Source organism: Sciurus vulgaris (assembly GCF_902686455.1).
Source record: "Sciurus vulgaris genome assembly, chromosome: 3".
NCBI classification, from domain to species: Eukaryota; Metazoa; Chordata; class Mammalia; order Rodentia; family Sciuridae; genus Sciurus; species Sciurus vulgaris.
This window is the reverse complement of record NC_136463.1, coordinates 93,817,256-93,961,434: the sequence shown is the minus strand read 5'-3', so window position 1 is coordinate 93,961,434 and position 144,179 is coordinate 93,817,256. Positions and strand designations below refer to the sequence as shown.

Here is a 144,179-nt window from a genome sequence, read left to right as displayed (position 1 = left end):
GGCAAGAGGATTGCAAGTTTGAAGCCAGCTTTGGCAATTCAGTGAGTGCTTCAGCAACTTAGCAAGACCCTATCTCAAAAACACTCTGGGTTCAATCTCCAATACCAAAATGGGGGGGGGGGGGGAGGAAGAGAAGAAATGAACAGTTAAGTATTGAGAGAATATGACCAGTTGAGTAATTCTGACCCTTACATAGACAAGTCTACATCTCAAGACAAGGGAGTCTTGGGCTGAAATCTTTTTGTTAAAATTCTTAGCTCTACAGGAAGAGTTTTAACTCCTAACCATAGAGAGGATGCATTAGTCAACTTTGTGTTGCTATGATCGAAATATCTGACAAGAATAACTTAGAGGAGGGAAAATTTATTTTGGTTCATGGTTTCAGAGGTTTAATTCATGGTAAGTCAACTTCATTTTTCTGTTTCCAAAGCGAGTCAGAACATTAGGGAGGAAGGGCATGGTTGAGGAGTGCTATGCCTTCCATGGCACCCAGGAAATAGAAAGAGGGAAAGAGGGGAAAGGGCCTCAGGGAAGATGTACCTTCCAGGACAATCCCCAGTGACCCACCTCCTTCATCTGGAGTTACCACCCAGTCCACTTAAACTAGGATGGTCTGATTAGGTTACAACTCTCACAAAACAATCATTTCCCCCTCCAAACACTACTACACTAACACAGGAACTTTGGGAGAACACCTCACATCCAAATCTTAACAGAGGAATCCCATCTCCATATTTACCTAATGCACTTAAGTTCAGCATGCCTGGATCATGGATGAAATTTTAAGAGCAAGAGTCTTACAAGTAGACTATAATAGCCCTATTAACAGCAGAGGACTGAGCTGCTAACCAGGTTGGAAAATGGCCAAGCTAGCAGTAGGATTCAACTATTGGAGAGATCCTGCCATCAGATGGGTACAGCTGGTTCTGTCATGAGTGAGGACCACCTACTTAATTTTTTAAAGTATATGCTAGGCCTGAGACTTGTAACTCCACAGATAAAAACACATTGCATGACAACAGTATTTTTTTATTCAACAAAAAAATGCCCAAGGACTAAGATGAAAGAAGTAAAAAGTAATAATAATGGTCATATTATTGGGCAATTATATACCAGGTACTTAGTCAAACACTTCACTTTTTCCTATTTAGTCCTCTGAGCACATTGCATCAAATCTTACCCTGCAGGAGTTCACAGCCTATCAAGGCAGAGAGATGAATAAATATCTAAATATAATACAATGTGATGTTCATCATAATTAGAAATGTATAAAATTCTGTGGGAAGACAGGTAATCTGGAATGTTTACATATGAATTTTATTTTTCTCTTTTTTTTTAACAAACAATTGAGTTCTCATCTCATGGGATTCTAGCAGAACTGTCAGTCATAGCATCTTTCCTATATTATGTACTAGCAAATTATCATATTTCATCTCCTTGACAGCAGTTCTTGGCTGAAGGCTGGAAATGGCATTTAAGCGGGGCTAATTAGAGGGGTGATATCTAACAATTGTTGATAAAAAAAGTGCTGGAGGAGGGTCCTTCCTTTGGTTCTAAACTGACAACTAAACTGGTTGAGACTAGAGGCCAGTGAGTTCCTCACCTTGGGCACAAAATTTAATAGTGTATCAAAAAAACCTTCAAATTCAGATCTATATATATATATATATCAGTTTAAATGATATGTATTATATATATTATATGTCACATGATTATATAGCATATATAATAGTTTTAATTGATATTTTAAATGAAAATATTAAATTATGAACAAAAATCAAAATTTTAAATAATAACAATGTCATGATAAAAACTTGAAGCTAGCCAAGTATGGTGGTGCATGCCTGTAATCTCAGCAGCCTGGAAGGCTGAGGCAGGAGAATCCCGAGTTAAAAGTAAACCTCAGCAACTTAGCAAGACCCTAAGGAACTCAATGAGACTCTGTCTCAAAATAAAACATAAAAGAAATGATTGGGGATGTGGCTCAGTGGTTAAGCACCCCTTGGGTTCAATCCTTGGTACCAAAAAATCAAAAAAAACCTTGAAGCTAAAGAAAAAAATTGGCCCTTTATACATGTTTGTATAGATTTCTTAATGTTAATTTTTCCAGAATATGAAACTGTTTTAGTCAGCTTTACATCACTGTGACAAAAAGAACTGACAAGAACAGTATAGAGGAGGAAAACTGATTTTGGCTCATTGTTTCAGAGGTTCAATCCATGGTCAGTCGACACCATAGCTCTGGGCCCAACATGAGGTGGAAAATCATGGTGGAAGCACATGTTAAATGAAAGCAACTCAAGACATAGACACTAGAAAGCAGAGAGAGAAAGAGCTCCCCTCACCTCAGACAAAATATAAATCCCACAGGCACACCCCCAGGACCCAACTCCTCCAGCCACCACGCCCTATCTGCCTCCAGTAAACCACCCAGTTAGTCCAGAATAGCAGATTGATCCTGTGATTAGTTTAAATCTCTCATATACCATTTATTTTACCTCTGAAAATTCTTGCAGTGTCTCACAATAAACTTTTGGGGAATATCACATATCTAAACCATAATAGAAAGTAATTGAAAAAAACATTTAAAAAGTGAAAATCAGATATATTAAAACTTGTAGCATTTTTAAGTATAAACATTTTCTTTATACTGAAAATAGAACTTATTATAATTTTACTTTAAAGAGACTATTATCAATAATATTTTAGAAATATTATTCTGGAAAAAGCTTTGCTACTAAAAGAATGTGTAAAAACATTTACAGTGATATTTTTCTTTTCTTTTTGCCTCAAGCTCCAGCATGACTCAACACAATATAGCTTCCTGAGTATAAATCCATGCAAAGAAAAAAAAAAAAAAAAAAGAGAGATGTAAAAGTAAAGAGAGAGCCAGAGGCCAAATGGGAGAGACACAGAAAGACTAATTTTCTTTATGGTCAGCTGGCCACATCAGAAGCCAAATCTGTACCTGGGCTTCTCAACTGTGTGAGCATAAATTTTTGTTGTTGTCACTTTAAATTTGAAATCCATGTTTAAGCTAGGTCTTTGTCTTAAATGTGGTTCCCGATGTTGATTCCCAGACTAGGAAGTGAATTCAAGTAATTTGTTTGGGAGATGATTCCAAAAAGTCTAAGAGGAGAGTTAAGATTCAAGGTGGGGAGGATGAAATGAAAGGAAGCTTTATGAAGCAGTCCCTCACTGTGGGCTCTTCTGGGGACTCAGTGAGATGGCGTAGAACACTGTCAGAGTTCCCTCACCCTGCCCCAGGCACAAGAGCTGGAGTGTTTATCCTTCCACTCCCATGAGTCATTGGTTTCTGGGGACATGAACGTTCTGGCACTTCTAGTCTGCTCCTTGCTCAGGCAAAAACAAAGATGTTAAGAAGAGAATCTTAGGTGTCTACAGCAGGATGCTGTCCAATCACCTGCACTGGAAAAGTGGGTATATGGTCAGAGCATGTTCAGTCTCTCTCTACCTTGAAGAATTACCAGTGGCACATGACACAAAGTCACTCTCAGTAGAGAGAAAACTGGAAAGCTGGTACTGTAGAGGATAAAGCTCGAAAAGGAGATTTGATCTTATCTCTAGATCTTCACTGTTATGTGATTTGGACCAACCTCTTCATCGTCTGTATATTCCCTCATTTGTGTAATGAGTGTAAGACAATACAACTTACTTCAGTGCAGTGCAATGAGGATCAAGTAAGGTATATAAGTGATGGGGAACTGGTTTTAGTTTTCACATTTTAAGTTTTCATGGGCTGGGGATATAGCTCAACTGGTAGAGTGCGGCATACCTCGCATGCACAAGGCCTGGGTTCAATCCCCAACACCACCAAAAAAAACTTTTCACGTGTTAAGGAATTTTAAAAGATGACTTGGAATGCTTATTAAAAGCACAGAGTCCTGGAACCCACATCTAGTTTCTGATTCAAGGTGCCTAGATTGTGACCTAGAATGTATTATTCAAAAGTTCCCGTGATTCTGAGCAGAGGGTCTGTGGTTCACACTTTGAGAAAAGCTGCAAAAACATAAAATATATCAAGAGTCAGAGAGAGAGAGAGAGAGAGAGAGAGAGAGAGCAAGTGGATGTAACTGAAAGATAGTCCTAAATAATGAGGTGAAGATTATGCAATAAACTCAGGGGGGCTTGGATTTATTCTGTGAACAGAGGCAACATGTAAAAAGTATTTCTAATAGAGGAGTGATATGATGAGTACCATGTTGTAGAATAATGCTTCTGACCACAGCATTGAAGGTGGATTAGGGGAGTAGGGAAATAAGGACTGGGAAAATTAACAGTAGAGGAAGCTACTGAAATAAACCAGAAGAAAGGAGTGAGACCTGGAACTATGCAATGAATGTGAGTACAGAGGAGAGGGGACAGGGGCACAAGGAAGCAAACGCTGGTAGAGGTTTAAGAGAGAAAGGACAAAGCAGAATCCAAAAATATCTTTGTGGACCACAGGTTCCTATTTTGCTCGTAAGTTGTATATATGTCTGTGTGAACACACACATGCTTACGCAGAGAGAGAAAAAAAATGCAACCAAATGTTAAAAATGGTTTTCTCCCTGTAGTGTAGGTGATTTTGAGAGTTTTAAAAATATATGTTTTTCTTCCATAATTCTCTATAATAAACATGTATTATCTGTTATGGTCATATAAAAAAGAATAAAAAGAAAGCTGAAAAACTTCATTAAAATAAACAGAATTACACAAGGACAAATGAGAAACAGAAAAATCTATCAAAGAAAAAAAAATCCTTCATAAAGACTTAGAACCAAATATGATGAGTCCTTTGGCTTTAGTTACCTACGATGTGGCAATTAGATTTAGGCTTTTTTCAGCTACTCCTGTCACACAGGATTGTAAAATGCAATTAAGTAAAAGTTACTAAAGGTTGATTGATGGCTGAAATCTTGCTTGCTTGCAAAATGGATAAAACTTGAACGATATATTTATTATACATTCAAAGGGTGAAAATGCTTTTCGCTTTCCTTAATGATTTTTAACTTTAAGGTAGAGTCAGATATTCGCAAGGGAGGGAAAAAATCTATAATTTTCAGAAGTGACAGAAAAATGTGTGGGGTTTTCTAACATTCATGCCAAGTACCATGGTGTGGTAATATATCTAAGTGAGCACAGTATACTGAGTAATCCTCCCTAGACTAGCATATGTTAATTTTGGTTGAAGGAAACTTGATTGGAGGTAGAAAAGAGTAAATGTAATTCATGAACATAAAAAAGGGGGATGCCATAACACCGAACATTCAGGATTGGCAATTTAATGAGCTTCTGATGAAAGTCTAATATTCATACTTCACTTTAAAAGAGATTCAAAGGGTCCTTAAAGTAGCCAGTATTTCTGAAAGATCCTCACAGTCCCTCTCCAAAATTCCTTCTCCAATGACCTCCAACACAAGGGAATCAAGAGACCTCTTGATCTTTATCTTCAAGGAGTAAGTCAGGCCAGCTTTAAACATCTAAAGGGCTCATTGCTTCACAATGTTAACAAGGGTGCAACAGGAAGTTTACTAACAGCTGGGTCGAGCAGGGACGTGACACAGGTGGCACAGGTCAGAAGAAAGAGGGTTCATGCTCTGCTATCATTCCACACAAAGCAAATGGCCCAGCAAGGTCACCAAGAAAGAAAAGCCTCGTGCATTTTTAGTCAATACTTGTAATAAGATTAGTAAATGGCAGGGTTTGTGTTCTGGAAAATATTGGGACATGAGTAGAAAATAAAACAAAGCAATAACAGAAACAAGCAGAATTCAAGTTGACACTATGGAAACTGTGTTATTTGCTGTCAGTTACGCAGAAGGTCAACATGTCCCCTTACAGTCTTATTCAGAAGAAGTAATTCCTAAATTCAGTGGTTACTACTTTGTTGACTGTGGGCTTTTAGGGAAACAGGTATTTTGCAAGGGCCTTTATACCTATAGAGATACAAACCCTTTATAAGGAGGTACAGGAATACAATTACCTGTAGAGAGCATTGGTATTACTGTTAAGGTATATTTAAATACACATTACTATTTTTTCCCACTTTTTAAAAATTTACTTATTTTAAAAATTTTTTTACAGACTGCATTTTGATTCACTGTACACAAATGGGGTACATCTTTTTGTTTCTATGATTGTACATGATGTAGATTCATACCATTCATGTAATCATACATGTACATAGGGTTATGATGTCTGTCTCATTCCACCATTTTTCATACCCCCTCTCCCTCTCATTTCCCTCTATGTAATCTAAAGTTCCTCCATTCTTCTATCACTCCACCTCCCCTCCCCATTATATATCATCATCCACTTATCAGGGAAAACATTTGGTCTTTGGTTTTTTGGGATTGGCTTATTTCACTTAGCATGACATTCTACAATTCCATCCATTTATTTGCAAATGCCATAATATTATTCTTCTTTATGGCTAAATAATATTCCATTGTGTTTATATACCAGAGTTTCTTTATCCATTCATCTGTTGAAGGGTATCTTGGTTGGTTCCACAATCTAGCTATTGTGAATTGAGCTGCTATAAACATTGATGTAGCTACATTACTATAGTATGCTGATTTTAAGTCTTTGGGGTATAAATTGAGGAGTGGGATAACTGGGTCAAAAGATGGGTCCATTCCAAGTTTTCTGAGGATTCTCCACTCTGCTTTCCAGAGTGGCTGTACCAACTTGCAACTCCACCAGCAATGTAAAAGTGTGCCTTTTTCCCCACATTCACGCCAACATCTGTTATTGTTTGTGTTCTTGATAACATGTTTGATTGGTGCATTATAGTTGTACATACTGATGGGATTCATTGTTACATATTTGTACATGCACACAATATACAATATAACAATACAGTTTGGCCAATATCACTCTCAAGCACTTTCTGCTCCCTCCCCACCTCCCATTCCACTCTCCCTCAGCTGGTCTCTTTTCTCTATTGCTCTTTGATTTTCATGAGATTGACCCACCTTTCTTTTCCTTTCTTCCTCTCTAGCTTCCACATATGAGAGAAAACACAACCCTTGACTTTCTGAATTTGGCTTATTTTGCTTAACATAATGATCTCCAGTTCTATCCATTTTCCTAACAATGACATAATTTTATTTTTCTTTATGGTCAAATAAAATTCCATAGGCTGGTTCCATAGTTTGGCTGTTGCGAATTGTGCTACTATAAACATGCGTATGCATTATCACTGTAGTATGATGACTTAATTCTTCAGAATAAATACCAAGGAGTTATATAGCTATATCAAATGCCTACTTCCTTGCCTAGTCTTTCTAGCAACTTCCATAATGATTTCCGTGGTGATTATACTAATTTACAATCCCACTAAGAGAATAAAAGTGTTCCTTTTTCTCTATATCCACTCCAGCATTGACTGCCATACTAACTGGTGCGAGAGGAAACCTCAGTATAGTTTTTTGTTTTGAGGGGTTTTTTTGTTTGTTTGTTTTTTGTACTGGGGCTCAAACCTGGGAGCACTTAGCCACTGAGCTACAATCTCTTGCTTTTTTTTTTTTTTTTTTTTCCTTTTTTTGAGATAAGGACTCCCTAATTCACTTAGGACCTTGCTAAACTGGCTTTGAACTTGTAATCCTCCTGCCTTAGCCTCCCAAGCTGCTGGAATTACAGGCATGTGCCCAACAAATCTCAGTGTAGTTTGATTTGCACTTTCCTAATTGTTAATGATATTGAACATTTATTTCACATATTTGCTGACCATTTATATTTCTTCTTTTGAGAAGTGTCTTTTTAATTCATTTACTTATTCATCATTTGGATCATTTGATTTTTTGTGAGTGAAAAGTTTTTTGATATATATATATATGAATCATATATATAGATAGATATAGATATTCTAGATATTAATCCTGAAAGAAGAGTAGCTAGCAAAGTTTTCTCCCCAATTTGTAGGTTCTCTTTTAATATTATTAATGTTTCCTTTGCTGTGCAGAAGCTTTTTAACTTGATTTTCCATTTATGAACTCTTGGCCTTATTTCCTGAGTTTTAAGGATCCTATTTAGAAAGTTGTTGCCTGTGCCTATATTCTGAAGTGTTGACCCTATGTTTTCTTTGAGAAAACATATGTATATTTTCTGGTATAATTCCTAGGTCTTTGACACATTATTAGTTGGTTAAATACATATTGCAATTTTTCAAATGTGTATCAGTTTTGTTGAGATTAATTTATAGTTAGTGTCTGACATGTAGTATTTTCTCAATCTATACACAATAAAATAAGCGAAGTGTGGAATGAGAGACTGTGAAAGTCTTTGACATTGAAGAAGCCCTTCCCTGAATAAAAAAAATGCTAGGAATTCCTGCCTTTAACAATACTATTATATGTAATACAATATCAATCAATAATAATGAAAGAATTTCTGGTAACAGCTGAAAGCAATAGTTCTTAGCTTTGGCAGCACATTCTAATTCCCTGAAGACTTTGTTGTTGTTGTTTTAAACTCTCGATGCCCAGTTCACAATTCCAGATACATTAAATCAGAATCTGTTGGGGGAGATCTCAGGATCAGTATATTTAAAGTACATGTATCTCAATTTCAACTTCTGAGAAAACTGAAAAGATACATGTGGTAAAATTTCAACACATAAATAAGGACATAAAATGAAAATTAAGTCTCCCTTCTGGCTTTCACCCCAAGGCATTTTATTTTTCACAGATACTACCATTACTACCAACTTTTTGGGAATAGCTCAGAGATATTCTAAGCATATCTAAGCATAAAATTACTATATAAATCATTAATGATAATCCTCACCAAATACTTAACAGTTTACACTAAATATGTGTAGCAAAATCTGTGAGCTCATGAATCCACAAAGAGACAAGTTGCTAACCTGAGTAGGATCAGTGGTTTATAAGTCTTAAATTAATATTCCTTTGCTATGTGTTCATCGGTTTTACCACCTGTTAGCTCTTAGTATCAGACAAGCAATAGTAGATACCAAAGGTTAAAAAATACCTTGGGAAATAAACTTTGATTTTAGAGAATTCTATCAATTAACTTAATCTTCATGCAAATGCTTGCCACTATCAGAATTTAACTTTGGAAACTAGTTTGGAAGTCATTGCCTTAAAAGATTCCAACCATTGCTTGGGTGCAAAAGACAGAAAGGGATGACTCATTCTGGCTCTACCCCTTTAAATGTCTCACCAAGATTAATTAAAATTTTCTCAAAAATCCAAGTCTTTATGTTTTCATGCCTGTCTTGGGTTTTCCTCACTTAGCATCCCACTGCACTGTTCCCCTTACCTTCAAAGGGGGTCATCAGTGCAACCCCAAAGCCTAGAAGGGTGGCCTGGCCTAGAGGCAAGATCCACAGGAATGGAACAATTCCAGGCAACCATGAAACTGCTTGGGGAGTTAGATGTGAGTGTTTGGGATAGACAAAAGGGAAATGCAAACTCACCAAAGAGAACTTTGTCCAAGGAATTTTTCAAGGACAGAAGGTAAAAATTGGGAGATCTGGGTTCAAATTCTAATCCTGGTATTATTTGCGTGGCCTTTGGTTGAACCATATTTGCAGCTTGAACTGCAGTTTTTTGAATGTTTCTTTGTGAGGTAGGGTGGGAGAAGCAGTGTGAGAAAGAAGCCTTGAGTACCTGGCACGGCCCTCTCCCCTCCTTTCATTCAGAACAGTTTCCATTGCTCTGAGCTTGTAGGGGTTTCTCTATAATGTTATTAGAAACGTTGCTCTAAATTTGGGTCAAATCCAGCTCAAACATTCTAGAATTCAGTAATTTCTCAATTTAGAAAATATGAAATTAATATTACAGACCCTGGAAGTTTAAAATTCACTTCTTTTTGATCTGGAACTGAATCATTTTCTAGAAATGTCTAATAAAATAGTAATGCTCTCACATGATCATTTTATTTTATTTTTTTTTATTCATTTTTTTTTTTGTTTTGTTTTGTTTTTTGGTACCAGGGATTGAACTCAGGGGCACTTGACCACTAAACCACATCCTGAGTCCTATTTTGTATTTTATTAGAAACAGGGTCTCACTGAGTTGCTTAGCACCTCCCTATTGCTGAGGTTGTCTTTGAACTTGCCATCCTCCTGCCTCAGCCTCCCAAGCCACTGAGATTACAGGTGTGCGCCATTGTACCCAGCTCACGTGGGCATTCTTAATCCACACATGCATATGTGCATTAATGTCTTCTCATAATTTCCTAGGCAAATCAATACTTCTGTCTTCTAAACTCAAATTTTTATAAAGGCAAAGATATTTAACTGGCATATGAATGACCCACAAAGACTCACTTCTTCTGTGAAAATTTCCACTGAAAATCAAAATGTGGAAACTATTTTTGCTCCACCCCTCCCCCACCAACTTCACAAGTGGAGGAGGAAGCTCCACTTTTCTGATAGCGTCTACTTCACTTCATTTAAAGATAACAAATGAGAGAGACACTATCCTAATAGGAATCAGGGAACTGAAGGATTAATTATTTTCCCTGAAGCAGTCTCTCCCCACTCTTTTGGAGTGTGGGCTTTCCCTCCCAAGTTCTCTCCCTCCTGGCTAATAATGCTGCCTTATGCTACAGAGCATCAGCAGCCATCCTCACTACACTTCCAAAACTCAGACCCAAGGACCTAAGACAACTTAGATTTTTGAGTGTAATGGAACAGCACTGCACTAGGATTTAGCACACTGAGTCCTAGTCTTGATTTCACTGAATGGCTTCCCAAAATCTCAGAATTCTCATCTTAAAAATGGGAATAGGATCCTTGCTCTATAAATCCTGAAGGGTCTTCATGAGATAAGATGCATAAAATTCTTTACTGAAGGTGAAGCACCATATCAAATTAATAAGTTGTATGTTGGCTAGTCTGTAACAATCTGGTCAGCATTTATTTCAGCCTTTTTCTAGAATGCTGTGTGGTCTTCTTTCTGCTGCCAATAACAGAATACCACATACCAGGTACGTTATAAAGAAAAGAGATTTATTTGGTTTATAGTTCTGGTCCAGAGTTGAGGGAACACATCTGGTGATAGCCTTCTTACTGTCAGAGTCCTTATGGGATTCAGGGCATCAAAAAGCAAAAGACAGGGAGTATGAGAGACACCCAGACAAACTGTTTTTTTTTTTGTTGTTGTTTTTTTTTAATAGCAAACCCATACTTGAGATAACCCATTAACCTAGTAATTCATTAATCCATTAATTGCATGAATGGATTAACCCAGTGTTGAAGTTAGCATTTCATCATTGTAACAAATGCCTAAAAAAGTAAAAAAACAATTTAGAAAAACAAAGAGTTGGCTCATGGTTTCAGAGGTTGCAGTCCATGGTTGACTGACTCCATTGCTCTGAGCCTGAGGTGAGGCAGTACATCATCCAGGAAGGGCATGGCGAGCTGCTCATGGCAGCCAGGAAGCAGAGAGAGAGGAAGGGCCCTGGGACAAGATAGAGTCTCCAAAGGCACACAACCCATGACCTACTTCCTCCTATCATACCCCACCTGCCTGTAATTTTCACCATCTCCCAATAGTCTAGTCAGCTATTAATGGATTAATCCACAGATGAAGTCTGAGCCCTCATGATCTTCCCAAATATCCCACTTCTGAAACTTGCTGCATTAGAGACCATGTTTCCAACTCATGAGACTTTGGGGGACATTCCAGATGTACACCATCCATAAGAGCAAAACCCTAATCACCTCTTATAAGTCCCAGTTGGTCCCATTTCTTAATATCTCATAATGGGGATTAAATTTCAACAGGTGTTTTGGAGATGACAAACCATACTCAAACTCTACCCAGCTGGCTTTCTATAATACAGAATTGGATTGAGCAAAGAACCCTGGCTATTTTGGTGTGGAGTGTAACTGCAGTGGCACCATTTAGCATCTGACAGCTATAGGGGTAACCTCAAGGTCAAAGGCAGTTTGTGATCATGGTGAGACTGTCGTGTTCTTGTCAACCTGATCTTGAGATGTGCCTTTGGAGTCATTCCTGGAAGCCCAGTCTATAGTTTTTCTTTAGTCCTCTAAATGATTCTGTAAAGTATTTAATATTCTGCTGTAAAGTTTGCTTTAAACTAACTAGAATCCAAAGGTATTTCTGTTGTTCTTAAGTATGGTCATCAAGGAGAGATGATCTCAAACAGAGGTGGAAACAATTCTCAGAATAATACTTAGAAAACATTAAATTCTAAAAATGGTCTGCGTAGATAGAATACAGTGTCTCAGAACACACAGGCAGGGGAATTAGATTGAGGTGATTTGTGGACAAATTATGAAAGATTTTGTATACATACTAAGGGCAGTGCTCCCTTACTTTGAAGCTAATAGGGAACAGCATATTTCTATGTGTGTTTACTGAATGTTCAGACAGGGGAACCTAGGATAAAGAACAAGCCCAGAATCTTTGTGGCTTACAATAGCAAGTTTGTTTCTTGCTTGTTTTACTTGTCTGATACTATTAGCAGTGGCTCAGCTTGAATTGACTTTACTCCAGGACCCATAATAGAGCAACCCTTTCCCGGACTATTGCTAATCTTGTGACAGAGGGAAAGGAAGAATTAGAAAACCATGATGAGGCCCTTACAGCCTTTGCATGGATATGTCATGGGACACTCCATTCCCATGTCATGGACCAAAGAAGCTCGCACAATCAAGCCTTATACCATAGGACAGAGAATAATTCCAGCCCTGCAGAGGGAAAGCAGGGTTATTCTTAAATAATAATAATATAATTTGTCATGCTCTGGAAGTCCTGTGTGGAATAAATTGAAGAGGTAGCACAATAACAGTGAAGTATATATTTCCTTGCATGGTCAGTTAGCCAATTCTAAAGTGCTGCAGTCAAAGGAAAATGTCCAGTTGTACAAACCAGGAAGTCATTTGGTAGATTGTTTCTTGTGGGGAGGGTGTACAGACAGTGCTCAATTTGGAAATTACCCTCTTTTTGTCAAAGACCTTTCAGTAAAAGGCAGCTGAATTAAACATTTTGCTGAAGTGTGTATTAGAGCAAAATTAACCTCTTTATGTTTCATAATTACATGAATCTTTACTATAAGCCAAGAGGAGCAGAAAAAAGTAGGGAATCATAAAGAATTGACACAGACATTGTACTCTGTCAAAATTAGACAGAAATTCTCTACTTGTGGAATAGTAACCCTGCTATAAGGAAGTAAATATTCGAGTGCACCAAAATGTGAAATATCGACCAGGGTGAACATCAAAAATAATCAGGAAATACAGAGCTAGAATGAGGGCCTGATAAGACCATAAAGAGTATTACCTCAAGACACCAGGATGAAGGCATTGCCCAGTGCTTCCTTTCAGATGACTATGAGTTACTACTAGGAAAGATCAAACGTTCTGGTTGAGTAAGTTGAAAATGTGTCATACTGTTGTTCTATGCCAATTTTGGCATTCTGTTCCAGAAAACTTGATCTTCTCTCTCTCTTACCTTTGTTCTGGAAAGGATTCTTTTCAATCAGAAAAATGTAAGGTAAGGTAAGTACCCAAATATTGCTCTTGGGGAAGACTTGAATGTGACAAATATTAATATCCAAGACTAAAATGTCAAGGAAACTGCATAGCAATGTATTGGATGCTTTAGTCCTATGTACCCCAAAGTGTTAATAAATCCCTTACCCTGGAACAAGATTCAATTGCCCTGTGCTTGAAAATCATGGCATGTTATTGAGAGATACAAGTGAATTTTCAACCTAACAATTATTCATAAAATTTGACCAGACTATCTCAGGCAATGATCAGAGACCTGCTCCTTGCCCTTGCTGCCGAGGGAAAGACAGTAGAGATGACAGGACTGTGTTTGGCACCTTGTTACTGGGACAGGATCATTGATCTCTACAAATGCCATTGCACAGTTCAATAAACAAAACCAGGAAAGGAAAAATAAGAGTCCATCCTGAGAATAGAGTGTGCGCCCCCCACCCCAAGAGAAGTAGGTCACTGCACATGGAGAAATGTCCTTTGACATGGTAATTCCTTGGCATGAACACAGTGAGGGGAGCCCTTCTTCTTTTGCTTGGTCTCTGAGTATTTTCAAAGCAGGAAAGAGGATAGTGAGGATTAAATTCCAAGGAAAACGAAGCTTTTGGTGTATTAGGAAGGGGTCATTTTCAGTGATCTCTGCCACAAGATTACAGGTCAGGACCAAGCTGACAAAGACTCTCTCAAATAACACTCCAATTATATTGAATCTTTATAAGCCTAGTTCCTCTAGTAGCACCTTTAACTTTTCAGGCTGTGTTGTGCTTCTGTTCTCCCCAAGTGTATAGTCAAGTCTATTTAGAAGTCATATCATGGTGTTTCTGAGTTGTGCTGGGAAGAGTACCAAGAGTATTGTCCATTTCCCTAAGGTTAGTGGAATTTTAGCAGTGTTCTTTTTCTGAGAAGAATGTTGACCACCAGAATAGTCACAATACGAGGGTAGCAGTAACAGAGACCCACAGGAAAGGTTTGTGCCTATTTCTAATTCATCCAACAGTAGTATGGGCCTTGGGCAGCCCTGCCTCCTGTAGTGAGGAGAATATCTACCATCTAATCTTGCCCCCTGAAGGCCCTTGTGTTTTACAACAACAACAAAAAACAAAAAACAAACAAACAAAAAAAAAAAACCAGTAAGCCTCCTTTATGCCTCCAACTTCTTCTTTCTATCTTAGGATGTGAAAGGAGTGAAGCTTGAAGCTTCAGATACTCATCCTCCAACCTGACCCATCCATTCACTAAAAAAAAAAAAAAAAAAAAAAAAAAAAGCACTCCCTCCCTTGCAGAGTGAATGACAATACTCTGTATTGTATTGAGTGAACCCAATACTCCCAGAAAGGAATGTACCCAAAAATGCCATCTTTGAACATTTAAAATGGCAAAATAAAATGATAGATTCATTATTTCTCTTCCTGAAATAATTCAAGATTAGTTCTATCTTTTTCACTATAAATCAGCACTTTTTCCCCCTTTTCTCTCTTTTTAAAGTTCTTTTTAATTACACATGACAGTAGAATGTATTTTGAGGTATCATGCATACACCGAATATAACTTCCCATTCTTGTGGTTGTACAAAATGTGGAGTTACGCTAATCATGTATCCATATATGAACATAGGAAAGTCATGTCCAATTCATTCTACTGTCTTTCCCATTCCCAACCCTCATCCTTCCCCCTATACCCACCCCATCCAACCCAGTGAAGCTCCACTCCTCCCTCCCCACTCCAACTATCAGAGACACCTCCATATCAGAGAACAGTCAGCCTTTGGTTTTTTGGGCTTATTTCCCTTAGTATAACAGTCCCCAGTTCCATCCATTTATTGACAAATGCCATAATTTCATTTTTCATTATGACTGAGTAATATTCTGTTGTGCATATACCACATTTTCTTTATCCATTCACCTATTGAAGGGTTCTTAGTTTGGTTCCATAACATAGCTATTGTGAATTGAACTGCTGTGAACATTGATGTGGCTGTGTCATTAAATGGTGCTGATTTCGGGCTGGGGATATAGCTCAGTCGGTAAAGTGCTTGCCTTGCAAGCACAAGGCCCTGGGTTCAATCCCCAACACCACAAAAAAAAAAAAAAAAAAAAAAAAAAAAGAACCAAAAAAAAAAAAAACCAAAATGGTGCTGATTTAAGTCCTTTGAGTGTAAGTGGGATAACTGGGTCAAATGGTGGTTCCATTAGACGTTTCGGAGGACTCTCCACACTGCTTTCCAGAGTGGTTGCACTAATTCACAGTCCCACCAGCAATGTATGCGTGAACCTTTTGCCCACATCCTTGCCAACATTTATTGTTACTTGTATTCTTGATAATTGCCGTTGTGACTGAAGTGAGATGGAATCTCAGTGTAGTTTTAATTTGCATTTATCTAATTGCTAGAGATATTGGACACTTTTTCATTTATTTGTTGATTGTATTTCTTTTTCTGGAAGGATCTGTTTACTTCCTTAGCCCATTTATTGATTGGGTTATTTGTTATTTTGGTGTTAAGTGTTTTGAGTTCTTTATATATCCTGGAGATTAATGCTCTGTCTGAGATTCAGGTGGTAAAGATTTTCTGTCATTCTTTAGACTGTCTCTTTATGTTCTTGATTGTTTTCTTTGCTGTGAAGAAGCTATGATGGAGATTTTTTTCTTCTCATAGATGCAGGGTCTCTTGTCTAATGCTTAGGTCCTTGATCCACTTAAGAGTTGAGCATTGTGCTGACTGAGATGTAGAGATCTAATTTCATTTTCTTATATATGAATTTCCAGTTTTCCCATCATTGTTGAAGAGGCTATCTTTCCTCCAGTGTATGTTTTTGTCTCCTTTTTCTAGTATGAGATAACTGTGTTGATGTGGGTTTGTCTCTGTATTTTCTATTCTGTACCATTGGTCTACATGTCTGTTTTGGTGCCAGTATCATGCCATTTTTGTTACTATAGCTCTATAGTATAATTTAAGGCCTGGGGTTGTGATGCTTCTTGCCTCACTTTTCTTGCTGAAGATTGTTTTGACTGTTCTGGGCCTCTTATTTTTCCAAATGAATTTCATGAATACATTTTATATTTCTATGAAGAATATTATTGGAATTTTAATAAGAATTACATTAAAACTGTATAGCGCTTTTAGTAGTAGTATGACCATTTTGACAATATTAAGTCTGTCTATACAAGAATATGGGAGATTTTCCATACTCTAAAGTCTTCTTCAATTTCTTTCTTTAGTGTTCTGTAGTTTTCATTGTAGAGACCTTTCACCTCTTTTGTTAAATTGATTCCCAAGTATTTTATTTTCTTTGAGGCTATTGTGAATGAGATAGTTTTCCTAATTTCTCTTTCAGTTGATTCATCATTGACATATAGGAATGAAGTTAATTAATGTGTGTTAATTTTATATTCTTCTACTTTGCTGAATTCATTTATGAGTTTAGAAGATTCAGTGGAGATTTTTGAGTCTTCTAAATATAGAATCATGTCATCAGCAAATAGGGATAGTTTGCATTCTTCTTTTCCTATTCGTATTCCTTTAATTTCTTTCTTCTGTCTAATTGTTCTGGCTAGAGTTTTTCAGGACTGTGTTGAATAGAAATGGTGAAAGAGGGCATCCCTGTCTTGTTCCAGATTTTAGAGGGAACACTTTCAATTTTTCTCCATTTAAAATGATGTTGGCCTTGGGTTTAGCATAGATAGCTTTTATAATATTGAGGCATGTTCCCACTATCACTAGTTTTTCTAGTGTTTTGAACATGAATGGATGCTGTATTTTGTCAAATGCTTTTTCTGCATCTATTGATATAATTATGTGATTCTTGTCTTTAAGTTTATTGCTGTGATGAATTACATTTATTGATTTCCCCATGTGGAACCAACCTTACATCCCTGGATAAACCCAACTTGATCATGGTACACTATCTTTTTAATATGTTTTTGTATACAATTTTCCAGTATTTTATTAAGAATTTTTGCATTTATGTTAATCAGGGATATTGATCTGAAATTTTCTTTCTTTGTGTCTTTGTCTGGTTTTGGTATCAGGGTGATACCAGCTTTATAGAATGAGTTGAGTTCCCTTATTTTCTATTTCATAGGTTTTCCATTTTCTTGGTTCTAATACTTCACATATGAAAATTTAATACAAAGTACCTGGACAGATTTGTTATACCCTTAAATTTCCATGCAAACTCCTAGCTGGTGTCATTGGACAAATTGCCCAGAACAGACATAGCTCAAAAGGAAAAGGTCAGTTATCTTCCAGGCAACAGTATCATATTAGAAATTTCAGGTTTAATTAAAATTATTAAGTCAAAATGATTTGAGGTTTCCTACTCGTTTTCGTCAATGTGCTTATTTTTGGCCCACAATTAGTCATGTGCATCCGTCTATGTGCTTTTTACAGGGTTAGATCTACAGAAGCAAGCCAAGAAGTATAATTGGAACAAATTTTGGTTGAAATAAAAAAAAAAAACTTGGATTTTATACCATGTACTGGTGCCTTCTTTTGCTTGGCTTTCAGCATATAAGTTAAAACTTCTACTTTTAATTTCCTCTTATGTAAAAGTAGTATGATTATGAAGATACAAGATATAATGAAGTGAACAAGCTCTGAAATTATAAAGAACTTGCCAGTGATATATACAAATGCTTTACATCTTGTCTTTCACTAGTAATTACAACCCCTGATGGCAGCATTTGTTCTTCATTTTAACAAAACTTCCCCAAAGTCCTGCAAGTAGTTGACCTTTCTTTATATTATTTACTGCAAATATAAAAATGTGCACTATAAATATTTAACTTTCAAGTCCTATTTTTCTTTTGATGTTTATCACTGTCTCTGGGAGAAAAAAATGTTTAGACAGTGTCTTAGGCTGGGTTCCCAGGAGGTCAAGCCTGAGGTAAAATGTATGTGCTAATATTTTTTAGAGTATGCAGACCCAAGTCTGCAGGAATAATGGAGAAGAGAAGAGACTAGGAAGGGTCACCGAGCTGAGTGCCACTTTCTGTATCTCAGCACACTCTTCTAAGAGACCTGATGAGGATTCAGGTTGGTGCACTGTCTAGGGAAGAAAGGAAGATGTGTCTTTTCTGTTTCCATTTCTCCCTGGCCAAAGGTGTGTCTCTCAGGTTTGTGTTAGCTCCTCTATCCCTCTAGATGGCATCTACCGAACAGTCTGAATCTGTCCCAACTGTTCAACAAGGAAACCTGAGGCTAGGTTGAGCACTGTCAGGTAGCACCTGTGTAAATTCAAACAAAACCACAGCAGCCACTTTGGGCCAAACAAGTGCCCTAAGGTGCAGAAGGTGAGGCTACTAGGACCTTAAATGGTGCTTTAAATATCATAATGAGGTACTCATTCCAACATCCTCAGTATCTTATTTAGAGCTTCCTTTCTACACCTCCTCCGCACACACACATCACATGATGCCTGAAGATTCAGCCCAGGAATAATCCATAGGAGGTGGCCTCTAGTAAAAATTTAATGACTATGAAAGAATTTGGCCTGTGCACTTTAACCAGGAATTCTTTCTTTTATTTATTAAAGGTAGATTCAGTATACTCAGAATAATGACTCTCAACCAAATTTCAAATTAACTCAATTTTTAGACTTTGTTATTTTTCAGTCCAATATACGTTCCTTAAATTCTCAAAGGAAAGGAAAACAAGGAAAGACAAAGCAAAGCAGTACAACCAGATGTGAGTTTTGGATGTCTTCATCTTTTTATTATATCCATACTTATTAGTCAGACTAGGACAGTTTATGCTGCAGTAACAATTTCAAATTCTCAGTAGTCTAACATAACACAGGTTTCTCTTTGCTAACACAAAGTCTGCTGTAAATCCAAACAACTCTCTTAGATCAGCATTCTCTTGTGTGTGACTCAGCAATCCAAGCTGTGCATCTCAACATGAGTTCAATTCAGATGCTGCGGTGGTTTGTCTAAACCTTGGCCTGGAAATGGCCCATTTTATTAGTTAATAACTAATCTTGTAACCCTGCTCATCTGTGAGGATGCTGGGAAAATGGGAAGCAACTGCAATGTTTGGAGAATATCCTGTCTCCAGGATATGTTGGTCACTAAGGGTATCAAGGAAAAAACACAGAAAGCAAGAGGACAGCTGTGGACCCGCAAGCCTAATCTTTGCTTGCTGTACTCTGCTGCCAATTCCAAAATAGAAAATCCTGAGAGGTTCTTATACAATTTAGTACAGCAGGTAGAATTAGTTGGAAAGGACATTGGAAGCTTATTTCAGTTTCCCCCAAATCCTGCCACCACCACCCCCAACATCTGTGACTTTTGTTACAATAATCCCTTCTTGAAGGTGTAATTGTCAAAGGACTGCTTCTCTGAAATAGCAATGTTCCTACAAAACAGTTTAAAAGACACAAGTTATGAAAATAGAACCAAAAATACATTTTCAAGTTGTTTGTTAAATCATTTTGTAACATGGTTGTAACTGTAAGCACTTTGTGTTTTATTTTATATACTGCTCAAATTCAGAGGAGGAAATGGTAGCCAGAATTAAACATCCACCTTGGAGAACAAGAGCTCGGCATCAACCTACTTTCCCAGATTCTGCTTTGGCAAGAACTGGTTCTGCAAACCACAGAAGACCCTCTCCAGGGTTCTGGTCCTGTGGCTGAGGGGAGAGAGACAGCATGTGTATGTGTGTGTGTGTGTGTGTGTGTGTGTGTGTGTGTGTGTGTGTGTTCGTGTTCGCACATCTGCATTTGAGACTGTAGACAATTGGTATACTTTTCCTTACATTTCTCAAGTTCTCCAACAATAAAAGTATTGGTGGTAAGTTTTAATTGGAAAACTTTTTGGAAAAGAAAGTAGATTTGGGAGAAGAAAAGAGGTCGGGGGAAAAAGTATGCTCATTCTTAAAATAGTGCTAGCCAAAATTTCATTTTATTTTTATTTTTTGGTGGCACTGTGGCTTGAACCCATAGGCTCTCTAATACTGAGCTACACCCCCCAGCCCTTCTCATTCTTTTATTTTAATTTTAAGACAGGGTCTCTCTGTTTAACCTGCTCAGACTAGCCTTGAACTTGGGATCTTTGATCTCTCAAATTGCCAGAATTACAATCATGTGTAACCATGCAGGGATGCCAATAGATAATTTCCCCCCATTTAAAGACATTTTTAGATATCTGTCATTCATTCATTCATTCATTCATTCATTCATTCATTCAGCAAATATTAAAGACCAGTGTTAAGCTCTGAGAAATCAATGGACAGTGAAAGTAACATGCCCCTAACGCAAACAGATCAGTCAATTATGGAAGAAAATGAAACACAAACAATCACATAAACAAGTATATAACTTGCCAGTCATGGATCTGGGCTTGTTTGTTTTCAAAGCCATATCTCTCTTTTTCCCTGCTCTGTGTATTTGCTCTGCCTTCTGTCTCTCTGGTAGGGTTAGAAGACAGAAGGCAATGGCAGAACATTGGAAGATGGGAGAAGGAGAAGAGCCAGGGACCTCCCAACCCCCACCCCCCTTACTCCTCTGCACAGCCTGGCTGTGACTCTAGTTCCCACTTGGTGACTTCTTCCTCCTGATTTCAGCTCCCACTGGGCATTCCACATCTCTTGAAAGCACTCTCCTCTTTATCCCTCCAGTGGTGGCAGCGGCTTCCAACAGCTGTTTCCTACATGCCCAGCACCCCTATAACCAATTCTTTTCATAAAAGTTTCCTATGGCACAGATTTTCTTCCTGGGCAATTGTGAAATAATAAAAACAGTGACAAAGACCAAAAGAAAAAAGAGTATGTTGAGCTAAGAGAGAACAATAAGGGCTCTGTCATGGTCTCCATGATCAGAGGAAGCTTCTCTGAAGAAGGGACAATAGTGCTCAGATAGGAAGGGTGAATCAAAGTTAAAGAGGCAAAGAATGTGGTTAAAAGTGTTCCTAGAATAGAGAACACATGGGCAGAGGTCCCCAAGTCAAAGGAGCTCAGATTTGTCAAGGGACTGGAACAAGAGTAATGTTACCAGAGTGTGGGAAGCAAGAGCAGAGCTTGTCATAGAATGAGACAGCAGAGTGAGGAACAGATTGGGTCATGAGGCCCCACAGACCACGATTAAGACTTCAGTAGCCATCATGAGGACACTAGGAAACAACGGAGGAGTAGTAACAGAATAATGATAATGATGCATATGCATTTAAAAATGTGATTCTGACTTATAGTGCAAAGAATCTACTAGAGATTGGTGAGGATGGATTTAAAAAGACTACTCAGGGTGTCCTGCAATAACCCAGGCAAAAGGAGATGGAAACTTGAGCAAACAATAATGGTATTTGGAATGGAGAAAAGTGAATGGACTCGCAATAAACCAACAGGACTTGGTAATTAGTTAAAGAGGGAAGGTAAAGAGAGGAGCATCAAGGATAACTTCTGCAGTTTGCCTTTCACAGGTGGAGGTGGATGAATAGACAATGGTTCCACTAACCAAGTCAGGAAACAACAGAGGAGAAATGGGTTGTGGGTGTATGTATGGCAGGAGGAAGAGATGGATCACAGATGCCCACAGTGAATTAAAAGTGAATTGAAGGCATCCAAATACATTTATCTCCAGGGAGCCCTAGATACTTGGGACCAGAGCTCTGTGACAGGCTGGATTATTCCTCCCAATTCTCCACTCACCTGTAATAGGAGTTTACACCTGCCTCCTTAGACATGTAAGTTTTCAGTGTCTCTGATTGGTAGGAGGAACACATTTCCCCACCCCATTGGTCTTGGACTTGACCATGTAACTGGCTTATGTCAGTAGAATATTAGTAGGCAAGATGCCTGCAGAGACTTTACACCTGCCTTCACATTGGGCTTGTGCTCTTGGGACCTTCCATGAGAAGAGCATGTTTAGATGGCCTCTGCCTGTCCAGGTTAAGCCTCAGGATGAAGATACATGGTACTTACTTGCATACTACCTGAAGCCTGGATCCAGCCTGACCCAACTGAGAACTGCCTCGCCTAACTTATCAGAAGATCTGTGAGTATTGTGAAGCATTGAGCTGTTGAGATTTTTTTTGTTATGCAGCAGAAACCAAAGAATATAACTGAAAGAAAAGGGCTGGACAAAAGATATACATGTACGTGTACATGAAGAGATCTCTCAGAGATAACATTCATTGTAGAATTTTGGAAACATCCACTTCAGATCAGGCTAGACAAAGTTTTCCTTGACCATCCCTCTGTCATCTAGACCAAGCAGTGTGTCTCATTTAAATAGGTGAATCCCCCTCTTTCATGGCATTCTAGCCAGCTTCCAAACTTGTGTCACTGCCTTTGTACCCAAACTCCTCATTTTTTACCCCTTCTTTTATTTTTTGTGTACTTATTGTTTATTTGGGGAAACAGAGTCTACCAATGTTGTCCAGGTGAACCTTGAACTAAAGGCTCCAAAGGCATGCACTACGGTGCCTGGCTTGCCCCCTCCTTCAACTTAAATATCTGTCATGCATTCTGAATTGGTATGTCTTTGGGTGACAAAGGCTTGTGCCTCTTGGTCAGGTCATTTGCTTTTTTTTTTTTTTTTGCATTTTTCACAAATAATGGTTTTTATTAGCATTAATGTGTGTGTCTGTGTGTGTCTGTGTGTGTGTGTGTAGCAAACCCAGGCTCTTGTACATGCTAGGCAAGCACTCTATCACTGAACTTTTTAAATGGAATCTTTTTGAAGATTCCATGTGCTTTTTAAATGGAATCTTCCATGCCTTAGACCAGAGTAACCCAGAATAACAGTCTATTTGAAGTTGATATCTTTGCCAAAGAAAATCTCTATCTGCATCACAAAGGTGACTGCCTGTGATCAACGTAGAACATCATTCACCTTTCTCCAGATGTCAGTGGGTGACTTGAAACAGAGTTCTTCTGAAAGCTGTTTGTTTTTTTGACAGAAGGAAAAGATAGTGAATACTTAAATTATATAAGCTGATTCATGATTTCTTCTGCAGTAGGATCAAAAAGAGATAAAAATAGGTAAAAAGGAGACAAAAGAAAGGACAAGGAAAAGATAATTTTTGTCCAAAAGGCTGTGCTAATGTTCCTCAGACCTTCATTCCCCAAGCCATTTCTCTCTCCCAGGCCCATCACTCCCAAATTTTGGGAGAAATCTACAAATTTTCACTCACAATCTTAACATTACTGGGAATTTACCTACTTATGATAATTGCCCTGTGCACTGTTAATTAACCCATTAATATAATAATATGGGGCACTTTCCCAGAATTCTATAATATAGAGTACTTGTCAGCATCATCTACCTAGCAAATAACGGAGACCACATCATCCTAAGGATCTTGAGAATTGCCAGACCACCACAAACTGTCTTGTGATCACCTGATTGCTATCACCCCAAATGACATCTCATACCTACCCCTCATCAAATTTCCTTTAAAAGAAGTGCTGAGAACCCCAAAAGCATCTCACTGAGATACCTCACCTTGTCCCCTGTGTGTGTCTCTGTTTTACCAAACAAATTTTTATTTGTACCTCTGACACATCCCTAAATTCATTTCTGTGATATTTGTCAAGAACCCCACTTGTTCTGAGTCAACGTGCCCCTCTCCCAGAACTCCTTAGGCCTCCCCTGGTGATACTCCAATTAAGGAATTCACGTAGTTGTTCCAGCTTAAAAATAACCTCATATCTTCTATTCTTTCTTTCTCTTCCTCTCTCCTCTCATTTATTTTTTCTTTCTTTCTCATTCCTTTTTACTCTTTGTTCCCAGGCCTCATTTATTAATTGAAGCTCTCCCAACTTACTTTAAGGGAACATCTGGAATATTTAGGTAAATTTCTTTTCTCCTATCCCTGTGCTAATTTCTTAGCTTATTCACTAACATAATAGAAATTTATATTTACTTTCCTCCACCCCTCTGTTCTTTATATTTGAAGAAATCTTTCTCGTATTCATTGCATTCAGGAACCTAACTCTATTTTGTAAATGACTCCCTTCATCTTTCAGACAGCTATTGCATATAAATGTTTTTCCCTCTAAGTTTTAAATCAACCTACAGGACCAGGGTGCAGCTCAATGATAGAATGCTTGCCCAGCATGCATCTGTGCTCTGGGTTCCATCCCCAGCATCAGAAAAAAAACAAAACATAAACCTGCAATCAATGTGCAAAGAGTTTGAGTCCTACCTGGTAACAATGGCAAAGATCAGGGAATGTCCCACGGCATTTACATCCTGCTCATTACCAATCAGTCTCTCTATTGACTATTTTAAAGGACACTCAGCAAGAGTTGGAAGGCCTGGACTGCTGCTCCAGCTATTTTACTGGGGAACTTTGTCACCCTAGATAGTGTCCTCTTTAGCTTTACAATGGAGATAATCTCATGCCAGTTACTGTACATGATTGTTGACTTAATTAAACTGAATAAGAAAATCTTTAAGTGTGCTAAGTATCAGGAGCTAGAGCAGTTGAGAATGTGTATGGATAACAGAAATAAGCTAATCAACTCACAATAATTAGAAACTGGGTTTAATTTTCTCATAGAACAAAACTAGACTAGGTGTTTAATGGGGTTGGTTCAGTGAGTCAATAGTCTCTTCTTCCCCCTTCATCAGGAGAGCAAAACCTTTCCCAGAACACCTCCTACAGATTTGCTCTTACTCCGTATGAAGTGGTTCACATGGCCACACTCAGCTTCAGGAAGACAGGAATATTGAATATATGAAGGTCAGAAAATGACAAAAAGGGAATATTTTAGGAAGAGTCATTTAGAATTGTCTACACAGAAAGCTTTGGATTAAAATCTCATGAATCAATACACCCAGAGCTTTCCTCTTCCTTAGACATGGTGCTTTCAGAGGCACCAAACATCTACTTGCTCAGAGAAAGCAAAAACTAGAAAGAAGATCCACATGCACACTGTGCATCTTCCTCGGGGCTCCGTCTTCCCTCCATCTGGGTTGCTGGTCCAAGGCAATCCAGTGAATCTTTGGGTTTTATAAATGCTTTTCTTGGGCACTGAGCTATTTTATCCATGACTAATTAAAAGTGCAAACTCCAGAATCACATGAACGTACGTAGAATTCTGACTGTTCTTCATTGATCCTGGGCCAGTTAATGTTTACAACTCTGACATTATTCCCTCGAAAATGGGAATAACTATTATTCACCTCTTGTTTCACAATGAGGATTAAATGTAAAGCACCCAATACAATCACTGCCATCTAGTAACTGTTCAGTAAAAGGAAACTATTATTATTGACATCAGTAGTTGTATAGACTAAATGTTTGTGTACATGCAGCCTGGTCCTCATTCAACATGAGGGTATTTGGAGGTGATTCCTCAGGTGGGTAATTAGGTCATGAAGGTAGAGCTTTTGAGAATAGTATTAGTGCTCCTAAAAAGGAGACCCCAGAGAGGACACAATGAGACGATGGCCATGAATCAAGAAGTAGACCCTCACCAGACACTAAATTAGGAGCATCTCGATCTTGCACTTCTCATCCTCCTGAACAGTGAAAAACAATCATATGTTCTTAAACACATCCAGTCCATTGTATTTTTGTTATAGAATTCCAAATAGACTACAGAAGCAACAATAAACAATGACTTTTTTTAAATGTGAAGATTTCCTGACTCTATGGCAACTTTATCCCAAATGTTAGATAATAATAAAAGTTATGCTAAATAACAATCTCCTTCCATTTTCATCTAAAAGTGAATCATACTATCTTATTGGAATTCATCCTGGAATCTCTATAATTGCTACTATTTGAATGACATACTCTCCTATACATTTATTAACATTTTCAAAGAAAATTGCCACTCCTGAGTTTGATAATGGATCCCAATAATAGATTTAGTAAGTTCATTAGTTACTTGTACTAGTATCTTGCCAAATTTAATTTTCAAAAACAACAGCTTCCTCACGATGTATTTTCATCTTGTTTGTAATATTGCCCACTAAATCAAACATGTACATGGTAGATTTTGTTCATTTCAAAGCAAATTATAGAAGGTGACTAAATTGTGCACCAAGAGAGAGTCCAATATTTCACCATCAGGTCCACAAAATCAGACATCTGCTTTTTGACAAGCTGAGAGATCCAAAGAATTGGAACTTGATGAATCTCAACACTGTCATATACTACAATGTTCATCAATTACTTCTTTGTGAAAGAATGACTAATGATAATCCCTACTAGGGAATCATTTGCACATTCAAACTCAAACATTATATGGAGAAGGGAATGTCAATTTGTTGTGAGATCAAACTCCTTCAGGTTAAAGTTCTTCTTCTCTACGAACTATTATATTAGACTTGCTATTGGAACTCAGGGAGAAATAAAATATAATTCAAGAACTGAGCCCAAATCTGTATTCCTATTTCCATGAAAAAGAAAAACAATATCTTCTTTTCATATTTTGGACTAAAATTTTTCAAAACCTGTTCTGCAGCTGCCATTGTTCATAGGGAAAAAGCAATCTGAAAACAATTGGCCTAATCAACTCTTAATCTGAGAGCTTAAGTGGATGATTACACCTAGTGTTACCCAAACAAGCAACTGCTGTCACGTGTTTTTGTAAATGCTGCTCCTGATGTAAATACCAGGTAGATGGCCATGGAGATTTCAAACTCTGAAGCACATAGAGAAACTGGGCCAATGCATCTGGCGGAAACACACTGAGCCAAAAGCCTGTTTTTCTTCCACGAACAAAAGAGCCTTGAGGTTTTTGTCTTTCTACGACCAAGAGCAGCCGTTGACCAAGGTTGTCACCTACCAATAAGGTGAAGTTGGAAGGAACCAGGAGTCAACCACATCAACATGTCTGATTAGTTTGACAGTTTGATGTCAGGAACATATAAGGAGGTCTTGCTCCAATCCTGCACACAATTCCTCCCAACTGAAAGGGAGAAATGATATGATACAAGGCTAGAAGCAGCAGTACCTCCACCTGCCCAGCCACAGTCTACCATCAGCCCATTCCCTTGGTAGCATAAAGCCAGACCTGCCCTGGTCTATTAATGAAGTCTTCCTAGAAGCCTTGAATGACATGTGAAGGGTAAACAGGAGTCATCCATGTGAGTACAGAGGAGAAGGTAGTTCTAATAGAAAGAATCTCAAGGGTTGGGTTCACAGGATTGAAACACCGTTACCCCTAGCTGCATTGGTTTCTCAGGGCCACCATAACAAGGCACAGAAACCCAGGTAGCTTCAAACAACAGAAATTTATTTTCTCATAGTTCTGAAGACTCAAAGTCTAAAATCAATGTGTCATCAGGGCCATACTTCCTCAGAAGCCTGAAAGGAAGGCTTCTTCCTTGTCTCTTCCGTTTTCTCATGGTTCCTGGCATCCCTTGGCACATTAGGAGCACAATTCCAATTCTGGCCTCATTTTCACATGGCCTTCTTCCCCTTCTCTCTCTCTGTTTCTAATAGTGTCCTTTCTTTTTCTTTTTCTTTCTTTTTTTGTACCAGTCATTGAACCCAGAGGCTCTTGACCACTGAGTCACATCCCAGTCCACCTCTTTTTTTTTTTTTTTTTTGACACAGGGTCTTGCAAAGTTGCTCATAACCTTATTAAATTGCCAAGACTGGCTTCAAGCTTGCAATCCTCCTGCCTCAGCCTCTCAAGCCACTGGGATTATAGACATACACCACTACATCCAGTTTCTGATAACCTTCTCTTAAGGGTGTCAGTCATTGGATTTGGGACCTACCCTATTCCAGTATGATCTCATAATTTGGTTACAACTGCAATGGCCCTCTTTCCAAACAAGGCCACATTTAAAGGCAGTGGGGGGTGGGGTTAGAACTTTAATGTATCTTTTAGGAGACACAACATTGGCATAGCAAAGATAAATAGGAGGCATCTAGGTGAAAATAGAGGAGACAGTATTTTCCTGTTCTTACATAGAATGACATGAGGGTACCCAGGGACTTGAAACACCATGATGCTTTTGCAGAACAAACAGCTGTCCAGTGGGTGGTTTGTGCTCTCCACCCTCACTCTTCCCTCCAGGATATGCCATATTTCACCTGTATCAAGACTTAAAACACTTAGTATTATTTGTCAGTTGTATGTGCAGAGAGGTCAGTAATGTAACCACAACACACCAGCCAATCCCTAACATTTGCAGGGCTCAGAGTATGAATACAGAAGGAAACCCACATAGCATGTGTCTAATAATTTCAAAGTTATAATTCATGAAATAAGTAGTTGAGTAAAATACATTCTATTTTGACAAATTTGCCTTCATTATTACAAAATTTTAAAACAAATTGGAAAACTATGGTTTCTATTTTATTGAAAGTCAGCAAAACATCAAAGACAATCTACCTGGGTGTTCTGTTAAAAGGCTGGTGATGTTAGGATGAGCAATAAAATAAAGACATACACAACTCATAAGTCATCACATATTTATTCCATAGAATTTATTTTTCTGGCTTTGATTTCAGAAAATGTACTAATTATGTTGTTGTTATCAAGCTTTTCCCAAAATTTATGTCTTATTGACAGTACTGCCAAATTAGACCAAATTCCTTGAGTGATTATTGTTCTCAGGGATTTTCCATGAATTTTAATCTTGAGAAACTTTGCTTTGCTGACTGAGGCAAGGGTAACTGGAATTTTTAACAGAATAGTTAAATACCTAGATTCAGATATAGACCATTAATGTTTTAGGTCATATTCAAACATAATTCATTTACATATGAAACTTCATCATTAGCATAGGAAAACTTTAATTTTATTATGAAAATTTCTGTCACTTCTAGATTTCAATGTCCTTATGGTTGCTCATGTAAAGAAGATAAAAATTCCTGGCATGTTACATGTGTACATGTGTATATACATACACATACATATTTTAAATTATTTTATATTAAAAAATATTCCTTGGTTGTCATGTACACTGTAGTGGATACAGTACTAATTCATGGGTCTTTTCTTAACCACAATTGGAACAAAAGAGAAATAAGCAAATTAATGCTAGATACTATCATAAAATGATATTTTGCTGATCAAAAAACCCAGAGTATTCATGATTTCAGAGAGGGAAGACTGGAAAAGTTAATTAATTTGTCATTTCTCTTATCTAAATTCTCCTACCACCCAAATTCTCCTCAAACTCCAAATTAGTGTTTGACTCCAAAAGTGATTCAAAATACAAATCTTCACAATCAACAATTTTTTACTGTATAAGGTATAAAATTTGGTGTCTCAGGGATATGACATGGGGCCCTCTAACACACAAAGCCCAGAGCAGAATACCACCTTGCCCAGGAGCAGGGGTGATGCTGCAAACAATCAAATATCCCCAGGACCCCATGCAGTATAGCTCACTGGCTCATTGGATCAGTATTGTAGGAGCTTGATAGACAAAAGCAACCATTATAATCATATTCATAAATTTGGACCCATAAACAACATATGTGTATACACAAAAGTATACACGTTGGTATGAATATTTTTATAGTCTGTGTGTGCACCTTAATATAAATAGTTTTATGATAACAATGATGGTGATGCAAATGATAAAAAGAAAATGAAGAAAGGCGAGTATTATTATTAGCTGGAATTTAGACCTTATATATTTGTTTATTACAGAAATGCTGCATCAGACAACCTTGTACATACATCCTGACATGTACATTGATTATAAAGAATGAACAAATAGTTTTTGAATTACTAGGTATGCAAAGTATACCCATTTTTTAACAATTTGATAAAAATTGCCAAATTACCTCCCAATATTATAAATTCATACTCACACTAAAATCATCATAACTTTCAGCTATGAGAAATTGCCTTATTCAAAGGAATATATTTGAAACTGGCAGTTAAACTGCCTCTTAACTATATTCAAATGGTGCCTAAAGTTCATACAAATCTGTTTAAGGTCTCCAGCTATCAGTAGATAAATGAGCAATAGGTAATTTTTCTATAAACAAAGATGCACCTCTCTCTGCACAAATCTTTACTACAACACACTGTAACTTTTTCTTTCTTAAGGAGAACAAAACCATGAATCAATTGGGAATTCAATTTGAACTTAAGTTCTTTCAGGTTTAGGGATGGTAATGATAAAACTCGCATTGGTCTAATGCTTTTAATTTTCCAGCTTCTTTCATGAATCTTCTTTCCTCAATGAAGTCACAGAATTTAATTTTTAGATATAAAAAGGAATCTGATAAAGTTTTATTGGATTTGGCCGTGTACATAGTTAGATATTGTGCTTCCCAACCCTGGCATGTGACCTTGGGCAGGGACTCTCATGTTTTGTTCATCATAGTCTGCCCATGGCCCTGCACCAGGCTTGGCATTTAGGAGAGAAAAAAGAAAAAGGAAATTAAAAAAAAAAAACAAAAAAAACCTAGTTTAAGCATTTACTTGTTGGAATGTTGGAACAGGAAAACAAAGTGCTAGACAGTTTTAGTTTCTTACCCAAGGATGTGGATTTTATTAATGACATAATGAGAAGTCTTAGTAGCTAAAAATATAACACTGAATAGGTCACAGATTGGTGTGTTCTGCTGTTTGCACACAGCTTTGGTCACACGTGGGTACCTCGCTCACAACCAGAACTTGCCATCGGGTTGATCATCTGGTTTTGAAACCTGAAGTTTTCTCTGTGTATATATTTCACTTGCCACCTATGTGCTGAATTGAAAAGTTGCTATTTGGTCTTGTAAATTAAAGACATCTTTTTAAGACAGAGAAAATACCCAGTTTGGGCATTCAACTGGTTTCCCCTATAGACCCATGAAGGACACCTCATTTTTTCTCCTCTTTCTTCTATCTCAGTGTTTCAAATTTTTCTTCAGGCATTTTACACAAATTAGAGATTGGTGGAAACGACCATACACATAGACCTGAAATTCCTGGTTTCGTTTAACTGAGGAGCCTGAAATTAAGGGAAGCCAGGCGGTAATGTGGAGCAAAGCAGGTGGAGCAAAGCAGATGGCGCCTGTGTTAGAGAGCTTCTCCCTGAAGCCTTGACTCACAGATGGTACACAGCTGCTGGTGACACTCAGACCATGTTGTGACTCTTGAGCAGAGAGAACCCCGAACACTTACCTCTCCACTGCCTTTTTAACTTGGAACTTCCATTGCCAGCCCACAAGAACTAACTGAAAATAAGATATTCTTGTCTAAAGAGTTTTGGAGTCACCTGGTTCTGGAGCCAAATGTAGCATTAAATATGCCATACCCTTCTCTGGAAGAGGGGAGCCCCGTGGATCTAGACAGCCTAGCACACTGCCTCCAGTCTTGTCTTCTAGTAATCCAGAAGGCTTTGCATGACATCTCCCAAGTGCTAAAGTGGAGGGCCAGGTACAGTGACAAAGATAATTAAACTATGGTTTCATTCCCCAAGAGGAACATTTGGGTCCCCAAAGATTATGTCCCTGAACAATAAATAGTACAAACCAATATGTGATCAACATTTAAGAGAGATCTTCTAAGCATTTTAGAAAAGAAGAATTAACTCCCAAGGTGGCTCAGGAAAAGACAAAAAGACCAGAAAAAGTACTTTTCAGTTTCCCACTACATGCCCACATTCTTTTGTGAACAGCTAGTACCAACTGCTCATGCCACCTCTCCAGTGGGAGCAGAGCTTTCTACCCACTGCTGACCTCAGAGGGTATAATAAGAACGAATAAGTTTTTCCCAGGGACTGTGTTCCATCAGAGGAAGGTTCTAGCTCTCTGAAAAGTATTATTTTTAGAAGTTAAGAAAAAAATGTCAGCAGTTCAAGTCAATTCAAATTACTTCTTAAAAGCTGAGCATTTATTGAGTACCAGGCATATTTTTCCTAAAAGTGCACTGTCCTGACACTTATTTCCTAATGATTTGTTACATAGTCCAGTTGCTATGAAAGGATTTGAAACATTACCCTGAATATATCTAGTCATTTTGTAATTAGAATATATATAAATTAGAATACAGAGAATACAAACATATATTTTTTAAATAGGCTGGGATACTATAGGAAAGCAAAGAGGAAGTTTAATAGTATAAAACACTCTTCCAGTAAATTATTATTGGGACTGACTTTTTTATGTCAGTTTTCATATTGGGCAAGTATATATCTGATCCTTAAAAAGTGATAAATAATAGTCACTATATTGAAAATAGTTACTGATACATATACATAAAGTGACGTTTCAAATCAGCTGTGACAAGTATTAAAACAGTGGGGAATGTATGTGAAAACAATTAAATCCATATCTTTATCATATATAAAAGTAAAACAAAAGGTACATATTTAGTATTTAAGGAACAGACCAGCTTGACATGTTAGTCCATTGGACACCACACTCAACAGAACAGAGCACCTGACAATTGCAGAATGAGATGGAGCATTTACCAAGCTAGAAGGTGCTAGATCATAAAACAGTTCTTCATTAACTTCATCTTAAGAAGCTACATGAAGAAGAGAAAGTCAAACCTTACAAACTAGGTAGAAGGCAGGATATAATAAAGATTAAATGAAATCAATGAAACAAACAATAAGAAAAATTAACAAACCAGAAAGTTGTTCTTGGAAAAGATTAATAAAATTAATAACCCTTAACAAAATTGAATCAAGATAAAGAGAGATAAAATACAAATTATCAATTTCAGGAATAAAGAGGTGATATTATTACAGCACTTATAAGCCATAAAGGGATTAAAAAGAAGATGCTATAAACATCATAACATTCATTGAATAACAGGTATAATGGAGAAATACTTTTAAAACACAATTTACACAGTTTACACTAAAAAAATTAAACAATTGAATAAGCTTATATTTATTTTTATAAATTATATTTATATAATTAGAAACTTTCCCACAAAGAAAATTCACTGAGACTGTTGTTGAGAAAGCTAAAGAAGCCATAAACAAATGTGTAAACATACCATATTCAAAGCTTCAGCTGGTCAATATTGTTAAGCTGTCTTTCCTCCTTACATTCAAATTTATTTTTAGATTTACTGCAATCTCAATAAATATTAACATGATTCATTTTAGTAGAAAATGACAAGCTAATTCCAAGATTTATATAGGAATGCAAAAGACTTAGAATAGTCAAGACAATCTTGAAACCGAATAAAGTTGGAAAACTTTCACAACATTATTTCGAGACTTGCTGTACAGCAAATACAATTCGAAAATTCTGGGTACTGATATATAAATAGATACATTGTCTAAAAGGACAAAATCAAGATCTAAATTGATCAGTTCATTGATTTTTCAAAAAATGTATCAAGGGAAGGAGAGAGATAGGAAGTGACTCTTTAATGGGTCTGGGTTTCCTTTGAGAGTGATGACAATATTACAGAATTGAATAGACATGAATGATAGTTGCACAACACTATGAACTTATTAACTGGTACTAAATTGTATACTCTAAAGGTTAATTTTACTTTGTATGAATTTCATGCTAACAAGAACAACAAAAATACTAAGATTATCAAGCAATTCAATGGGGTGAAAGAGTCTTCTCAACAAAATGGCACCATAACAACAGAATATTCACTGGAAATTTAAACAAAAGAGAAGAACCTTGAATTTCACCTCATCCCAGTCACAAAAATCAACCCAAAATAAATCAAATATTCAGCTATATAAGTTAGAATTGGAATGGTTTCAGAGGAAAGCAGAAAATGAAACATGTCCATAAGCATGGCATGGGAAAAATTTATTTTAGACAGGACACAAAAAACACTAATCATTTTAAGGAATAGAAAAATATTTTGTCAAAATGTAAAATTTCTTGCTCTTCAAAAGTCACCATTAAGGAAATGAGACCATCAGCCATCAACTAGGAATAATGGGGGGAAAAATTATTTTGGCAAAGGGTATCTGGAATATACAAAGAAAAGTTAATACCTAAAACCATAAAAATAAATATGTAATAAAATAAATTTAAAATTTTAAAGTGCATAAGACCCACCCACTCTCATTTCCTGTCTGACCATGGGATCACTTACTCACATGTACTCTGGCCATTGCCATCTGCATAATGTGATATAGCCAAGAATAATGCCCTCACTAGAACAGAGCTAATATGGGCACCATGTCCTGGAAGTTCCAAAACTATGAGCTAAATAAACCTTTTTTTTTTTTTTTTTTTTTTTTTCACAAATAGCCTGTCTCAGGTCTTTTGTTAAGGTAATGAAAAACTGGCTAATACTAATACCTTAGTTGTGTCTATGAGGATGTTTCTGGTAAACATTAGCACTGGAACTGGTGAACTGGGTAAAGCAGATGGATCTCCCTACTGTTGGTGGGCATCATCAATCCATTAAGGGCCTGAATGGAATAAAAGTCAGAGAAAGGTTGAATTCACTTTATACTTGACTGCTTGTTGTGGGACATTGACCTATCCTTGGCATTCCTGGTTCACAAGACTTCAGACTCAGACTGGAATTCATACCATCAGCTCTCCAGCTCTTAGGTCTTCAAACTATATCACTAGCTTTCCTGGGTCTCCAGCTTGCAGACAGTAGATCATGGATTTTAACTTCCATAATCATGTTAGCCAATGTCTTATAATAAAGCTCTTTTTATATGCAGATTTCTATTGATTTTGTTTCTCTGACCTGATTAATGCAGATGGCTTTTATGTGTTGACGTTGATTACCTGATGGATAGTTCTGTTGGATAACATCCTTGACAACAGGAGATTCACGCTGAAGTATTCAGGGTTATGGAATATCAGGTTAGCAACTTACTCTCAAAAGGTTTAGGAAAAAAAGGTTTTTTGTGCTTGCAGCTTCTCTGCAGGCTAGTGGTTGTTTTGAAAGATATTTTTAAAAATATGTGAATGAATAGTATATAAAGTACATTCCAAACATGAAAATAGAAACTATGCATTGTTAACATTCATTTCTATGGAAATATTCAGAAAGAGTTTTAGATAAATAGTAGTTACATCTGGGAAAGATAGTTAATTAGAGATACTAGGAGAGATTCCTATTTGTACTTCAAAACATTCCTATAATATTTAACATATTTATGTAATTATAATTCATATGTTGCTCATATAAAATTGAAAGGAGAAATTATCACTACTTTCTGATAATATAACTTTAGTCTTAGAAAATAAAAAATCAACTGGAAATATACTGTGAGCACTTAAAGAATTCAATAAGGTAACAGAGTAGAAAATTAACATACAGAAATCAATAAATTTCTTAAATAGCAGAAACAAGTCAAGAAATGTAATATATTTGGGGGAGGAGGCCATTTCTATTTGCAGCAAAAATGATATAATATCTAGGGGCAGAAAATAACAAAAACCATGTAACTCCTATGTGAAGCAACATTTTAGGACCTAAGAAGACTTAAACTTATAAAAAAGTATTCTTGAGTGGAAGATTCAATGTCACAGAGATGTTTGTTCTTAATTTAGAAACTAAATTTTATGGTTTAGATGTGGTTTCCTCCAAAAATTCATTTGCTGGAAGCTTGGTCTTCAGTATGCAGTACTGAGGTGATGGAGACTAAGAGGTGGGGCCTAGTGGGGGATGGTGGTCCTGGGCTTCATGCACTTGGTTCCTCTTCACACAACAAACACAGCCTTTTCCTTTTCTACTTCTCTGTCATTTTGTTGGCATCAGATATTCTGCCACACCAACACAAAACAGAATAATACATTAAAAAGTTATTCTAAAGTTTACATGAAAAAATAATTAAGAAAAGTAGCTTGGAAGACTCTGAAAAAGAGGAACACTGAAGAAGGTCTCGAACCAGGTGTTAAAACAGGTGATAAATTGTCCACGATAATAGGGATGAAAAAATAGGCAGAGTGGACAATGGAAAACAATAAATATCCAGAAGCAGACCTACATAAAAGCAGCATTTGAAACTCTGCCTGACAAGGCTGACAAGCTGGGTGCTTGATAAGCAATGTTGGGAAAACTAGATATTCATCCAAAGAAGAAATAATTTTGGAATGCCAGTACTCCTCAAATTATTCCATGCAATAGAAAAGGATGAAACACATCCAAACTCATTCTATGAAGCCAGTATCACACTCCTACCAAAACCAAATAAGGACACATCAAGGAAAGAAAACTATAGACCAATATCCCTGATGAACTTAGTTGCAAAAATACTTAAGAAGATATTAGCAAATCATATTCAACAATATTTTAAGAAGACTGTACATCATTGTCAAGTTAGTATGATTCCAGAGATGCAAGGATAGTTTAACATATTCATATTGATAAATGTAATTCATTACATAAATATAATTAAGGACAAAAATCAGTTAGTCATCTCAATAGATGCAGAAAAGCCTTCAACAAAAGTCAGCACCAATTCATGATAAAAACACGGAAGAATCTAGGTATAGAAGAAACCTACCCCAATATCATAAAGGCTATATATGAAAAACCCAAAACCAACTTCATAGTACTGGAGAAAAGCTGAAGGCATTTTCTTTAAAATCTGGGACAAGGATGTCCACTCTCACAAGTTTATTTATTACAGTGCTAGAAATTCTAGCCAGAGCAATTAGGCAAGAGAAGGAAATAAAAGGGATAAAAATAGCAGTTTGCAGTTGATTTGATCTTATATGTAGAAGATCCAAAAAGCTCCACCAAAAGAATGCTACAGCTATTAGACAAATTTGACAAAGTAGCAGGTAATAAAATCAACATACAAAAATCAATACCTTTCCTACATGCCAACAATGAATGTGCTAAGAAAGAAAGCAGAAAATCAACTCCAGTCACAATAGCCTCAAAAGCGAACAAACAAGCAAACAAAAACCTAGAAATAAATCTGAGGATAAATCTAAACCTCTAAAATGAAAACTATAGAACATTGAAGAAAGAAATTGAAGAAGACCTCAGAAGATGGAAAGACCTCTCATGTTCATGGATAGGCAGAATTAATATTGTTAAAATGTCCATACTACCAAAAGCAATATACAGACTCAATGCAATCCCTATCAAAATACCAATGACATGCTTCACAGAACAAGAAAAAAACAGTCCTAAAATTCATTTGGAAGAATAAAAGACCCAGAATAGCCAAAAGAATTTTAAACCAAAAACGCAATGCTGGAGGCATCACAATGCCTGACTTCAAATTATACTACAGAGCTATAGTAACATAAACTGCATGGTACTGGCATAAAAACAGACACATCGATCAATGGTACAAAATAAAAGACATGAAGATACACTCACACATCTACAATCATCTGATCCTTGACAAAGGTGCCAAAAACATTCATTGGAGAAAAGACAGACTTTTTAACAAATGTTGCTAGGAAAACTATTCATATTTAGAAGAATAAAACTAGACCCTTATCTCTCACCCTGAGCAAAAATCAAAATGAATCGAAGACCTAGGAATTAGACCAGAAACTATGCAACTCTTACAAAAAAATGTAGGGTCTATATTCCAGGATATAGATACAGGTAACAACTTTCTCCCTAGGACCCCTAGATCTCAGGAAATAATGCCAAGAATTCATAAATGGATTAGTATCAAATTAAAAAGCTTCTGCAAAGCAAAGGAAACAATTAGGAATGTGAACAGAGAACCTACAGAATGGAAGAAAATCTTTCTAACTACATTTCTGACAGAGGATTGATATCTATAAGTACATAAAGAACCCAAAAGCTTTATACCGACAAAATTAAACAACCCAGTTAGTAAGTGGGCAAATGAATTAAGCAGACACTTCTCCAAAGAAGAAATACAAATGGCTAACAAATATATGAAAAAATGTTCAACACCATTAGCATTTAATGAAATGTAAATCAAAACTACACTGAGATTTCATCTCACACCAGTTAGTATGGCAGTCATCAAGAACAGATAATAAATTCTGGAGAGGATGGGGAGGCAAAGGAACACTTTTACACTGTTGGTGAGGTTGTAAATTAGTACAACGACTAGAGAAATCAGTATGGAGGTTTTAAAGACTAGGCATGGAACCACAATATGACTCAGCTATACCACTCCTGAGTATTTATCTTGAAAAATTAGTTACACTACAGTGACACATGCATGCTCATGTTTAACCAACAAAATTCATAATAACCATAAAATCTTGTACTCATTAAAATAACAAAAATAAGCAAAATTAAAATATAGGTGATTAACTGCAAATTTATTTATAATTCATTTTAGAAACATAGTGTTATTTATTTTCTTACTATACAAACATTTCCTAGAAAATGATAAGAATAAGATCTGCATCTTAGTTAAAAAAAAGAAACAGTGTGAGTAGACTTTTTACAGAAAGCAAAATGCAAATGATCTGTAAGTGAAAAAGCACAGAGCTTTATTCATAATAGTAAAAATACAAATTGCAACATACTAAAATATTACTTTCCCCTTGTCATATTAAATAAATTTTAACAACACATTTTGTTGGTGACACTGTATGAAAATGGCAGGGAAACGGCATTTTCTTTTCTTTCTTCTTCTTCTTTTTTTTTTTTTAAATCTGTTGTTTTTCAATATACATGATGGGTAGGGTGTATTTTGATCTATTATACATACATGGAGTGCAACCCATTCCAGGTAGGATCCCATTCTTGTAGTTGTACATGATGTGGAGTTACACTGCTCATGTATTCACATATGAGCATAGGAAAGTTAGTCTGATTTTTTTTTTAACATTTCAAAATGTTTTTATTAGTACTTTTTTTTATTTTAATTAAAGATCATAAATTTACATAAGACAATGTTGTTTGATTCATTCTGTTATTTTTTTCCCTTCCCCCCTCCCCTCCCACCCCTCTTTTCCCTCTATACAGTCCTTCCTTCCTCTATTCTTACCACCCTACTTATCCCTAACCCTAAACCTAACCCTAACCTTAACACTAACCCCTCCTACCCCTCTATATGTCCACATCCGCTTATCAGCGAGATCATTCGTCCTTTAGTTTTTTGAGATTGGCTTATCTCACTTAGCATGATATCCTCCAATTTCATCCATTCGCCTGAAAATGCCATAATTTTGTCATTCCTCATGGTGGAGTAATATTCCATTGTATATATATGCCACAGTTTCTTTATCCATTCATCAACTGAAGGGCATCTGGATTGGTTCCACAATCTGGCTATAGTGAATTGAGCAGCTATGAACATTGATGTGGCTGTATCTCTGTAGTATGCTGATTTTAAGTCCTTTGGGTATAGGCCAAGGAGTGGGATAGCTGGGTCAAATGGTGGTTCCATTCCAAGTTTCTGAGGAATCTCCATACTGCTTTCCAGAGTGGCTGCACTAGTTTGCAACCCAACTAGCAATGTATGAGTGTACCTTTTTCCCCACATCCTCGCCAACACCTATTGTTGCTTATGTTCTTGATAATCGCCATTCTAATTGGGGTGAGATGAAATCTTAGGGTAGTTTTGATTTGCATTTCTCTTATTACTAGAGATGTTGAACATTTTTTCATATATCTGTTGATTGCTTGTACATCTTCTTCTGTGAAGTGTCTGTTCATTTCCTTAGCCCATTTGTTGATTGGATTATTTGTATTCTTGGTGTAGTGTTTTTTGAGTTCTTTATAGATTCTGGATATTAGCGCTCTATCTGAAGTATGAGTGGCAAAGATATTCTCCCACTCTGTAGGCTCTCTCTTCACATTACTGATAGTTTCCTTTGCTGAGAGAAAGCTTTTTAGTTTGAATCTATCCCAGTTGTTGATTCTTCCTTTTATTTCTTGGGCTATGGGAGTCCTATTAAGGAAGTCTGCTCCTAAGTCAACAAGTTGAAGGTTTGGACCTACTTTTTCTTCTATAAGATGCAGGGTCTCTGGTCTGATTCCGAGGTCCTTGATCCATTGTGAGTTGAGTTTTGTGCAGGGTGAGAGATAGAGGTTTAATTTCATTCTGTTGCATATGGTTTTCCAGTTTTCCCAGCACCATTTGTTGAAGAGGCTATCTTTTCTCCATTGCATATTTTTGGCCCCTTTGTCTACTATGAGAAAATTGTATTTATTTGGGTTTGTGTCCGTGTCCTCTATTCTGTACCATTGATCTACCTGTCTATTTTGGTACCAATACCATGCCGTTTTTGTTAGTATTGCTTTGTAATAGAGTTGAAGATCTGGTATTGTGATACCGCCTGCTTCACTCTTTCTACTGAGGATTGCTTTAGCTATTCTTGGTTTCTTATTCTTCCAGATGAATTTCATAATTGCTTGCTCTATTTCTGTAAGGTACACCATTGGGATTTTAATTGGAATTGCATTGAATCTATATAGCACTTTTGGTAGTATGGCCATTTTGACAATATTAATTCTTCCTATCCAAGAACATGGGAGATCTTTCCATCTTCTAAGGTTTTCTTTAATTTCTTTCTTTAGTGTTCTGTAGTTCTCATTGCAGAGGTCTTTCACCTCTTTTGTGAGATTGATTCCCAAGTATTTTATTTTTTTTGATGCTATTGTGAATGGGGTAGTTTTCCTAATTTCTCTTTCTGACGATTCATCACTTACGCATAGAAATGCATTGGATTTATGAGCATTGAACTTGTAACCTGCTACTTTGCTGAATTCACTTATGAGTTCTAAGAGTTTTCTGGTGGAATTTCCAGGTTCCTCTAAATATATAATCATGTCATCAGTGAACAGAGATAATTTGAGTTCCTCTTTTCCAATTTGTATCCCTTTAATTTCTTTGGTTTGTCTAATTGCTCTGGCTAGAGTCTCAAGAACAATGTTGATTAGAAGTGGTGAAAGAGGGCATCCCTGCCTTGTTCCAGTTTTTAGGGGGAATGCTTTCAGTTTTTCACCATTTAGAATGATATTGGCCATGGGCTTAGCATAGATGGCCTTCAAAATGTTAAGGAATGATCCCACTATCCCAATTTTTTCTATTGTTTTGAGCATGAAGGGATGCTGTATTTTATTGAATGCTTTTTCTGCATCTATTGAAATAATCATGTGATTCTTAACTTTTAGTCTGTTGATATGGTGAATGACATCTATTGATTTCCGGATGTTGAACCAACCTTGCATTCCTGGGATAAAACCCACTTGATCGTGGTGCACTATCTTTTTAATATATTTTTGGATGCGATTTGCTAAAATTTTGTTGAGAATTTTTGCGTCGATGTTCATTAAGGATATTGGTCTGAAATTTTCTTTCCTCAATGTATCTCTGTCTGGTTTAGGTATCAGGGTGATATTGGCTTCATAGAATGAGTTTGGGAGGGTTCTCTTCTCTTCTATTTTATGGAATACTTTGAGAAGTATTGGAATGAGCTCTTCTTTAAAGGTTTTGTAGAACTCGGCTGAGAACCCATCTGGTCTCGGACTTTTCTTTGTTGGTAGGCTTTTGATGACCTCTTCTATTTCATTGCTTGAAATTGATTTATTTAAGTTGTGTATGTCCTCCTCATTCAGTTTAGGTAATTCATATGTCTCTAGAAACTTGTTGAAGTCTTTGAGGTTTTCTGTTTTGTTGGAGTATAGATTTTCAAAATAGCTTCTAATTATGTTTTGTATTTCACTCGTGTCTATTGTGATATTTCCTTGTTCATTCCGAATTTTAGTAATTTGAATTTTCTCCCTCTTTCTCTTTGTTAGCGTGGCTAAGGGTTTATCAATTTTGTTTATTTTTTCAAAGAACCAACTATTTATTTTGTTAATTTTTCCGATTGTTTCTTTTGTTTCAATTTCGTTGATTTCGGCTCTGATTTTAACTATTTCCTGTCTTCTACTACTTTTGGTGTTGGTCTGCTCTTCTTTTTCTAGGGCTTTGAGCTGTAATGTTAAGTCATTTATTTGTTGATTTCTACTTCTTTTGTTGAATGCGCCCCATGAAATAAATCTTCCTCTCAGTACTGCTTTCATAGTGTCCCAGAGATTTTGATATGATGTGTCTTTGTTCTCATTTACTTCTAAGAATTTTTTAATTTCCCTCCTGATGTCTTCTGTTATCCATTCATTGTATAATAGTGTATTATTTAATCTCCAAGTAATTGGAGAAGTTTCTGTTTTTTATTCTGTCATTTATTTCTAATTTCAGTCCATTATGATCTGATAGAGTACAAGGTAGTATCTCTATCTTCTTGTATTTGCTAACAGTAGCTTTGTGGCATAAAACATGGTCTATTTTAGAGAAGGATCCATGTGCTGCTGAGAAGAAAGTGTATTCGTTCTTTGTTGGATGGTATATTCTATATAAGTCGGTTAAGTCTAAATTGTTGTTTGTGTTATTGAGATCTATGGTTTCTTTATTCAATTTTTGTTTGGACGATCTATCCAGCGGTGAGAGAGGTGTGTTAAAATCTCCTAGTATTATTGTGTTGTGGTCTATTTGATTTCTGGAATTGAGAAGGATTTGTTTGACGTACATGGATGAGCCAATGTTTGGGGCATCGATATTTATGATTGTTATGTCTTGCTGATTTAAGCTTCCCTTAAGCAGTATGTAATGTCCTTCTTTATCCCTTCTGACTAGTTTTGGCTTGAAGTCCACATTATCTGAAATGAGGATGGATACTCTAGCTTTTTTGCTGTGTCCGTGTGCATGGTATGTTTTTTCCCATCCTTTCACCTTTAGTCTGTGGGTATCTCTTTCTATGAGATGGGTCTCTTGCAGGCAGCATATTGTTGGATTTTTCTTTTTAATCCAATCTGCCAGTCTATGTCTTTTGATTGATGAGTTCAGGTCATTAACATTCAGGTTTATTATTGTGTTATGATTTGTATTCCCAGTAATTTGACTTTTTTTTTTTTTTTACATGATTTGGTTTCTCCTTCATTTGGCTATTCCTTTAGGCTAGTTCCTCCCATTGCTGATTTGCATCTTTGTTTTTCAACTCTTCCTCATGGAATATTTTGCTGAGAATGTTCTGTAATGCTGGCTTTCTTTTTGTAAATTCCTTTAGCTTTTGCTTATCATGGAAGGATCTTATCTCATCGTCAAATCTGAAAGTAAGTTTTGCTGGGTATAAGATTCTTGGTTGGCATCCATTCTCTTTCAGGGCTTGGTAAATGTTGTTCCAGGCCCTTCTAGCTTTTAGGGTCTGGATTGAAAAATCTGCTGACATTCTTATTGGTTTCCCCCTGAATGTAATCTGATTCTTTTCTCTCGCAGCCTTTAAAATTCTGTCTTTATTTTGAGTGTTAGGTATTTTCTTAATAATGTGCCTTGGTGTGGGTCTGTTGTAATTTTGTATATTTGGAGTCCTATAAGCCTCTTGCACTTGGTTTTCCATTTCATTCTTCAGATTTGGAAAATTTTCTGATATTATTTCCTTGAATAGATTGTTCATTCTTTTGGTTTGTTTCTCTAAGCCTTCCTCAATCCCAATAATTCTTAAATTTGGCCTCTTCATGATATCCCATAATTCTTGTAGATTCTGTTCATGATTTCTTACCATCTTCTCTGTTTGGTCAACCTTGTTTTCAAGATTAAATATTTTGTCTTCAATATCTGAGGCTCTGTGTTCCAGGTGTTCTATCCTATTGGTTATGCTTTCTATGGAGTTTTTAACTTGGTTTATTGTTTCCTTCATTTCAAGGATTTCTGTTTGTTTTTTTTTCAGTATCTCTAACTCCTTATTGAAATGCTCTGTTGCTTCCCTTATTTGCTCTTTTAACTGTTGATTGGTGCGTTCATTTAATGCCTGCATTTGTTCTTTCATCTCCTCGTTTGCTTCCCTGATTGTTTTAATTATGTACATTCTGAACTCCCTTTCGGACATTTCTTCTGCTGTGCTGTCATTGGGTTTTATTGATATAGTATCTAGGTTTGTTTCAGACATTTTCTTCCCTTGTTTTCTCATATTGGTCAGATGTCAGTGGGTCTCTGTGATATTGTAGATTTCCTCTATTGGCTTATAGTGTCCCTGTAGATTTCCAGTGTATCACCTACCAGCCTTCAGTAGCCGGAAGTCTTGGATTAATTTGATAATGCAGTGCTTCCGAAGAACGCTGCCCCTAGCCCGCTACTGGTTCCAGGGAGAGAGACCTGGAGAGGTTTCTTGCTGCCCAGCCCTGGTCCCAGAGGCTGGTTGTAGGTCAGAGGTCTCCACTGGCTTGGGGACCCGTGGCTGGCTCTGCGTCAGGAGGCTCTCACTGGGCAGTCTGCCAGTTAGTCTGATTCATTTTACTCTCTTTCCTATTCCTATCCCCTTTCCCTTCCCTTCATTCCCATTTGTCTAATCCAGTGAGCTTCTATACTTCCCCTTCCTACCTTCCCTTGTTGTGGATTAGCATTCACATATCAGAAAGAATATTCAACCTTTGGTTTCTTGGAATGGGCATATTTCACTTAGCATAATAGTCTCCAGTTCCATCCATTTACCTGCAAATGTCATAATTTCATTCTTCTTTAAGGCTGAATAATATTCCATTGTGTATATATACCACATTTTCTTTATCTATTCATCTGTTGAAGGGCACCTATTTTGGTTCCATAGCTTGGCTATAGTGAATTGAGCTGCTATAAACATTGATGTGGCAGTGTCACCCTAGTACGCTGATTTTAAGTCTTTCGGGTATAAACTGAGAAGTGGAATAACTGGGTAAAATGGTGGTTCTGGAACGGGCATTTTAGTTCAGTGGTTGGTAGGCGCTCACACTGCTCCAGTGGAGCAATGAAGCAAAAACCATCAACACAGCAAAAGCGCTCATTTGATTCATCAGCTCCATTTCTGAGAATTTATCCCGATCATGCATCTGCATACTTGGAAATAATGTTAGTGTTATCCAATATAACATTGTTTACAATACAAAAGAATTTGTCTGATGGTATCAATAATTATCAGAAAAATATCATCAAACTGAAAAACAAAACCATCAATCATGGTTGGTAAAGTCAATCATGTTACAGGGCTTCCGTGGCTCACTGCGGGGCAACTTGGCCTTACTGAGGCCCCTACAGGTCTTGTGCATGGCAGGCTTCGAAGGGAAGCATGGAGCGCCGAGGGAGGCAGTGCAGCCGCGCCCTTCTCTTGTGCCTCAGCCCCGGCACCGGTGCCCTGGCACAGTGGATCCCGAGGGACTCCCTGCGCTTCCCTCGGGCGGAGTAGCCTCAGGACTGGTGGATTTCCACAGAGGAGACAGACATTTTCTCCGCACTGGAAGAGCCCACCGTGTGCAGAGGTCTGGAGGAGGTGCTGGAATAGTGGCACAGGCACTGAACAAGCTGGGGTCTTTGAATGGACTTCTTGGCTTCAACCAGGCAGCCTTTGTGTGTGTCCTGGGCCAGGTGTTTCCCCTTGCCCCGATTTGTCATCCTTGTATCTGGTTTCTGTACCTGGGATCTTGGCCTCATGAGCCCAAGCTGCTCACACCTTTGCTTCATGTTTTTGGGAACACTGATCGTGTCATACCCTCTTGGGAGAGTGTACAGCTGGCTAGCGGATACCCTGAAGCCATCCCTCTCCCACTCTGATGGCCACTTCATTCCCAGCTGCATTCCAATGCCAGGACTTCCTTAAATTCTTGGACCAGTGTGCAGAGTGAAAAATCAACAAACGCCTCTGCCCTTACCTTTCCCACCCAGCCTTGGGGCAACTTCTGTTACCTAAGCCCTCCCCATTATTTTTCCCACCCCAGGACTGCATCGTTGTGCTAAGGTGCTCCTCACCATTACCACTAAGAGTTCTCAGGATCCTATGTGAGCCCTACCTTGCACTGAGGAAAAGGGAAGCAGGACACCTTAATGGATTTGGTACCCAAAAGACCAGAAAGACCTGGATGAAAGGATAGCCTGGGAAAAGCAGGGGCAGACACCACTGTAACTGCCACACATAAAGTGGTGACTTGGATAAAATAAATAAATAAATCAGGTTATATTTTTATAATGGAATTCTGGGGGGGAAGGGTGATTGATATGTCATCATTTTTAAAAATTAGGGCACATAACAGTGAATAAGGCATATTCCTTTTTGTGAAATAATAACATTTATATTTGCTTATATTGGTATAAAGATATTCTGGAAGGAGACACAGTAAACTGTTAAAAGGAGCATTAGGTTTGCATGGAGATAGAGGCAGGAGACGCTTTTCCTTACATAACTGAGCTTTATAACAACACCATGAGGAATGGGATTAATACACATGAAACTGGCAATATTTGATTCTTTCTGACAAATGAAAATGACAATTTCTAATATCAATGCCACTTTACAGATTTTCAATACATGTGAAAATGTTGGCAAACATCAGATGCTGGGATTATTGGAATATTGTATCCTGATCAATTTAACAAATCAAAATTCAGATAGATGTCATTTGAGGTGTTGATAATTTCCTTTTATGGCATTCTGTGCATTCATTAGCTTTTTCTTTTTACCTTGGCTAATTGGAATCTCGAAAAATGTATTAATGTCTAATGGTCATTATGTTTTCTCTCACTTTTTTCTTTCTAAATTTGTGATTTAAAAAAATCTATAGTATTAAGTTATTTATAAACAGTGTGGTATAAAAATAATTATATCTGGTACAACTAATGATCTTGCCTATCTAGAGAAATGGAAGACCTAAATAATTTAGTAGCAGGATGTACCTTAATAAATTAAAGCAAAGTTCAGAGAGTCATAAGAGGTACAGAAAGTTCAGGTGTGGTAACAGATGCCTGTAATCATCACCACTCAGGAGGCTAAAGCAAGAGGATCTCAAGTTCAAAGCCATCCTGGGCAACTTAATGAATCTCTGTATCAAAATTTAAAAAATAAAAATAAAGAGGGCTGGGATGTGGTTCAGTAGCACACTTGCCCAGGATGTGTGAGGCCCTGGCTTTGATGGTCAGTACCGCAAAACTGGGGGGGGGGGGGGGGAGGAAAAGAGAGATACAGAAGAACAGTGAGTGTACTGTAATCAAATAGTCACAAAATACACAAAATTTTGTTGTCATGTGAACTTCTGAAGATATCTCCCTGATGGCTAAGGTAAGTGTGAAAGCGTAGAGAACCCCTTATAAAAAGAAAAATGTAGAGACCCTCTGATATAAAACAAATATATCTAGTTAAGATTGACCAAACCAAAATGGGTACGAATAAAATCATTGAGCTGTGCTGACTGTGATAAATACAAGGATAGTACCTGAGATACAATAATGTGACCATGAGTTAGGACATTGGACCATTTCTGTGAAGCAACCCATCCCTTCAGAGGCCTCAGAAGCTGTGTTTCAGATATGGGTAGTCTGGCTCCCCACGCCTAGCTTGCCCTGCTAACCAGCCAGGTGCAGCCTGAAATAGATAAGCTGGAGCTGGCTGCTTGCACTCCTTGGGAAAAAGAGGAAAAAGGCCCCTATTGTAATCTGCCAGGATTTTTTTTCTTTTTTAATCGTTTTCACTTTAAAAAACAAGCTTGCTGAAGTCACTTACTACTGCTGCTGCCCCACTTGGAGTGGTGGTCCTGACATGTCAGTTTGTTTTCTGTTCCTTTTTTTCTCTTTTTCCAAAATAAACTTTTTTACTACTTTAGTTTCTGGTGATCTCACTATGCGTCAATAACTGGACCCCGCAAGAGTAAGGACATAAGACTTAAAAGACAAACTATTAGGGAAAATTCAGAGGACTAAGGAAGGAACGTAGAGTAGACACACGCACAATGCAGGGTGGACCTCAGCTCCGGGCTGAAGAGACACAGGATCTTCTCCAGGGGTTTTCAAGGTTTTCTGCACTATGAGTGAATATTTTCTCAAAATGACATCTTAAGCAGGATTGGAGTGGTACCTCTTTCAGAAACAGAGAGATAAGTCTCTGGTTCACTACAATTCTGAGAAATGCTTCCCTCTCTGTAAGACCATGATCACTCAAATCTATCCATCTGAGCTCACAAAATCTCCTTTCCTTAGTAAGTGTGATGCTCCGATTATATCATTGGTTGCAACCCTTGTCAGATCCCAGTGGTCTCTAGGTAGACACTGTCCCCTTGCCTCATGTCTCCAGTTGTCCTCTTGTCAAGATAGACTGGTTCACTTTGGGGTCCCAGTGGAGAGGATGAGAACTAGTGGGTGATTTTCCACTCTCCCAGCCCTTCTTAAATGTCAGTGAAATCAAGGAGAAGGGACCTGGAAAAGAAGTAAGGGGAAAAGCTAAAACAACAGTTCTGAAGACTAAGTGGAAGTTCACTTAACCTGAAACAATTTGGGAAAGAGGTTCTCTGCTTCCTACTCAGAGAAAACTCAGATAACTATGAAGTACAAATACTAAGATGATAGAAAAATCACTAAATTTATATATAGATAAGATACAGATATAAATTTTACTTTAACAAAAAGTACAACAGGAATAAATGTAACCATCATCACTTAAAGAACCTTTTACATATCTGAAAAGAAACATTTTTGAGAGGAAGAAAAGGAACAAATGCTCCCTGAATCCCTGAATGGAATATGCCAGCCAGCAGATGTCTGTGCAGGAAGAAGGCATACAGAACACGGAAAGAACACTAAACTTACAGATCAGCAAGATCCTGCAGTTCATGTTTGCTGACCTGGTTTGTCATTCCCATGCCTTCTAGCTTGGGAAGTTGGCTCAACATGATTTTTTGAGAAAGAAAGCATAAGTCTTCTTATGAAAGAGGTAGATTGCTTCAACCATGAGAGAAGAGATTTGAACGGAATTTAAATTGATTTGAGTTCACCTTTTGTGTTACCTATATGTTGAAGTCATTTTTCTCCCAGGGAAGTACCAAGGTACTTGCCCTGAGGAATGAAGAGATTGATTGTGGCAAAGCTTTGAATAAAGACCATTGGACACTACTTATTGAAGGATGACAACTGTCCCTTAAATGAGAACTGATCCTATTGTAAATCAGTCTATTGGGATGGCTTGTTGTTTATGACTGCATGAGAATCAAATAACAGTGGAAACCTACTTGATTCTTTGGTTTTAATTTTCAACGTGTAATTAATGACAAGACCTATAGAAGTTTAGAGACTCAAAGGCTAGTAACACAAAATTAGTTGAGCAAATTCTCAGGTATTTGCATTAAAATGTTACCTTATAAAAATCCACAATGTTAATATTTCACATATGATCACTGCTGCAGACTGCACCTGGTTTTTATCTCAAAAACAATTCAAGCCCCATTTATGATTTTTAAAACACAAGTGGGATTTCCTAGATGCACATTCTTTCCTTTTTTTTAAGAGAACAATTAAGGTGAACTGTTTCCTTGGAACAATAACGGAGAGAACATCATAAACTTAAGATCCTATGTCCTGACTGTCCCATATTGCATGGAGGAAATGGGAAGTCTTGAGAGTTCTCAGATTCATTTGAAAGAGAAAGTTATTAAGCACAAGGACACCCAAAGGCTTTGGCCAACATCTGCTGTAGGATGCAGCTGATCCATTATGGTGAATTAAGATTCCATACCTAGGTAAGAAAAGCAAAGAAGTCAATTTCTGAGAGCAGTCTTGTCTGTGGAATGATTCATTCCAGGTTAGTGATTAACTGGAAGACCTTGGCAGCATTAGGGGTGAACTAATGTTCCTCTCAAAAAAACTGTTCTATCTTGCATTATCTCACTGTTGGGGGCCGTTACAGTTTTTGTGAGGTTTGAAGTTGATACAATTTGAGTAGACCTCAAAGAAGAAAAGAACCAAATTAGTATTTGTTAGAAAATTGGATTACTTTGAAAAATTGCAATAAATTGCAAGCTGACAAAAGCTGACAAAAGCAGACATCACAAAATCATTGTAAACAACATAATGTTTTTATTACCTAATTGACTGACACATATTATCCTTTCCTTCCTACAATTTCTTTTGGGTGCATAACCTTGAACACTTTTTCATCTTGATAATTCGGTAATATATTATCTCTAAATAGGTAATAGAAATAAAATTCACTCTGAAATGTGACTGATCAAATTTGGGTTGTAGTACTGATTGTTTTGTAAAAACGTTCATCTTCACAACTCGTTATTGGTAATGAGATGAGCTATGTTAGGATGCATAAAACATGACTTCACACCAAGTTGGATTGCTGTTGATAGTACCTCTACAGGTTTCGTGCTCTCTCTATAAAGGAATTTCAATAAAGTTCACACAAATTCTATCAAAAAAGAAAAAAATGATCATGCATCAATAATTACATAGGATACATTATTGCATGCATTCTTACAGAACAAATTCCAATTTGTCTAAGTACTAATGAGAAATTAATTTACCTCCTGAGATTTTATGTAGCTGAGGGTTGAAATACTATTCCATAGGCCATTTGACTTCATACATTTCAAACATTATTACTTTATCATTAGTTACATATTTCAGTGCCAATTGTTTATATCAATATAAGATCTAGCCCTACACCTTTTTAACATGGTTTTAGGAAGTTGGAATGGTAGACAGGATTATTCCTGGAAGCCAAGCTAACACCAGAATAGATAGGAATAACTATATATGGACATTTCTGTCACTCACATACATAGATCCCATAGAAATTTAAATGTATTCCAAACTCAGTATCCCTATATGGAGCCTCAAAATACTTGTGGCTACTTCAATAACCTCAAACACTAGGGAAAGAGTGACAGAGAAAAAACTGGAGTGTAAAGAGGGAACAGTCTTAATCAACTTCTGTAAAAATATCTGATTTTTCCCATTTTATGAAAACATACAAATATGCATTTGCATTATAGAATCTCTCCCCAAAACTTTATGCAATAATGGACCCTGAAGCCAAAGTTCAATTCATTTCCTGGTAAATTCACCATCATCTGCTCATCTCCTTTATTCTTGTGAAAATAGGCCTAAATAACTGTTCCTTCTATTTAAGGTAATTGCTTACTTTATTGAATACCATCCAGCTGTGTGTCTTCAGAAACTGCACACAACCCATGGGCCCGTGGCCTGTTTCTTGTGTACCCATGCTTTCCCTCTCACTGGGATATTCCCATCATTACCTTCCCTTTTGTTGCTTATCAGAGAAGTACATATATGTAATAAAAAAGTAAAACAGTAAAAGTAAACTTATTTTGAAAAAGAGTGGCCTCCAACATTACTACTACTTCCCGATTCCCCGAGGCAAATCCTGCCACCTCTCAACTCTTCCCCCTAGATCTTACCTTGTCTTTCCAAACTCCAAATTTATGATGTGGCTATTTCTTGATTTTTAATTCAATTTCTAATTCTTTTGGTTTCAGACATAAATCTAAGAATGATTAAGAGTATGAAACCACAATTTTTGGCCATGGTGATGTTCAGTGTTTTCATTAACATGTTCACAGAACTGTTCCCTGGAGTTAACAAATACATTTGCTCTTGTATTTGCTTAGTTTTCTAGTTATCAGTCATTAACTTACTACAAACTCTCTGTCAGGCTCTCTTAAATATCTGCAAAAATGCTGATTGAAAACTCAGATTTATAAGAATGGATAAAGGTTGTTAAAATGGTAAATATTTTCTAAAAGTAGAAAATTTTTTCATTAATTAATTTTTTAAAAAGATACTATTTCAAATAACTTCAACCTGATGTTGTATGTCTTCTAATGTAAGCAGAAACAGAGTATCTGATGATAGTGACACAAAGGATGGGAAGTGATAAATGAAGTTTTAAAGTTTTATATTTTTATAGTTTATTTGAAATATGATGCAACATTAATTAAAGTGGACTTTGATCTTTTTTGTTGTTGTTGTTAAGGATACATATTGTAGTGTCCAGAAAAACCATTAAAAATGCAAAAGATACAGTGAAAAAGAAAATGGAGAAAACAATATGAAAAATATTTTTTAAAAGAACCACTTAAGATTAGGAAAAGAGCAAAGGAAGAATGCAAAACTGAAAGAAAATATGAAAAGAAAATCAAAAGAGTAGGTGCAAATTTAAACACATCATTAATTATGTCATTAATGTATGTAATACATTTACAGTGTATGCACACCAATTAAAAAGTAGAGTTTGTTAGACTGGATACTGGATAAAGAAGTAAGATCCACATATATGTTATCTATAAAGATGCACTATAGATATAAAAACACCAATCATTTGAAAGTGAATTGGGGTGGGGAGGATGTATGCTATGTGACTATAAGATTTAAAGAGCTAGCATTAATCCAAGACTCCAACAAAACCCAGAAATGAGCCATTACGAATCATATAGACTCAGCCCTACTTTAGGGTATGACCACGATAGAGCATACACTTTTTTTTAGAAGGAAATGTCATTCACTTCAGTTTCTATTTGTTTTTTGTTCATATGTGGTATAAAATAAAACATTACAAGAAAACTTAAGAAGGAGGAAAATGTGACTCACATTCAAGAACAGAAATAGTTGAAACCATTCCCTTTAAAAAGGCGTGCTACAGCGAGCGGGGTTTGCTGTATTTCAGCTTCCTGCGAGCCTGTTTCGATGCTGCCCGGTACAATGAGCTTCCTAAAGAGTTTCCCGCCGCCGGGGCAGGATGAGGGGCTTCGGCAACAGCAACCAGATTCAGAGGCTGTGCTAAATGGGAAAGGCCTCGGTACCGGGGTACCGGCACTCTTTACATCGCGGAGAGCCGCCTGTCTTGGCTAGATGGTTCTGGATAAGGATTCTCACTGGAATACCCCACCATTAGTTTACATGCGGTGTCCAGGGACCTAAATGCCTATCCTCGAGAGCATTTGTATGTTATGGTGAATGCCAAATTTGGAGAAGAATCAAAAGAATCTCTTGCTGATGAAGAGGAGGAAGACAGTGATGATGATGTTGAACCTATTAGTGAATTTAGATTTGTGCCTAGTGATAAATCAGCATTGGAGGCACTGTTCACTGCCATGTGTGAATGCCAGGCTCTGCATCCAGATCCTGAGGATGAAGACTCAGATGATTATGATGGAGAAGAATATGATGTGGAAGCACATGAACAAGGGCAGGGTGATATCCCTACATTTTATACCTATGAAGAAGGATTATCCCATTTAACAGCAGAAGGGCAAGCCACACTGGAGAGATTAGAAGGAATGCTTTCTCAATCTGTGAGCAGCCAATATAACATGGCTGGGGTCCGAACAGAAGATTCAGTATGAGATTATGAAGATGGTATGGAGGTAGATACCACACCAACAGTTGCTGGACAGTTTGAGGATGCAGATGTTGATCACTGAAAATGTTTTGTGCTGCTTTAATGTTCTGCTTATAACTGTACGAGAGAACTTGGTGCCTCTTCCACTTTGGAGTGGGGTTGATGAAAGTCTTTCCTTCTCCAAAACTCAACATTTAAACCAGTTCTTTCTCAAGACAAACTATACTGAGACAGCAGGTTGTCACCAGCAGAAGGAACTATGAACTTTATTAACAAAGGTGAATTAATTCAACCAAGGGGGTACTTGCAGTTTATGATTTACCCTAAAACTTTGTGTCTAGGTACCCTTTGAGTAGGCCTATAATTCCTGCCATCGCTGTATGAATCATCTGTACGTTAGCAGACCGGTGGTAAAGATGCCTAGGAGCTTGGAGTGTGGGAAGAAAAGGCAAAGATCTCAGAAGGATCAGTCTTTGTTGTTCTCCAAAGAGACAAGAGTCTTTTAATGATTTGGGGACCGAATTAATTAATTCAGACCTCTGTAGTAACCTCTTGGGAAATATCCCAGCTATAGATCCTGCTGCTGACACAAGTGTTTCTGGCTAGCTTCTGCTCCTTCTGACCTCTTTTACCAGTCTGCCCTGTTATAGCCTCTTAGGTTATATCATTTAATTTCTACCCTCTTAGCTTAGTTTTCTGCAACAGAACAAGTGAACTGAAATGAAGTCCTCCAAGTACTTCTAATGATAATTGTTTTGTCTTTGTAATAGCTTAACAAATAAATCTACATTTTCTATAATAAAAAAAAAGAACAGAAATAGTCAATAAAATCAGATTTAGTGATGGAATAGAAATTAGAATTATCAAAGACCAGAACTTATAATAAAAATCCTCAAGAGTGTAGTGGAAAGATGAATAATATGCTTAAAAAGAATAAGAAATTTCAGGTGAAAATGAAACATTCAATAGAATTCTGAGAAAGAAAACTACAACTTATTAGGTGACATTTGCAGGAAATTGGACTCCATTTAGGAAAAAAATCCATGAACTTTTTTGAAACAGGTCAACATAATACACTAAAAGAAAAGGATAAAAAGAAAAAATAAGACAGAACATATGTGATACATGAGGCAACATCAAACGATCTAACATATACATAATTGGAATCACAGAAGGAGAGATAAGGGTCTAGTTTTATTCTTCTACATATGAATAGTTTTCCCAGCAACATTTGTTAAAAAGTCTGTCTTTTCTCCAATGAATGTTTTTGGCACCTTTGTCAAGGATCAGATGATTGTAGATGTGTGAGTGTATCTTCATGTCTTTTATTTTGTACCATTGATCGATGTGTCTGTTTTTATGCCAGTACCATGCAGTTTATGTTACTATAGCTCTGTAGTATAATTTGAAGTCAGGCATTGTGATGCCTCCAGCATTGCGTTTTTGGTTTAGAATTCTTTTGGCTATTCTGGGTCTTTTATTCTTCCAAATAGGAGAGAAGATAGATTTAAAGAAATAATGTTGAGGAATATTCAAAAATTGATGAAAGTCATCAACCTATACATCCAAAAATTTCAAGAAACTCCAGGAAAGATTAATTCAGAGAAAAGCATACCTAGAGACAAATTGCTGAAATCCAAAAATTAAAAAACAAGCTTTTAAAGCAACTGAAATACAGGGTAGTGGGGTAAGACATATATTACATACAGAGAAATAAAACAAACCACAAAAACCAATAGAGGCCAGGACACAATGAACAACATGGCTAAAGTGCTGAAAGAAAACAATCAGTTTAGCATTCTATTTCCAGTGAAATGGTCATTCAAAAATGAAGGAGAAATAATCACATTTTCAGAGAGAGAATAGCTGAATTTTTCTCCATCATAATTATATTAGAAGAAATGCTAGTAGAAGTTCATCAGACTAACTTGAAATTATATACATCAAAATAGAGATCTGAGGAAAAAAACAAAGAACACTAGAAAGAGTAAATACCTGAGTAAATGCAAATAACTTTTTTTTTGCTAAAAAATTCTCCATTCATATAAATTTGTGTAATATTTTTAAATATGTTTAAAAAATTGCCTGTTTAAAATAAAGAAAAATACTAGTACTATGGAGTTAGTAGTATGAGTAGAAGTGAAACAGACAAAAGCAAAAAATGTGGGGTGGAATACTAGTGTGTGTGAAACACTATGATATTAGTTGAAGGTAGATTGTAATAAAGACACATAGTTTGAAGAACAACCACTCTAAAACAGATAAAATTATAACAAAAATTTCAATATGAGAAATAAAACACAACATTAAAATATGATTCACTCAGTATTTAGTCAGGAAAAGATAAAAGAAGAATAAAGAACATTGATCAGATAAATAAAAACCAGATATCATGAGGGAAGAGTTGAACCCAAGCTTATCAATAATTACATTAATTAGAAATGGATTAAACACCCTGAGTAAAATTTAGATTTTCACAATGGATAAGAAGCAAGATCCAAGTATGTGCTATTTGTAAGAAAGACACTTTAAATATACAGATGGAGGCAGACAGAAAATAAAAGAATGTAAATACATTTTGAAAACAATACAAAACTGATGTAACTACATCAATCAGTAGTGACCTCAAAATGAGTATCCTTATTAAGATTTTGTGAATATATATATGGATCAACATATCAAGACATAACCCTATGTGTGCCTTTAATAACAGAATTTCAAAATGAAAAAATAAAAATAAAGCAACAAGCAAGCCAAAACACAAACACAGTTGGAAATTTTAGCATTGTTCAGCAATTGTTAGAAAGTGGACAACAATGAGAAACCATATAGAAGATTTAAACAGCACTATCCATCAGCTCCACTTGCCATTCATGTCATGACAAAACTGCAGAAAACATTCAGATACATACAGAACTTTCACCAAGATAGACCAGGTTCTGTGCCATAAGAGAAGTATAACTAAATGTAAACTGATAGGAAAGAGACATATATTATGTATATTCTCTGACAACTATGGATTTAAAGAAGAAATAAATAAAAATGTGATACCTAGAAAAATCCTCCCAAATACAGAAAGTAAAACCATAGGCCAGATGAAACCGTAAGGAATATCAGGAAATATTTCCAACTGGTGATAATGAACATACAACAAACAAAATATTGTGGGATGTAATTAAAATAGTGGTTAGAGGAGACAATGCCTTCACATGTTTATTAGAAAAGGAGAAATTTAAAAATTGATGATCTAAGTCTTCACCTTAGGAAGGTAGGAACTACAGAATAAGTAAAAAGAAAAACACAGAAGCACTGAATGGGAATATCAGTGAAAAAGAAAATGATCCAACAACAGAGAAAATCAACACTTTTTTTTTTATTAACATCTAGCAAGATCGAGTGTTATCAATTAATGACTGTTTTCTAATCTGTCAGCAAGGTATGTGAGAGAAAGGAATATGTGTATTTGTGTTTGTTTTTATTTTGCCATCTTGTATCCCAGTATCTTGCATTAAATAAAGACTCAACTGTGCACCTGTAAGTAACAGGAAATATTAATCTATTCTGTATAATACTTTTGAGCCCAAGAGGAATGGATCTGATGTGCTAACTATGCTATGTGCATTTATGAATGAGAAAAATAAACCCCACTATTATGTACAATAAGGCACTTAATTTTTTTTAAATAGAGTCTAATGCACTGAATCCTCTAACAATTTTTACCAGTTCTCTCTCTCACACAGATGAAAATAGCAGCATTTAACTATTATTCATTTTAAGAAAATGTCTTTTAAAATAAGAAGAATCTACATTTTCCTAGCAATTGTTTTTCATTTCACTTCCAAATACTTAAGAGTCTCATCAGTAATAGTGGTCTGCATGAGAGTAAAATGCCAATTGGCAAATCAACCACAAATCAACCAAATGAACTGTAAGATTACTTTCCCCAAGCTGGGTGGCGATTGGTCTAATTTATTGTTCTTGATTTTAACACCTTTACCATTCTGGATAGCTTTTTAAAAATAGTTTATTGATTGTCCCAGAGAATATATTTTTAAAAATATTTAATCTTTTTTTTCTTATTAGTAACATAATATACATTTATTTTCTAAAAAGCTTAGAAAACATAATACATAGGAAAAAAAATGATTCCCAATATGTAATCTGAAGACAAATTCTATTATCATTATATTTTTTGCTTGTATTTCCCTCAAGCATATTTTTATTAAATATTACTACATAATAGTATGGTTTTTCCTTTTACTTCATGTACTTCTTTTTTCACCTGCCAGTATAATTCTGTAGGGTATTTTCCCTCTTGTAGAATCCATACATCTCAAGTCCATTCCAAACTTTCCTATTTTATTTTCTGCCTATGGGATAGTAGATTGGAGTAAATGGTTTCTCCCAGTGTATGCATCTTGTAGACTTTAGATTTTCCTATTTTATCAAACTAATGTCAAATTCTAAGTTTTATGTTTCCTCTAAGAATTATATAGAATGACCTCCTTTACCACACGTATATTGTTTATTTCAAGTATGTTTAACAGATCAACTTCTACAATAATTTCAGATAATAAGCATATTATCAAGTTCCCTGTGTTTTGACCCTGCTTTTATTTTATTTTGAGGTTTTGGGAATTGAAGCAGGGCTTCCTGTATGCTGGGCAAGCTGTCACTGAGCTACGTCCTTAGCCCTTTTTAAATTTTTTAAATTTTGAGACAGGGTCTCCTGAAGTTGCCCTGACTGGCCTAGGTCTTAAGGATCCTCCTGCCTCAGCCTCCTGAGCAGCTGGGATTATAGGTGTGTGCCACTGTACCCAGCTTTGGTCTTGATTTTATTAGGACTACTTCTAGTGTAGCATCATTTTGATGTTTTGAGTACTAGTATTAGAGTGGTATCCTTTATGGTATATAAAGATTTTTTTTTTCATTTTTGATTTGTAAGAACATCTTGTGAGAAGTGAAATTTTATAGAATTCAATTGATCGTGGCTTTTAGTTTACCTTTGTTAATGGTGTGAAACCAATATCTTAAGACAAAACCATCCTGAGTCTGAGGTTAACGTTAGGTAATTTGGTTTGTTTTTCCTAGTATTAGTGATTTCTAGTTATTAGCATTTTATGTAGGATTCTAACACTCATATTTATAATACAGAAAATTTGGTGAATCTTTTTGAATATTCTCTTGGTAAAATGGGAAAAAGAGTTATTCTTCTAAGATTATGTAATATGTATGTATTAGCTTGATTAAAATACTTATTTAAATACTTGTTTCTAAGTACTTGCTTCTACTATTTCAATTCACTTATCATGGGAATTATCAGTGTCTAAGAATGTTCAAAATAATTTCCATATAAAAGCCATCCTTAGGGGGCAAATGCTGGGAAGTGATATTGGCCAAATTATGTTGTTATATTGTGTGTGTACAAAAATATGTAACAACAAATCCCGTCAACATGTACAACTATAATGCATGAATAAAAAAAAATAAAAATTAAATAAAAAAGAATAGCCATCCTTCCAGGCCTTTTGTGGAGGTAATTTACCTGATAACTGTTTCAATTTCTTCCTTTAGTCCATTTGGACAACTTAGAACTTGAAGGAGCTTTCCTGACTTAGTCCTACTACTTTTTAATTTAGGGTTCTCATGTGGATTCCTACCTCCATTTAAAAAGATCACTCAGCAGCATGGGGTGGTGCACACCTGCAGTCCCAGCTACTCCCAAGCTATTCAGGAGGAACGCTTAAGCCCAGGAGTTTGAGACCAGCCTGGGCAAGTTAGCAAGACCCCATCCACTGGAGGTGAAAAAAAAAACAAAAAACAGATCACTCACACCCAGGGGGACGTGCTTACACACACACGCGCACACACGTCAACTAAGAAAGCACTGCCTTTCAGCCTTACTCAGTTTGTTCCTGGCATCACCCCATCCTCTCTTACCCCAGAGTCTTCACACCTGTTTCCTTAAAAATAGTATTTCTCTCCTATGCCTGGTTAACAAGTTGGTGCGCTACACAACAAACATCCTCTACTTTACCATTCAGTGGGCTTTTTTTGTTGTTGTTGCTGATATTTTATTAAATTTCATCAAAATAGGCCATATCTGGCTAGTACAATCTAATGAATGAGATCATTGCTGAATGAGTTTCTTATGCAGTAAGTGCATTTAACCTCTGGAATTTGTCATAGTAATTCTGCTAAATCTTTGTAATGGTATCTTTGCTTTCTTTCAGTATTCATTTTCTTCTTGACACATACAATGTTACTTTCTGCACATACAATACTGTTTGTTCTTTTGAGAAAATATATACATTTGAAATTCTTCAAAGGGATAAAGTTTCCTAAGTATTTACAAAAATCCTTAAATGTTTATAACACTAAGTATCAGTAAGAAAGTATTTTTCATTATCATTTATGACAATGGAAGAATTTTGCATTTTATCTCCCTACCCCAGCTATTCCTTTCTTCTTGCCTAGTTTTTTTTTTTTTTTTTAATTTTTAACAGGTGGTCACTTTTAATTTATATTTATGAACAAATGTTACAATAAATTAGACTTCCTTCCAATAGTTTAATACTCACTGCCAGTCATTTTAATCGTCAACTTCCTAAACTTGGATTAATTTGGATAGATTTTTAGCATCTCCTGGGTTTTTGGTACTATGTTAATAAACTTGAAAACTACTTCTGTATAGTTTGCATGTTAACTTTAGAAATGAATCATTACAAAGTTTCTTGGGTCAATACTTCTCACTTCTTAAAAAGTGGTGAGAGAAATAGGACTTTTAAATTTCACTAGGTTCAGTGAAATTCCACATAATGTATAACCACAAGAATGAGATCCTAATTAGAATGTTATAGTCCATGTGTGTGTGTCAGAATGCACTCTACTGTCCTATTCAAAAAGAACAAAAAAATAAATTTCACTAAGTTGCTCACTTATTTTTCCAATGTAAAAATCATATAGTATGTCTAGATTTCTGTATGCTATGAATATTTTCATTTCTAAAATTCATTTTTAAAAGAGAAAACTACTTTCTAGTACATTTTATCACTGCTTCTACTCCAGTTCTTTGGAAACATCAATTATGCAAACACTGGGTTTCGGTTTATTCCATTACCTCATGACCTCCGATCTCATCTGGGACATTCAGGTGTTTTTCTCCATATCAGTTATTTCAAAGCTCCTTTGCTCACCTCAAATCTATCAACTTGGAAAACCATGGTACAAGGGTCAAATTCAGCCTGCTGCCTGCTTTTGTAAACGGTTCTAATGGAACACAGCCATATTCGTTTGTTTACATATTGGCTACAGCTACTTTTTTGCTACCATAGTACACTTAAAGTATGAGGGCCAGCAAACTAAAGCATTTACTATCTCATCTTTTACAAAATAAGTTTACTGACCTTTCCTCTAAACCCATTATCACGTATTCCCTTTACTGTGAATAGATGTTACAAAGAACATAAAATATAAATTGAGTATAATACAAACTTAAAGGGAAAAAAAGAGGCACAAAAATCTGATTCTACACCTGTGTATTTCTCCCTCCTATGGGGGAGATATGATGACTCTGCTCCTCTTCTCTTCTGACTAGGACTTCAGTAATCTCATCTGTATTCTTTTCTCTGACTCCTAATCCTCACCCTAATACACTGACCCTATTCTCCTACCCCCATCAAAGGAGAACAAAACTATGTAAGAACTCAATTTAAACCCCATCTTATAACTACAGTTTTCTCCTTGCCTTCTTCACCAAACATCCTATGTTCTACACTTGGAGCGTCCATTTCCTTTCTCTAATTTTACTTCATTCTGAAAATCCTTTCATTTCCTGCTGGAAATACCTCATTTATACTTCAACTTCATATTTGACTACTCAGCAGCATGTGACACTGTTAGTCTCTTCTTCTCTTGAAATATTCTCTCCAGCTTCTAGGAGGGACACTTTTCTGATTATTCATCCTCTTTTGCAGGATCCTTTTTCTTGTGTTTGTTTCTGCCTGAGCTGCCTTCTCCTCAGCCCAGATACAAATTATCATCTACATATTAATAATTCCTGACTTTATAAGTGATATCATTCACACATTTAATATAGCCCAACAAATTGTCCCATAGGAACCTTAAGTTCAGAAATGATACATTGCTTTCTAAACTGATCCCACCCTTGTGATTACTGTATCAGTGAATGGTAATGTCCTCCACCTGGTTAGCCAAATACAAAACCTGAGAGTCACTCTTTCTCTTCTACCAAATGTCATTTATTTTCAACTCCTTTCAATATTTCCTTTCAGACCTCCTATTTCTGTGTTGCAATGTTCTTAAACCTTACAGAGCACAAGCATCTTTTACCTCTTGAGAAGGTCTCTACCTCCTCCTTAGTCCCCTTATCCTTTTAAAAACTGATAAGATTGTTGAGGATGACACACCTCATTTCCCCATTTTCTCATTTATAATCCTTCAATGCACACAGGTTAAGCCTAACTCCTTCAATATAGCCTATTAAAAACCAAGACTCTAGCTTACTGGTTAACATTAGTCTCCCCGTCTCTCGACACACTAGGAAATAGCCATATTCATTTTCATTTCCATTTATGTTCCTTATGAAGCTTGGTCAACCTCTGGGACTTCACATAGTGGGTTAGATGACATTCCCATTAAGTTGCCTAATTCCCAATCTCAATTTAGACATCAATTCCTCAGGAAGGCTATCTGGAACTTCTACCCTCCACTCCAGACCAGGTATTGCTCTTATATTTCTATCAATGCAATAGCTTTCATGAAGAAAACAGAGTTCATGAGGACATGAACTATTTCTACTTTATCACCATAAAGAGATCAGCAGTGTTCAGTACTCTAAATGCCTTGATTAAAACCGAACTACTTATCTTTATCTACCTATTCTTGCCTTTGTGATATGGGGGCATGTTTCAACCTGTGTACTGTTCAAAAATACCTCCTTTTATCATTTCTGATTATTTCTCATTTAATGTATTTAATTTTCACCACTTTCAATTGTATGTCATTTTTTACCTTTGCCTATTACACCTTCGTAATGACCCTTACAAGTGCTATAGCCCTTTGAGAAGCACACATTCTAAAAACTTTCTGCTCATGGTAGTAAATCTATTTTAGAACAAAGTTGAGTTATCAGAGCCTTCAGGGCACTGTTTTAAACAAAAACTTTGTGTGTGTGTGTGCTGTAATTGTTACTCACATATTCTGCAATCTTTCTCCTACCTCATATCTATTAACGTCTAGTTTGAATTTGAGGAAAAGTGTAAGATTAGATAATACAGAAATTGTTTGGCTGCTATGTCACAGATTACACAAGACTACACCCAAATCCTTCATAAAAAGAACAAAGGGGCAGGGACAGGAAGGTGAGGGAGAAATGGAAATAAACAGAATGGAAGTAGTTGCTTCTAACTACTGCTGATGTATGCAAACCTTCCATGTACCACAAAAAAGGTAGCAGCAACATTTTGTGAAAGTTCCTACTCATGTGTCTTCTATTTAAAAACACTGATCCAAGCAAATGCTACTCTTGGCCCTCTCTTGGAAACAAATGATTCTGAGATGGTAGGTGGAGGAAAAACACATCCCAGTGTTATAAAGCAAAATATTAAGGAGATTAGCTGCTACATGGAGGAATTATAGAGTTCATTAGGAAAGTTTTCAATATGATAACCATTTGTCCCATTTATTATACTTGCACAGAAAACGTTTTAAAGTTTATAACCATTCCTTTAAGGGCAATTTAGTGCAAGTGCAGATGTTTTGTTGGTATTTATATTATAAAGAGATTTTCACTATGCTTTTTGGCACCTAACTGTGTTACTGTTACTAGGCTGGTTCAAAATAGTCTGCCCCAAACCTATTTTTTTCATAGCAGCAAATAATTAAGTTGTCTGGGATAACTGAAATTAAGAAGGGTCAGAAGTGCCAGAGAAAAAGGCAATCTTTAAATATTATTACCATACATGGTGTTAGAGTAAATCATTTAATATGGATGGCATGCACATGTTAAAAATAAATATATGTGTAATATCTCAGTTATAGGGTCTTCAGTAGTTCCCCAGAATACTAGCTTTGCCAAGTAGAACAGACGATTATTATGCATAATTTGTTTTTTATCAAATACACGGCTCTTTTGCAAAGCAATATGCTAAAGAGAAAAGACAGCATTTTTCAAATAAACACAAAGTAAGTCAATTAATTCTGAATAAGTAGTAACAACTTTATTTTAACTCAATGTGCTGAAATGCAAAAAATATTTTCAGCAACAAGATACAAGTAGTATCTTACCATTAACATCAACTGATTAAAAATGAGGTTGAAAGTCCAAATAAGATTTTATACATTTGAATCTTGAAAGTCAACTTCCCTCAAAACTAATATTTAAATAATTTCAGCAGAACTTTATTTTCAAAATGGGACTTTTGTATCTTCATTTTTAAAAACTGAATGCAAAATTAACTGGGTTATAGTATACAATGATAAATTCTAATAACAGAAAAAGATTTATAATATAAGAATTCCTTTTCAAACATAAAGTTCACATACTACAAACAGAAGACACTGTGTGATTTCATTCTCAGTGAGAGGAAGTCTTGCATATGGTAGGCACTCAATATTTGTTCAACTGGACCTAAAATTTACATCATTCCATGAACATTTAAATAAAGTAGAGCTCATAATCTGTATAAAAAAGGTTTGCAAAATACTCTTATGTGTGCTGAAAGTGCTGTCTTTATAATCTGAGAACACTAAGACAAACCCATTCACCCACCCACCTCCTTTTTCAAGAATACATTGAATATTTTTATGTTATCCACCAAAAAGCATGCATGTCCAAGTCAGACTAGTTCACCTCTTTAGGTATACATGGCTAAGAGCAAGGTTGATTTGGACTTTCACAAAACATACTGAAGAAAATATCTGTTGTATTTTAGCAACAATAGATGATTCAAACTTTTTTGATTTTTGGTGGTGCTAGGGATTGAACCCAGGGTCTCATGCTAGCAAGCACCACAGCACTGAGCTACACCGCCAGCCCTTGTCTACGATTTTATAAAGAATTCTGCTTGGATCTCAAATTTATGCATAAAATGTTATATGGGTAAATTAATAATTACACCTTTGACAATTTAAGCTCTCAGATCTAGCTTAAAAATTAATATTGGTCTTAACTTTTCAGAGATCTTTGTTAATATTTTAAAACACTTTTAATTGATGTCCTAAAAAAAGGCACTGTTTTCACATTTCGTCATGCAGTAAATTGGACACATTTTTGAGAATTAAAATTTCCTGTCAAATCAATTTTCCCCCCAAATAAAGCACACTTCAATATAAGATTTCAACTAACCTGAACTTTTGACATTTAACTGAGTCCTATTTTCAGAGGTTCACTCTTCTGAACATACCTCCACACAAACCCAAGTGAGTATAGATACACACACATGCACACACATAAACACGCGCACACTCACACACTCCAAATAAATGATCACATAATTCATGCAAGGTTCTCCAATTACTATCTGAAGACAATGACATGAGTATTCAAGGAGGTAACATTGGCAAGCCATATTATGGCACCTTCATATTTGTGCTCCAAATACCAATACATGTTAAAATTAAAAAATGAAAAAGGCACAAATATAGTGTTTCTAAATCTTAGTCTAAAGAATAGTTATCCAATGGTTCCTTTTCTAATAAGTAATATTTGAAACCACTCACTACTTTATATGGAAAAGTCTTAAGTGTCAAAAGGGAAACAGGAGCAGGCTGATAGTTTAAAAGGCAAGACTGCTCTAGACAAGAAACCATGCCTATTGTGAACAAAATGTATGCAGTTTAGAAATGGGGCAGTGGGTGGGGAAAGGCTTTTAGAGCACTAACATAAGAATACAATAATTTTTTTTATCATTGCCTTAAGAACCCATACCAAAAATATACATAATAAATAAAAAAATAAATCAACTACCATATGATTCTGTTAGTATAATGGTAGGCATTATATTATTTGAAAAGTGGACATTTCTACAAACATGGATATTTTTACAGCACAGTGTTTGACATTTTTGGTACAAAATGTGCTAACAAACTAAAAAAAAAAAATCCTTATAATAAAATTCTTAAGATTTTCAATAAACACTAGAGTAAGGGCAAGCTGAAATGTTCACTATATGGTATTAAAGTCACTATGGTTAGAAATGCAGATTGAAGCAGTAAATTAATTCACAATGTGCTGGAGTGGTGTACATTTGATATAAATGGATACACCAGAGATATTTTAATATATGACAACATAATTCTATAACTGGAGGGAATTTTTGTTTTCTTTTAAGATCCTGGCAAAATCTTAAAATTAAAAGTATGTATGTGTGTATTTTTAAAATTGCATGTTATAAATTTAACAGGCTCAATCTTTTGGTGGAGTTAGGGAAGTGAATTTCTACTTGCCATAATACTCTTAAATAGGATGAAGTCCATTATCAAGTAATAATCGTGCTTTGATTCTAAGGAATTCTAATTTTAAATTTAAGTTACCACAACAAAGACTCAATAAAGCTATGCAGAAATAAACTAAGACATTTGAAACTATTATCTTTTCAAACTCTAGTTTGTTGTGGATAACAAATGTTTATTTGATAGTGTTTGTTCAATGTAATTAGGAATCACTCTTGATGTATTAGGATTGCTTCAGTCAAAATCTAACAGAGATAGCAAAAATAAAACCTATTTTAAAACCTCAAGCTTCATTTTTTTCCTTTGTCCTGAATTCAAAAACTAAACAAATTACACGAATTTAATCTTGAGAATAAAATTATATATGCAAACATATAGGTATATGCAATATTTTCCACTGACACACTTTTCCCCTTGTTGTCAAATAAATATCTTGCCTAAGAAGCACACTGTCACTGCTATAGTAAGTCAGATGTGGTGCTCCAACACTGCTCACTCCTGCTTCTTTCTCTAGGACAATGCACCAGAAAAGACCTCACAACTATCAAAAACTGACATCTGTGTGTGTGTTTAAAGCTAAGATTCATTTATAATAAAGAACTGGCCCATGAAAAGCAGTTTATAAATAGTTTATCCTGTTCACATTATGCAGAATTTCAATCATCCACAATGTTAGTATAGTAACTGAAATACAAAGAAGAAAACAGAAGGGGGAAAAAACCTTCATAGTATGGCCTGACATAGTCTAAGGGCTCTCTTCTTTACTCTGCATCTCCCACAGACAAATAGCTATCAGACAAACATCCGTTCAGTGTGTGAAGGAAAGTAGACTGTCCAGGATTCATTTATTTTTCAGTTGCCTTTTCCAAAGTGTGATAAAACAAGGATAAATTCAATAATGAATATTTGAAATCCAAACCAATTTATCTATAGTGGATATCTTATCTATTAATATCACAAACATCTCAGTTGCCTCCATCTGTCTTACAAATTTCTTTCAAAAATTGAAACACAATTAATTATACCTTATTAATCTCCCCAAAGCAAAAAAATATATGTACCATTCAGCATACAAAAGTTACACATTAAAAGTGCATATATATCTTCCTTAATTGGCCCACTCATTAAATTTACATTTGGTCATCCTTAACTTTTAACATGTACAGAATTCTTCATATAGGTAGGTCATTATAAATTAAGAAAAAGTTACTTCAGCACAAAACACACTTTCTGCTTATTGAAATCTTAACCTCAATCAGTTCTCAATCATTGTAAACTTGGATAAACCCACAGTTTCTTGGACAGCTAACATACAGACAAACAAATCTTTACTAAAAATCTGGGCCAACTCATTGCATATTTGCCCCCTGAAATGAAAAATAAATTAGAATTGAAGCAGTGTATTGCCATAACTTACCTTGAAGGTAAGCTGGTTCTCCTATATTTACAGAACTTATACTGGAGACATTACTGATAATCTCCAATAGAAGTGTGTTTAAGGAGGACCTAGTTTTAAACTTTGAGATAGCATAGGACAAACCCTATAAAATTCATTTTCTTTTCCCCAAAATAATGGAAGATCCTTTTGAAACTTAATATCTTCAGTTATCAATATTACTGCATTATGGAGCTAGTGCAATCCTGCATAGCCTTGGTCAAAATGACAAGGCACAATAAAAAAATTAAAGTTATTATATGAACAAGAGAAGTCATTGAAGATAATTTAAGGCCTTGAAGTGAAGTAATCAGTCTAATTTAAAGCTGAAGTATAAACCATAAATTATCCACCTGAAATGCAAGCAATATGCTTTTTCAGCTTCTGTTCTGTGGACAAGAAAACAGAAACAACTCTTGCTTATGGTTTGTGTATTAGAATCCTTCTGGACCTGGAGGAGTAAAAGTCAATTCCTTTGTTTTCTACTGTTCATGGAAGATTTCAGGACTGCTTTAGCCGTTTGCGTGGAATGCCAAACTGTGGACACTGTGCAGATGCTAATGCTCGGAAGGCTTCTGCTACTAAGTGAGGGTGAGACTGAATCATGGACTTCCACCCTGATGTTTCCATTATGTCGGTTGCTTGGCTGAAAGAGAAAATGAAGTGATGTTTACTAAAGAATACTTTTCAAAATGCATTTTTGCATTGTCATTTCTTTTTTTAATTGGTAGATTTTGAAATGTCTCTTTATGTACTCAAGCTATTTAAATTTATTAAAATGCCATCTTCATCTTATTGGTATTTTCGGTTACAAATATAATTATTAAATTTTTTTAAAAGACTGACTCCCCTTAAGTACAGGTCTCCATAGTCCTACTGTAAACTATGCTATCATTCTGTACCGGCCTTTGAAGAGCCCCTTCTCTTTTTAACTTGCCTCTTACAGACAGGTTTTCTCCAGTTCCAATTTCTCCCATCTGTTTTTCTCCTTTAATGTGCATTTCACTCTTCACAATTTTAACAATCATATTCAATGACTGCTGTCACTGACAATTATCAATGATGATAACCACTGATTTGCTAAATCCTAGGCCTCCCCATAAAGTTTGTTCTTAATCATTTGCTCTTTTATTTTTATTTTTTTGTGGTGCTAGGGATTGAACCAAGGGCTTTGTGCATGCTAGACAAGCACTCTATCACTGAGCCACATCCCAGCCCTTGCTTGCTCTTTTTATTTGAATGTGCCTCATGTCCCACAAGTTTATAACTGTCACTTATCATCTCTCTCCTCAAACCCCAAATTCTAACTCCTTCATTTATAATCAGCTAAAGCTTCTACCATCACCCAGTGATTCAAATTAAAAACCTGGGAGTCATCTCAAAGTCTGTCTTCTCTAATTTAAATCGTTAAAGTCCTACATTAATTCACAAAGATGTCCTGAATCCCTGGTTAAGGCACTCATCATCTCACATTTGGATTATTACAACAGTTTCCTTATTTGTCTTCTGTCTCCTGTCTTGCTCTTCTTTCAATCCAGCTTCCATACTGCTGCCTTAGTAACATAAATACAACTCTTAGTAACAAACATGACTATATCATGCTCTCTTTTATTATTCTCCTCTTTCTAAGTTTTTAAAAAGAGAAATACAGCTCCTTACTACTAGTTTCCTATTTCCTCTCTGTACCTTTCCATTCCCACATTTGTGCTCTGGCTTCTTATACTCAGCTACTGAATTGCTTATTGTATCCTATGTATAACATGAAAACACTGAGCAATCACAGGAAATAACTGCTCAAGTAACAAATCTAGTAACACTTCCTTTCCTCATCTTTTCACTCCCTTCTACCAACCGAGTAATATGTATTATAGATTCACTCTTCAAGATATTTCTTATATACTTTTATTTCTCACAAGTGACACTAATCAAGTCTAATTTTACCCTTCATCTTTTTGCTTGAACGACTCCAACACCTTTCCAGATGGCCTGCCTGTATTTAAACTTGTTCCTTTACTCCACTATCACTCCAAATTCCCCATGATCTATTCTCCAATGGGCATGCAGAGAGATTGTTAGAAATGAAAACCAGATCATGCCCCACCCTAGGTAATAACCTTTTCTGGATGTGCATTACTCTTAGGTCGTGAAATAATGTCTGAAAGTTCTAATGTTACATGGCTCTGTGTGTTGGCTTCAGCTCTTTCCTCATTACCTACCCTACTCTACACTTATGCACAGACAAATTCTATACTGTGTGTGCACTCTCTCTTGTGCGCGCTCTCTCTCTCCTCTCTCTCTCTCTCTCTCTCTCTCTCTCTCTCTCTCTCTCTCGTCACTAAAACTTTGCACATTTTCATTTCCCTTTTTGGGGATATACTTTCCTTACTCTTTTCTTTGCCACTCCTACCAATATTTTGGGTCCTTATTTTTACAATTCCTTAAAGACTTTCTCTGCCACCTACATGAGAAGATTAGGTCCCTTTGCCATATTCTGCTATGGGTACATTCTTTATCATCATACTTCACTGCAATTACATGTTTAATTAATCTGCCACTAATGAACAAACTTCTTAAGTCAGGAAAAACATCTCTTCATGCTCACCACTATATTCTCTGTACTGAGCACAGAGCCTCGGATATTTACTGAATAATAAAAGAATCTGTCAAACTATCAATTGCATCATGCTTCTATACTTCAGTCGATGCTCTACTTTCTGTCTTTAGTATCCACTACTTCCTTCTTAGTCCTGCTAACTCATTCATTTTTTTAAAACTCAGCTCAGTCATCTCTGGGATGTCATTCCTAAATTTCCAATGTCTGTACATATCCTCTTCTATATTACTTACCATATTTTAATGAAATGATATATTCATGTATCTATCTCCAATAGAGAAATTTCTAAAGGACAAAGATTTTCCCTCAAAGGTCTTTTTATATGTAGCACATTAGCATAGTGTTTGAGAGACAATAAGGTACTTGAGAAACAATAAATGCTAGGTAAATGTTGAACTAAACATTAGCAGAATAATCAAAGAATAATCTTTATTTGCCAAACATCAAGTTACTAGTGAGTCATTATGTTTAAAATTTCAACTAGTTGTTTATAATCACAGAAAACTTTTAAGATACCTGGCCTTTTCATTAATTAATTCAATAAAAATCTCTTGGAGGTCTGTACATACAACCATGGAGTATTAAATAGGCGAATATTTTTTGATATTGAAAAAATATAAAATGTATTTTCTTAACAGAGTAAAACTGAAGCTTGAGATATCTAAGTAGAAAGGATCATAGAATTGTTATTTGCTACTAATACAGACATTCTAAATTTAAAATTATTTTGCCTCCTAGGGTCATATATCATGCTGAAATTGAATTGTGCACTAAGGAATACACAGAACAACCAATGATTTAAAAAGTCACTATTCTTACTTTCAGGAAAGAGAATTCACAAACTAACAGGATTTTAGCTGACCAACTTCATATATACCAAAATAGAAGGAAGTAACAGGAAATGATTAAGTCCATTTAAATGTCTTTAACACGGTCCTCTTGTTTGCTTTTTATATACCATCTCTTGATAATTTGAAAAAATAGAATTTAAGGGTTTACAGGTAAAACTAATCAAAAACAGATGCAAAATCTTCGAACTATCAACTATTTTCCCTTTTTGATTTCAATAATTGCAAAGAATAGAAAAGTTATTGTAAAAATAAGAAAGGAAAAAAGTAGGGTATAGTAAGTTCTGAGCATATTCAAAAATCTATGCTTTGAAGAATATGATTACCCTTCATCTCCTTATATATTTATGAGAGTAAAGAAAAATCAAATTGCTCCCAGTTTGGGAATATCAGGAAGCTTAATCTAATAGCATATGATGCAAGGTACTTGACTAACTAACCTAAGGAGCAATGAGTCAGCACTAAGTGTAAAAACTTTCAAAGCAAATCAGAAGGGTATACTCTTCATTGGATTAAGTGAATATTTCCCACATGTTTAGCAATGCTTTCTGAAGGAGCAGAGGCTGGATCTCTAGCAGTCCTTAATAATACCTGGATTCAGCTATATACCATGTGGCATATGTGCTTGAAAAATCAGAGCATCCATTCCAGTTTGCATTAGAAGCTGATCTACAAGGGAGCATAGCCTCAGGAATCCACTAAGTTATTAAATTATTTAAAAAAAAATGGCAAATTTGTTTCATATAACTAACATCTGGATTCATACTTATTATAGAAGAACAAAAGGCTATGCAAACACTTTATTTCATTATGCAGATCAGAAACTGATGTCATCTTACTTGCTGTTCCAGTTTTTCCCATCTTTACACCCAAGTTGTCGAAGTACACTGCACCTGCATTGAAGATTTAAACACACTTAAAAAAAAGTCTGGTCAAAAAATGTTGAAGGTGTCATGCCCAATGAAATACAAGCATAGCTTACCTATTAATAAAGTCTATGGCTTGTGCTTTCAACTGTTCTGCACTGTGCAAATCTGCAAGGACAAGGGTATCAGCAACATTTTCTACTGAGAGGTTACTACACAAAGCTTCTTCACACATGACCTTCAGCCGTTCCAGTGCATACTATTCAAAAGAAAAACAATCATTAAATATTTATTTCAGCTACCAGGTTTTCAAATACATGATATCTGTAACTTAGAAAATAAAGCAGATTTTTCTTTGAATTAAGGTTATTTTAAAAGTCATTAACTCATTGTTTTAATTAATATTAAGAAAATATGAATCAATGCGTCCATTTAGGATAAAGACTAGTTTGCTTTAGGCAATTTCAATTTACATAAGTGCAAAATATAGTGTTTTTAAAGTAGGAGTTATGCTAAAAGCTTCCTACTATCTCTTTGTAGTCCTTCCCTCTTACTGTAACCCAGGCAATACCTCTGGTATGCTTTCTATCTCTATAGATCAGATTACATACTCTGAAGTTTTCTATAAATGAAATCAGACAGTGTGTATTCATTTTTGTCTGGCTCTTACCACTTTGCAATTATTTTCAGATTCATGTATATCACTGGCTACATATCAATAGTAATCATTTTTATTTTATTTAGTAATCATTTTTATTGCTGAGTAGAATTCTATTGCATATTTTATCAGAATTTATCTATTCACCTGCTGATGAACATTTGGGTTGTTTCCAGTCTTAGCTATTTCAAATATAGCTGGTATACACATTAATATACAAGTCTTACATAGACTTTATGCTTTCTTTTATCTAGAGTAAAACCCTAAGAGAGGACTCATGGATCACAGGTAGGTTTATATTTAACTTTTTAAGAAAGTACCAATTTTCCAAAGTGGTTTCTTTATTTTATCCCTTGATCAGCAGTGTTTGAGAATCGTAATTCTTCTATATCCTTGATAACACTTGGTATAGTCTTTGTAATTTTAGATTATAACAGGTGTGTAGAGGTACACCATGATTTTATCTATATTTTCCTAATGATGTTGGGCATATTTATTTCATTATTTTATTTCAATAAGTGTCTGTTCATTTTGTCCGCTTGCAGAAATAATGTTGTTTCTTTGTAATTGAATTCAAAAAGTTCTCTACGTAGTCTGAATATAAAAGTAGGATATATATTGAATGTGATTTTCAGATTTCCAACCATGGCTTTAAGATTTTCTGAAGCTATTTGTAGTTCCCTTGCTTCAAGTAATTACCATTACAAGAGAACATCATATTGTTAACATTATTTTTTTTCCTCCTATGCTGTCATATTAAAATTAAATCTACAATACAAATAATTAAATTATACAAAATATTCTCTCCGTTTCATAAAAAACAAAGGTCATATGCAAAATCTTAAGACTATCTGAAAACTGCAAAACAATCTATATGGTATTGTGTGTTTTTATTAAGGGGGGTAAATATACACTTAAAAGTATTGTGTTCAAAGTTTAATCTTCCCTGAAAAATAACTGATTCTTCCTGCATCAAGATATTTTTATATCTTGTCTTGTTGATTTTCCAATCTAATTTCCATATTATCCCACTATATGCTATTTCATAAAACTCTGAAGAGCCATCTTGAGTATAAATTAACTCAGTATTTCAAGATGTTTGGAGTTTTCATTTGATGATAGCTTTCTATATACATCAAGCTTGAGGATATTTTTCAGCTCCGTAAAACCTAATTACTTACTTTGTCTGCAGCTGCCAACAAGTTGTCAGCCATTTTATCAAGATTTGGTGCTTTCCCTGTGTAAACGAATCTCATCATTTCTTTAAAAACCTCAGGGTCTAAATCATTTATTTCCACTCGATTCTGATATTGAAAACAACACAAAAAAAATTAAAGAATACATACATATAAGTCAATCTCTGACAGTAATTTTAAAACTTCAAATCTGTACTAAAGTACTTTACCACTTAAATATACACATATAGATACTTCTAAAATTAAGTAAATCTTCAGTAATCAGCCAAACTAATCAGACAAGTCTAAGAGGAAAAGTATATATCGTGTGAGAGGTGAGTGGGAATCATGACCTGCTGGAAAGCCCACAACCTGATGAACCAAGACAAGCACTGCCACATGGGTGTATACGCACAATTTCTCAATAATTAAAAACAAACAAACAAATAAAAAACCTTAGGCCAAACAAAATACAACTGTGTTCAGTTTCTGACTTTAGTAACTTTTTCCCTGTTGAATTTCTGGGTCCTACTACAATGCCTTAGATCTTATAAAGAAAAAAACAAGGACAATGGGTTTTTGCTAGAGAGCACACTACCTCAGAACTCTCCCTTTTGCAAAAATGACATGTAATATTATCTACTGGCATGTCCTTACTTACTTGAGACACAACCAAAGAGGACTGGTTACTTTTTCATTTATGAATCTATATATTTCATTTGTCTCCTGACATAATTAAGTTAAACATCTAATACTTAAACAATACCAAACGCTCCTGACCCTTGCTGCCAACAATCCTTGACATCACTAATATCTCCCCACTTATAAGTGATCAGAATGTTGATCATAGCACCTCCCTAGGTTAACAAGAGAAGAAAGACATTATTTTACTGCAGCTTCTAGTTTTTCAGAAAAAGTAAAGGTGGGCCACATGAATAAACTTAGAAGTTGTCTAGAGGAAGCCCTGTCCTTTTTGTTAAATCAAATAAATATTCTAGTGGTAAACAGAATGAAGATATTTTTGTTGCCATAAAACAAACTACAAAATTAACCCAAAAAGTCTAGAAAGTGAGCATATACATCTTAACTAGAGACCTTTCTATTAGCTATGGACCAGAAAAATTCTTTTTTTTTTTTCTTTTTCCCTTTTTGTGCTGGAAAGCAAACCCATGCTTAAGCAAGGGCTCTCCCATTGAGCTATGCCCCCAAGTCCTGAGAAGTTCTTCACAATAATAATTACCCATTTATTGACCTATCAAATAAGCATCAAGATAGCTATTTCTTGGAATACACTGAACAATCCACATTAAGCTACATCTTTTGTTCTATTTCAGAAGACATCTCTCCAATCTACTTGTTTCTAAAAATTTCTCTACTTATCATAGTACAACAATGAGGACATGCACAGTGCACTGGTAATTCAAAAAATATACATTCCCTTATTTTACATGTGTATAAATTAAATATTAAGCCTTTAAATCATGTTTACCTTTTTGCTTTCTTCCATTTCATGTTCAAACATTGCATTAAAAACTGGGGATCGAGCTGTAACAAGATTAAGCCTCATTATTCAATGCATATATTTATTTTTAAAATATACTAACTATAACACCCAAAAGTAGAAAGTACCTGCAAGCACAGATTTATGAGCTTTAAATTCTTGTCCTCTCACAAAAAAACTGCAATCTGTAAATCTTGTGTTTTCCCAGAGATTACCTAAATCTTCTGCAAGTCGACATTCAGGCACCTTCAAAGTATTTGTATTCGTATGTCCTGATATGTTTACTGAATCTTGAACCACACTCACCTAATAAAAGAGATAGCAAGGAAAATACTTTTAAAAATTAATATGAATAATGAGTTACTATATCTATGCTTAAAATATTTATCTTTAAGATCATTGGATAATTCAATGTGCTTCTGATCAAAATATTAATACTGAGGAACTGAATCTAAGAATATAAAGGAGAGGGATAATACAGGAAATATTAGAAACAAACTAGATCTTTATCAGTAGTAACATTTTATGCAAATGAACAGCTTATCAATTGATTGGAAAGCTTGATTATTATAATTACAAAAAGTATTTCTCAACATAATATCCACAGTGATGTCAAATTCAAAGGGAACAGTATTTTTAAGAGGTGGAAGAAGACTTTTTGACATATACTATAGATACAAATATAATGACTTTCACAGTAAAAGTTACAAGCTTATAGTTTATGAGATACAAATTGGAAAGCTTTTAAAATGTGATTCCTACAGGTTTCAAGTATAGCAGAATTGATTTAAATAATTCCAAAAAAGCAAATGTCACTATTAAAGTCCATGGAAACCTATGGAAAATCAATAGTAAGAGCAATACAAACATAATTTAGTTCACTTTGTAGACTTTTTTTTACCTATGAAATAACCAGTAAATAAAAGCTGGTATGATTACAACACTGCTTTTATGTAAATTCCAACATAATATGTGCTAAATTACCTCCATTAAAGATGACACTACATTTGAAACAAAATTCTAAAACACTATTAACTAAGACTTGCATGCCACAGTTTTTCCTTTATTTCTCTCTTGCTGGAAATTTAATCCAGGGGTGCTTTACCACTAAGCTATATCCCCCGCCCTTTTTATTTTTTATTTTGAGACAGGACCTCACTAAGTTGCTGAGACTGGCATTGAACTTGCGATCCTCCTACCTCAGCCTCCCAAGTATGGGGATTATAGTTTTGGGCCACCATACACAGCTGTTGTATGACACTCTGAAGGTATTTTATTATGTTACCCTGGAAATTTCACCTTATAATTAATAAAGTACAGAAAATACTACTTCAACTAGCAAATATTTCAGAGTAAACAAACCATTATTTTAAATAAACAAAAGTGCTATATTAGTTATCTTTTGTTTTATTTCGTCATTTATTATGTAGCAATAGACAGCTTTATTCAGTTTTTAAAAAGTATAAATAAGGACACACATACGTAGTATGAACTATGCAGAAAATATAAATTAGAAATGGATAAACTGGATCAGATGATTAACAACATGTTAGCATATAAAGAATAACAGAAGTCCAGTGTAAAAATTCTGGAGTCATGATTCACTCAGATGTAGAAATATCTTGATGCATTAATGGAGAGTTCTAAAGAAAAATTAGAAAACTTATTTCCCAGAAGATACTTTTATTAATCACTTTTTCTCTGTGACATATTAATCTTTTGGAATCCTATCTATCATAGGAAATCAACTAATCCATTCACCTTATTTTACAGAGATTTCAAAGTCAGATCAAGACAAAATAATGAAGTACCCTAAATCATATTGCTAGTTGTTTTAGAAAAAAAACTAGATCTAGATCTCCAGTTTCCTTTTTTTAATAGCTCTTATAGTAAACAATACTTTACATGTTATTTATAATTAGTAGTAATGCTTCATAACACAAGTATGATCAAAAGCATTTATTACAATAATCTTATATTTTTATAAGTATGGGGGTCAAGATATTGTGTATATAAATAAATTAACCAACAGAAGTTCTCTATCTCATAGCTTTTAATCCTTAAAATTCTCTACAATTTTAATAAACTATAATACAGGAAAAAAGTACTTTACTTGGGCTGGGGAGATAGCTCAGTCGGTAGAGTGCTTGCCTTGCATGCACAAGGCCCTGGGTTCGATCCCCAGCACCACAAAAAAAAAAAAAAAAAAGAAAAAGAAAAAAGTACTTTACTAATCCTTACATGACTGCCCTGTTCCACTACATATTTTAAGCTAATGATATACAAACCAGAAATGTTGGTGTCACTATTCAGGGCTTAGTGGTCACTGTTTTAGTACACAGACAGTATTTATTTGTTCTTATCAAGCATTGTTCTTGCAATTTCTAGGCAGAAGGAACTGGATCTTTTCAATTACTTGTAAAAAGTATGCAGTAGCATCATAAAAATGTGATGATACATTTAAATTTAGGCAAGTTTATTAAATGATATTTATTACCTCTTAATTCAAAATAACATAGTGCAAAAATTTGGCAAAAACCAGGTGGCAGAAAAAAAGGATGAAAAAAAAGGACATAATTATAAGGCATAAGTATTAATATTAGATTTGTATTGTGTATATAACAGCCTATTTCACAGATTTGTATTACTGACATACCTATCTACTTACTACTATAACAGTAATCACATACTTGAATTAAGATACATAATTAACATTTCATACTCCTAAGAGTATTCATGAGACTATTTATAGAGCACAAATTAATGACTTAATTAAAAATTGATATGCACAGATTTCTGATGATTGTTTTCCTGATACCTATAATTGAGAAAATGATAAAAATTTAGTTTTGTCTGTTACAGATTCAAAACGGGTTATGAACACTCTTTGTAATGGAACCTAGATGAAAAATTCAGGAAGAAGGCTGAGACGCTTTTCTGATTTAATCCATTTGATAGTCTTTTTTCAAACATGCTTTTGGCTCACTCCTGAAATGTAATTTAGACTGAGGGTGGACAGCTGAGGTGCCTAATCTCTTCTGTGACTATCCTGAAACTCTGGTTGTTCTCCAGCATGTAAAGTGAATACCAATACCAGTTTTTGAAAATCTGATTTCTTTAAACTAAGCCTAATATAGGATTTTCCAAAGCTACACAATACTACAATGTTGCACTCTACTATAGCCCACTGGACACTGGCTCCAAAGTAGGGAACCTTGAACAGTCCAACTTCATATTGTCTTCCAGAACACTGGGTCTTTGAATTTTTGACCTTCAAAGATAGGAGTCATTTTTTTAAAAAAAAATCAGGTGACAGAAACAGTGTAGTCAACTTTTAATTTTAAAAATAAATACCCAACTCTCACCCACTATCACAAGTATTTTTAAATAGAAAAGCTACCTTATATCCTAGGAGGAAAAATAGGATAAAAACAAACAAACAAACACCTGATGTGTTCTTAAAAATAAATTACTTTGAGTTAGCGATGTGGCTCAGTGGTAGAGTGTTTGCCCAGCACATGCAAGACCCTCGGTTTGATCCCCAGTACCACAAATGTAAAGTTAGTCAATCAACCAAAACAAACAAACAAAAAATTAGTTTAACTTTATGGAAAGTTCTCCTTACATACCTATTTTATCTATATACATATATTTTCCTGTATATCATGGAATGGCATGGGTCTGTAGACTATTAGAGTGGTTAAAATTGTTTAGGTTTCAAAAGATTAATCCAACCAGTTTTCTATTTTCCCTTTTTATTCATCAATTCCTGCTTTCTATATCACTTCTGGAGAGAGGATACAGATCTCTTCACACTGCTAGAAACATCCACCTACCTCTGGTCACTAGAGTTACTATGTGAGCCTTGCAAGATTAAGCTATGTCTTGCACATACAGGTTAGCCCCACCTGCCTTACCTGTCTACAGCACCACTTGCAGGGGAGGGGGAGGAGGCAGTTCTTTAGGTGGGGCAGTGCAAAGCTTCCTCCTCTTCTGCAAGCAGTGCTGGAGATGCTGTAGAAGGAAGGGCATCCATGAGAGGGGTAGAAGAAATGATAAAGGGCATGAAGAATGTTGTTTAAAAGCACTTTTTGCCCACCTATGCAATTATGATGCCCAGGGTGTAATGTCTAAATTAATTTAAAAATGCATATTTCAGGATTTAAAATTGGATCAGATCAATGCCAACTTAAAAAGGTTTGTACTGGTGGGTTCTATTTTTAGGGGGTTACTAGCATGTATTATCAAAAATATGGATAACAAGCATATTTTAAAAAGACATATCAAAAAGTCATAAACTTAATTCAGCCTTAATTTTGAATTTCTTGGTTGTCTAGGTTCCAGTATAATACAGTTAGGAAAATATCTGCAAGCAGTATTTCAATTCTCAAAAAAGGATTATTTTCTGAAAAGAGTCATTCACAAAAGACTTTAATTTTAGTTTAAATTGGATTAAATAACCTTTAAGGATGCTTAAATTTTAAGATGACATTTAAAAAAATTAACATTCAAATTTAAGAAAACTATTAAATTCTGGAAGGTTCTACATTAAGGATGCTAAAATTTTTAAACTCTATAATACATATTTATTTAGAATACTATTTAGAATACCTGCCTACTGGTAGCAACCGTTTTAGTTTATTTTTCCCCTTCAAATTATTTAATGATGAGCCCTGCTCAAGAGACTTGTGGTATGTGCTACATCAACTAAATGATTTACTTATAACAAATTAATCATATAGTCCATTTACCTTATCCAGGTGAAAATAAGTCTGACTATGTAGTGTCTGGAGCCAAATTTCAACTGTGACACATATTTCATTATGGTACAACATGACACACACTTAATTGTAATCTTACCAAGAAATTGTACTCATTTATTAAAAAGAGATAAAAGCTAATATATCAGTTAAGGAAGTTATTATCATTCTAAGACACTCATCCGTCCACATTAACTTATTAACATATTTAATGATAATCCCAGCAATGTGGGGAAGGGAGTCAAGAGGATCACAAGTTCAAGTCTTTGCAACTTAATGAGACCCTGTCTCAAAATACAAAATAAAAAGAGCTGGGAATGTAGCTCAGGGTTAGAGTACTCCTGAATTTAATCCTTACTTTACATATATATGTATTTTACATATATAAATTTTATGTCCATTATCTTAATCACATAATTTTCAACTGGCTTTCTCATACAAATTATCAATTGCCTTAAATATTTTAATAAAACTGTATTAGTAACAATATTATCTTTGAATTCACTACAAAAATGAACCTCAGAAATTCATATAGATAAAACTACTTAATAATGACAGAAACAAATTCAAACCTCAAATTAAGACAAATCATATGTGTAAATTACTGGCAGCAAGATACTGGCAACCTTCAAAATATGATATTTTATGCATATAATTTATATGTCAAAATACAAGTGCATACCTTTAAATTCTGAGATCTATTCCTCAAAAATGCTAACACCTATTTGATTAAGCAAATTGCTTGAATAATTAGAAAGATTTCTCAATCTTTTTCAGGTATATTTGCATCTAAACCGAAAAACTTTGAGTAATAATATTTAATAAGATTAAACTAAAAAAACTGGTTGTCTATGCCACAGTTACTCAGAATACAAATGATAGAAATGTTCATAACAAATGTATGCATATCTGGTCTTTTCAACAGGAAGAATAATTTAATATATGGTAGTATAACTACACATGTAATTCACAGCTAGCAATATGAAAGAATTTTTTCAGACTGGGGTACTAAAGTGATCTGTAAGATAATTTAGTCCCCTTTTTCTGAGCGAGTATTTACAAATGAAACCTTGTATCAATTACTTAATTTTTAAGTATATGCAATATAAATCCAGTTTACACATTTACTACATCACCAGATATAACCATGGAGTTTTTTGTAATACAAAATATACCCACCTCACAAAATAATGTTAGCTTGTCATCTGGTAAAAGACCATTAGCTTCATCAAGCAAAAAATCCCTTCTAATGAATTTTTTAAATCCCCAGTCCTTTCCTTGCACAAATCGATATGCTCTTTGGCTTTCTGGTGAAAAACAGAAATTTAAATAAAACAAGTATCCAAGACACATTTTTTTTTAATAATAGCACAGGTGAATGAAATTTACAAAAGTAGGACTTGCCTAATACATACATCATAAAAATTCTAGATATGTGTTCATATATAAAGAATTGTATTTAAGAACTGAGTCTGAGAAAATCAGATCACTCTACATTGCTACTCAAATTTTGGCCATGATCAGTGAGCTCAATTTCAGACTCTGGATCTCTTAAGAAGAAAAGCAAATAAAATCTCATGGAGATCTTTTTAATAATCTTGACCTTACAATAAAATAGAATCAAAATATTGGGTATAGCCATACTATTCATTATCTAGTATCAGAACTTGATTAGAAACATATTTCTCATTCCTGCTTCTCCCTTTAAAAATGGGATACTCTAAATCACTGAAAATCTTTTAAGCTTTCCTGGCACATCCATCCCACTGATTTAAGCTTTACTAAACTACAGAAAAAATCCATAAACTGGTGAAAAAAAGATAAAGTCTTATCATTACAAAGTCTTTAGACAGAATCATCTCATCCCTTAAAAAAACTTCTATCAAAGTTCAAAAAGATGCTTTTAGTATCTTTTTGTAAAAGAATAAACATCCAAAATAAATGTTTCAAGTGCCTATAGTACAAGTATATAGTGTGAAATAAAAAAGATCCTTTATAGAAAGTATTCATCATCTTATATGAGGAAAAATATCAAGGCAGGAAACCAGTGATCTAATGACCAAAATACTCCACTATCTTAAATATCAGACAATGTGAAAATATAAGTTGCTTCAACAATAAAAGATACTATTTAGAAGGGTGTATAGTTTTTTTGTGTATGAGTTACTTGATTCTATCATTCACTTCAGAAAATATTTAAAATTTAGTGTGGCAATTCATGAGATATTTTCCTATTATGCATACTACATTTTTTATAATATTCTTTCTGTTATGAAGCTCCAGATGACAGCAGTTCAGCTGGGACTATGTATCTGAATCCTGGGCTGAATTTAATAGCCGCTGATTCTAAGAAAAACTGAATTTTCATTTGGTCAGTATTGAGTTCACTGCTCAAAATTTCTAGTGACAAAATACTGGGGCATTCCATCTGTTCTGCATTGTTCTCCAGATTCTCTAACCTGGCAAAAAAGGAATGAGAGAAGTATTTCTTGAACACTTTATTATATCTGCCAGGTACTAAACAAGGCACTTTTTCCTAACAGCAACTATATTTTCAAATGACAAGTTAATGTAATTTTAAGACATGAAGAAGTTAAAATATTAACTATTTTTTTAGGGCTTATGAAGTCTAAGACTTAGCAAAACAGCTATAGCTTTATGCTAAAATTTAAAATTGAATAATGGTCAAATTACATGCTTTTGTGTTGGGTTAAGTAGATTTTAGTGGGGGGAGGAACCCGACCTTTTCTAGGTAAAGGTGCAGAAGTCACAGTATGTAATTACACAGAGACTTCTTCACTCGGTTTGCAAATCACTTACCCATTGCTTTTGTTTCTTCCCTTTTAGCGTTCAGAAGGGAAAATTTGAATTTTGCTCGAACTTCACTTTTGGGGCAGCTGACTAAAAGCAAATATAAGGACAAGTAGTCTTTACTTTCATCATCTAATCCCTTTGGGTTTACCCTCAGGCACCTAAAATAAAACAATAGGCTCACTTGGAGGAATATTATACTTGAAACATGCAAAGAATACTGAAATCATCTGTTAATATTACAAACAACACTCCTGTAAATATTAACAGTTAATTACATTTCTCCATACCATTAGGAACTTGTTACCCCTTTAATATAACATCATATTAACAGCCACCCACTTAAGAGCAACAATAACAACAAACCATAAGGAGCTGAAGATCACATCAAAAACAAAAACAATCCAAACCAAACAAAAATCTTACCATTTCATTTTGTCACTTGGGCCAGATGAAAATGTTGAACTTTTTAACACTTCACCCATCTCCTCTCGACAAAAACTGAAGTTATTAATGGTCCACATGTAGGAAAACTTTACTACTTTAACCTAAGAGATTCAGAAAATCACTTTTTATAATGACTTATGCTTTTAACTTGTCGCATGTTAAATACAGTATGATTCACTCTTCTATCCCTCTAATAACTATGCCAACGTGTTTCATGATAATGTTCTTAAGATAGTATAATGTTTATAAGAGACATAAAGTATGGTGTTTTTAATAGTATGTACCTGTGTGTAACACCAGCTTTCTGCTATAGGACCAGTAGACATATCTCCAGGCAGAGGTGGGCTGGGTTCCCGAGACATTGCCACCTTATTGCAGTCTTTTAGGATTTATGCAGTAACCCACACAGCTGAGTACTTTACCTACAAAGAAAATAAAAGTTTGATAGGATCAAGAAGGAAGACACAAGAGTAACGACTCGCAACTAGATTTGAAGGACTGAGGATATCAAATAATTTCAATAATTTTTAAGAACTGAAATTGTAAGTCCTTATAACATATGACACCTGAAATCTAGACAAACCTACATTTAAGACATTATTTTTAAGAGACATCTTCCACTATATATATAAATTAAAAAATACAAGAGGCCCATATAACTTAATAGTTAGGAAGGATCACATCATGAAACCTTAATGATATCAATATCTGATTCGCCTTTTCTTTGAACTAGTCATGAAAACTAAAGGGGTTACAAAGTTATCACTAAATACAAGTTACTTATCTGTCAGATTCCAGAAGTTTTCACCAAGTAAAATGCAATTTCCACAAAGGTCTACATTTATCTCTGACAAAGAGACTCACTGATAAGACTTTGTCTCTATCACAGTGTTTCTCACTGAGATGTACTACATCATGAAGTTTTCTTCCAGTTAGCCATTTCCATGTGAGGTATAATTAATATCTCATAACCTGGTCAAAATATTGCTAAAAAGATGATGTTTTGCAACTTGAAAAGTCTACTGAAGAGTTATAAAAATACCATACTTTATACAGGCAATAGTGTTTCAAGATTACATTCCTACAAAGTGATTTAAGACTGAAGAATCTGCTTTTGATTTAAGAATAATGGGCAAGTGAAGAAAATCACATGAGTCCTATGAGGGGAAAAATACTAGGGAAAAGAAGAGAAGGACCTCAACCAAAATGTAGAGAAAATTCTTGCTTTCTCTCTATTCCATAGAACAATAGGAGATGAAAAACCAAGACTAAAAAAAGCTGTCTGAAAGACACTCGTAAATAAAGAGCTAAAGAAGATATAAAAGCATATAAAACTATGAAAGAAGAAGCACATTAAAAATCTGCATGAGAAATAAGAAAGTCAACACTGGGGGAAAACATCACATCAATACAAAACTCTCAAGAGTCAGAGAAAAATTATAAAAACAAAAGAAAGTAACAAATATCGAAGCTAGAACAAATCTAGAATTACTTAACAAATAACTATTCGAAAAGGAACAAAAACAAATGGAAAAGCAGTAATAAAACAAATATTAAAGAAGCACACTCTCAAGCTGTATAAAGAACTTGGACCGTATGACTGAACTCTTTAATAACCAAATGAAAAAAGATACCACCACTGAAATATATTCTTATGAAATTCAAAATGAAAAAATTACAAATATGTATATTCTTTAAAAAGAATAAAAATCAAGATGGCTTCATATTTCTACTCACTGCTAAAAGCCATAAGGAATATAGAATAATCACTATAGAATTCTAAATGGGGAAAGGGCTATATAGCACAAGAGTTTTACAATAAATCATGTTTCTGCTCATGTTTTTAAAGGTAAAAATTATTTTCCAGATGTGTAAAATATGTATGCTTCCCTCATAACTGTTGGTGGAGGGGATAAAGTCACTTACATTACTTTTTAGCCAAAGACAAATGAAGCAAGAGGAAAAACAAAAACCTCCATATAATGGTTCTGACTTTTATAGCACTTGAGCATATAGAAAAAATTTATGTCTTAAAATTAAATTGGCAGGTCAAAACAACTCTTAAAAGACTGTGACAAAATAAGCCACAGGATAAAATATTAAGTAAGAGTATGAAATAAAGCACAAAATCAGTGGGTCCAGGTCTTAAGTTTTGAAATACACAGTGAGGGAAAACATTCATCTGATTATTATAAACATGAATTGAGCTGATTCAAAGCCTGATTTAAAAATTTGTTCAAAGAAAAAACAATTGCTGAATTCATTATAATGCATTCATCTATACGTATTTTTCAAAGTAGTTTTTATGATACATTCTTCAAGTTCAGGAAACATTTTAGTGAAAAAAAATTAACAACTAAAATATTAAGCTGGGTAAGAAACTAGTAAATTAAAAGTAAATAAAAGAGAAGATGGTACCGTTTCTATGAAATAGCCTAAGATTCTTCATTGAATAGCACAGAGGCTACTTTAGATAGGGTAACAAGGTTTCTCTCAAGAACTAAAAATAATAGGGAGAAATGCCAAGAGATGTCTGTAACTGAGAAAAAAGAATAGCAAGTACAAAAGCCCTGGACACGAAAGGATTTGAGAATACTTCAAGAAGAAAGAGGAATTCAATGTGGTTGATATCACAGAAAGATTTCATTCAGGGGAAAAACAGTGCAATTTAGCCAGGCATGGCATACACACCTGTCATCACCATGACTCAGGAGGCTGAGGCAGAAGGATCATAAGTTCATGGCCAGTCTCAGCCTCTTAACAAGGTCCTAAGTAACTCAGTGAGATCATCACTTACAATATAAAATTTAAAAGGCTAGGGATGTAGCTCAATGGTTAAGCACCCTTCAGTTCAATTCCCAGTATCAAAACAAAAACAAACAAACCAACCCTGTAATTTAGATAGTAATTAATTCAGAACAACAGCTTCATGAAAATGTAGGGAGAAATAAAAGCAGGAAAATAAATTAGGAAGTTAAGAGTAGTAGTCTGAGGAGATAATGAATGGAATTGAATGGTATGCCAGAAAAGATGAGGAAAGGTTCCCCTCAACTGAAGAAAATACTTTAGAATTAACAGAATTTTTAATGGATAAAATTAAAGGAAGGGGAAATCAAAGCTAGATCCTAGTTTGAGACCTAAGGAACTGGGAGGATGACAATGCCATATACTAAAATGGAGAATGTTAAGTATGAGAATACTAGGGACTAGGGGATTGGTTTCCACTGAGTGACAGGTACAATATCCAAGAAAACTCAAATGGAACAATTTTTAAATTCTTTATAATTAGATTGTTAATGTCACTTCCATTTTTTAAATAATGCACTAATGCACACACTCAAATGTATTTACAACTCAAATACAAAAGAGTTCCTATCATGTGATCTGCTTGCAGCCAAGATAATGAATAGGGGAATCAGCAAGCAGACAGGCAAAAAAAAAAAAAAAAAAAAAATCTGGCTGATGACATTGGGGATATTCTTAGAAGAACTCACATGTTTACTGCAGCACTATTCACAAGAGGCAAGACAGAATCAACTACAAAAAGCAAACTGAATAAAAGGTTGCAAAGATGGGGTATGGAGAATGGTTTTGGCCCCTATATTATAAGGTATTTAGGAACTTTGTCTATTCTTTGGTAACTCTGTGAGATGGTTGGTGATAATCTCATCTTAACCATGAGGAAATACATTTAGACAGTCCCAAAAGCTTATTTTAGACTGTAAAATAACTAAAAGGTGGTTGAACACAAATTTTTCTGGCAAAGCTTTTTCCACAGAATCATGCTGCTCTTCAGCTATAACAGAACTTAAACAGGTCTTATCTGTCCAAATATTCATGTTATAGATGAGGACCAAGATAAGAGAAATGGAATAATAGAAACTGAACATTTTAGGTAAATAATGGTACAAGGAATAAAGACATGATCTCTCAATGTCCACTTCAGTGATCATTTCCAGTATTCTTTTTCCCCTATTCAAAAATAAGGCGGGGGGTGGGGGAGAATAATAGACCTATGTACCTAATGCCATCAGGCATTCTTATCCTTGTTCTTACAGAAAAAACTTGCAGTAAGAGAGAACAAAATTAAAATAAGATCTAGAAAATAATGTGACACAATCAATCTGTACATCAACAATAAAAAAGGTTTCTTTCATATTCTATTGTACCTATTGTATATATAGATGCTCTTATATGGGGTTACATCCTGATAAATCCATCAAATATTGAAAACAACATAAACTTTTTGAAAATGCATGTAATACTATTGTAAACAATATCTAAGGTACTGAACAACATAGCTTAAATACACAATACACTGTAGAGTAACAGTTATTTACCTGCACGGCTGAATGGAAACAGTGGCTTGCTGCCACATCTCAACATCATAATAGGGTATCTTATTGTGTATCGCCAGCCCAGAAAAGACCAAAATTCAAAATGGTTACTACTACATGTATTTGGCATACAGCATGATTACTACTGAATGTATTATCACTTTCACAACATTGTAAAGTTGAAAAATAATAAGTTACAGCATCCTTAGTCAGGGACTACCTATACCTGTTTTAGGAATTCCAAGTGTGATATTGCCTAGTTTTATTTATTAAAGGAAAACAAATCTTTTTATTAGGATAAACACATAAAAGATTTCCTATTTTATATGCCAGAATTAATGTTCTGCAAGTATATGTCATATACATACAAATTACCTAATTAGAAAAAATTCATATATTTGGAAAACATAAAAAATCATGTCAAACATGTACACATCATCAAATTTCCTCTCCCTTCCAGAAGATTTTGTTGATTATTGTATCAATAAATTTCTTCACATTCTTTTTATACATGGTTGAGTCCCTAACCTTCTAGTAGAAGTTCACAGAGACGTAATAAATATGCATGCAGATGTGATCAAAAAATGATGGTAGTAGAACATTCCAAAACTATCCTTCTGCAAAAGCAATGAATAAGCTGACAAAAAAAATGTCAGAATCAACTTTTTTGGAACTCTGGAATCTAATAAAAAAAAACTTACAGCCACTGACAGAATCTTAATGAAGAAAGAAGCTACTGAATTTCAGTGAGAAAGAACTATGGCATTTTAACACACTAGCTTACTAAGGCCTCCTCTCCAGTTCAGTGCCAGTCACAAAACCATCAATCCACAATTTTGGTAGAGGATGCTGATACCAGAGAGAAGAATATGGATCCTACTTTAAAAGAACTGTGATTGTGTGCTTTGACAGTCTGGAAACTCTCTGAAGGACTAGGTCGAGGGCTTGCTTTTGTTTCACTTGCTTTGGAGTTTCTCTACAGTAGCAGCAGCATTCTGGGCTCTGACACCTATTTTATTTTATATTTGTTGTGCTGGGGATTGAACCCAGAGCCTTGTACTTACTCAGCAAGCACTGTGCCACTGAGGCTTGACCTTGGGATCTGACATTTATCAAAAGGATTTAGAGTTAACTACATTAGATACAGCCTGCTAAAGCAAACAGGAATTGCCACAAGCAACAGCCAGACACAAGAGCCTGAAAAGGAAGAAGTTAGAAAGAAAATTACCGTGGGAAATCTAGAAAGCCATGTACATGCCCAGGTCCAAACACATGTTTAGAAAAGATATAAGATTAAGCTTTCAATTTTGGCTTACCATTAGGTGCTGAGCCATCAGAATGCAAAGACTAAGGCAGAAATATAAAACGGCCTGGCTAAGCATTTAGAGGAATGTCCCAAGAAAGAGTAAATCTACAAAGACCTGAGTAGTATTTTAGGGTCTCTCCGTGTTTATAGAAATAAACATCAGGTTTAAAGTTAAAGGATATAAGAAGATATTTCATAAGAAATAATAATTTTTATTATTTAATAAGAGCTGGGTGACTACACTGAGGACAAAATACACTTAAAATCAGAAATTGCAAGGGGCCAAAAGCATCATATATTGATAAGAGCATTAATTCATCAAGAATATATAGCAATTATGAATACATGATTCACCAACTAGATCCCCAAACTACATCAAGCAAAATATAACAGAAATGAAGAAAGAATCTAAAATTCTACAATAATAGCTGAAAACATCAATATCTAACATTCAATAATAGAAAAACTAAGATTGATAAGGAAAAAGAAGATATTACCAATAGTATAAAACTAGACCTAACATATTTCATCTATCAACAGTGAGTGTACTTTCTTTTCAAGGACATATGGAAAACTCTCCAGGATACACTATATGTTAGTCCACAAAATAAGCCTCAAATAAGTTTTAAAAGACTGAAATCATACAAATTATCTTCTGTGATTTCAACAGTATAAAACTAGAAATTAATAACCTAAAGAAAATTAGAAAATTCAAAATATATGGAAATTAAACAGTAGATTCTTAAACAACCCAATGGGCAAAAAATATATCAAAAGAAAAAATATAAAATACTTCTGAGATGTAAGAAAAAACAAAAACCAACGAACCAAAACTAATGAAATACTCAGTAGTCAGAAGGAAATCAATAACTCTGGACACCTGCATTTAAAAAGAACAATCTCAAATCAGTAAAGCTAACTTTACAGCTAAGAGAATTAGAAAAAACAAACGAACAACAAAAAAACTGCACCCTAGACTTTATAAGGGCAGAAATAAAGATGGGGGGTAGAAATTAAGTAGAGGGCAGAAAAGCAATAGAAAAAATGAACTAAAACAAAAGTCAGTTCTTTGAAAAGATCAACAAATCTTGACATTTTTAGCTAGACTAGTCAAGAAGAAGGAGTATTCAAGAGACTAAAATCAGAAATGAAAGTGGGAACATTACTATTGACCTTTCAGAAATAAAAAGTATTATAGAAGAACACAACAAATTAGGTAACCTAGAGGAAATGAACTAACTACTAAAATAGGGTCAAGAAGAAACAAAGTCTGAACAAACCTATAAACAGTAAAGATACAATCACAAGTCAAAAGAACTTCTAGCCTGAGGAGCTCCATGGACACTTTCCTCCAAAAAACTGGCACAAATTACAAAAGAACCACCATTGAAAGTCTCTGGAAATGGTCCTGAGAGCAAGAGAGTAAATGGAAAAAAAAAAGATTTTTTAAGAAAATCCACTATAGGACTGCAAGAGAGTGAGCCTGTGGTATTTGAAAAAGGACCTGCTCGCCAGGCAAAGTGATGCATGTGTATAATCCCAGTTCTTTAGAAAGCTGAGGCAGGAGAATCGCAAGTGGAAGGCCAGACCCTCAGCAACTTAGCAAGCAACATAGTCATTTGTGTCCTCTTTTTTTCTTGGCCTGTTTAGCTAGAGGTGTCAGTTTTGTTGATCTTTAAAAAAACAAAACAAAATAAATAAAACCCAATTTATTTTATTTCATTTGTTCTATTGCTTTTCTTTTACATAATATCTTAAAAAAAAAATCAATAAAAAGGTGGGGTGGGGTGGCTGGGCATGTAGCTCAGTGGTGAAGAGCCCCTGTGTTCATACTCCAGTGCTAGAAAAGAAAACAAAAAGAAAGAAAGAAAAAGAATTTGCTCCATTCTTCCTAGCTCCTCAGGAGTTAGAGACTTTATTCCAGACTGATGCAGCCAAGAATGGGCTCCTTCTTCCAAGAGATCCCAGTTAGAGCGTTTTCAGGGAAGGGCAGGATGTCAATATTTCTCATCTTGCCTCTAGCTATTATGTAAGTTTCACCAAAAGGTGAAGGGCTCCATTCTTCCATCAAGTCACAATTGGTGAGGTAAAAGGCTCCACGTCCACTATAGTGCTTCTGGGATAGCATCACTGTTGTTAAGTCTTGTGAACCGTGTATTTCACGTAAGTGACCCAAAATAAGGAGACTTGAGAGTACTACCTCCAGTCAACCCCATCAACCAAAGTGCTCAGGTTCTAAAGCAGAGATATCACTGGGAGATAGTTCCCCACTCCTTAGAGATTTACCCTGTGGTGGGAAGTGTCACATGGCAGAAGAAATCTCAGACCCTAAATCAAAAGAATCTACCTTTTCCAAGGAAACCAAATTTATTTAGTCAATGGAACAATTTATGCCCCAGTGCACTGCTGAAAACAGAGCAAAAGCAACGGATTAGTGCATCTAACAGTTGTCAGGCAAAGAGGGTGACAAAGAGATTTTCACCAAACCAAGTGTTATGCCAAGGAATTGTGGGAAAACCTAAGGTGGCTTCCATGAGGAAAATATGAAAGGTTTAATACTATGCCTATGTGCGTGGTGCTGCAGGGGGAAGGAGAGTAAAATTAAATCCACTAAAACAGCCATGAAAAATAAGCAAACAAGAAACAGCAACATGCACTGAAAAGGAGAAACCAAGAATTTCAAGAATTTCTACAATGTATTATGTAAAATGTTCAATTTCAAATAAAAAATACCAAGAAATAGGCAGGTTGGCACACACCTATAATCCAAGCTACTTCAGTCGCTGAAGCAGGAGGATCCCAAGTACAAGGCTAGCCTGGGAAACAGCAAGAACAAAAGGAATAGGGCTGCTGATGTTGTTCAATGCTTGCCTAGCATGTTTAATCCCTAGTACCGCCAAACGACAACAACAAAAACAACAAAACACAAAGTACAGCAGTCACCCCTTATCTGAGGTGAAGTATTCTAAGACATCCACTGAATGCCTGAAATTGCAAATAATATCAAACTCTATTAATGTATTTTACATCTTAACTAATAAGCATTTATTACCCATTGTGGTCACAACTTTTGCAGTTTGAGGTGCAATAACAAAACCAGCATGCATTTCTTTTTCCTTCTTCACAGTTTCATGGATACAAGATGCATGCTTAGTATATAGATCTTAGCAACCTCAGTATAAGATATGTTTTCCTCATTATGTCAAGAGCTTTAACCTTTTCACTTAAAGGAAGCACTTTCAGGCTTTGACATACCAAAATTACTACCATCGCCATGCTTGTACATTATTAAGTAAATGTTAAGTAAAGTAAGGCCATTATTAAGTAAAGTAAGGGTTACCTGAACATAAGCAGTGAGCTAACACAAGAGTCAATCTGATAACTGACATGGCTACTAAGCAGCTTAATGTGCAGGTAGTATATACAACTTGAATAAGCTGGACAAAGGAATGATTCACAGCATAGGCAGGACAAAACGGGATGGCATAAGATTTCATCATGCTACTCAAACATGTGAATTATTTATTTATACAATCTTCCATTCAATATACTCAGTATGCAGTTGACCAGGAGCATAAAGAAGGCAAAATCCCACATAAGAGAGGACTACTGAATGACCTGTGTATGAGGGGAAAAGCGTTACAAAAACTGTAGTTGCCACTATAGTTGGATTTTTAAGACAAAGCCTTTAGAGTAGTCATTTATAAATATGCTTAAACAACTAAAGGAGAGTAGAGGAGAATATGATGACAATGTCAAAAAAATAGGGAATATCACTAAAAAGGTAGAGATTTAAAAAAAAAATGAAAATTTTCTAGAGATAAAAATATAAAAACTGAAAAAACTTACTAGAAGGGATCAACAGCAGACAGGAAACGGCAGAATTAGTGAATCTGTAGGTATGTCAATAGAGATTATATACTCCACACATAAAAGTATGAAGAAGTAGGGGTGGTGGCCCATACCTGTAATCCTAGTTACTTGGGATTCGAAGGCAGGAGAATCCCATATTCAAATGGCAAGCCTTGGCAATTTAGCGAGGCCCTGTTTTGAAGTAAAAAATAAAAAGTTGGGGTTGTAACTCAAGTGTAGAGCACCCATGGGTTCAATCTGTAATACTGGGGGCACGGGGTGGGATACGTGAAGAAAAACCAACAATCTTAGAGAACTGTAGGACACTGTTAAGTACATTAACATATACCCAATAGGAATAACAGAAAAAAGAAATAAAAAGAAGTAGAAAAAAATATTTAAATAATGCCTGAAAATTCTCCAAATTTATTAAAAAACAACATACATTTTACAAATTTATTTAAAAAAAAAAACAACACATACAATTAGGAGATTCAATGAATTCCAAGCAGTATAAATGCAAAGTGATCCAAAATCAGATAGCCAAAGATAAGGCTGAACAGATGGATTCACTTAATCATGAATTTTCAGCCTTCTAAACAGTGAGCTAAATAAACCTCTTTCCAGTATAAAATACCCATATCCTCAGGAGCCAGGCATGACAGTTGTGTACCTATAGTCTTAGCTACTTCAGAAACTAAAGCAGGAAGATCAACTGAGTCCAGGGTTTTGGGACCAGCACAGACAACACAATAGAATTCCATTTCCAAAAAAACCAAAAACAAAAAAAAACCATGTCTTCATCTTCAAGCATTAGTTTTAGCATTAGTTACAGCAACAGAACAGAAAAACAACTAATGCAGGGGAGTACCTGAAACATTTTTTCGTATGCTAAGATACACCTGAACTTTAATGAACTCTGAAATACAAAGATGAATACAATATATTCCCTACTCTGAAGCATAATATAGAAGTAGAGACAGACCCACACCAAGACACTTTCAATATGATGAAGGAGGGACAAACAGACTGACAATGAAGCACTTTCAGAGCAAGAAGAATGTCCCCAAGAGAGTCCTGGAGCTGGATTCTACAGGAAGCAAACAAGTTTATAGGATGATTACAAACAAGATAAATTTTAATTGTAAGAGTTTTATACTGAAACCAGTGTGAATTATTGCTTTGTCAGGAATTCTGTGATCTTAGAGACTGGACCTTCCCTTTGTCTACTGAGCTATTACAGTACCTCATTCTTAAAAGGTTGGTGACATGAAATTAGACACACAAAGACACACACACACACACAGAGAATACAAAGTGAATATAGAGGGTACCTGACTTGAAGAGAGTCTTACCTAAAATTTTCAACTTCCGTAAGGTGTGAAAGTGCTAAGCATTCAGTAGAAACTGTACTTCGAATTTTGAATTTTCATCTTTTTCTAGGCTAATGATAAAATATTTTTCATAATGCTATGCAGTAGCAGTGATCCACAGCTCCCAGTCAGCCACACAACAGTGAGAGTAAACAACCAATACTCTACGGTACACTGAGTAGCTAAGCTATGGTTCAGTAGGTAGGAGATATTAAATGCATTTTAACTTAAAATATTTTCAAACTTTTTACAATGGGTTTATCTGGACAGAATCCCATCATAACATGACAGACAACTGCACTGGAGTAAGCATAGTAAACAAAATTCCACTGTGACAGCTAAGGATAAATAATTTAGGCCAGGACAGTAAGGGTAGTAATAACCAAGACAAATAATTAAAATATACAAAAAGTACTTAAAGATTATCATGGAGTATCTACTTCTAAATATGACAGAGTAGCTAAGGAAAACTAAGTTCTGCTGAGAGGTACAAAAACCTGGATAAAAATAAATGTATGTAGAAAGGAATCCTGAGCTACCGAAGCAATTAGGGTAAGTGAACGGTTCCAAGATTCCCAAGAGGGAACACTCTGAAGGCGAGCTAACAGACTACAGACAGTTTTTTCCATAAGAAATCATTTGCTCGTTCTACCATAATACAAGAGTGAGATTTGATGCTTTGCCCACATCAAGAGTCGCTGCTGGAGAACGACTGCTTCTGAACACCGGGGCCTGCCCTGAGGACGAGGAGGAGGAAGAGGAGCGCGGCCGCTTGGATTCAGAGTGACTACACCAGAGCTACAGGCGGTTGCCAGAGAAGGGGCTGCGTGGCGAGCTGTCTGGACTCAGACCACTTCTGAACCCCGGGGCCTGCCCGGAGGAGAAGGAGGAGGAGGAGGAGGAGGAGCGCGGCGGGTCCTTTGGACTCACAGTGACTGCATTAGCGCTCGAGGCGGCTGCTCGGAGAAGGCGAGTGGTGAGTTGTTTGGACTTAAAGTGACAGCGTCTGAACACAGGGGGGCTGCCTGGAGGAGAAGCGTGGTGGGTCGCTTGGTCTTGAGTGGCCACACCAGAGCTTCGGGCGGTTGCTCAGAGGACCTGTGCTGCGGGTCACGTGGATTCAGAGCCACTCAGAGCGACCGCTTCTGAACACTCGGGGGGTTATCTGGAGAAGGAGGAGGAACGAGGAGGGTCACTTTGACTCGGAGTGATTGACTGCCCAGGGCTACGGGTGGTTGGTGGGAGGTGGAGGCACACAGTGAGTTTCTTTGACTCCTAGTGACCGCACCGGAATAATGGGTGGCTGTCTGGAGGAAGAGGCGTGTGGCGGGTCTCTGGGTCTCAGAGCAATTGTACGGGGCCCCAGGTGGCTGCTCAGAGGAGGGGCTGCATAGCCAGGCGATTAGGTGCAGAGCAGGGTCCCAGGATCTAGGAGGCTTCTGGGTGGAAGAGCCGCACAGAGACAGGCTTAGGGCGGAGCGAAGGTTCCAGGCCTGCGGGCAGATTCTCTGAGGAGGGGCAGCCTAAGGAGATTCATCTGCGAAGGGTGAGGCTCCCAGGCCCAGGAGGTAGGGCCGGGCCCCTGGGAACTTTGCAGAGGAAGGCAGCCCAGCCCAGGCGGTAGCTGTAAATTGAGGGGAACCTCTAGGAGGGTACTGACCAGCGAGACCTCCCCACCGGGTGAGTCTTCCCTGCCGGGTGAGGTTTCCCCACAAGGACGGTAAAACTAGAGACTCAGGCCCAAACAGGCCTTGCCTCAGCCCGCAGCCTAGGTCCCCTTTGGATGACCATTGGTCAACAAGTGGAGGCACCTCTGCCCACTAGCAGGGATTATACCCCACCTGAAGGCCACCACTCCTAGAGAGGCAGCTTCCTTGTGGAGCACCGCATTATCAACTTCCTCCAAGACTTCAGCCTACTGAAGTCTAAGGGGGGATATATATAGAAATCTTCAGGGACATTGTAAGTCAATAGAGGAAATCTGCAATATCTCAGCGGTCCACTGATACCTGAACAATATGAGAAAACAAGGAAAGAAAATGCTGCAAACAAATCTAGATGTTACATCAATAAAACCCAATGACAGCATGGCAGAAGAAATCACAGAAAAGGAGTTCAGAATGTACATAATTAAAATGATCAGAGAAGCAAACGAAGAGATGAAAGAGCAAATGCAAGCATTGAATGATCACACCAATCGACAGTTAAAAGAGCAAATACAGGAAGCAAAAGATCATTTCAATAAAGAGTTAGAGATATTGAAAAAAAACCAAACAGAAATCCTTGACATGAAGGAAACAATAAACCAAATTAAGAACTCCATAGAAAGCATATCCAATAGGATAGAACACCTGGAAGACAGAACCTCAGACATTGAAGACAAAATATTTAACCTTGAAAACAAAGTTGAACAAACAGAGAAGATGGTAAGAAATCATGAACAGAATCTACAAGAACGAGGGGATATCATGAAAAGGCCAAATTTAAGAATTATTGGGATTGAGGAAGGCCTAGAGAAACAGGCCAAAGGAATGAACAATTTATTCAATGAAATAATATCAGAAAATTTCCCAAATCTGAAGAATGAAATGGAAAATCAAGTTCAAGAGGCTTATAGGACTCCAAATACACAAAATTACAACAGACCCACACCAAGGCACATTATAATGAAAATACCTAACATACAAAATAAAGACAGAATTTTAAAGGCTGTGAGAGAAAAGAACCAAATTACATTCAGGGGGAAACCAATACGGATATCAGCAGATTTTTCAATCCAGACCCTAAAAGCTAGAAGGGCCTGGAACAACATTTTTCAAGCTCTGAAAGAAAATGGATGCCAACCAAGAATCTTATACCCAGCAAAACTTACCTTCAAATTTGACGATGAAATAAAATCCTTCCATGATAAACAAAAGCTAAAAGAATTTACAAAAAGAAAGCCAGCATTACAGAACATTCTCAGCAAAATATTCCATGAGGAAGAGATGAAAAACAAAGAAGCAAATCAGCAAAGGGAGGAATTATCCTAAAGGAATTGTCAAATAAAGGAGGAAACAAGTTGTGTCAAACAAATAAATAAATAAAATTTAAAAAATGAACCAAATGACCGGGAAACCAAATCATATCTCTATAATAACCCTGAATGTTAATGGCCTGAATTCATCAATCAAAAGACATAGACTGGCAGATTGGATTAAAAAGAAAGATCCAACAATATGTTGCCTACAAGAGACTCACCTCATAGAAAAAGATACCCATAGACTAAAGGTGAAAGGATGGGGAAAAACATACCATGCGCATGGACTCAGCAAAAAAGCTGGAGTATCCATCCTCATTTCCGATTATGTGGACTTCAAGCCAAAGTTAGTCAGAAGGGATAAAGAAGGTCATTTCATACTGCTTAAGGGAAGCATAAATCAGCAAGATATAACAATCATAAACATCTATGCCCCAAACAGTGGCTCATCCATGTATGTCAAACAAATCCTTCTCAATTTCAGAAACCAAATAGACCATAACACAATAATACCAGGTGATTTTAACACGCCTCTCTCACCACTCGACAGATCTTCCAGACAAAAATTGAACAAAGAAACCATAGATCTCAATAACACAATCAATAATTTAGACTTAACGGACATTTATAGAATATACCATCCAACCAAGAGCGAATACACTTTCTTCTCAGCAGCACATGGATCCTTCTCTAAAATAGACCATATATTATGCCACAAAGGTAATGTTAGCAAATACAAGAAGATAAAGACACTACCTTGTATTCTATCAGATCATAATGGATTGAAGTTAGAAATAAATGAAAGAGTAAAACACAGAAACTATTCCAACATCTGGAGATTAAACAATATGCTATTATATGATGAATGGATAACAGAAGATATTAGGAAGGAAATTAAAAAATTCTTAGAGGTAAATGAGAACAAAGAAACATCATATCAAAATCTCTGGGACACTATGAAAGCAGTAATTAGAGGGAAATTTATTTCATGGAGCGCATTTAATAAAAGTAAAACTCAACAAATAAACGACCTAACACTACAGCTCAAAGCCCTAGAAAAAGAAGAACAGACCAGCACCAAAAGTAGTAGAAGACAGGAAATAGTTAAACTCAGAGCTGAAATCAATGAAATTGAAACAAAAGAAACAATACAAAAAATTGACAAAATAAATAGTTGGTTCTTCGAAAAAATAAACAAAATTGATAAACCTTTAGCCACACTAACAAAGAGAAGACGAGAGAAAACCCAAATCAATAAAATTCGGAATGAACAAGGAAATATCACAACAGACAGGATTGAAATACAAAACATAATTAGAAGCTATTTTGAAAATCTATACTCCAACAAAATAGAAAATTTTGAAGACATCAACAGGTTTCTAGAGACATATGAATTGCCTAAACTGAACGAGGAGGACATAAACAATTTAAATAGACCAATTTCAAGTACTGAAATAGAAGAAGTCATCAAAAGCCTACCAACAAAGAAAAGTCCGGGACCAGATGGGTTCTCAGCCGAGTTCTACAAAACCTTTAAAGAAGAGCTCATTCCAATACTTCTCAAAGTATTCCATAAAATAGAAGAGGAGGGAACCCTCCCAAACTCATTCTATGAAGCCAATATCACACTGATACCTAAACCAGACAGAGACTCATCAAGGAAAGAAAATTTCAGACCAATATCCTTAATGAACATCGACGCAAAACTTCTCAACAAAATTTTAGCAAATCGCGTACAAAAACATATTAAAAAGATAGTGCACCATGATCAAGTGGACTTCATCCCAGGTATGCAAGGTTGGTTCAACATCAGGAAATCAATAAACGTAATTCACCATATTAATAGACTTAAAGTCAAGAATCACATGATTATTTCAATAGATGCAGAAAAAGCATTTGATAAAATACAGCACCCCTTCATGCTCAAAACACTAGAAAAAATAGGGATAGTGGGAACATTCCTTAACATTGTAAAGGCCATTTATGCTAAGCCCATGGCTAATATCATTCTAAATGGTGAAAAACTGAAAGCATTCCCCTTAAAAACTGGAACAAGGCAGGGATGCCCTCTTTCACCACTTCTATTCAACATCGTTCTTGAGACTCTGGCCAGAGCAATTAGACAAACCAAAGAAATTAAAGGGATACGAATTGGAAAAGAAGAACTCAAACTATCCTTGTTCGCTGATGACATGATTATATATTTAGAGGAACCTGGAAAGTCCACCAGAAAACTCTTAGAACTCATAAGTGAATTCAGTAAAGTAGCAGGTTACAAGATCAATGCCCATAAATCCAACGCATTTTTATACATAAGTGATGAATCTTCAGAAAGAGAAATTAGGAAAACTACCCCATTCACAATAGCCTTGAAAAAAATAAAATACTTGGGAATCAATCTCACAAAAGAGGTGAAAGACCTCTACAATGAGAACTACAGAATACTAAAGAAAGAAATTAAAGAACACCTTAGAAGATGGAAAGATCTTCCATGTTCTTGGATAGGCAGAATTAATATTGTCAAAATGGCCATACTACCTAAAGTGCTATACAAATTCAATGCAATTCCAATTAAAATCTCAATGACGTACCTTACAGAAATAGAGCAAGCAATTATGAAATTCATCTGGAAGAATAAGAAACCAAGAATAGCTAAAGCAATACTTAGCAGGAAGAGTGAAACAGGGGGTATTGCAATACCAGATCTTCAACTCTACTACAAAGCAATAGTAACAAAAACGGCATGGTATTGGTACCAAAATAGAAAGGTAGATCAATGGTACAGAATAGAGGACACAGACACAAACCCAAATAAATACAATTTTCTCATACTAGACAAAGGGGCCAAAAATATGCAATGGAGAAAAGATAGCCTCTTCAACAAATGGTGCTGGGAAAACTGGAAATCCATATGCAACAGAATGAAACTAAACCCATATCTCTCATCATGCACGAAACTAAACTCAAAATGGATTAAGGACCTCGGAATCAGACCAGAGACCCTGCAGATTATAGAAGAAAAAGTAGGTCCAAATCTTCACCTTGTTGGTCTAGGATCAGACTTCCTTAACAGGACTCCCATAGCACAAGAAATAAAAGCTAGAATCAACCACTGGGATAGATTCAAACTAAAAAGCTTTCTCTCAGCAAAGGAAACTATCAGCAATGCGAAGAAAGAGCCTACAGAGTGGGAGAATATCTTTGCCAATCATACTTCAGATAGAGCACTAATCTCCAGAATCTATAAAGAACTCAAAAAACTCTACTCCAAGAATTCAAATAATCCAGTCGACAAATGGGCTAAGGAAATGAATAGACACTTCACAGAAGAAGATCTACAAGCAATCAACAAACATATGGAAAAATGTTCAACATCTCTAGTAATAAGAGAAATGCAAATCAAAACCACCCTAAGATTCCATCTCACCCCAATTAGAATGGCGATTATCAAGAATACGAGCAACAACAGGTGTTGGCGAGGATGTGGGGAGAAAGGTACACTCATACATTGCTGGTGGGACTGCAAATTAGTGCAGCCACTCTGGAAAGCAGTGTGGAGATTCCTTAGAAAACTCGGAATGGACCCTCCATTTGACCCAGCTATCCCACTCCTTGGCCTATACCCAAAGGACTTAAAATCAGCATACTACAGAGATACAGCCACATCAATGTTCATAGCTGCTCAATTCACAATAGCCAGACTGTGGAACCAACCTAGATGCCCTTCAATTGATGAGTGGATAAAGAAACTGTGGTGTATATATATACAATGGAATATTACTCAGCCATAAAGAATGATAAAATTATGGCATTTGCAGGCAAATGGATGAAATTGGAGAATATCATGCTAAGTGAGATAAGCCAATCTCTAAAAGCCAAAGGACGAATGATATCGCTAATAAGTGGAGGATGACACATAATGGCGGGGAGGGAAGGGTTAGTGTTAGGGTTAGAGTTAGGGTTAGGGAGGGGGGCAAGTATGGAGGAAGGAAGTACTGTATAGAGGGTAAAGAGGGGTGGGAGGGGTGGGGGGAAGGGAAAAAATAACAGAATGAATCAAACAACATTACTCTATGTAAATTTATGATTACACAAATGGTATGCCTTTGCGCCATGTACAAACAGAGAAACAACATGTATCCCATTTGTTTACAATAAAAAAAAAAAAAAGAGTCGCTGCTGGTGGGGGGAATTATCAGCAAAGATTCTGCTGGCTTTATGGGGCTAGAGATAAAAACAAGATACCTGACAGGCTAAGCTCCCGGTGAAAAGTACCCTTGAAGACTTCTATTCTGAAGTATAGGAAAGTTTTTAGAAACCTTAATATTGCAAAGAAGATAAAGTTCAGGATTTATCAGAGAAAGGGACTCAACTAAGAACATCATCTCTCAACAGGAAAGCCTGGGAAGCTAAACCATATGAGAAGGACCAACCCAATTGTACACACAAATTTAAATCAGTCTTGATTCACAGTTCCTAACCGAATAAAAGTTATCAGTTTCCATGCTACATCTAGGAGAAGAAAGGTGAATTCTGTCTTAAAAAATATATCTTTGGGAGCCTTTACAATTTTCCTACTAATTGGCATTCAGTCAATAACTACCAGGTTGCCAAAAGACAGATGAATGAAGACTTCATATGAATGAAGACTAGGAGGGAAAAAAACAGGCAAGTTTTACCAAGAATTTAGTTAAGAAACAGAAATTTCAGAACTAAAAAACAATGAAATTAGAAACAACATAATAACAGTAACCTTAACAGTAAAAGTTAGGACTAGAAAACTTTCAGAAGGGTAAACAGAAGAAGAAAATACAAAAAAGAACCTAAGACACAGTGAGATTAAACATATGTAAGTGGAGTCACAGTAGGAAAAGAGATACACTATTTGAAAAGATAAACAACTGAGAACTTCCCCCAAACTGACCAATAAAATAATAACTGCAATGCCTTGGGCCTTAAGTATATATGATTGAAATGTCAACAATAATGGAAAATAAATGAAATAAAATATATTCTCAGTGTGAAAATAAGTGTTCTAAGGTTCTAGCATAAAAAATAATTATTAGTAATAGTTAAAATAAGTCAATTAAGCACACTATAATCTCTAGGATAACCACTAAAAAGAAAAAGACAACATAATTAAAACATAACAAAAAAGAAAGAAGAAAAATAGAAAAGATGGTACTTAAAAATAAGTGTATGTAACATGTGAATAGGCAAAATATCCCAATTATCAGACTAGACTAATAAACAAATATAGTTAAAACTTAACACCAAATTGTGATATTAGATCTTAGAAAAAAAAAAAAAAAAGTGGACCAATTCTACAAATCTGATTAATGTTTTCAGACGAACACAAATGTTAATTTCTTGGCTTTGATCATTTTAACATTTTCCTATTACTATAATAACAAAGTATTTACATGTATTAAATGTATTCTGGTTCATAGAAAATCAATAAGGTAGAAAAAACAGCTCAATAAGGTAGGAAAAAACAAGTCAAACTTAAAGTAGAAGAAAAATAACAAGGGCATGAGTAGAAACCAATGACTAGGAAAAAAATAAATGTACAACAGAGAAAATACAAAGCTCAAAGCTGGCCCTTATAGAATAATATAGTAAAACTGGTTACAGAGACTAATCAAGGAAAAAAAAATCCCAATTAATAACACCAGAGAAGCCCTAAAAGATAATGAGGCTATCATAACACTATACAATGTAACGATTATTTAGGTGAAATGAGAAAATTACTTGAAAAACATAACAAAACTGACAAAATATGAAAATCATAAATAGTCCTATATTGTTTAAAATAGAATCAGTTATTAAAAACCTTTCCTCAAGGTAAACTACCTTACACACAGTTCATTTCACTACACAGCTCTTGCACAGAAAACAAAACTATTTTGTAACTTGTTCCATGAAATTAGTGTAACTGTTATACCAAAATCTGCCAAGCACATCACAAAAATTAAAGTATAAAAAAGTTCTCTGAGCAGGGCAGAAAAAAAGGAAGTACTTGGGCCTGGAATGGAGTAAATTATATTTCATTCATGTATAATTATGTATGACTACAATGCACTAATAAAAACATTTTTAAAAATAGAGTTCTCATGAACTGGATGAAGACAGATGCAAAAGCCCTAAATAAAATAACAGCCAATCTAATGTAAGTTGCATAAAAGAGTGAATCTGTCAATATAATTGATTCCATTAGCACTTTGATAGTTGCAGAAAAAGCATTTAATAAAATTCAATATGTATTCAGGATTAAAAACTCTTTATAAGGTGGAAATAAACTTACTTGGTTTTACCGTATCTTAAAACACACACAAAATCACATAGCCCTACAGTAAGATGTCTATCTAAGAAGGCAATGAGATAAGCTATAGATAACCATAAAGTACTATATATTTAAAAAGCTAAAAAGATTCTCAATGTTCTATCACGGAGAAATGTTTGAGAAGGCAGAATATGTATAACCTGATTTAAATATTATACAATATATGCATGTTATAAACACATTATATTATACCATTAATGTATGTAATCTTTATGTCAGTTAAAAAACAAATTTAATCTAAAAAATTACACAAAGAAATAAGGACCAATATCACCACTTCCATTCAACAGGTATTAGTGGTCCTAGTCAGTACCTAAAGGAAGAAAAAGAAAAAGCCTAAGAACTGGAAAAGAAAGAAAATGGTCACAAGGTAAATAAAGATAGCATGATTGAATACAGACAGACTAAAAGAAGAACAAGTAAGTTTGTCAAGATTGTTAGATACAAGAGAAATATATAAAAGTCCACTGTATTTCTATATGTTAGCAATAATCAGAAAATAAGCACTTAAAAAGTTGCCATTAATAGTATAATTTTAAATTCTACTTAAAGATAAACCTAAGGAAAGGTGCTTACGATCTCTATGTTAAGAAGTACAAAATGGTATTCAGAGGAAGTCAAGGTAAACAAAATTAATGGAGGAATACACCATGTTTGTGAACTGGAAAATTCAATATGGTAAGACATCAATTTTCCCCATTTGACATACGAACTCAATACAATTGCAATAAAAATTCCAATAAGTGTTTTTTGTCACGTTATCAAATTGATTCTAAAATTTACATGGAAACACAAAAAGGTCAAAAATACTCAAAGCAATCCTAAAGAACAACAAAGCTGAAGGATTCAGAGTATAAAATATCAACTTATCAATATCAACATAAAGGGTAAAAACTGAAATTAAGACCTGCTAGCATTAAAAAAGAAAACAAATGGAACAATGGGGAAAAAAAATAGAGCCCAGAAACAGACGGAGATGTGTTCTTAAAAAAGTGTTGTGAGGCAATTCTGTCACTGTACAAACATCACTGAGGGTATTTACACATATCTAGATAGTAGAGCCTACTATATACCTTAGCTAAATGGTATATAGCCTACTGCTCTGAGCTATAATCCTTGTACAGCATGTTACAGAACTGAATACCGCAGACGATTTTAAGACAAGGGCAAGTACTTCTCTATCTAAGCACACACAAAAAAAGAGTAAGAATTCAGCGAAGATATAAAACATGGTGCACTTTACAGGGCACTTATATAAACAGAGGTTATTGAATTGGAGGTTAATCTGAGTGAGTCACTGAGTGAAAGTGAAGGCCTGGGACATTATTATATACTACTGTAGACTATAAATACTATAAATTGGGCTACAATAGATTTGTAAACAAATATAATCCTTTGTTCAGTAATAAATTCTGTTTACCATAATCCTAGTTTCACTTAAGAAACTTAAATTTTTTTGATTTTGATAATAACACTCAGCTTAAAACACAATGTGTACTTACTGTAAAGCTCTTCAAAAGTATTTGCTTTTTTATAGCCTTATTCTACTATCTTTTTTTATTTAAAAATTTTACCCTATTTTTTACTTTTAAAACTTGATTTGTTTAAAACTAAGATACAGATACACATATTAGCCTAGACCTGCACACAGTAAGAATCATCAGATGTCTGTGTCCACAACTTGTTCCACTAGGTTTTCAGGGGCAGCAACACATTTTATTAAATACTCTTTGCATTTAATAAAAGGTTGTTTTTTTTCTTTTTGTCTCCTTGAAAGAATTTTTTGATATATCTAGTGTCTTGGAATGTAATTTTTCTTCTTTTATTTCTCTGATTTTTTTCCATTCATGTGTCTTGAATTTCTCAAAATTTCTGATCTACCATTCTTACCATCTTCTATTGATAATGCTTTCTTCTGAATACCCCCTGAAGGACCTGCCTTACTGAGGAGATATCACTGTTTTCAGAACTATGTACGACCATGGATGTATCTTACAGAGAAAACATAAAGCTAAAAAAGCCAGACTTTGTAAGACATTTGTACAAAGTTTTAAAATAGGTAAAACTAATTATCAAGATATCATAATGGCAGAAATGACAAGACTTTGAATGATTAAAGGTAGTATCAACATCTGTAGTTCAGAAAACTGAGAATTCACAAAGTTAATTCAAGGTAACAGAAGAGCAAGTTGGGTGTAAGGCCAAATTAATCACCTGCCCTATTAATCGATGGGAGAGGGGAAATTACCAACATATTCCAACTGGCTATACAGAAATGCACACAAAGAAAAATGATACAATGAAATAAATATTATTTATTGACTTCCTATAAACTCAATCATGCAAAGAGCTTTACTAATTCCAGTTGTTTCCTAAAGTGACATATCACTAATAGCTAACTTCTCCAAGTATGTTTGTACTAATTCCAGCAAGCCACCAAAAACTTCACCTAAAATTTTCAACTTATATAACAAGGGAAATTTTCTCTGCAAGTGCATCCTTAATATTAACAGAGGCACATTATGAAATTTTATTTTGCAATAACCTGCTTAAGGGCCAACTTTTCAGAAACTTACCTGTTCTATTAAGTAAAGGGTTAAAAATTGCAACTAACATTTTCTTGAAGAAAAAATTTTAAACAACAAGAAGACTTTTTATATGCTAGGTTTAAGAATTTATTTTATCCTTAAAATAACTCTATTAGGAAGGTAATTACTTACTCTGCCAGTGTTATAGTCAAGTAAACTAAAGGTGCAAAAACAGTTAAGTAACAAGTCAAAGGTCATAGCTCTAAAACTGTGGCAGTGCTTGTCTGGGTTGAGCCCAAGCTTGCACTACATTCTTGGAAGACATATCCTTTGTCATGTTTTCTGTCACTGTTTTTCAACAAAAATAATGCCTCATTTAAAAAACCCAGAAAAACAAAGATCCATGTTCTCTTCCCAATTCCTATGGGAAAAAGATATACAGCCTTCTATTCATTTTTCTAATTTCTTGATACCTAGGTCACATACTGTAACCACAATGGAACTTACAAAACAGTATATAGTTCAAGGCAGCAAGGTAAGCATTTATTTCCCAGTATACCAAAAAAAAACAAAAATGAAAACAAAAACAATGAAACGAGATCAGGGCTGTAAAGTGAAAAGGGTGATACTGGTAGATCAGAAATTTTGAGAAATTCAAGACACATGAATGGAAAAAAATCAGAGAAATAAAAGAAGAAAAATTACACTCCAAGACACTAGATACATCAAAAAATTCTTTCAAGGAGACAAAAAGAAAAAAACAACCTTTTATTAAATGCAAAGAGCAGGAAGAGGCCAAGTGGAAATCATCAAGATAATTAGAAACATTATTTAGACTAGCTGAGACAGCTGGCCTTTCCCAAGGCTTGCAGGTTTTGGCTTTTACTATCATGCCAAAGTATAAGAACTGTTTTCTAAAGGAAGTGGAATATCTGTCTGGGTATGTTTCTTGTGAGAGTGTCAGTTCCTCAGAGACAAAGAGGATACAAATTGGACTTACTCTGAATATCATAACAGACATTAGGAATGAGAAGGGGAGAAAAGATAACTAATAGAGATTAAATATTAAAGCACTTGTCCATGCAAAATAAAGTCCTCTCCTTACTTTGACATGTGTGGGAGTTACTAAACCACCCAATAAATCTATAGGAAGTCATCATTTTGAGATACTTGCTTACTTATAACAAACACGTCCATAGCCTTACCAGAGAAAAGGACTGCTGGGCAAACATCTTTACAACTGCAGAGAAACCATGCCAGCCAGATACCATTACTTAACAACATAGTCCTTCATCCTAAAATATAAACAGAAAACTAAAACAACACACATTTGGGAAAAATTAATGGCATACAAGAGAAGGCCCAAAATAGCAGCAGTGGGGGGAACCCCAAATAAACCTTTATGGAAACAAATGATTCAGAGAACAGAATGGTACATTTAAAAATTCTTTCTTGTAAAATACACTTGAATAAAACATAAGCAAAAAAAAAGTGATCCAGAAACAAGAAAGAATTCTTGATTAAAAAGTAAAAGGTAAGATAAATTCAATGTGCAAGATAAAAAATAAAATGGCCATATCATGCACGACTGAAAGAGAGAAGATAAAGGTTATTTTTTGATGAGACAGAATAAAAACTCAAATAATATAGAAAATATGAGATATTAGGGACCAGGAGGTCACATTGAAATAATCCAATATTCATCTAACAGGAGCTCCTGGAGGGAGTTAAAATATGAACAAGAGATAAAAGAAAAAACAAGATTATTTCTATGATCTGAAGGAAGACACAATTTCATAAACAGGACTTACCAACTGCCAAGAATGATAACTGAAAAAAGATCTATATTTGGACAACTCCTGGTAAAACATCAGAATTCTATGAAAAAGAAAATTCTAAAACTTCTCTTGTTATCTACAAAGAGAAACCTCACACTCAAGTCTGAATGCTGTTAAGACAAGACATAAGTGTTTTTAAAGTTTGCAAAAACAAAAATTAACTTAGAACTCTACTCAAATTTATTCACAAATGAGTAAGAAAGAACATTTTTAGGCAATGAATACTTCGTTGTTACCCTATACTGAAAATTACTAAACACAATGAAGTCTTTGAACGTTTTCATATAGCACATGCTTGAGAAAAAAAAAAAAAAAAATCCAAAACTGAATATACTCTCAGTATATCTGTGCATTAGCAAACAAATTATACTAGTATATGTATTTATAAAGCATTCTTAAATAAAAATAGATAAAAACTAACAGATAATTTAATTTCTAGTACCTCCCAAAATTATGGTGGATAGTTTTTTAATGTGGATGCCTCATTTTGAAAACCAGAGCTCTAAATATGCTCAGAAGGAAGGAAAGAAATTAAAAAAGAAAAAAGAAATTAAAAATGTCTACTGGAATTTGTCACTGGGAAACTTAACTGGTGAAGGCTTCCGAATGATTGCTTGCTCTATTTCTATGAGGTACATCATTGGGATTTTAACTGGAATTGCATTAAATCTGTATAGCACTTTTGGTAGTATGGCCATTTTCATAATATTAATTCTGCCTATCCAAGAACATGGGAGACCTTTCGATCTTCTAAGGTTTTCTTTAATTTCTTCTTTTAGTGTTCTGTAGTTCTCATTGTAGAGGTCTTTCACCTCTTCAGTTAGATTGATTCCCAAGGTTTTTTGTGTTTTTTTTTTTTTTTTTTTTTTTTTGAGACTACTGTGAATGGGGCAGTTTTCCTAATTTCTCTTTCAGAGGATTCATCACTTATGAATAAAAATGCATTAATTTATGAACACTGATTTTATATCCTGCTACTTTACTGAATTCATTTATGAGTTCTAGAAGTTTTCTGGTGGAATTTTTTGGCTCCTCTAAATATAGAATCATGTCATCAGCAAATAGGGATAGTTTGAGTTCTTCATCATGTCAGCTTAGAGCCAGACTTCCTTAACATGACTTCCAAAACACAAGAAATAAAAGCAGGAATCAATAATTGGGATAGATTCAAATTAAAAGCTTTTTCTCAGCAAAGGAAACTATCAACAATGTGGAGAGCCTACAGAGTGGAAGAAAATCTTTGCCATACATAAGAGCACTAATCTCTAGAATCTATAAAGAACTCAAAAGAACTTTAAACCAAGAATACCAATAACCCAATCAATAAATAGGCTAAGGAAATGAGCAGACACTTCACAGAAGATCTACAAGCAATCAACAGATATGAAAAAATGTTCAACATCTCTAGTAATAAGAGAAATGCAAACCAAAACTACCCAAAGATTCCATCTCACCCTAATTAGAATGGTTATTATCAAGAATACAAGGAACAATAGATGTTGGCAAGGATGTGGGGAAAAAGATACACTCATACGTTGCTGATGGGGTTGCAAATTAGGGCAGCCACTCTGGAAAGCAGTGTGAAAATTCCTTAGAAAATTTGGAATGAACCCACCATTCCCACTCCTCAGTTTATACCCGAAGGACTTAAAAATCAGCATACTACAGTGATGCACCCACATCAATGTTCATAGCTGCTCAATTCACAATAGCCAGATTGTGGAACCAAACTAGATGCTCTTCAACTGATGAATGGATAAAGAAACTGTAGTATATATACACAAAGTAATATTACTCAACCATAAAGAATAATATAATTATGGCATTTGCAGGTAAATGGATGCAGTTGAAGAATATCATGCTAAGTGCGGTAAGCCAATCCCAAAAAACCAAAGGCCGAATGAGCTCTCTGATGAGCAGAAGATGATACATAATGGGGGTGGTGGGGAGGAGGCAAGAATGGAGGAAGGATGGATTGTATAGAGGAAAAAGAGGGGGTAGGGGAAGGAAAAATAACAATGAGACAAACATTATCACCCTATATACATGTATGGTTATACAAATGGTGAGACTCTACTTCATATACAACCAGAGAAACAACAGTTTCAATGTGTACAAAGAATCAAAAAGAAAGAAAGAAAGAAAGAAAGAAAGAAAGAAAGAAAGAAAGAAAGAAAGAAAGAAAGAAAGAAAGAAAGAAAGGGAAAAGAAAAGAAACGAAACCAGGAGCACAACTACAAGCAGATACAATGTAGAGTGGGGATGGCATCTAATCTCTTCACACTTACGTGATGTGGAAAATGATACAATTACAACTTCTTTTTAAAAAAGTATTATAAGGAGAGAAAAAAGAAGTACATCAATTTTGAAAAATGAAACCAGCTTCTAGTTGCCACTCAGCTCACATTAAATTCTCCATCTCCTCCCCTTAATTTACTGTCTTACAAAGTTTTATGTAAGGTTTTAATCTTACCTTACTATAATCTCTACTTTATGCATTTCTGTAATGCAAAGTCTAATGTTTGTTTACAAATAGAAAGGGGCTAATTTTAGGGGCTAAGGGAATTATTGGAATGGTTCATTCAGACCTAAACAGAAAAGCAAAAAAGCCATCTTGTAGTTTTAATCATTTAAAATCTAGTTTATCTAAAGTTGACTAAAATGTGAACATCTCTTTGAAATAGAAACAGCTAAGAGATTTAGAAGTTCTGTTAACTGTGCTTTGTCATTTAATGCCAGGGTTCTCCCTTAAAATAAAAATTTAAAACAAGCTAAAAGTCAACACCAATGTACTACAGTAAACCCCACCAGAATCACTGCATTTGTTACTTTAATATTATTTTCAAATAAAAGACTAAAAGATATCATTTGACGACATTACTAGGTATAGGCACAATATGTATGTCATTTTCCATGGCAATGGTAAAATCAGTTATACAATGTATTGAAGGCAAGAATCACTAAGTCCTGGCTGAGCTCAGTGGAACACATCTGTAGTCCTGTAATCCCAGTGAATTAGGAGGCTGAGGCAGAAGGATGGCCAAATTCAAGGCCATCAGCAATTTATCAAGGCTGTAAACTATTTGGTGAGAACCTGTCTCAAAATGAAAAATAAAAAGATCTAGGGATGTAGCTCAGTGGTAAACAACTCTGGGTTAATCCCCAGTACCACTAAAAGAAAAAAAGAAAAGAATTACTAAGTCTTGTCCAGTTTTACCACACATTATAAAGATTTATAGATTAAGATTTATTTAATACCATAACTTTTAAAATCATAACTTTTGCTGGTAAAAGCTTCAAATCGCTAAAACCAAATATCGACACCCAAATTTATACATATGTATTTGTGTACATATGTATGCAAGAAGCACAAGCATGATGAAACTAAATCATTCAGACACTCTAACACCAAAGCATTACCTTCAAGTTCACCACAGACTCTAAGAGCAAATTTACTTCACCACTGGGCTACACAATTTTACAAATTTCAGCAATAGTTTAAAGTTCTTAAAAAACAAATAAAAATTCTCTGTACTTTTCTTTTTTGTTAAGCTATAATACACTATACAGATTTTGAAACAATTTTAAGTTTTTAAAGTCAACTTAATTCAAGCTCTAATCTGTAAATTATGACAATATACTTTTTTGCCAGCTCAAAGTTATTTCACTTCACAAGGATAATTTTGCCTTCTCTCCTTACACAGCATTTTAATCTGGCCATCTTTATTTATTTACTTATTACAGTACTGGATTAAACCCAGGATCTTGAACATGCTAGCCAGGTGCTCTGTCACTGAGCTATATCCCCTGCTCTTTTGTAAAATTATTTTATTTTGAATCAAGGTCTAAAGAATTGCCCAGGCTGGTCTGGAACTTGCCAAACTCCTGCCTTTCATCCTCCTGAGTAGCTGAGATTACAGATTTATACCACTATGCCTGGCTTAATCTGCCAATTTTAAATATCTCCTCTTCTGCAACTTTCCTTGATAAAATGATTTAACTCCCTAGCTGCATGCCTCTAACACAGAATAAAACTTACTATAATTAGTACAATAATCCATAAGATTTTGCTTCAATCTTTAGAAGTTTATTACACATTATTTCATTTGATCTTCTAAACAGTCCAATGAAGTGGTATATTTTACAAATAAAGAAATGTAAACACAAAACAATGTGATCTAGATAACAGAGATTTAAAAGAAAAATTTCAAGGCCCAACAAATCAGAAATTGAACCCAGAATTTTTAACTGAATATACTACTTTTCCAATCCTAAACTCCTTTTGATTTATGATTATTTTCAGCTACATCACATCTGAATCTATCACTGCCAAGTACAGAACATGGCAAACAGTAAGCTGCAGACACACTGGATTTGAAGTTAACCATGGATAATGAATTACATATTAAAAACCAGTACATCATTTCACTTGTTGCCTTCAAAGACAAAGTACCCAAACCAATTTATTCTTCTAGAATTATCCAGAGAATATTAGGTCTAAGAGCTTGGTTTCTGATATTAGATGTAGGAGTAATAGGTCTCTGGGCTTTGATATTCTTATCAATAAAATGGGAAAAATAAATGATAATTATCTAAAATGATTAGTATATTGAATGGCATTATACAGAGAACACCTAGTAGGGGTTGGTACAGAAGAAACACTCAATAAATTAGCTTTATGAATATCAATACAAAACTCAAAGATAAAACTAACTTACAAAATAGTAATAATCTCAGGAACTATGAAGGATAGCAGAATTAATTTTGCCTAAACAGTTTTTGAGATTTTTCTTGCCTTTTAAATTTTGTCTCATTTGGACTCTCCACTATTACTGATGCTGCTGTCACACTGCCATCTTTAACAGCTTCCAGCTGCCTTTCAATTCAATTGATGTGAGGTGTAGTTGGGAAGACTAATATCCAAAACACCTTAGGAGCTTTGTATCTCTGAAGGAACTTCCTGGAGTAATAAAAATATTTATATTTTGATATAAATTTTATATTTTGGACTATTGTTACACAGTTGAACACCCGTCTCAAACTCATTAAAATGTACCCCTAGAGATGTGTATAAACTTTGTGAACTTAAAATGTTTTACAGCCTCATCCTTTTGTGGCCCTTAGTTTTCTCATTTTTCAAAGGGGAATAATTTCTTCACAGAAAGATTGTATTTGAGTATTAAGGGACATAAGGTCCATAAAGTATTTAGACAATTCCTGCACAATTAGTTGACAATTCAGGATTCACTAATACAAAATCTAGGTATTTTTCAAATTCACCTGACTACCAAAACAGTCATCAAAATAAAATTATGTTCTCTTCTCCACTCTCTCTTCTCCAACCTTTCTGTTCCAAGAAAATTTGGCTAAACATTTTATTAAATCTTAACCCCCAAAAGTTTAAAAAATTAACATAAACTATACAAACAATGGGTATACACAAACTCATGGGTACAAATGTAATAACCTTAATGACCATTCTACACATGTATACATGGCACTTTGATAGTATCTTCTCCTCTCTTCTTCGACCTCCCCTTCCCCAGCAGTCCCTCTACTACTTTCAGGCTGTCTTGTCTTATTTCATTTAACATGATGATCTCTCCAAGTCCATCTTTTTTTTTTTTTTTTTTTTTTTTTTAATACTTGGAATGGAACCCAGGTATGCTCCATCACTGAACTACATTTCCAGCCCTTTTTACTTTAGGACAGGTCTTACTAAACTGCCCAGGTTTGACTTGAACTTGCAATCTTCCTGCATAAACCTCTCAATCACTGGGATTACAGGTATGCACTGCCATGCCCAGCTACTTCTTTCCATTTCCCTGCAAATGACATGATTCAGTCTTCTTTATGGCTGAAAAATATTCCATTGTGTAGATATATATTTTCTTTATTCATTCATTTGTGGAGGGGAACCCAGATTGATTCCATTGTGTGGTTATTATATGCTGACTTATATCCATAGTGGGACATACCCAAGACTTCATACAAAGTTTTACAAAATCATGAGTCCTCTGCTTTCTTATTTCTCCTCCTGCTTCATTTAAAGATAGTCAAAATCTTTTACCTTAAATTGCTGAAGTGTTCTTTACTCATCTGTCCCAAAACTAATCTGATGTAATCTGCTCAAAAGTCTAATGCTCCAATGAAAGGAAACCTAAGCAGTTGTCAAATATTCCACTTGAATGAGCTGTTGAAAGTTATAAAAGGTATTAATTCGGCAATATCCTGCCAATCTCAAATAATTAAGAATAGTCCCTCAAACATCTCAACTACCCTTGGTACCCCATTAAGGAACTGCCATCCATCCATTTATGTAAAAATGAACAGAATTTATTTCCTGTATCAGCCCTCTGAAGACAAATGTTTCATTACAATTATGGTGGATAACTCCATTCTTTGAAAATATAATAGTGTCAAAATAACAGTTCCTTTACTGGTCATTAAATCACTTTTAAAATATCTCAGCAATACTCCTTGTTCTAGAATTCACATTTTTACATTTGTCTAGCATTTACTGAACAAACATTTATTAAGTAATTAAATAGGTCAGGCATTGGTGAAACAAAGATTACAAAGATAAGGGCAGAGAGGCAAATACCTAACTAAAGAAGACAAAGTAGAAGTGCTGAAATAATATCCTTTTCTTACACCTGTGAAGAATGTAGAAAATGAACTTAGGAGCAGTTAGTTCTTCCAGCTCCCCACTTATCACTTCTTCTACCAAAACTTTTGCCAAGTGTATGAGCTAAATATACTTTCTTGGCCTCTTCTCCTGTGTTAACCATCTAGTCACCTCTCTTCCAACTGGGCTCCCTTATTGAGGACTTCAGCACTTGTTTGCCACCTCCATCTCCTTCACTATTCCTATCATTACATGGGATGCTTTCGCACTCGTGGCCTTTTGACTTACCAGCATAAAAGTTCCTTGACCTTCCTGAATAATATTGCCCATTTAACATTTTATCTTATCTTTTTCAAAGTAAGCTTATTAATAGTTGACCAACTCTTAAAAATGAACCTGTTAATATTCTTACAACAGAACTTTATTCCCTTTGTCATACCTGATTGCCAATATTCCTTGACCCTTTCCCATTCTTCCTCATATTAATCCCTATTATGTCTTCATTTCCTTCCTTATCAAACCCAAACACACAGCAATATTTCAAACATTCCCCAGTAAGCATGCTTAACACTTCATCTTTTTTACCACAACCATCCTGTAATCCATCCATTCCATACAAATCTAACCACCCACTGTCTGTATAGAGGATCTTAAAATAAAGCAGAACAGCAGTTTCAGAAGTATATACTTTCATAAAACATGTACTTCTGTTTAACAGCTGCCCCCAAATAAAGTCATACCAAATAATGAACAATTTTAATTAGTTATAAATTTATACCTAAAAATATGGTCACAAAAGCTTTCAGAGTACTCTAATACAATATTCATCAGGCATATGTACCTATTCATTATTTAAAAATATTTGTAGTTATAGATGGACACAATACCTTTATTTTTTTTATTTATGTGGTACTGAGGATCGAAACCAGTGTCTCACACGTGCTAGGCAAGCACTCTACCAATGAGCCACAACCCCAGTCCTTAAGTTTAAATTAAGTAAGAGACTCAGTACTTCAGTACTGTATTTGACTCAAAATTTTCAGTATTCAGTAGACACATGTAGCCCGTGTAGACACTGGAAAAGCAGAAATTACAGAACATTTCCATCATTGCACAAAGAGAGCTACTCAACATGTTCTATGGGAAGATTACTTTGTTACAATTTCAGTTCATATAACCTATAATTTCCCACTGTTCTTGCCTACTGCTATCTTGGTGACTACAGGAATCCTACAAGGGGTCAGCAATCAGTATGTTCTATGTTCATACATTCAAAAAAGTCAATAAGGGCAGCGGCATCAAACATCTCCCTTACCATCACTCAAGACAGGCAGGCAGGATGTTGGTTTTAGGTAGTGGATATGTTAGCAGGGTCAACGGAAGGGGTGTGAAAGGAGAAATAAGGGGCAGGTCAAGAGGAGGGGTCTCAGGACCCAGTGACCAAAAAACTACACCCAGTTGCAGCCAGAAACAGCTAGAAAGAGTGTTTAATCAGGAAACTTCAGGGGCTCAAAGTGGTTCAAACCAGTCCCCAGGTCAAGAGTACTAAGAAGCATTATATCTGAAGGTAAACTGTAGCAAATTATCATGACATTGTAACATTATTATTAACACTGTGGTTTTGAATCCCATGGTTGGCTTTTGCAGGGAATGCTGGGACAGTACACGTGCCCGTGGCCCGAAGTTAAAACAGGCTGGCAAACACATCTGCTAATCATGCAACTTAGGGAAAGGGGGAAAATAAAACTCAAACAAGACTGGGAAATAAAAAAGACTGAACCCAAATCCTGAGTCGCTCCTACTCAGGATGACCCACTCTCATATTCTAAGTGTACTTTCACTTCTTGGGTTACATAATTTTGCTCCCAAAATGCACTGCTTCTGTGCCTCATCTGAAATCTTTCCTTCAAGAACACAAGAACATGGCTGCCTTACACTAAAGCCAGGACCATCATCCTAGGAAAACTTCTGGGACCTCTAGGTTTATAAAAGTTCTGGGGAAAAAAATAGACAAAACAGCAAACCTTAGAGCATAATAGAAATACACCTTGCATATCCACAAACATTAAAGTGGCTTAATTCTCCTTAAAGAAAAACTTTTAACTGTATAGCTTCTTAGTTTACCAGAAAAAAAGAGAAAGAGGGAGAGGGAGAGATGAAGAACAAGCAGGAGAGGAAAGAAAAAAGAAGAGGAAGAGTGGGAAGGGAGGGAAGCACTTTAAGGGCATGAATGGCATCTCAGATCTTCTGGTTGTAGGTTAGGAGTCCTGTTCCCAGCAAAATTCAGTAACTGATTATGAATATGTTGAGCAGATATTCATCAAATGGCTGCTTTGTCTTGGAACAGTACTTTGCAGCAGAAAGAAATGAAGTTATACATAAAAATATTAGCAATGTAAAGTCACATGAAAATGTTAGAAAACGGGCTTATTTTGGAGGTAAGAGTTTCAGTGAATGAAATCATATTCCCCAAAAATACAGAAATGGCACTTTCTTACATATAAGTCTAGCAATCTACATTCAAAAAGAAATGAGAAAAGTCTAGCCACACTCCTAACATTGAAAGGAACACACAGGCAGATTTTTTTTTTTTTTTTTTGCATTCTTGGTTTACAGTACATAATTCAATAATGACAAATACATATTAACATTTCCTTCAGTGTTTTAAAATTCCACAAATAACCAAAAATAAAATATAAAACAACATAGCATGCTGTAAGCACATGATAGATGACTTTCTCAACATTACTTTCAACTTCTGAAAACTGAGTAAAGTTCTGCTATGCAGTGTTTCCCTTCTTTAAAGGGTAGCAAACCTCACAAGATTATGAATAAACATAACCTACAATCTATGTAGTCATTCAAGTAAGAACAAGTGCATTTCATGCATTCAGTAATTAAAGGTTTGGACCAATGTGGCAAACTTACTAAATAAAATAAAACAGGCTACAAAACTTTTCACCAGTTTGCAAAATCTTATAACCTTTTTATGTTTAGCAAGTTAGGCAAAAATGCACTATTTGTCAAAAAAAAGTAAGCTACTCTGGGAAGCTATAATTTTCATGGCAGTCTTATTTCACTTCAATAATACTTTACTACTTTATATTCTATATCTTACTAACTGTAAAGGCAACCAGAATCATCTTACAGGTTTTGTGAAAATACACAAACATCTATTCCACATTTACTTAGTGTGCATATGGGAGGTGTCCATGAGGAAAGGAATATCGTGTTTATTTAAAGAAAACAGCCTGCTCACCATGTATTACCACTTTACACCCACCAGAATGGCTAAAGAATAGACACAATACCAAGCAAATGTTGCACAGTGTGTGGGACAACTAGAACTCTAATTCACTATTCAGATTATAATTGATACAATCAATTTTGAAAATCATTGGGGAATATATACTAAAAATAAACAAAAGCACATATACAGCCCAACAATTATACTACTAGATACGTTCCCTAGAGAAATGTATATGTGCACCCAAAGACAGGTACAGGAATATAAATATATTATATAGTGCCCTATTCATTATAGCTCCAAAACTGAAACAACCTAGTTATCCATCAAGAGAATGGATAAATTATGACATACATACACGGTCACACAATGGAATACTATAAAGCAAGGAGAATGAATATGCTACTGCTACTCACTACATAGCTGATCACAATGACATGTAATTAGGGTAAGAAACCAGAAAAGCCTGTATATGCTATATTATGATATGCATGTCTTTATATATATCAAAAGTTTACTGAAAAAGTAAAGAAATATTTAATAAATAAATAAGCATCCCTGATGCCTTGAAGTTTATAATAAAGTCATATTCCCATTGCCTATGCCCTCCCCAGTAAAACTGGAACATGATTTAAGTCTTCCCTCATGCTAATGTAAAACATTTTTATATTAAAACTAAGAAGACTATATTAAGATAATACAATGCAAAAGTGAAATTCTTTTGGAGAAAACACTAATTTGAAAAGAATTTTAACATCAAAGCTCTTACCCTCCCCCACCAACCTGGCCACATTGTGATCTATACCTCCTTTCCATCTCCAACAGTTTCTCTTCTCTGCCACCTACTTCGTAGAAACAGTTGAGAAACACACCTAACCTAATAGGGTAGTTAGGTTGATTAAAACAAAAAGGGTGTGTGTGTGTATGTATATTCCTCAACACCATGCCTAAGTACTCAATAAGTAGACACAATTTATAAATCCCAAATAGTGAATTCATCATTATAAACACAGAAATTGGCATTTAATAACTAATTAATAACTATTTGTGAAATAAATGAATGCTGTCACCCCTTAATAGAAAAAAACAGTGGGGGAAAAGTAAAAAATAGAAATGGTGGAAAAATCAAGAAGTACAAAGTAGGTCTTAATCTACTTTTATTATGAGGGAATATGACAAAACTTTAAATCTTAAGACAAATCAACAGGATCATGTGCATAGAAAACCACTAAAATAAAAACTGCCTCTGTATTACCTTTTCTCCACATATAGCACAATACAGAAGTAGTATACTTTAACTAAAATTAAACATATCTGCAATACTGAAGCACTTCAAAATTACTTACCAATGAATTCCTTATGAAGTTGACTGATATCCTAATCCTACCACAGGTTAAGATCACCATTATAACTCATCAATATTCTGGCAAAGTCAGTCATATCAGAGATGAAAGGAAACGAGATTTCAGCAGAACCTTTACACAGTATTATTTTTATGAAAAAAATATAATAGATGTCAGAATTGTAAAGGCTACAATCTTACATTCATTTTAAAAGACACATCAAGAAAGTATTTTATTGCGTGCACAAAACATGAAAGAACCATTTGATAAGGTCCTTTTCCTCTCCCTTTAAGCAATCATCTACTTTGTATACCTTAGATCAGAAAGACATGAATATTTTTAATTAACAAAATATACAAAAACTTATCTACATGGGAAGCACTAGTTATATAAATATAATTCATTTAGTTATAATAACTTTAGGAGGTAGTATAATTATCATTGCCATTTTACAAAGGAAAAACTGTGACTAAAGGCTATTAAATTGCAAGATGATTGAATATGCTCTTAACCTCTATGATATGGTATCTGGAATGTTCTTGAGTAAAAGAGAACTAAATTTGTCCTGACTTCACTTCACACTGGGAGTTCAGTTGTTGTGAAGATCTTGAGTGACAATCCTAAAACGAGGCAGCATTAATTCTACCTTTTACTAATTTTTAGACATCCATTTTGTCACATTTTAACATTTCTGAAATTCACACATCTAACAACTGGAATTCACAGTTTTCTTTCTATTTGGATCCATAAAATAATCATGCATCTGGTAATTGACAAGTCAACTATAATTCAAGATATTTTATATGTGTCTTTCTGGGCACAAATGGCATACATGTATAATCCCTAGAACTCAGGAGACTGAGGCAGAAGAATCACAAATTCGAGGTCAGCCTCAGCAACTTAGACACTGTCTCTATAAAAAATAAAAAGGAGTCAGAAGCAGCGTCTTATGCCTTTAATTCTAACAACTCAGGAGGCTGAGGCAGGAGAATCACAAGTTGAGGACAGTCTCAGCAATTTAGCGAGGCCCTTAGCAACTTGGTGAGACTCTGTCTCAAAATAAAAAGTAAAAAGCGCTAGGCATGTGGCTTAGTGGTATAGTGCCTCTGCATTAAATACCCAGTGTGAAAAAAAGGGATGGAGATATAGGTCAGTGGTAGGGTGCACCTGGGTTCAATTCCTAGTACTGCAAAAATATAATTAAATAAACAAACAAAAAGTGCATGTCTTTCTTTTAACTAAAATGATCTATGAGGGAATTTAGTGCAAAGCTATACTTATACTATAGTAATTTATCAATTTCTCTGGCTCATTTTCAAATAAAACTGGTTAGGATAAACCAGGTTCATGTTCAAATAAACTCTAAGGAAAAAAATACTGGTTTCATCATACAAGTTGAGAAGGATATTTTCATTCATAAAAGACGTAGGAAGCAGAAGACAAAATAACAAAGATAATAAAACAGATGTGAGAAAGTAAAAATGAACAATTAAGCATAAACCACAATACTACTTAATTCAAGCCAGTTCTCAAATGCCATTAATAAAAATGCTCAAATGAAAATTTTCATATTTTAAAAGACGGACTTACTCTGTTTAGTGTCTGTGTCCTACTAAAAGTTTTCCAGTAAGCTAGACATATTAAACTTAATAGTGATGTTAAATAACATGCTAAAAAAATTTAAACTTATCCTAAGAGATGCCACCCAAAAACTGAATTCAACTTAAGAAACGCAATTCATTTAAGTGTTTGTTGTATTTGTACTTGCCTTAGCAATTTCAAAACAAATTTACATTCACTGTTATTTTATTTTCATTTTTTATTTTTTGTCTGGTAGCATGAAAAATATTTACCTTTCAAGGGAAATCACCAATAAATAAAAAAAAAAAAGTTGCAGTTTAAATAATAATTGAAAAAATACTTAGTACAGTAATCTTTGACTTTTAAATTCAGTTATTTCAGAACCAGGAAAGTTGTTAGGCATAAAATGGGGTATTATATAATGATAAAGGAGTCAATTCTCCAAAAAGACATAACAATCCTTAATGTGCAAGCTCCTAACAACAAAGCATCAAAATATAGGAAACAAAAATTAATAGAATTGCAAGGAGAAATATATCAATTCACAAGAATGCTGCTAACAGAAATGGACAAATCCAGTAGGCAGAAATCAGTTAGGAGACCATGGACTCAACAATATCATCAATTAATTGAATATAATGTGTATCTACATACTACTTTATCCAAAAATGATAGAATAAATTTTTTCTCAAGCATACGTGGAACAATGGCCAAGAGACCTCATCCTAGGCCCAAAACACCTTAGAAATAGGATGTCTGTTCTCAGCACAATATAAAAATAGAAATTAGTAACAGAGAGCTGAGAAATCCCAAAACACTTAGAGATTAAAAACAAATTTCTAAATAATGCAAGGGTCGAAGAAGAAATTAAATATAAAATTATTTTAAACTGAATGAAAATGAAAACAAAGCTTATTAAAATTTGTGAGATGCAGCAAAAGCAGAGTTTAAGAGGGAAATTACTAACAACGAAGGCATACAGTTGGTGATCTGTATTCACGGGTTCCACAAATTTGTGGGGTCAACCAACAATTACCAATTGAGGAGAAAAAAAAAAAAAACGTATCTACACTGAACATCGTAAATTTTTTTCTTATTGTCATTTATCCCTTAAACAATACAGTGTACCAACAATTTATATAGGATTTAATTGTGCATGGTGGCACATAGCCTTCAATCCCAGCAACTCAAGAGGTTAAGACAGGAGGATTTCAAGCTGGAGGCCAGCCTTGGCAATTTATGGAGACCCAGTCTGAAAACAAAAAATAAAGAGGACTGGGTATGTCACTAAGTGACTAAGGTTAATCCTTAGCATGGAATAAAAAAAAAAGGATTTACATGATATTAGGTAGCATAAGCAATCTAGAGTCGATGTAAAGTATACAGGAGAATGTGTACAAATTATCTGAAATTACAATGCCATTTTATATAAGGGACATGAGCATTGGCAGATTCTGGTGTTCACAGTAAATCCTAAGATGAATCCCCATAGATAACAAGGGACAATTGTTATTAGAAAAGAAAATAATTTAATTAGTCATCTCAACTTCCACCTTACTTAGGAAACTAGAAAAAGAGAAATTAAATCCAAAAGTAGAAGAAGAAAAAATTAAGATTACAGGAGAAATCAATGAAAATGAAACCAGGAAATCAAGAGGGGGAAAAAAAAAAAATCAATGAAAACAAAAGATTTTTTCTGAAAAAAAACAATAGAATTGATAAGCTTCTAGTCAAACTAACCAAGAAAGAGTGAGAAGACACAAATTACTAGCATGAAAAATGAAAGAGGGAACATTACAATGAATCCCAGGAATATCAAATGAATAAAGAAATAAAAGAACTGACAAAAATTAATAATAAATAATAAAATAAATGACCAACACTATGCCCACAAATTTAATAATCTAGATACAATGGAACAATTTCATGAAAGACCCAATCTGCAAAATAATTTAAGAAGAAACAGATCACTAAGATGGGCCCTAAATTTATTAAAGAAACTGAATCAGTAATACCCTATCAAAACAGAAAGCACCAAACCCAGATGGGTTCACTGGTAAATTCCACCAGATATTTAAAGAGAAAATTATATCAATTCCCTGTAAACTCTGTTAGAAGATCTAAGGAAAGGGAATACTTCCTAATTTATTCTATGAAGCTAGTATATCCTAATATTAAAACCAAAGACATTACAAGAAAACTACTAACAAATACTTCTCATGAACGGAGAAAATTCCTCAACGAAATATTAGCAAATTAAATACAAAAATATATTAGAAAAAAATTCTGTACCACAACTAAGTGGAATTTTTCCCAGGAATACTGGCTGATTCAGCATCTGTAGGCTAATGTAATTTATCACATGATATATCAACAGACCAAATAAGGAAAATGTCATGATTATATAATAGATGCAGAAAAAACATTTGACAAAATTAAATACCCTTCCCCTTCATCTTTAACACTAGGAAAAGGGGGCATTTTCTCAACTTGATCCAAAAAAAAAAAAGAAAAAGAAAAAGAAAAAAAAGCTACAAAATAACCTAGTTAACATAATATTTGGAGGTGAGAAATGGAAGCTTTCCTAGTAAATTCAAGAAGAAGGCAAAGATGTCCGCTCTCACCACTGATTTTCTACATTGTACAGGAAGGCTTAGCTAATACCAAAACAAAAGAAAAAGGGCACTGGGAGGTGAAGGGAGATTGGGAAAAAGGAAATGAAACTGTTCACAGATGAATCAAGTAAAAACCTACTGGAATTAATGAGTGACTATAGAAAGGTTGCTGGATATAAAGTTAATATGGCGAAGAAAATCACCTTACTAAATATCCAGCAATAAACACGTAGAATCTGAAATTAAAAATACTGTATCTTTTACATTAGCACCTCCAAAACTGAAATATTTAGGTATAAATCTAACCAAATGTGTATAAGATCTATGAGGAAACCACAAAACTGTGATGAAATAAATCAAAGAACTATATAAAGAGATACTCCACATTAAAGGGCAGAAAGACTTAATAGTATCAAAATGTTAGTTCTTTCCAACTGATCTACAGAGTCAATGATTCCTCGTCTAAATCCCAGCAAGTTATTTTGTGAATACTGACTCTAAAATTTATGTCCAGAATAGTCAACACAATACTAACAGAGAACTTAGTTGGAAGACTGACACTGCCAACTTTAAGTTTTACTATAAATTCATAAAAATCAAGACAGTGTGATACTGGTGGATACACATAAAATACACATAGATCAATGGAATAGAACAGTGATACAAGAAATAGCACAAATGATCAACCGATCTTTGACAGGACAAATGCAATACAATGTAGCAAATACAGTTAAAAGAGGAAAAAACAAACTTGTATACTCTCATGCTCAACAAAGAACCCATAGGTAACCTCTCAGACACCAACTCTCCAGTAAACATCAGCAGAATGTTTTATAAATAATTCAATTCTAGCACTATTTAAGTAGAGATAGTATCAGACCTCACAGATTAAGGGATCAAATCCTATTTCTGAATTTTCAAATAAATAAATAAAAAATTTAAAAAAAAATTTTCATAGAGTTTGATCTTCAGCCTCACTCTCACACACTTCCCAGAGGTCAAGTGGGTGAGGATGAAAACTCTAATCATCCAATCTGCTCATCACTTAATTTTTCTGGTGACTGGCCCAATTCTGCGGTTCTCTAAGGGACCCCACTCTCAGTAATCTCATTACCATAAACTCAGAAGTTATTAAAGGGGCTCATTATGAGTAACAAAGATAGTTTTACCACTCAGGAAATTTCAAGAGTTTTTAGGAGCTACATGACAGAACAGGAGACAAAAATTAATTTCATACTCTACCACGACAGTCCTTTCAACAAATGGTGCTGGAACAGGAAAAATAAATAGGAAGGAGACATAAAGGAAGGACAAGGAAGATAGATAATGAATACCATGTCAGAATGAGGGCTCTGAGATTGACCAGACCACCAGAAACCATCCTGAAATCATCAAACTGATAATATTCCTATATACTTCCCCATACTCACCCCTCACCAAGTTTCCTTTAAAAGACAACTGGGGAAAGCCAAAACCACTTCTCTAACTTTGAGATGGCCCATATTCTCCCATGAATGTGTATTCCTTGCTTTACTTCAAAGGCATTTCTCTCTTAAGAAAACCCACATTATCCTTGAATGTCTATCTACTTTCCTAAATCTGTCTATACCTCTATCTGGCACATAATGAAATTCTTTTCTATCATGTAAGCTAATAACCCCTACTAGTCCTCAGTCAAGTTTTCCCTTCTCTCTCCTGGAAATACTCCCATCTTCTTTTGGAGACACCTTTTCTCCTACGACAGAACTATTGAACTTCACATTTGGAAAAAAACAAATCTAGAAACAGACTTTCAGATTTTCATAAAAACTAACTCAAAATGGATCACAGTTAGACCTAACTGTAAAATGCAGAACTATAAAACTCCTACAACACAACAGCAGAGAAAATCCAAATGAACTTAGATTTGGTGCTAACTCTTTAGTGATAAAACCAAAAGCACAATAATCCATCAATGAATTAATAAGCTAGACTATATAAAAATTAAAATTTCCTTCTCTGCAAAAGAATGAAAAGACAAGTCACAGTCTGGGAGAAAATACTTGCAAAAGATTTATCTTATAGTTCTGTAATAGAAAATATACAAAAAAAAACCCTTCAATCTCAGCAATAAGAAAACAATTATCAACTGAAAAAGTAGGAACTGCCTTAACAGACACCACACCAAAGAAGATACAAACAGAGCAAACAAGCACATGACAAGGACTTTTGCAACATCTGTCATCAAGGAGATGCAAATTAAAACAATGTAATACCACCATACACCTATTACAGTGGCCAAAATCCAGAACACTAACACCAGTTGCTGATGCAGATGTGGAACAAAAGGAACCCTGTCATTCACTGCTGGTGGGAATGCCAGATGGCACAAGTATTTTGGAAGACACTTGAGCAGTTTCTTACAAAATTAAACATATTCTTAACATACCATCCAAAGGAGATGAAAATCTGCCTACACAAAAACCTACCAAAAGTCAGCCAGCTCATAGAAGCTTTATTCATAATTGCTAAAACTTTGAAGCAATCAAGATGTTCTTTAATAGGATAAACTGTGGTACCTCCAAATAATGGAATATTATTCAGCATTAAAAAGAAATAAAATAGCAAGCCATGAAAAGATAAGGAGAAACAGTATACTAAGTGAAAGATGCTAATCTGAAAAGGATACATGATGAATGATTTCATCTATACCACATTTGTGAAAAGACAAAACAGTAAAATCATTAATAGTTGCTAGGGGTTGGGAGTTTAGGGTCATTATAATATGGAAAGGATGAACAGGTGGCAAAGAGGACTTTTAGGGCAGGAAATTACATTTGCATGACACATCATAAATCTGTCCAAATTCATAGACTATATAACACCAAGAGTGAATCCTAATATAAACTATAAACCGGGTGATAATGATATATCAGTATACATTTATCATTATAACAAACGTAGCACTCTGGTATGTCATAGTGATAATGAGGGATGTAATCTATGTGTGGGTGCAGGGAGTATTTGGGAAATCTTTGTAGTTTCTACCCAACTTTACTATGTACCTAACACAGTTTAAAAAAAAAAAAAAAAAAAAAGTCTATTTTAAAAAAAAAAATCAATTACTTGCAGTAAGGGGCAGGAAAGGAAAGGTCTAAGAGTTATTTTATACGAGATGAAAACAAATCTGTTTCAGAAAATACACCCAGACTGCCCCCCCCACCAAAAAAAAAAAAAAAAGGTATCTTCTTTATTAACAAACCTCAAGTTATAGTTTAAAAGCCTGTTACTACTTTTTAGGTACACTACAACCTTTCAGACCTGCATTAACTATTAAGAGAATGAAACCTTTGTTTTCATTATTATGCTTAACTATTTTTATTCTTTTATCTAATGTAGAATAACAAACACAATAATTCCAAAGAAGGGGAGAATATTTTCTAAATACACTCATATTGCACAGATGAATATTTCATACTTTTCTCTTCAAGTGTATATATGACCTATCCCAACCATAGTTTGATGTGATTTTACAAGATAAACTGTTTAAATCTGCTAGCCTTTGCCTATGCAAAGTTCAATCTCAGTTATATTACACAATTTAGAATATAATGCTAATAATTAACAACTAGTAAGAACCACAAAAAGCTGGGCATGGTGGTACATGCTTTGCAATCCCAGCAACTTGGAAGGCTGAGGCAGGTAAGTTAAGGTCAACCTTAACAACTTAAGTGAGACCTTTAAAACAACAAAAATTAAAATTAAATTAAATACAAGGGGCTGGGTTTGCAGCTCAGGGGGTAAAGTGTAATACTTCCCTGCCATAGGTTCAATTCCCCAGCAGCAAAAAAAAAAAAAAAAAAACATATTAAAATCTGAAAGAACTTATAAAAAGAAATTTTAAAGTTACATTAGTTACATTTTTTTAACATATAATTTAAGGAAGACTATCGTAGATCAGAATAATATAAAAATGTTCTTATAGTAACTCAAAAGGTATTTCAGTAGCAAGTGTTGATAGAGCCTACCCCTGTTTTATTTTAAAGCATATGCCTTCTAGAACTTTCATTTACTGTGTTGTAAAAATCTATTTTAACATCATTTTCCCTTCTATCTCACTATTTTCTATGGGAATTTGACTATGCCAATTAAGGTTTTACTAAATATAGTTATCTACAATTCCTGTATGTGCATGCTTTCAAGAATACCCAAAACATCATTTCTTTAAATTCTTCTACCCCTGCACTGCCTTCTTCACCTAAGTTTAAACTGCCTTTCGGAAAACACTCTGCCCTAGGGTCCTTTTCCTTAGAAAGTCATCCCCAATGCCCCTTCTCTGAATCCAAGAGGCCATGTAAATATACTGATTTAACAGCACTATTCATAATAGAATAACTAATACTAAATTGCCCACTGTACCTGGTCTCTGAGTTCTAATCACATATCTTAATGTCTAGAATTCAGTGTATGATAGTAGAGCTTTAAAAATTATACTCTGAATACATTGTGTGGAAAAAAGTTGGAGATACTTACAGAAAATCCAGATGGTGATAAACAGAAAACATGGGTCTGAGCTCAAGAAGGAAGATATGGCTCATGCTATAGATAATTCTATTCTAAATTTAGGATCGTAACTTTGGCAGATTAAAGCAAAATTCATCATCAAATAGTTCATGGATAGACTGACTAATGAGAAATACAGAATTTTCTCCATGTTGCTAAATCCAATGTGTATGTTTTCAGTTTACAACTTAAGTGATTTCTTAGCTGCATTCAAAACAGTAGACTGGCCACTCCTTCCCTTTTCAGTCTACTGCCATGGCTTCAGTAATACAAACGAAAATCTCCAGCATCTAGATACTCCTTAATATCTTTTGTTTTATTTCCTTTTTCCAATGTTTAAATGTTGAAGAGTCACAGGAATTAGGCCTAAGCCCTCTTATCTTCTACTCTTCTCCTTAGGCAATCTCATTTCCTACTTAAAGGCATCAATGATAAACTATAGGCTAACTTCCCAAACTTAAAAGTCCAAATCTCTTTACTGAGCTCCAAACCTATACATGCAACTGCTACTAGACATCTCCACTTGTCTGTCTTCCTCTCAAGTTTAAACTTCATGATCTATACCTCTTCTTTATTGGTACTACCATACAAAAACCTCCTCTGATATTTGCTAATTTAGGTACGAAAACTACTAGCTATGGAAATCAGCCTTTTCCTTTCCCTAGGCTCCCTAATCTAATCTACCACCAAATCCTATCAATTTTACCTCACAAATATTTGTCAAGTCACTATCATCCTGAACTAAGATTCCATCACAATCTCCTGCCTAAATTATTGTTATTATTATTATTTTTGGTGGTGCCACAGATGGAACCCAGGGCCTTGCGCATGCTAGGCAAGTGCTTTATCTAAGAAACATTCCCAGTCCTCTAGATTACTCTTATTAGCTGAACTCAATGTTATTCAAAGTATGGTCTGTAAACTAATACTGGTACACAAATCTTTGTAGCAATTTGACGTACCAAAACATACATTTTATTACAAATTACTAAAGTGCCAGTACAAACTGGAAATTGAAAGAGAACTGGTCCTTCACCACACATAAGTTTGACAAGTGCTGGTCTAAGCTGGTCTCCCTACAATTACACATAACTTCTCTCCAATCTGTGCTCTACAGAGCAGTTGAGTCTTTTTTTTTTTTGGGGGGCGGGTATTGGGGATTGAACTCAGGGGCACTCAACCACTGAACCACATTCCCAGTCCTATTTTGTATTTTATTTAGAGACAAGATGCTTAGCACCTCACCATTGCTGAGGCTGGCTTTGAATTTGGGATCCTCCTGTCTCAGCCTCCAAAGCTACTGGGATTACAGGCATGCACAACCTCGCCCAGCAAGTGATGTTTTTAAAGCAAAAATCTGAGGAATTTATTCAGCTATGTACAATGGCTTCCTGTTGCCCTAAAGGTTCAATACAAAATGCTTACCATGATTTTTGGCCATTGTGATCTGCTTTGGCCTCATTTCAAATAAACTACCCTGTGTTAAGGTCCGCCCTATGTTAAGGTCCACTCTCTAGTGAAACTTCCAATTCTAGAAAATAGAAATAGCCTGTATCACTTGGGTAACTACCCTTCATTCTTTAGGTTTCAGACTAAAATTATCTCTTCAGAGAAACATTCCCTTAAGAATGAATGGGCTTCTGTTATTGACAATAATTTTCCTTTATAGCAGTTATCATATCTAATTATTATTATAATTTTTTGTTTGGTTTTTTTATTTTTATTTTATTTATTTTTTAGACTTTTGTCTCCAGGAATTCGGTTGCCTTCGTTTAATTAACATGTATCACTAGAGTCTAGCAAAGTACCTGGCATAGATGAATTGTTCAATAACCTTTTGCTAAGCAAGCAAATCCAAGTCAAGAAACACTTGACCACTAAATATAAATGCCTTCAATATCTGGCCATATGTAAGGCTTGAGACAAAACTGAGTACCAAGTCTTTAGAAAAGTTAAATCTCCTTTATTTACCTAAAAAAAAAAAAAAAAAAAAAAAAAAAAACTTAAAAAGACAGGAAAAGTCCACTGTTCCATTAAAAACAAGATTTCCAAAAAAGGTGAAGAATCTAAAAAGCAGACAAGAAAGTGACAGGTCTAAGGGTAATAGACTCCAGAGCCATATTGCCTGGCTGCATTGCTTACTGAAGATTTTTCTGGAAGTTAAGTAATCTGTTTTCCAAAGTCCTAATGTATAAAATAGGGGTATTAACAAAGCCTTCTTTAAAGGATTACTATGGTTTTAACTTAATTAATATATAAAAATTTGAAATAGTGCTTGAAGCAGAGTTCTGTTAGCAGTTATCATCTTTAACATTAACAGTTCTCACTTAAATTTTATCTGCTTGTTTACTATCTGTCAATGCCATCCTAGAATATAAAATTACAAAAAAAACAGAGTTTGTATTGTTATTGCTTTTTCTTACCAGGGTTGTACAGGAATGAAATCCTATGAAAACCCATATGGGTTACTATTTGCTCATTTCTCTCAAAAATGGTAGATAGCTAGTATCATTAAAAGTACATAGCTAATTAAGTAATATAACTTGATTTTTACTGGGACCATGACCAAGAAGGGCCACTCTTATATCCCCAATGGCTGGCACAGCAGATGCTCATTAAATATTTTTGGAAAGAATGAATATTTACAAAACCAAAAAAATAGTGTTATGTTCTACTATGTTCACTAAATGTCAATTTTATTCTACCAAAGTTTCTATAAACTTCAAGAGTCAGTTTCTAGGAGAGTCATTTTTCTACAAGCTGTGCTGCCTATACTATTCAAAGCCAAAAATGCAGAATGCATAACTAGGCAACGAAGAAACAACAACAACAACAACAAAAAAAAAACCATACCAAAGTTGGCAGGAATTATGCAGCAGTAAAAGGTGGGAGATAGGTAGAATATGGATACCCAGGAGAGAGCAAAGGATATTTCAGGCCAAGGAACAGCCTGAGCAAAGGCAGTATCACCCAAAGTATAGAGCACATTCCACAGGCAGTACAAAAATGATTTTAGGCTATAAATGGGAAAACATTTTAATTTTGATAATTATGTACATATTTTACATGCAATTAGGACGCCAAACAGAGATTCCAAATGTTACTATTTAGAACACTGAAGTAAATAATACCTACGTGGACTGTAAGTTATTCATATAAAAATGTATTAAGTAAATAATGATGCACAAGAGGCAAGCAAATGTGACAAAAACAACATTTTAAAAAGTCAATAAAATCTGAGAAACACCAAGCGAAGGTATGTGAATGTCAAAGAACATAACAGGTTATGAGAGAAAAGGACCAGTCTTCTAAATGAAGACAAAGCGCTTTTCTGTAGTGATTCAAGACAAAAGATAAGATACTCCACCAGCTTTGAGTATTTCACTCCAATACTAAAATTGCTATGCATAAAATTCTCATTTTCAAGTATGAACAATCTGCTACATACTTCAACTTCTCCTTTATTCTCAAAGTGAAGTTAAAATTTTACAACTTCCAAATAGATAAACAAAACAGGAACTGACCTATCTGTGGCCTTACAATTCACTTGAAAACAGGGACCTAGCTTGAATGGTGTGGTGCAAGCCTATAATCCCAGTGACTTAGGAGGCTGAGGCAGGAGGATCACAAGTTCTAGACCAGCCTCAGCAACTTAGTGAGACCCTGCCTCAAAACAAAAAATATAAAGGGCTGTGGATGTAGCTCAGTGGTAAAGTGCCTCTGGGTTCAATTCCCCAGTCCAGAAAACAAAAAAAGAAAGAAAGAAAATAGGGAGATAAATCTTGCATTTTTCAGGAGAAATTAATTCATGCAATAATGAAATAATCCTAACACCAGAAGGGTGTCAAATAAGAGTAAGAAACCAGCATTCCATTCTCACCTTCCTTGCAGAATTAACCTAGCAATAGCCAAAACAGGTCAAGCAAAGAAGCTAACATTTATCAATGTGGCATGTGTCAGGCACTATTCTAAGTACTTCACTTGCATTAACACGTGCAATCACTACCGTCCTATGAGGATCATCCCATTTTACAGCTTAAGAATACTAAAGCTCAGAGAAGTTAAATAATTTGCTCAAAGACAGAGTTGGGAAGGAGGTGGTAGATAAGAGGTTTAAACCTTGACAATTAGACTACAAAATCTGAGCTCTTAACCACTATACAACGTTTCTCTCAAGAATGATAGAATGTGAAGTATCTGTCCAGTTCCATTATGGTGAAGAGAGGTAATTTTCTAAGATATAACCCTTTTACTCCTTCAGTTTCCTGTCCAAGAACTAGGATCCGACTGTAAGGAAGAAGAGTATTACAATGGGGCAAACTAGGCCCAGGATTATGCAAACAGACAAAAAAGCATTAGGAGCTTCAAGAGGATGGCAAAGGGCTGAATGATAATGTTCAGGGTTTCGGAAGAATAAAAAAAAGTTAAGATAAGCATAAAGTGAATCTTGTTTATACTGGGCTCTGTGACTGCTTTGAGGGAGAAAATTCTACCACCCCTTTCCTTTATGTGAATCAGAAAACAAAAACACAGATCCAAGAGGAAGAAATAAGGAAAACGGTAGCAGCAAGAGAGCAAAGAGGAGTCAAATCTGGTTCAACACTTGGACCCCTGAACCGCAGGGTTAGCTTGTTGTACCCTTGTAAAAGTGAGAATTTATGAGAAGGCAAATGTGTGCTTGGAGATTGAGGACAAGACTACTGGAAAGCTGAGAACTCACCTTAAAATGAGCTAACAAGAATGATAGTTTCGAAGGTGTGTGGCTGGGATGAGGAGATATGGATGTGGACACTGTTGGGGTGGGGTGGGCAGTTTCTTCCTTTGGGCAGTGCGCAGGATGGGCAAGTAAAGAAGATATAAAGGGGAAGGCGTGGAGATACACAGGTATGAGAGAGAAGGGAGATCGGCAAAAGGAAAAGGGGCGAGGTCGTAGAGAAAATGTAAGGGGAATCCTGGTAGGCAGAGGTTGGGAAACCAAACAGGGACAGGGACATCCTCAAAGGAATTAAGAGACGCCGGATGGAGGGCGGTACGGGGGGCGGAGGATGGGGCTGGAGGCGGGGAGGCAGCCCCCAGGAAGGCCGAAGGCGCGCCGCAGGAGCCGGGCTCCCGTTCCAAGAGGGATGCGGGCGCAGCTAGGGGCCGGGAGGAGGCCGCCCGGCCCCGAGAAGGGAGGGAGAGGAGCAAGAGACCCGGGCCGCTCGGGGGCCCTGGCGGGGGAGGGGCACCTACCCGGACGTGCGGGACGGCGGCAAGCAGTCCCGGCCTCTCCGGCTGCCGAGGCGGCCCCGGGAGCCGAGGTTGTGTCGGCGGCGGGGGCGATGGCGGCGAGTCCCTGTGGCGGCCGCCTCTGCCGAGCCGCATCCCTCCTCCCCGGTCCGCCCTCCTTCCCTATCTGCCGCTCCTAAACTTCTCCGGGATAAACAAACCCGCCGCCAGGGGCGGCCGCCTCCGCCGCTCCCGCCCCCGCGCGTCCCCCCACCCCGCCCCGGGCCCGTCAGGGCTCTGGCTTCCGAGTTACGACTCCAGTCCCAGCCCAGCCCGCGAGGGCGCGTGCGCCGCGGCGGCTCGCGAGGCTCTTCCTGCCTCCTTCCTGTGCCCTGCACTTCCGGGCGGCCTGGATCCGCCGCCGGGTCTTGGAAGCCGCCGCCTTTGCGCGACGCTGGGCGCTGGGCGGACCCGGCCCGCTTCGGAGACGGGTGAGGGCCGGCCTCGCTTTGTCGGGATCCTTCTACCAAGCAGGAAAACTTTCTTGCCTAAAAGTCCAGTGATACGTCTCCTAACTCGTCTAATCCGCCGAAGGTGCGAAAGACAGCAACCATTCCTTCGCACAGTTCCCTTGGGGCTGTAGCACTCTCTAGAAAGCCAAGGTACAACTTTTGCCGAGCTGCCGTTGGGATCCCAGAACTCTAGAAACCACCGAAATACAAGACGGCTGTATGGAGACAGCAACGGAAAATCGAGAACAGTGGATAGACGGTTGAAGTGTCACATTTTCGGCTGGAAGAGATGAATTGGAAGTCTCAGGCAAAAAGGGAGAGTCTGCGGAGATGATTGGGACTTGCAGAAGACCTGGTGCAACCCGGGACTGGACGTTTTTACTTAAAGCTGAGCAGATACCTGAAGAGAAATGGGGACCGCCCTCTATTTTCAGCCCCTTAGAGTTTACAGAAAGGAGTGACAATAGAACTTTTTTTTCAGCTCACCCATGGAGAGAAACACACTTTTCTATCTGCCAGGAGTACACCTCACTAATGAGTTTGAGGGACCACAAATTCCTGTTTTACCAATTCAGGCGTGGAATTCATTCAAGGATTTCAATTATTTTCTTTATGCATCAATCAACTAATTGCTTACCTAGCTTCCCTGGAAAGGGAAAAGGGACAAAAATTATTTTACTATATGATGAGCACTGTACAAAGCATAGTTATGTATCATCTCTTTAATCCTCTCAATTTCTATACAACTTCGTGGTAGAAATACCTCCCATCTTACAGATAAAACAATGAGGACTAGAAATGACAATTCATGCAAGGGTTAACGTAATTTAAGAACAGGCAGATGCCCCTCACTTTAATACATGGCAATCTTATTCATGTATTTACAACGCAATATGTTTGGGATAAAAGCAGCACCAGACTTTTTCAAAAAGCAGTAAGATCGACTTAACCAGAGTTCAAAGTTGCCTTGTATTGAGTAGATTGAATGTTCATGCAGACCAAGGAACTCTAAAAGTTAAAACAAGTGGAAGTGAAAGCTGGGTGTGTAACTATGATACAGTGCTTCCTCAGTGGATAGTGCTTGCCTATCATGTTCAAGGCCCTGGGTTCTATCCCCAACACCTTAAAAACAACAAAAAAACTAGAAGTGAGCGTTGTAAAGAGTTAGAGGAAATATTAGTGCAAACATTTCACCATCTCCAAACCCAACAAACAACTGTTTGCTACGCTCATTGTGAGTCTGTGTTAATTTTAAATATGTAACAGAGGCAGAAGTTAAATGTAATTTTTGACCACAACTTTTGACTATTGAAACCCTGAATAATATGTCCACCCTTTCCCACTTATTAAATAATATTAAGCAACTAATAAATGTAATATGGTCAAGGAATCAAATTGGAAGTCTTTCAGGTAGAGTTACAATTGGGAGTTAAGGTATGAATGATACTTGCTGACTCCAATTAATGGTTCAGTATGGGGACTGATTCAATAAACTTCAGCCACAAAGATGTTAAATTGTTCCTCAGGGTATGTCCACAGTCACTTCCCTAAGTTATCACCTTGTCCTAGTGTTAAGATATACTATTTCTCCCTTCCTCACAGTATTCAGTGACTTTATTCACTAATAAAGTGATAGTAGTAATAGCAAGAATGAACATGGCTAATAAGTAATAAAACTGTGATTGTTTAGCAAAGTAAAAAATGGCATTAGCTGGTAATCCCAGCAACTCAGGTGGCTGAGGCAGGATAATGGCAAATTTCCAGGCCAACCTGAATAGTTTAGTGAAATCCTGCGTCAAAAAATAAAAAGGGTTGTTGTGGTCTGTAATCCCAATGACTCTTGAGGACACTGAGCCAGAAGGATCATAGGTTGTAAGCCAGCCTCAGCAACTTAACAAGATCCTGTCTCAAAGTAAAAAATAAAAAGGGCTGAAAATGTAGCTCAGTAGTAAAGTGTCCTGTGTTCAATGCCCCTTTCCAAAAAATAAAAATAAAGGATTGCAGTGTAGTTAAGTGGTTGAGTGCCCCTGGGTTCAGTTCTCAGTATCAGAGGAAAAGAAAAAAAAAAAAAAAAAAAAGATGACTTGATGACCTATAAATTTGCATTAAAGCTTCATGTTACATTACCAATCCACAAAGAACTTCGTTTTATTAGTTCTGGGAATTGAACCCAGAAGTACTTTACCACTGAGCTATGTCCCCAACCCCCTCCCATTTTTGTTTTGTTTTGATTTTTGAGGCAGGTCTGTAAGTTGCTGAGGGTCTTAGAGATCCTCCTGCCTCAACCTGCTTTTGGGATTACAGGAGTACACCCAGACAAGGTCAGTTTTCTGTAGAAAATTATTAATATTCCTCAAGTGTGTGTGGCTTATCTGGAATTCCTACTTAGCACAAAAATTAGGTTGGCAGGTAATGAAAGTCAGCCATTCTCTGAACTTGCTGAGTATAGATGAGCTCTAGACTTTGGATCTCCTTTACCCAAACTGAAAACCAATCTTCCCACTTAGATATTTTAATGACTGAAGCACCCATTTCCTCTTTTCTAAATTAAATGCCAGAGATGCTCACATTCCAGGGCTGGGTGCTGGATATGCACAATGAACTCACCACTCCCTGCCATGCCACCTCCTGTTTTGTATTGTCATTTTTCAGTTCTCATAAAAAACTGAGTCATACAAAATGCACAAATCTAGTACTATCTTCTTGGTAGAGATAAAAAAGAAAGTAACTTATTAGTAAACACATTACACTTTATGAATCTTAAGTACTCTTCATACTTGTGCCCCTTTTCCCTTTTTTAATATAGTCTACCACACTCCTCTGCTAGTCAGCTTGTCTCCACATATTTTTCTAGCCATTATCCCCTTTTGTCTTACATTTTCCTCAAGGGAACCAAACTCAGCCCTTACTTGTATAAACTAATATTTATGATCAGACCTTTAAAATGACTTTGGCTTTGGGAATTAATGTAGAAAGAAAAGGACAATTCATTTGCTTATGTTTTGAATTATAAATACTAGGCCTTTTACCTGGAAACACCAAAACCTATGTTTAATTAATTTGTAATTTGTCATATATGAAATTTTGTTTTCTTATATCTGTTTTCTTTCTCCATCTCTGGCTTTTGCCTTTGCTTGTGAATTCCTACGTTGTGACACTTTTATTACATTATACTAATTTTTTAAAGGATACAACCAGCTTTAGAACTCAAGCATTATATATACACAAGACTTGTGTAGTGATGCCTTACAGCAGGGAAAAAAAAAAAAATAGTCCCTAAGTTTGATGTACTTTTCACTCAGAAGTTATTACCAAAGAATTCTCAGAGAACTGACAACGGCCAACCCAGACTTCTGAAAACAGGACCATTTTTTAATCCTTTAAGTTCTTCATTAACACCCTTTCTTTTATGTCTTCAGCCACATACTATCAAATGTTTCAGAGAACTCCCTTGTTTCAAATTAAATGTACATTCATTTATTTAATCTTTGAGTTTTTGGATAATCTATCAGGTCTATGGTAGGAGATATTTGTTTTCTGTTAACATGTGAATAGTAAAAGGGGAACTGCAGTTGAAAGTTGGCATACTACTACAGTTTATAGCCATTCAATCAAATACTAATCTTAATCAGTTTTAAAATATTTTTGAGATTCTTGAAATGCTAGTAATCCCTAGCTTCTGGATCATTAAGTGCCTAATGAATTAGAAATGGCAGCACCTAAACTTGGGAATATATCATCTTGGGAAAGTCTTGATCACTTACCTGTGGGTTCTTTATTCACAATATAATATCTGAAAAACAGTTAAAAATGTCTCCTACAGGATTTCCCAAGGTCCCTAAGCATCTTTCTGGGTGTCCCCTAAGGACTCTCATCTCAGGTTACTTACAGTTGCTGGAAGTCTTACTGTGCCAGGATCGAGGTGGTTGCTGCTGCCATGATCCACTCCCTGGTGACCTCTCTTCAGCTAATCCTTCTCTCTTCTGGTGCCCTGGCCCTGTTGCTTCTCTGCTTTCAGGTAACCTGAGAAGTTATAGTTGACTCTGTACCCTGGAGATAACTGCAGGGGAAGCCTGGAGCTCTCCACTCTGTTCTCCAGCCAGAGGTCACCAGCCTCTGCAGCAGCCCTGAATGGCTCTAGAAGTGTAGCTGTTCAGTCTCCTCCTCCTCTTTTATCTCTGCTCAGTCATCACAATGTCTCCAGGTCAGGGTCTGTGGTCCCCTCCCTGAGAGACACACCCTTCTCCCTATCAGGGCAATACCTGGTTTAGAAGTTTATTTAAACTTCTGCCCTTGCCCCACCCACTGGGTGGTTTCCTATCTTTATCCTTTTTCTTCTCACATTGGGGCCACTTCACATCATTTGCCTCTGAACCAGACTCAAGAAATGGCAGCTCCCTCGTCTATTTCTCTGGACACACAAAGGACCCTGCCTTCTGATAGGATCTGTGATTGGATCACTTCCTGATTCTCTCAGACTCAGGCCTGGGCCTCCCAAAGAAGAAGCTTATAGAATTAGGCCCTGTGCCCAGACCAGCAACCTAGAAATCCAGTCTCATTGGTTGAGTTTCTGCTGTGTTCCTGGGACTGATTACCTTGCAACCAGAAATTAAGTGAATCTGGGATCTTTGGAACCTCTGATTTTTTACTGCTGATTTTTTACTGCTCTACTCTCCTACAAAGTACTGCGCATTCCTCATTTCCTTTCTGCTGCCTCCCTTCTATAGAAACCAATCCCTGTTATCTCCCTTTTCTCAATTCTGCATTCATACCCTTGCACAACAGGTAAGTGGTCATCTGCCTCCAGATGGTTTTTCGCTATTCAAAGTCCTTTGCTGCTGACCAGACTACCAGATCGGAAACCCTAGTATGACTGTTTTCAAAATTAGAAAGCAGACAACACCATCTCTAGGGGCACTGTGTCTGCATCTCCCAGCACTCAGTCAAGTCAACCTTTGCAACTGTCCCAAACACTCTTCTCCAAGTCTCCCTCCTCTCACCCACATTTTTTGGCCATGGTGATTTGAGCTTTTTCCTTCTACTCCGTGTCTGCCCAGTCTTTTGGCATACTCAAACTTCCTTCCCTGAACTACACCAGCTAGAAGAAGCACCAATTCAAGTGTTACATAAACCCTAGATATTCTCTTAGAGACCTCATCCCACATCCTATCAAACACTAGAAAGTGTAGCTGTATCTGATGTATAAATTACAATGTTTTGTTATGCAAAAAAGGATTTCTATCATTTTCCTCTTGAAATATTTATTATCTTCATTCTGCATTTTCTTCTCTAGCTCTCAAATAATAAAATGTAGAAGCTCTTATGGCCCCTGCACACTGTACCTATAATGAGACGCTGAAGCTCAAAAGCATAAGGGAAAAAGGATCTGGGAGGGAGGAAGAGAGTAAGCACTTGTACAGGTCTACTGATTGGATCTCTGATTGGATCTTCTCCTGTTTTGCATAGGTCTCTATGACTCAATTTCAAGCCCATTATCACCTAAATCTCTGTTTTGCCCATTTTTTAATAACCCACAGGCTTCTCTGCCCCATCCCCTGCCTCAGCTGCTCACATTTGCAAGTGGTACTCGCCCAACACTCCCCATATTCACATCAGCTGACTGACCTGGATTGCAACGCATCTCGAGCTCCTGGAGTCCCTTTCAGAACTCTCCTTCCATTTCTGAGAACCCTGTCCCTAGGAGACTGCTGCTTTGGACTATGGCATTTATTTGCTTGACCCTGTAAAGATGAAAATGTTCTCCTCCCATTGTACTCTCCTAGATCTGTTGCTGCTTTAGGCTCTCAGTCCCTTCTCCCCAACGCCAAGAGTTAGGTTAAGTTCTGCATATTGAATGCTTCAGTTTTGCTCTGCCTGCTAGAACTGATCAGCTAAACCCATTTGTGTCCAAAGCAGGAGATACCAGAAATCACACTTAAATTTCCCTGCTTCAGTCTCTGCCCTCTTCTTTGTGCTTTGAGTATCTCTTTCTCTTAGGAGGTCTTTAATGCCTCAGTTTCATACAGCATCGCTGTTGCACTTTTCTGCAGCTTTTCTAATCATCCCACATGCAGATCCAGAACATATTCAAGAAAGCTAAAATGTTCTCAGAAGTTATGCCACATTATATCTCTTCTAAATATTAACCATTACTTAATTAAAATAGTCATTAACAGTTTGGCTTTTGCTTTCTAGGATTTCTGTGGTTTTATATTAGTGATTCTACAATTTCAATATACAACTTCAAATTGAATTATGCCTATTCCATGCACACAATGTACTAGTTAAGAAGGAAAGTCTGCAATGCGTTGTTTCTTCTTAAGTCCTTCAATTTTTTTTTCCCTCAAAGAGACAATTAGGTTAACCTTCAAAAAATTGTGTTCAGCTATTGTCTGCAATTTTGAGAAGAAAGGTGATAAATGTTTTTATGTTCGTGTTGTCAGGAGCTCAGGAAGTATTTGCCTGTATTTTGACTACGGCACTTACTGTGTGCACAACAGGCTTGACAAAATCTCCACTTCCTTTCTGAACACCTATGTGAGCTTTTTTCATTTTAAAATTTCTCTCAGTTATAACCATTTAACCCTAAAAGGTCTGGATATTTGTGTAAAATGTTACTGGGCTTGATTTGTCAAATTCGCACTCTCTTATGAGTCTGATTTTTATCTTACTTATTTATTCATTTGGTCCAGGATAGACTTAAGACCTCTTGCCTTAAAGGAGAACATAATTAAGGTGCTGACTATTTACTTGATGCCTTAAACTGACTGGTGGTGTTCTTCCATTGCCATAACGTCCACAAGACATGTGATGACTCTGGGCCTGGTTGCCTTCAGATTTTTCTTTGTCTTCTCCTTCTCTGTTCCTTATCTCAACTGGCTCCTGTAGGCTGTTGCACAGAGCCCTGTGTCACCTGGCTTCCTGCTGGTCAGGTCAACAGGGAACACAATCAGGTGACCGGAGGGTGGAAGAAACCAGTATATCCTCCTCTTCTCTTTCTGCCTTTGGCATCATTCCCCATAGCAACTGTGTCTCCTACCAAGCTTCATCCTACTGGACTGGCCTACCATGGAATCAGCCTTGGGTTCTGGAAATTCTCCCTCCTCCCTTCCACCTGTTTGAAACTGAAATAGCTTCCTGTGGTTGCTAATCTCTAGACTCAGTTTTTCCATCAACTGTGCAATGGATTCCTTGTATAAAATTCTTTAAAGTAATGAGTGTGATTTCTATTTGTCCAGTTGGATGCAGTACATTTGTCTGTTTTATGTTTTCATAGGAGTTTTACCCTGCTTATAGGAGGAGTGAACTTTCATAGGAAAACGGTTGCCTCAAACTTAGAATTTTATCTGCTTCTCCTGATGGCCAGATCAGTCGTTTTTTCCACAACTTTCTTTCTATACTTGCTCCCCCATCTTCCTTACCCAGCCCATACTTTGTCTTTTCCCACTCTCTCCAGCCTTAGAGCAAGTGACAACTTCCTTCTGGAGTCACACCTCCATAGTTACGCAATGATTTTTTTTTTTTTTTTGTGGTGCTGGGATTGAACCTACTGCACAATATTCCCAGTCCTTTTTATTTTTTATTTTGAGGCAGGATCTCACTACGTTGCTGAGAGTGCCCTTGAACTTGTGATCTTCCTGCTTCAGCCTCCTGAACTGCAGGATTACAGACTTACACCACTACACCCAGCTTCTATGGTGCTCTTAATAAGAATGTTACAGCTATAGGATAACAACAACAACAACAACAAACACTGAATTTTTCATTCATAATTTGACTTGGTGGAACTTTATTTGAATTTCTTAGGCTCTTTCTGCACAACAGTGCCCTTGGACAAGGAAAGGTAATTTCATCATAGATCTATGAAAAGAAAATGAGATAACACAAGTGAAAGGATTTTGATGAAGTGCTGAGGAATATAAGATGTTATTATTTTAAAGAGTAAATAAGCCTAATTTATTTATTTATTTTGAAAAAATAGATATTAAAAGTTAGCACCAAAGATAACCTCAACTGAATTTTATACATAAGTTCAATAGCATCTTACAGCCTTGATCTAACATGTGATCTCCCATCTGTTCTTTTGACCTTTAAAATTGAATAACTATTTTTGTTGAGAACCACCCATGTATTTTAAGATGTTTAGTGGTATTGCTACCAATAGCACCCACCTGTCTAGTTGGGGCAATCAAAATGTCTATAGGCATTGCCAAATATCCCCTGGGGAAAAGACAATAAAAGCCCCCTAGGTTGAAAACCACTGATATAACAAAACCTAGTTGGAAACTGCCATCTTCTTTTACTTGAAGTTATTGAAACAACAATAATTTATAGGGGTCTGGCTTTCCAAAGATTTTAGAAAAAGACTTTTAAAATTGCAATTTAGTTCATATCTTAGAGATGCATAAACCCTGCACTGAAAGTCTGACTTTTGTCACAGCAGAGGTGTATGTTACTGTTTATGTTGGAGAGATTAATCTTCCTGATAAGTATGGTTGGACTGCCTACCCAAGATGGGCTTTCTTTTTCATACAGTTAATGTCCTTTTTTTTTTAAACCGGGTACTAAAGAGCTACACTAATACTTTTTATCTCACTATTGCATATTGAAATCTTTTGATGCCCTTTAAAAGGCAAGGAAACTCTGAATATTAGTGGGAGTATCTTTCACACATAACATGACTCAGATATTCTGAGTCTGTACTTGTATAGACTACCTTGAATAGCTTCAGGAGTTAGAATTTTATGAGCATCACAGCTGGGTCATAATCTGTAGAATCCTTCATATTACAGTTGCTAACACGATGCTTTTAGTTACTATTTAGTTTCTAGAGAACAAGAAACCAAAACAAAACTATTTAAAGTCTAGAAATTTTTACATTTAAAACATTGATCTCAGCTTTCCAAACACGTTTCTGCTAGTTTATATCAACAACTTCCTAAAATTAGTTTCTCATTTCTAACTGTGTTAGTTTGCTTTCTTTCTAGCTTAAGAAAATATTGACCAAAGCAAGTTGCAAAACAGGTGAAACAGGTTGTAGTAAATGGGTTTCTTTTCCTGAGAAGACAGAAAAGGTTCTGTCCTTGACAGGAGTATACTGCTAAGCTTTGTGGACACACATTTCCAAAACCATTATAAAGAATACTTATTGCTTCAGGAGAATTACACTCATTCCTATCTCTATGACTTTTCATTCTCCTGATTATCTTCTTTTGACAGACTCTGAACCTCATTTGAAGAATTTATTAGCATTAATAATAGGATTGCTATAATTATTACTACATATTATTCTTCTTGTAAGATATTTTTGTCAGAGGGTAAATAAAAACAATCTTATGATTGAGGTAGGTGATGTGAGTTGAGGATACAGACAATGTGAGATTAAGTTGAGCCAGAAGGTAGGGAACTTTTATTTGCTGTCATACTATTGTGCCTAAATGACTTTGGACAGGCTTACCTCTCCAGTTTTATACCATTTCCTCAGCTGATCACATACTACATTTGACCTACAGTTCTCATTTTTTGGTCCTCTATGTAGACATTAGGATCTCTAACCTCTGCAGAACAGAGCTGGTTCTAGCATCCCACCCTGTAAATGAATGTTCTCCAGTAGCATTCTTTGTTTCAGGAAATGGAATCCATTTGAGGATGTGCTTGCCCCAACTTTTGTTTTAAGATCTGAGAAATAAAAAGCTATGCAAATATACCTAGGAATGAGCTGAGCCAATCCCTCATCCTCATCCTTATCCTAAGTAAAGAAAGGCTTTAATCATGGGCCATTTCAAAGTCTCCCTGCTACCTCTAATTAGGATATATGGCCATAATGGAGTAACAGACACTGGATTTATTCTTGCATCTGTAACAACAGATCAGAAGAAAAAACGTATGAAATAATAGTATTCAAGATACTGGCTATCAGGCAATGGAGGACAGTGATTCTTGAAAGACAAGATACAAAAGAGATGAGACTTACTGTTGGCTCAACTTCCTAACGCGTTTTCAGGTTGGGACATACTGAGGGCCCAGTTTGTATTCTGAATAGATGACAGAGTTCTGAGTCCATGGAAATGAAGGAAGATTTCACAGGACAGAGTAACAAAGAGGCGAGGGAACTGCACAGAGAACCCAGGCGGGTCTGAAAAGGGACTTTTTGTAAAGTATTCAGCAGCGTTCTGAAGGGTGCATGGCTACACTACATAAAGGAAGCATTGGAAGAAATAGAACCTGTGCCTACAGCACCCACAGATCCAGGAATAGTGCCTGTTCTCACTACCAACCAGACTGGAAAAACTCATAATTCAAAGGTCCTGGGTAGAGTATTCCAGACGATCTTGCCTTGGGGAAGGGGATAATTAGCCCTAGCTTGCAAACTGCTTCCAACCTGCCAAACAAATCATAAAAGCAAGGCCTAAAATAATCTGACTTTTCCAAGCAACTTAACATCATCCATGAACAAAGCTCAAAAAGATTTATAAGAATTCTAAAGCATCCAGGACCCAACATTGTAAAATTCACGAAGTATGCATGCAATCAAATATTACCAGGCATACACAGAAATAGAAAAACACAACCCCAAACAAGGAGAATTACCAATCAAGACAGATCCAAATTTGACACAGATGAGATAATTAGCAGAGAATGACATCAAAGCAATTATTATGACGGTGTCCCGTATGTTCAAACAGCTAAGTAGAGAGTATATTCTAAAAGATTCAAGTGAAGTTTCTTGAGATGAAAGCAACAATATCACAAATATATGCACTGAATGGTATTAACAAAAAAAATTAGATGTAAGCAGATTAATGAACTTGAAGGTAGAGCAATAGAAACTATCCCAAATGAAACACCCAGATGAAAAAAATCCCCCCCAAATTAAAAGAGCATCAGTTAAGTTAGTGAGACAACTTC

The 144,179-nt window shown here is 35.7% G+C and overlaps 1 protein-coding gene and 1 pseudogene across 4 annotated transcripts; one reads left to right on the top strand and one right to left on the bottom strand.

Moving 5' to 3' along the window:
- Nucleotides 1–52,705: 52,705 nt before the first annotated feature.
- Nucleotides 52,706–54,199, top strand: LOC306656754 (methylosome subunit pICln-like; annotated as a pseudogene). Its single transcript has one exon. The product of its transcript is annotated as a methylosome subunit pICln-like (transcript).
- Nucleotides 54,200–66,691: 12,492 nt separating this feature from the next.
- On the bottom strand, nt 66,692–132,921 carry SPOPL (speckle type BTB/POZ protein like). Of its 3 annotated transcripts, none has more exons than XM_079133965.1 (11): nt 132,784–132,921; nt 83,284–83,421; nt 82,979–83,100; nt 82,562–82,713; nt 80,921–81,048; nt 75,110–75,287; nt 74,970–75,025; nt 73,487–73,609; nt 71,764–71,906; nt 71,621–71,674; nt 66,692–67,965 (listed from the first exon to the last, which is right to left on the bottom strand). In XM_079133965.1, the coding sequence occupies exons 2-11, from the start codon at nt 83,359–83,361 to the stop codon at nt 67,821–67,823; spliced, it is 1,179 nt and encodes a 392-aa protein (XP_078990091.1). In that variant the 5' UTR covers nt 83,362–83,421; nt 132,784–132,921; the 3' UTR covers nt 66,692–67,820. The 3 variants fall into 3 exon arrangements, with proteins under 3 accessions (XP_078990091.1, XP_078990093.1, XP_078990092.1); XM_079133967.1 differs by having other exon boundaries at nt 75,197–75,287; XM_079133966.1 differs by lacking the exon at nt 71,621–71,674.
- Nucleotides 132,922–144,179: the final 11,258 nt, after the last annotated feature.

Bases quoted from the DNA above. Each gene is read 5' to 3' on its own strand.
- SPOPL (XM_079133965.1), bottom strand. From the start codon at position 83,361: ATGTCTCGGGAACCCAGCCCACCTCTGCCTGGAGATATGTCTACTGGT. The intron at 75,026-75,109 runs GTACTTTCTACT...ATCTTGTTACAG, and splicing joins TCATAAATCTGTGCTTGCAG to CTCGATCCCCAGTTTTTAAT. The intron at 73,610-74,969 runs GTAAACATGATT...TTTCAATATCAG, and splicing joins AAATGGAAGAAAGCAAAAAG to AATCGAGTGGAAATAAATGA.